The sequence below is a fragment of the Ornithorhynchus anatinus genome, chromosome 5, assembly GCF_004115215.2.
Source record: "Ornithorhynchus anatinus isolate Pmale09 chromosome 5, mOrnAna1.pri.v4, whole genome shotgun sequence".
Classification (NCBI taxonomy): domain Eukaryota; kingdom Metazoa; phylum Chordata; class Mammalia; order Monotremata; family Ornithorhynchidae; genus Ornithorhynchus; species Ornithorhynchus anatinus.
In genome coordinates, this window is record NC_041732.1 from 62542441 (window position 1) to 62681877 (window position 139437).

Genomic DNA, 139437 nt, shown 5'->3' on the forward strand with positions numbered 1-139437 from the left:
ATCCTGTGTGCCTGCTGCAGCACCAGCTGCCCCAGCTACTGGTGGAATGGAGACAAATACTTGGGACCCGCCGTCCTCATGCAGGTAAGGCTGGAGAACCAGCTCAGCTGGAAGCTGCCTTTCCCCACCTCTCAAGACTGCTGCGAGGAGAGAGGAATGTGAAGGAGCTGTGGGAAGAAGGGCTGTAGATCCCATACCCAGTTATTTGGAAGCGAGTGTGAACTCAGAGTCCCAGAGACCCAGGCAGACATCTCAACTAAACGCTTCAGCTCAGAGAAGGTGTCAGGTTGATTTTCTCTGCCTTCACGGCTGACGGGTTTTGGCTCTGAGCCATCCCATGAGCTTTCAGAAAGGCAGCAGCCCTCAGGACTGATTTCTTTCTACATTAGGGGTCTTGAGAGGAAGTTTGTTCATCTCTGATGCACACTTTGTAGGTGTCAAAATGTTTTCCCTCTTTTAGCCTACTTCCCACCTGCCTATCCTCCTCCACTACTAGATTCCCTCTCGCTGCTCCTTTCCTCAACCCAGAGCTCAGACCTGGGGCTCGGGGCTCTGCCACCTGGGGCAGTGGGTGGGGGTTTTCTGAGCTAGATCGGGGTGATGGCACCCTGCCAGGCTATCAGACATTGCCTGGGAACCCAACAGGGTGTATTTTCATGATCCCACCCCAGAAGAATGACTCTTCTCAAAGAAAATACTCTTCTCCCTTCTGAAAGCAGTGGGCACTTTAAATTTGCCTGTTTCATTTTTAGAAACCCCAAGCTCCTCCAAAAACAAATTCTCCCTCCTTTATTCCACTGGGTCAGGGAGAGTTTTGGGGGGTTCTTTGTTGGTTTGTTTGTTTTTTGAAAGGGTGGGGGTTTGGTGCATGATGGTGTTTGGTTTTTTATGGTTTTATTAAGCACTCACCATGTTCCTGCTACTGTTCTAAAACCCTGAACTGGGCCCAGGATTGTAGAATTTATCTCATCAATTAAACCCTGTCAGGATCAAGGTGCCCTTCAGGGGCCGGGAAGGGGCACCAGATAAGTTCAGTTAGAAGGCATTGGTCTGAGTCAGGGTGGAGTCGAATTGAGATTATCGACTGGTGTTTGCTGTGGCCTCCAGGCGTATCGCTGGATGATCGACTCCAGAGACGAATTCACAGAGGAGCGTCTGGCCCAGCTGCAGGACCCATTTTCCCTGTATCGCTGCCACACCATCATGAACTGCACGCGGACCTGCCCCAAGGTACTCCAGCCTCCCCAGAAGTCTTAGTTTTGCTCTTTCAATCAGACCCCATTAATTAATAATAATTATTATTATTATTATGGTGCTTGTTAAGTGCTTTCTATATGCCAAGCACTGTTCTAAGCACAGGCGTAGATATGTTAGGTCAGACACAGACCCTGTCCCACATGGGGCTCACACTCATCCCCATTTTACAGATGAGGTAACTGAGGCACAGAGAAGTGACTTACCCAAGGTCACCCAGCAGATGTGATGGAGCCGGGATTAGAACCCAGGTCCTCCTGACTCCCAGGCCCGTGCTCTCTACACCGAGTCATGCTGCTTACCCCGTGTGATTGATTGCCTGGACCTGGTGGTTTGCAGAAAACATTGACTCAAGTGCCTGGCTTAGGAATGTGCCCGACTGTGTATGCTTAGGGGGAAATGTCTGAGGGTGATATGAAGCCAGCCCGTCTGGTTGGAGAGCAGAATAGGGAACTAGGATCGTGCCCTCTTGCCAAGGACCTCTTTTGGACCTTCAAACAGAAGAAATTATGCCATTCACATCCGTTGTTTCTATAAAACAAAACCAAGATCCCACCCTTTGCCTGTATCAACTTGGCCTTTCTCGTTGGGAGAGACAAGCAATGCCAGTTCAGGTGTACAGAACAAAGGACTAGGGGTACCGAGCTACATATCAGGAGGCCTGGATCAGGTCCTTTCCCTTCTCAGGGCCTCGATGTCCCCTTGTATAGAGTGGGATCATGATTTCTGCTCTGAGCAGTGGCAGATCATGCCACTAAAGGGTGATAATGTGGGCCTGGGCCATACTTCCCTTTCCCCTTCCCTGCATCCCCTTCCACCTTGCACCAACATCATCATCCATGGTAGTCACTGAGCCCTCACCGTGTGCAGATCACTGCATTAAGCACTTGGGAGAGTATGATTCAACAGAGATGGAAGATGGGGTCCCTGCCCACAACAAGCTTACAGTCTAGAGGAGGGAAACTTCCTTTGCTGGAGACCAGGGTTTCAGTTCTTGCGGTGGGCAGAGGCGACCAGTTGAGACCACGCCCCTTCTCCCCCGCCCCTCATGTCATTGGTGAAAGCACAACTGGATCAGCTTCGATGTAGGAACATCCCACCAAGCCCAGGTCCAGAACCGAGAGCTGCTTAAGGCAGTCCTTCACCGGTGCCAGCACATTCATTCATTCAATAGTATTTATTGAGTGCTTACTATGTGCAGAACACTGTACTTATCGCTTGGAAAGTACAAATCAGTAACAGATAGAGACAGTCCCTGCCCTCTGATGGGCTTACAGTCTAATCAGAGGGCTTACAGTCTAATCGGGGGGGCATACAGTCTAATCGGGCACATACTCATTCAGCTGGGATTGTCCACTTACACCTTGCTTGACTGGGTCAACAGAACCTGCGTGCGACCCAGTGCCAACCCCCTTCCCCGCCTGCAGTGCCCCTTACTGGAATGGTCCTGCTGTTCACCCTGCTCCTGCTACAAATCAGAATCAATAGGGAATTTTTTTTAGTAATTTTGAGGTTCCACATTTCTACCCCCAGGGGAATCACACTCTATGGCAGTAGTTTAACTCCTCAGACAGAGAAAAGTTTGAAGGGTCTTCCTGATATCTTCTGGTGTGTCTGCTCACCAGTTTCTCAGTGTTCTATTTTTGAATCGTCCTCAGTCCTTCAGATTTCTCCCCTTGCTTTGAGATGTGGGCCGTCGGGACGAGGCTCAGGAGGAAGAGGAGGAGTGATAGTATTTCCCTTTCCTCTCCATCCAAACCACTACCACATTAATATAATCACTCATCCTATCCTGCCTGGATTCCTGCATCAGCTTCCTTGCTGACCTCCCAGTCTCTCCCCACTCCAGTTCATGCTTCACTCTGCTACCCAGATCATTTTTCTACAAAAATGCTCAGAACACGTCATCTCCTTCCCCCAAAAAACTCCAGTGGTTGCCCATCTACCTCCGTGTCAAAGACAAACTTCTCACCATTGGCTTTAAAGCAATCCATCACCTTGCCCCCTCCTACCTCACCTTCCTTCTCTCCTTCTACAACCCAGCCCGCACACTTTGCTCCTCTAGTGCTAACCTTCACACTGTGCCTCAGTCTTGCACAATGGATAGAGGAGCGGAGTTTCAGGCTCTGCGTGGCTCAGGACCCAACAGCCCCAAGCCACGGCAGCCACCACCGGTCCCTTGCAGAGCGATACAGCAACCACTGAATCTCTGCCTTCCTGGCCACCCCCAGATTCTCAAAGCAAACTGTTGGTTGCTGGGTCTGACTGTAGCGTAAGAGCACGAGAAGACTGGTAGAAATTGTCCGAATCTAGGAGGGCGTGGGACCCAGAAGAAAGAATGAGGAAGCTTGGGTTTTAGTCCCAGACCTGCCTGTAGCTATCAGGGGCAAAGACCTAAAAGGCACTCCACGATGAACTGCACCCCTGGCCCCTTGCCTGCTCGTTGCACTCGGTCCCCCAGCAGGAACACAACTGGCAGGGATGAGAGTGCGAGTACCCCTGCCCAAACCACTAACTAGCGCTTCAGTGGATTCCCAGTTCAACCACTTCCCAGTCCTGAAACCTCAGGATGTATTGCAGCATTGCACAGTGGATAGAGCACGGGCTTAGGAGTCAGAAGGTCGTGGGTTCTAATCCTAGCTCTGCCACTTGTCTCCTGGGTGACCTTGGGCAAAGCACTTAACTTCTCTGTACTTTAGTTACTTCATCTGTAAAATGGGTATTATGACTGTGAGCTCTACGTGGGACAACCTGATTACCTTCTATCTCCCCAGCACTTAGAACGGTGCTCGGCACATAGTAAGCATTTGAATACCATAATTATCATTATTATTATTATTGCCTGCCACTCCTGATGGGAGATTGTCATCCAGGAGCATAGGATATTCTTGGTTTAGTGACCAAGGAGTGTACAGTGTCACAGGCCAGTTTACAACCCAAAGCAGGCCAGAACCGCCCCCACACACAAAGCGGGTCTCACTCCGCCCCAAAAAACGCCAGTGCTGGGGAAATAAGCATAAGGGGAAATAATACTGCTTGCTGCCAGTTCAGTTGTAATTTGGGGCTGGTCTAACAGTTCTTTTTTTGTTCCTCTCAAGGGGCTGAACCCAGGAAAAGCAATTGCTGAAATCAAGAAAATGATGGCAACTTACAAGGAGAAAGCTTCAGCTTAACCGTCTCCTCTTGCAACCGGGAATCATAACACGGGCTGAATGTAATTTATATTTGATTTAAACTCAACCTGGGATTTGTTTTTCCAGGAATACTGCATGTACAATAAAAACCTTAAAAGATAATAAAGAGCTTCTTACTTTATTAACAAAAAACAAGACCGAGTCCGTGTTCTTTCAGAGTGAATAAATGGAGGTTAAAGGGGGCCGCACAAGCAGTCTACGGATGAAGGAATTAGCGAGTGTGGAAACCTGTCAGAATCTTGGTTTGGGAAGGTTGGGGAAATGATGAAAACTTGATTCTCGTGCATCCTACGTGATTTGGATAGAACTCGACGGAATAAGAGAATGTCTCCATCTGTCAGGAGTCAGCGTGATGTGGTGTTGAAAGAAACAGTTGTGTGTTTGAATGCAACGTTGAAATGGGCGAGCACCACTCAAGAATTTTCCCTAAAATTGGAGTTCTCTGCCGGGTGCCTGGGCATATTGTAAAACCTATGAATCAATCGTATTTGTGCGTTTGTTTGCCAAGCACTATACTAAACGTATGGGAGAGTACCCCACCCCAATATAACATCTCCAGCCTAGAGCTGAGGCTCGCGTCGGCAGCAAACTAAAGTAATTCCTGTCTTCAGGCTTCCTTTTTCCTGTCACACTGATGCTTTCTCTACACAATTATAATAATTACGGTATTTGTTAAGCACTTACTATGTGCCAGGCACTGTTCTAAGCAATGGGGTAGATACAAGATTGGGTTGGATGCAGTCCCTGACCCACGTAGGGCTCACAGTCTTAATCCCCATTTTACAGATGAGGGAACTGAGGCACAGAGAAGTTGAGAAACTTGCCCACGGTCCTACTGCAGTCAAGTGACAGATACTGGGATTAGAACCCATGACCTCCTGACTTCCAGGCCCATGCTCTAACCATTAGGCCATGCTGCTTCTCAGCCAGGAATGTGTTAACCATCTCAGATATATTGTACTCTCCCAAGCACCATAAGTGCTCGATAAATGATTGATTTTCCCTGCTCATTTAGGGTGTCAAGTCCTGTAGAATGAGATTTAGCATGTTGGACTGTTTATTTGTATTTGTCTCCTGCCAGGCTGTAAGCTCGATGTGGGCAGGGAATGTGTCTGTTTATCGTATTATACTCTCCCAAGTACTGAATACATTGTTCTGCACAGAGTAAGCACTAAGAAAATATGATTAAATGAATGAATGTGCTGAACCCATGACTCCTCAAGGATTAATATTGATAAAACCCTGATGACTAGCTGAAAGTTGCTATAATTGGTGAGGTAGGCAGAAGTAGAATCATTAGGATCAAGGGTTAACGAGAGTTTTCCCCCTTGAACCAATTTCAGAATCCCAGTTTGGTCCTCAGATCGTTCAATCAGTGGCATTTATTGAGCACTTATTGTGTGCAGACCACTGTACTAAGCGCTTGGGAGAGTACCATATAACGGAGTCGGTCTACACGTTCCTGTCTACTTGTTTTGTTTCGTTGTCTGCCTACCCTCTTCTAGAGTATGAGCCCATTGTTGGGTAGGGATTGTCTCTATCTGTTGCCGAATTGTACTTTCCGAGCGTTTAGTACAGTGCTCTGCACACAGTAAGCGCTCAGTAAATACGATTGAATGAGTGAATGAATGAGCTTACCTCATTCAGAGGGACCGTATGGGGCAGGATGGCCTGCGTTTCAGGGGATCGGAAGCTGTGAGGGGTGGGAAGGGACGGATTGTGGGTAGCTAAAGAATCTGCCTCCTTGAATAATTCTGTACTGTTTGTTCAGAAAACATGGAGACCAGAATCCAAGGACTGTACCCATCTGACGTTTCACACAGTTCCACTTTAAAGGCTTTTAATCTGCTCCAAGCAAGCCACTTCCCTCAGCTTGCTGATTAATTTACTTCCCCGACCCTTGCCCGGAATCTGCTTATCTTCCTCTGAATCCAATGGAAGAGACATCTTTTTTTTTCATTGTATTTTTTAAGCGCTTGCTAGTTTCCAGGCACTGCTCTAAGCACAGGAGTAAATACAAGTTAATAGGGTTAGGCACAGTCCAAGTCATTCATTCAATCATCTTTATTGAGCGCTTACTGTGTGTAGAGCACTGGACTAAGCGCTTGGAAAGTACAATTCGGCAACAGTTAGAGACAATCCCTACCCACAGTGGGTTCACAGTCCCACAGTCTTACACTCTTACAGCCTTAATCCCCATTTTGTGGGGTAAGGGGTGTGCACATACGCACGTGCTCAGGTTGCTCTTTTTCTCAGAACAACAAACGGAGGGTGGCAAAATTTTCTTAGGAGGCTGGATAGGAGTCAGGGGTCTTGAGGGAGTGACGACTGGGGGGCAGACTTTGGGGAGCAAATTAAGTAAACACTTAACAAATACCTTAAAAAAGAAAGCTACCTTAACAGTCAGCAAAGATATGTGTCCCTCTAGACTGAAAACTCATCATGGGCAGGGAATGTGCTTTTTATATTGTTGCATTGTACTCTCCCAAGTGCTTAGTACAGTACCCTGCACACGGTAAGTGTTCAATAAATACAATCAACTGACTGGCCGGCTGTCCCTCTCAGTCTATTGGAGGGATATTTAGAAGCAGTGTGGCTTAGTGGATAGAGCACGGGCCTTGGAGTCGGAAGGGGCTGAGTTCTAATCCCAGCTCCACCACATGTCTACTGTGTGACCTTGGACAAGTCACTCAACTTCTCTGGGCCTCAGTTATCTCATCTGTAAAATGGGGATGAGTGTGAGCCCCATGTGGGACAGAGTCTGTGTCCAACCTGAATAACATATAATAATAATAATAATGTTGGTATTTGTTAAGCGCTTACTATGTACAGAGCACTGTTCTAAGCGCTGGGGTGGATACAGGGTCATCAGGTTGTCCCACGTGAAGCTCACAGTTAATCCCCATTTTACAGATGAGGTAACCGAGGCCCAGAGAAGTGAAGTGACTTGCCCACAGTCACACAGCTGACAAGTGGCAGAGCCGGGATTCAAACCTATGCCCTCTGACTCCCAAGCCCGGGTTCTTTCCACTGAGCCACGCTGCTTAGAACAGTGGTTGGCACATAGTACCATGATTAGACTGTAAGCCTGTCAAAGGGCAGGGACTGTCTCTATCTGTTACCGATTGGTACATTCCAAGCGCTTAGTACAGTGCTCTGCACATAGTAAGCTCTCAATAAATACTATTGAATGAATGATTATTATTATCATGTGGAAAGGAGCGGGAAGACATAGAGAAAGCTGTGGAGGGTGGGGGTGGCCAGGGCTGGGGCCACTGCAGGCCCAGGTCGGACAGGGCAGCTGCAACCTCTAGATCACCGGTTCCACAGACCCATCGAGCCAATTTAGCTGAGCCCAATTTTACCAGCACTGCAACTCAGGCGGCCCTGCCCCTGGGCAGACTGGCCTACTCTGAGCCCCGTTTCCTCCAGAGTCTGGTAGGAAATGGTGGAGAGAGCATTGACGGAAGAAGCACGTGAGTCTTGGCCCTCTGTCCCCCTTGCCCCTCTTCATTTCGCTGGGGGCATCGGGAAGCCAGGGGCCCAGGCCTCTCCGGAAATAGCACTGCCAGAGGAGAATCCCACCTCCCACCCCGCCTCACCGTTATTTGGCTCTGAGTGACTGCTCCGTGGAAGAAGAGCATTGATGTGGGACTCTTTGCAAGGCCCGGGGCTGTTCTGCAGTGGTGGAGATGATGGGAGCTGGATGCCGAGGGAGCTTGTGGGGAGCACGGAGATTATAAGGAGCATGAAGGCTAATCCAACCAGCTGGGATACGAAGCAGGACAGAGAGGCACCTGGAGGCAGGTCCCAGGGTGGGTCGGAGGCCTGAACTTGTTTTCATTTTGGGGTGCAGCTCTCCCTGGAACCTTGTTCCTATGAAATAGCAAAGATACCTACTCTATGGAACTCACCCTGTGACAGCTGCCCCGGAAAACAATTAACACTGGAGAATTCTAAGTAATAGTAGCCATAATGGTATTTATTACTGTATACAGACCACTCTACAAAGCTCTGAGAGACTTTACCCACCGCAAGCTCCCACTCTGTGACTTCCAACTCTACTGAATTTTACTCACCCAGGAGCTTAGTACAGTCCTCCACACTCAATAGCTAAGATGAATGGTATTTATTGAGCATTTGGTCTATGCAGAGCACTGTACTAAGCGCTTGGGAGAGTACAATACAACAGAGCTGGCATATGCGTTCCCCTCCCACAACCGAGTTTACAATCTAGATGAGCTTATCTTATCTTATGCCACCAAGTCTTTTCGACCCATAGCGACACCACCGACACATCTCTCCCAGAATGCCCCGCTCTCCATCTGCAATCTTTCTGGTTTTGGATCCATAGAGTTTTCTTGGTAAAAATACGAAAGCAGTTTACCATTGCCTCCTTCCACTAGGTAAACCTGAGTCTCCTCCCTCAACTCTCTCCCATGCCGCAGCTGCCCAGCTTGGGTGAGTTTTGATGTAGCAGATTGCCTTCCACTCGCTAGCCACTATAGCCCCGAGGAAGTTACAGTCTGGCGTTTCCACTGATTGACTGATTGACCAAATTGATTTAACACTATGATGTTGTCTGGGTCTCTCACAGTTGCTAATGAAAAACTAAATTTAACTGACTAGACATAAAGCATTGAATTATTGCCCCAGTGTAAACTTAGCTCAAACAGTCACATGTCCACACTTGACTTTCACTCGCTCCCAGGGAGTGATAGTTCAAAGCCTGCGTCTTGGTGGTCTGCCTCCGCCTCTTCACACAGGTGAAAGTCCAATTACTTTGGCTCCTGGTGATGAAATAAATAAGCCCCAAAGTGTGTCCATTACCCCATTCAGCCTATCGCCTCTCACCCTCCCGGTTTAGCACTTGAACACCAGAGAAGTGAAATAACTCACCCCTTCTCCTTGCCCCACCTTGTTTCCTGGGAAGTTTGGAGGAGAAGCTCCTATTCCCATTTTACAGGTGAACAAACTGAAGAGCAGTGATTGGCTCCAAGTTCTACACTAAATGTGACAAGCGCTGGAATCCAGATCTCTGAAGGTCCAGGTTTCCTGTGGGGTATGGGCTCTCTGCCGTGGAATCCCCCAGTTCCAACTTCCTGCCCCCAGGGTCGGCGTCACCAGCTCCCAAATAGCTGAGTGGTTGGGTAGGAGCCTTTAATTCAGGGTGACATCATACAGCCTTTAAGAGCTGCATGTACCCAAACCTGTTTCCCCACTGCCCGCAAAAGAAGCTTCTCAAACAGCCCGGTCTGAGCCTCCACCGCCAGGCCCTGCCGAGCTCTCCAGCTGGCAGAGTTAAGCACCCCCTTGGACCTGCAACACTTCCTTGTGGCACCTCAGATGGTGACCCACCCCCGCTGGCTACTCAATAAATCCCTAATGACCAACAGGCCGTGGAGCTTCTGCTGCGCGCTGCCAGATCTGATCTCCTGGCTCCGTGCTAAGAAACCCACAAAGTAGCAAAGATGCCCATAAAATGAGTGTTTTACCACCACCTCAAGTGCCCAACTCTACCTGGACATTGAGTCCTTTCCTCTCGAGACCAAATGGTCAGGGCTTACCCAAGTAACCATCTCCATAATAAAACGACAAAGGCTGGCCTACCTTACATTCATTCATTCAATTGTATTTATTGAGCGCTATGTGCAGAGCACTGTACTAAGGGCTTGGAATGTACAATTAGGCAACAGAGACAATCCCTGCCCAATGATGAGCTTACAGTCTAATCGGGGGAGATGGACAAAAGCGAGACAACATAATCACGATAAACAGAATCAAGGGGATGTACACCTCATTAACAAAATAAGGTAATTAAAATATATGCAAATGAGCACAGTGCTGAGGGGAGGGGAAGGGAGGGGGGAGGAGCAGAGGGAAAGGGGGCTTAGCTGAGGGGAGGTGAAGGAAGGGGGAGGGAGCAGAGGGCGGAGGAGGAGCAGAGAGGGAGCAGAGAGAGAAGAGGCTCAGTCTGGGAAGGCCTCTTGGAGGTGGTGAGCTCTCAGTAGGGCTTTGAAGAGGGGAAGAGCCCTGAATTCCTCTAATCAGAGCATACCAAGCCCGCTCCGTGATGCCCCTAAGGAGAATGAGTGGGCTGCTATGGGCAAGGCCATGAGAGAGCTGATCTCAGTAATCTGTGTAATGAAATTTGGGATCAATAGAAGACCCCTCCCTGCTGGCTTCCCTCTGGTAGCTCTTCTTAGGTGTCACCACTGGGGTAGCTGAAGGCCTGGGGTTAGCCGGCCTCCTCTTTCTGCACCCCGTTTCTGCTCCCACCTATCCTCTCTCCCCCTCCTCCCTCTCCTTAGCTCTAAGATCTGTTGCAATGCCCAGTGGCAGCCCGGCTCTTCCCGGGAGCCCTTTTGGGAGGAGACGATGAGGTGACGGAAGTTGAGGACCACAGCTCCGTTTCTGGACTTTCTCACAAGTGTCAGGGCCTGCCTGCCCAGGCCAGACTCAACAGACCAGAGCTGAGCCCACTTCCCTGTCTGATCTCCTGTAGGGGCTTTCAGAACTTTCACCCTCTAATCATCCCAAACAAACCCATGGTTGAGGCTGAGACAAGGCCTCAGGTCTAGACAAGCCCTGCTGCCCTGCAGGGTCACTTGCCCCCAGGGCCGGTTGGGTATGAAGATAATGGCTAGTCCTGAGTTTTTTCACTCTGGAACTGACTGTCCCAAGAAATATTTTGGTTTTTTTTATGGTATTTGGTAAGTAGTTACTATGTGCCAGGCAGGGTACTAAGCACAGGGGTTGATACAAGTTAATCGGGTTGGACAAAGTCCATGTCCCACATGAGGCTCATAGTCTTAATCCCCATTCTACAGATGAGGTTGTGTGACTTGCCCAAGGTCATGCAGCGGACAAATGGTGGATCAGGGATTAGACCCAGGTCCTTCTGACTCCCAGACCCCCTGGCATCCAGTGAGGAAGAAACTAATAATAATAATAATGAAATTTGTTAATAAACACCATAATTATTATTACTATTATTATTTCCTCTTCTCCCACTCCCTTCTGCGTCATCCTGATTTTATCACCCCTCCGAGCCCCATATCAGTTATGCAGATATCTATATTTTATTCATTTATATTAATGTCTGTCTCCCCGCATCTAGTCCGTAAGCTCCCTGTGAGCAGGGAATATGTCTGTTTATTGTAGTATTGCACTCTCCCAAGTGCTCAGTACAGTACTCTGCACCCAGCAAGCATTCAATAAATACAAATGAATAAAAGAGAGAGAGAAAAGAGGGAGTCGTTCGGACAGCGGGAGAGACAGAGAGATGGACAGCAAGGCCGGCTGCCGGAGAGAGGAAGGCGCACCTCCTCCAAGAGGCTTTCCCAGACTAAATCCTCTTTTCCTCAGCTCCCCCTCCCTTCCACTTCAACTCGCTACCTCTGCTCTTCTCCCCCACCCCCCACCCCACAGCACTAGTGTATATATGTATATATCTGTAATTCTATTTATTTATATTGATGCCTGTTTACTTGTTTTGTTGTCTGTCTCCCCCTGCCTCTAGACTGTGAGCCCATCTTTAGCAGAGATTGTCTCTCTTTATTGCTTTATTGGACTTTCCAAGCTCCTGTTGTGGTCAGGGATTGCCTCTGTTGCTGTACTGTACTCTTCCAAGAGCATAGTACCATGATCTGCATTCATTCATTCATTCAGTCATATTTATTGAGCGCTTATTATGTGCAGAGCACTGTACTAAGCGCTTGGAATGTACAATTCGGCAACAGAGACAATTCATTCATTCAATAGTATTTATTGAGCGCTTACTATGTGCAGAGCACTGGACTAAGGGCTTGGAATGCACAATTCAGAGACAATCCCTGCCCACTAACGGGCTCAAGGTCTAAACGGGAGAGACGGACAGCAAAGCAAAACAGAAAAAAATAAAACAAGTAGTATGGCATAGATATCACTGAGATAAATGGAATCATAGATATATACACATCATTAACAAAATAAATAGAGTAATAAATAATCTATGCAAATAATAATGATGGCATTTGTTAAGTGCTTACTATGTGTCGAGCATTGTTCTAAGTGCTGGGGTAGATACAAGTTTATCAGTTTGTGCCATGTGGGGCTCACAGTCTTTATCCCCATTTTACAGATGAGGTAACTGAGGCACAGAGAAGTGAAGTGACTTGCCCAAGGTCACACAGCAGACAAGTAGTGGAGCAAGGATTAGAACCCATGTCCTCTGACTCCCAAGCCCTGGCTCTTACAAATGTGCACAGCACTGTGAGGAGCGGAAGGGGGAAGAGCAGAAAAGCATCTGCACACAGTAAGTGCTCAATAAATACGATTGAATGAATGAATAAACGCTCAGGAAGTATGAATGAATGACTGAAAGAATTAGTGAATGAATTAATGACTAAGTGAATGAATTAATTAATGAATGAAAGCAGCGTGGCTCAGTGGAAAGAACCCGGGCTTTGGAGTCAGGGGTCATGAGTTAGAATCCCAGCTCTGCCCCTTGTCAGCTGTGTGACTGTGGGCAAGTCACTTCACTTCTCTGCACCTCAGTTCCCTCATCTGTAAAATGGGGATTAAGACTGGGAGCCCCACGTGGGACAACCTGATAACCCTGTGCCTGCCCCAGCGCTTAGAGCACTGCTCTGCCCATAGTAAGCGCTTAACAAATATCAACATTATTACACTATTATTAGAACAGTGACACTGTTCTAAACCCTCTTCTCCCCCCTTTCCTTCTGCTCCTCCCCCTCTCCCGTCCCACCCCCTCAGCACTCTACTCGTCCGCTCAACTGTATCTATCTTCATCCCCCTATTTATTTTGTTTAATGAGATGTACACCACCCTGATTCTATTTATGTGCCATTGTTTTAATGAGATGTTCTTCCCCTAGACTCTATTTATTGCCATTGTTCTCGTCTGCCCGTCTCCCCCAATTAGACTGTAAGCCCGTCAAAGGGCAGGGACTGGCTCTATCTGTTGTCGACTTGTCCATTCCAAGCGCTTAGTACAGTGCTCTGCACAGAGTAAGGGCTCAATAAATACTGTTGAATGAATGAATGACACCTTGTAAGGGCTTAACGAATACCATTATTATTATTGTTTATTATGAATGAGTGAGTGAGGCGCGGTGTCGGTTGAGAAAAGGCCTCATGGGGGGGGGGACTACAACTCCCAGCAGCCCCCGCGGCGGGGCGGGGGAGGACGTGGAGGCAGCGAGGCCTCGGTGCCCTCGCCTGCCCGCAGGACCGGCCGCTCCAGCCGCAGAGGGGAGGGTGGGCACCGACCCTCTGCCCTGGTTGGGCTCGGCCTGGGGGGGCGATGAGCTGCAGCAGCTGCAGGAGCTGCAGAAGCTGCAGGAGGAGCTGCAAGAGCTGCAGGAGGAGCTGCAGGAGCTGCAACCGCCGGAGCCTCCGCAATGAGCGCAGGTGAGGAGGCGGCGGCTCCCCTCTCCCCCGCCCTCCCCGTTGCTTTGGGGATGAGCTTGGGGGGTCCTCAGGGCCGAGCCCGGAGCTGCCCCTTGGAGGGGAGGCGTGGGTACCAAGCTGGGCATCCTATCGGTTTTTTTCCGGGAGGGCTTCCAAATCAGGCTCTCCCCTTCGCGGACGGACTTGGACGACTCGCTTCCCTCGGGCCCGTGGGATTGCCAGCCCCCAAAGGGGTGCGCATCGCCCCCACACCCGGGCTGGAAGTCTGGACTCCGGGGTGCTGTGCCAGGCTGGCTCGTGCTACCCGTTCGGGCAAGAGCCAGGCCGCAGGGGCCTTCTTGGGTTATGCAAACTGGAGAGCCAAGCCAGCTGCCTTCTCCTTCTCTTCCTCCTGCTGCTGCTGCTGTCAGCGAGAGGGGGGAAGCCGGCCCTGCACTTTAATAATAATAATTTTGGTATTTGCTAAACGCTTACTATGTGCAGAGCACCGTTCTAAGCGTTGGGGTATACAGGGTAATCGGGTTGTCCCACGTGAGGCTCACAGTCTTCATCCCCATTTTACAGATGAGGGAACTGAGGCACAGAGAAGTGAAGTGACTTGCCCACAGTCACACAGCTGACAAGTGGCAGAGCCGGGATTCGAACCCGTGACCTCTGACTCCCAAGCCCGGGCTCTTTCCACTGAGCCACGCTGCTTCTTTACCGGAGTCCTGGAGCCCTACTTGCGTATTTCTTATTTCTGGGACTGTGGCCTGTCCCCATCCCTCTTCCCTCTCCCGCCCCCCCTTGGCCTTTCCCCCCCCCCCTTCCCTCCCACTATCACTGCCCTTTTCTTTTCTCTTTCTCCTCTCCTTCCTCCCTCTCCCCCTTCCCTCTCCTTCCTTCTCCGCCCCCCCCCCCCCCCCCCCCCCCCGGTCCCGGAAGGCCCCAGGGCTGGGAGGTTTGGGAATGACAGCCCGAGAACCAGGGTACAGAGATGCAGCAGTGGCAGGGGGTCAAGGGAGGTGAGGTTCTGCGTTTCTGGATGTCAGCCCGAGGGAGACCGACTCCCCAGAGAGGTTTGAGGGAGGGGAGGAAGGGCTGGTTTTGTTCCTAGTGCCAGTTCCTCTGTTGGCTTCCTCGAGTCCCTGACAAGCAGATTGTCTCCTTTCCCCAGAGGCTCCTTCATAGGTCTCCTAGCTCATCCATGACCCAGCCTCCCTGCCAGTCCACGCCTGAACCCCACCCCCATCCAGATGCAAAAATCTCCTGGGTTTAAAGATTTAGGAGAAGCAGCTTCCAAAGCTCCCAGGCACCTTCTGGAGGGTCACAGCCCATGCTTTCCAGGAGGTTTTTCCATCAGTTCAACCTAAATCCCTCCTCCACTAATAATGATAATGAAGGTGTTTGTTAACCACCTACTTTGTGTCAAGTAGTGTTGCCGGGATAGATACAAGTTAATCAGGTTGGACGCAGTCCCTCACAGTCTTGATCCCTGTTTTATAGATGAGGTAACTGAGTCACAAAAAAGTGAAGTGACTTGCCCAAGGTCACATAGCAGACAAGTGGCAGATCCAGGATTAGAACCCAGGTCCTTCTGATTCCGAGGCCCGTGGCTCTAGCCACTGCCTCCCAAGAAACAAGAATGACCATCTGGTCTAGTTATCAATGGATCAATGGTACTTTTTAGAAAGCAGCTGCCCATGCCACCTCTGCTGTAACTGAAAATATCAATAAAACAAGAACTTACTGGTCTCGGGTCCCCCCCGCCGCCCACACACCGAGCCATACAACCTAAGGCCTCGGCCTTGCAGCTGGAGAAGCCCAGGCTGCCGTCCGCCTGCTTTGCCCAGGCCAGGCTTCTCCCGGGGTGGGCCGGGGGAGCTCAGGCGGCGAGCCCGGGCAGGGACACAAAGAGGAAGCCCCAATCTGGCTCAGTCTGCGGCCGTATCAGCGGCCAGGGAAGTTGAGGTCTGGTGGCACGGTCCCAGTAGGAAGCGAAGAGTTCCTGAACAGCTTTGACTCTGGTTCCTCTGTTGTCATCTTACTTGGGCCGGGGGCCACCCGGCTGGGCTCCTCTCCTATTGGGCTGCGGGGGGGGTGGTCACCACCATGAGAGGGGAGCCGGCTCTGGGGCAGAGTAGGCCCCGTGACCCCTTTGCCCCCTGGCTGAGGGAACCTACTTCCATCCACCTGACCCTGGGCTCCTGACATTTCACACTCACCACCCCTACGAATCTCTCCTCCCAACCTCTGGAGACCGAGGGATTTGGGCCAGAGACAAGGAACAACTTCCTTTTGGAGAGGGATTTTAGGCAGAACCAGTGGCTCAGTAAAGCCAGGTAATCTCCCACTTTGCACAGCTTCAAAAACTAGAAGGATTCTGCTGCGGCAGGGTGGTTAAGCGGAGTTGTGCCTGAAAGCAGAGGGATGGATTAAATGACCTCTTGGAGGGGTGCCTCCCAAGCCTAGGGATGCCGTGTTTTATGGAACAGTGCAATCTGTACAGCTGGTAAAAAGTCTGATTTAGTATGACAGCTGGGGAGGGTGTGTGTGTCAGTGTGTACACACTTCATATTTGCATAAAGAAGAGCAGCTTCACTGAGCTAGCTGGCTTAACCCTTTCAGGTCTGTAACCAGCCTTCTTGGTCACATGGGAGCCCCTCTTACCCCAGGTCGGAGATTTTGCTCCTCAGGAGACCAGGTGTAGTAGTCATAAAGATGATGATCGTCATCAGTGTTATTTATTGAGAGCTTACTATGAGCCAAGCACTGTACTAAACTCTTGGGAGAGCATTCATTCAGTCGTATTTATTGACATATTCCCTGTCCATAATGAGTTTACAGTCTACAGGGGGTGAGACAGACATTAATATAAATTAATAAATTACAGAAATATATGTGAGTGTTGTGGGGCTGGGAGTGGGGAAGAACAAAGGGAGCAAGTCAGGGTGATGCAGAAGGGAGTGGGAGAAGAGGAAGGGGGGATTTAGTCAGGGAAGGAGAAGATGTGCCTTGAAGGGGGTGAGAGTAGTCTCTCAGATTTGAGGAGGGAGGGGGTTCCAGGCCAGAAGGTAGGGTAGGGTGAGATAGGCGAGATTGAGTCATAGTGAGAAGGTTAGCATTAGAGGAGTGAAGTTTGCGGGCTGGATTGTAGTAGAAAAGTAGCGAGGTGAAGTAGGAGAGGGCAAAGTGTTTGAATGCTTTAACACCAATGTTGAGAAGTTTTTGTTCGATGCAGAGAGGGATGGACAACTACTGGAGTTTTTGGAGGAGTGGGGAGACATGTCTCGATCATTTTTGAGGAAAAATGATCTGGGCAGAAGAGTGAAATATAGACTGGAGTGGAGAGAGACAGGAGGTTGGGAGGTCATCAAGGAGGCTGATGCAGTAATCCAGGCGGAAGAGGATGACATTGTATTAAAGTGGTAGCGGTTTGGATTGGAGAGGAGAGGGTGGATTTTAGCGATGTTGTGAAGGGGGAACCAATGGGATTTAGTGATGGATTGAATTCCTGGGTTCAATGAGGGAGAGTGGAGTCAAGGATAATGCCAGGGTTGCATAGAAAGAACAATGATGCCGTCTACGGTGATGGGGAATTCAGGGGTACAATATAAAGAGTTATCAATCGTATTTGAGTGCTTACTGTGTGCAGAGCACTGTACTAACTACTTGGGAGAGTTCAGTATAATGGAGTTGGTAAACATGTTCCCTGCCTACAACGAGCATACAGTCTAGAGGGTGATGCAGATAGTAATGTAAATAATTTAATATTTATTAAGTGCTTACTGTGTGCAGACTACTGCATTACGCGCTGGAGAAGAATACACAGGTAGGGGTTTAGACACATTCCCTGAACTGCAAGGTGCTCACAGTCAAAGAATATACAGGAAGGAGATCATATATCTGGAAACAGATATAAAAGGAGTGTTGAAACAGAACACTAAAACAATTTAAAAGACAAGGCCAAATTCACAGATTGAAAACAAAGATAATAATAATGTTGGTTAAGCGCTTACTATGTGCCGAGCACTCTTCTAAGCACTGGGGTAGATACAGGGTAATCAGATTGTCCCACGTGAGGCTCACAGTCTTAATCCCCATTTTACAGATGAGATAACTGAGGCACCAAGAAGTTAAGTTACATGCCCAAAGTCACACAGCTGACAGGTGACAGAGCCGGGATTAGAACCCGTGACCTCTGACTCCTAAGTGCTATTTCCATTGAGAATGGGGTGCTGTGGCCAGAAGAGCAGAATTTCAGGCTCCTTGAGAATCAGAGTTCAAGACACAGCGGTAGCCACAGTGACCCCCTGCAGCAGGTGACGAGAGGCCGGGGGGCAGGTGAACCAGCACACACATATACATGTTCTCCCATGCTCACAGGCAGCAGAGAGAGCAGCCCGCGTGCCCACCCTAGGAAGACATAGGCCTCATGACCTTCCCTCCCTCCCAGGAACCACCCGGCGGCTGAAACAGGAGTCAATATTGACCAGGGGAAATGATGCTTCCAGCGTGACTGGCCCAGAACGCCGGTGCTGGCGGCCACGTCATTGTGCCGGCTGGGTTTGGAAGGGCCACGGAGCCAGAATCTCCTAGGACTCCTCTATGCGGCCTTCCAGTCAGCTCCATGTATCCCACAAGTTGAGGCTTACCGCTTTCTGAAATTCCACTTTGTCAAGGGTGCTAGCATCGTTGCTGTTGCCTGGAGGATTTAACAAGAACGAGAGGAATGAAAGCCCCCGGAGAGCCCCAGCCTTGGGGGCCACCTCTGCAGAGAGGGATTTGAGACCATTGCTACTTTTCCGGCGGAAATCAAGGAGCAGTAGGAAAACTTGGTCGCGGGAGCGGTGGGGTGGGGGGGGAACTGAGCACCAGATGATTTGAGCAGTTCCTTAACTCGAAGAAGAGTCAATAGAAGTAATTTTGTTCCTAAGCTTTATTTGAAGCTCAGGGTCTCAGAGTGGGGAAGTGAATTGAACTAGGAAGTGACATTTTGCTTGAGGAGGCAGAGAGAGTGTGGGAAAGACCCTTCTAGAGCTTCTCAGCCCCTTCCTCCTCCCCCCCCCCCCCCCCCCCCCCCAGCCACCGCTTAGAAATAATAATAATTGGGATGTTTAGGTGCTTATTATGTGCCAAGCACTGGTCTAAATTCTGAGGTCGATTCAGGATACAGGTGGGAGAAGAAGTATTGAATCCCCATTTTGCAGAAGAGGGAGCTGAGGCAAGGGAAGTGAAGTGACTTGCTCAAGGTCACACAGCAGACAGGAAGCAGCATGGCCTAGTGGATAGTGCATGGGCATAGGAGTCAGAAGGACTTGGGTTCTAATCCCAGCTCTCCTCCACTTGTCTGCTGTGAAACCTTGGGCAAGTCCTAACTTCTCTGTGCCTCAGTTACCTCATCTGTAAAGTGGAGATTAAGACTGTGAGCCCCATGTGGGACAGGGACTGAGTACAACCTAATTTGCTTGTACATAGTAAGCACTTAATAAATACCACAATTATCAAGTAGCAGAGCTGGGATTGGAACATAGGTCCTTCTGTCTCCCAGGCTCGTGCTCTACCTGCTAGGCCATGTGAAGCATCGTGGCCTAGAGATGAGAATGCAAGAAGAAGTAAGACTCAGAGTTGGGAAATGAACACATGAGCCAGCCACCTCTCCCCCCAACCAGCTTCTTTCCCACTGCTTTCAAACATGCTCATGGTCTCCCCTGACCTAAAACAACCCTCCTTTGACCCCATTATCTCCCTCCAGTTATTGCCCCATCTCCCTCCTATCATTCCTTCCAAACACCTTGAGCAAGATGTCTACACGTGCTGCCTTCACTTCTTCTCCTCCAATTCTCTCCTTGACCCCCTCCAATTTGTCTTCTTCCCCCTTCACTGTGCCAAAAGATCACTAATGATCTCCTTCTTGCCAAATCCAACAACCTCTACTTCATCCTAATTCTTCTTCGCCGCTCAGCTGCCTTGGACACTGTGGACCACCACCTTCTCCTGGAAACATTTTCCAACCTCGGCTTCACTGACACTGTCTGCTCCTGGGTCTCCTGTCTCTCTGGTTGCTCATCCTCAGTCTCCTTTACAGGCTCCTCCTCTGCCTCCCACCCCCTAACTGTGGGAAGCCCTTAAGGCTCAGTTCTGGGTCCACTTCTATTTCATCTACATCCTCGGAGAACTTTTTCACTCCTATGGCTTCAACCACCATCTCTATGTTGATGATCTCTCCTGATCTCTCTCCTTCTCTGCAGTCTCTTATTTCCTCCTGCCTTCAAAACATCTGAACTTAGATGCCCTGCTGAAACCTCACCGATTGATAGCTACTTATCCTGACTCTGGATTCCAAAAAAGCTATTTTCTTGAACACGGATTTCCACACTTCCTCCCAACTTCAAAGGGCAGCCAGTGCTCCTTCTCCAAGCAGGATTAGGGAAATGAAAAAACGGGCGCTCTCCTCTGTTCTTGTCCAGTTCTAAAGGCCTACTTTAATCTTCCACCAGTCATTGTCCACAGTAAATATTTGCTGAAATATCCGTGGAGAACAGGCTGTTTGATATTGATGGTTAGTCAAAGCTTAGCAATCAGCAAATGCTAGTCACCTGCAGGACTTTTATTAGCCAGGCCTTCTACTTCCTGAAGAAAAAGCACTCCTGTTGACTGGCTCTACTTTGCACATATAAAAACTCATACCCTTTCCCACTGCTCTAGTCAACTGTCCTATGCTCTACTCTTCTGCCACTTCACTTTATTGGCTAGAAATAAAAGCCCATATTTTAATAGCAAAATATCTAATTACAGAAGCAGTGTGGCCTAGTGGAGAGAGCACTGGCCTGGGAGTCAGAAGCACCTGGGTTCCAACCCCAGCTCTGCCAATTTCTCACTGCGTGACCATGGGCAAACCACCTCACCCCTCTGTACCACTGTACAGTGGGGATGCCAGTTCTCCCTCCTATTTGGACTGTGCACCTCATGAAAGACAGGAATGATGTCTGACCTAATTAACTCATACCTGTCCCAGTGCTTAGAACATTGTTTGACATATAGTAAGTGCTTAACAAAGAGCATTTAAAAAAAAATTAAAAGAGCAGGTTTGGACAGAAGATTATTTCAAATAGAATTGCCACTTCTCCAGGATTTACCAAGTCATCCAGTAATCTAGATTTCTGTTTGGTGTCTGGAGAGGGCTTTTTAATGTCTGGGAATGTGGTGAATCTTCACTTAAGCCACCAAAGCTTCTGCATTCCCTGATTTTCCAGCCTACTTAGGTCAGTGGCAGATGGTGGCAGTGATAGTTAAGTGTTGATGGAGCTGCTAAGTCCTACTTTTTAAAAATGACATTTTTTTAAGTGCTTAGTATGTGTCAGGCACTGTACTAAATGCTGGGCAAGTCACATAATTTCTCTGTGTCTCAATTACCTCATCTGGAAATGGGGATGAAGGCTTGAGAGTGCTTGGGTAGTGGTAGATGTGAAATTAATTGAGGAAGGCTTCCTGGGGTAGATGTGATTTAAGAAGGACTTTGGAGTTGGGAGAGCAGTAATATGACAAAATTTGAAGGGGAAGGATTTCCAGGCAGACAGAAAAACATGAACAAGAGGCCGACAGCGAGAGAGACTAGATTGAGGTACAGTGGGTAGATTATCCTGAGAGGCACAAAGAGTGAGAACTGGGGTGTTGTGAGAGAAGAGAGTGGATAAATAGGAGGGAGAGAGCTGATGGAATGCCTTAATACCAATGATCTTTCTGCTTGATGTAATGAGGAACTGGCAACCACTGGCAGAGTGGGGAGATGTGAACAGAACGATGTTTTAGAAAAGTGATCCGGGCGGCAGAGTAGACTGGAGAGGAGAGTGAAGGCAGGGAGGTCAGCAAGGAGGCTGATGGAATAGTCAAGGAGGGTTATAAGGAGTTCCTAGACTAGCATGATGGCCATATGGTTGGAGAGGAAGGGGCAGAGTCCAGAGTGTTTTGAGGGGAAAATTGACAGACTGAATATAAGGGGGAGAAAAGAGAGGGAAGAGTCAAGGATTGGGTTTTTGAGAGACCAGAAGGATGATGATGGTGTCAGCTGAGATGGAAAGTGAGGGGGAGAAGAGGATTTGGAAGGGAAGATGAAGAGTTCAATTTTGGACATATAGAGCTTGAGGTGTGTAAGGAACAACCATAGAGGAATGCCCTGGAGGCAGGAGGAGATGAGAGATTGCAAAGGAGAGCAATCGAGGCTAGCAAGGTATACTTGGGTGTCATTCACATAGAGATGGGAGTTGAAGTCATGGGAATGGATGAAATTCCCAGTCAGTCCTTCAATCAATCAATTATTGAGCCCTTACAGTGTTCAGAGCACTTTACTAAGTGCTTGGGAGAGTATAATAGAGTCAGTGGATACGATCCCTGTCTTCAAGGAGTTTTCATTTCAGCTCAGGGAGCCGGGAGCTTCACCTCACAGGCCTGCGGGTGCAGCGGGGTTATCCATTCCTCATTCGTGGAACATTCGGCTTCAGCTTGGAGGATCAAGTCTCAGAGCGTGAGGGAGCGGCCCCCTGGCCAGAGTAGAGGGATGGTGCAAATGGGGCTCAGCTGTCCTGCCTGCACCGTGGGCACTCTGGTTCCCTCCAGCCTGTCCCCGATCCGGGCTGCCAGGATCTGCCTGGGCTCTGACTTTCAGTACCGGTCCCTTCTCCGATCCCCTGGCTATGGCCACAGCCAGAGGACCATTACTCGTTTGCGGGGCCCAGGCTCATGAGAACCAACCAGGGAAGGGAACACAGTGGCTCTGCAGGAAATGGGGGAGCCCGGGGAGCCGTCCCTGACCAAGCCCTCCTTTTCCCTTCTCCCACTCCCTTTGGCATCACCCTGACTTGCTCCCTTTATTCATCGCCCCCTCCCAATCCCACAGCATTTATGCACATATCTGTAATTTTATGTATAGTAACACCTGTCTCCCCCGCTAGACCATAAACTCATTGCAGACAGAGAATATGTCTGTTATATTATCATAGTCTATTCTCCCAAGTGCTTAGAGAAGCAGCGCGGCTCAGTGGAAAGAGCGCGGGCTTGGGAGTCAGAGGTCACGGGTTCTAATCCTGGCTCTGCCACTGGTCAGCTGTGTGACCTTGGGCAAGTCACTTAACTTCTCTGTGCCTCAGTTACCTCATCTGTCAAATGGGGATTAAAACTGTGAGCCCCACGTGGGACAACCTGATCACCTTGTATCCCCCAGGGCTTAGAACAGTGCTTTGCACATAGTAAGTGCTTAACAAATACCACAATTTATTTAGTACAGCGCTCTTCACACAGTAAATGCTCAATATATACTATTAACTCACTAGGGAACCCACCTCTAAAGTCACACTGAGAAGCAGCGTGGCTTAGTGGAAAGAGCACGGGCTCGGGAGTCAGAGCTCCACCACTTCTCAGCTGTGTGACTTTGGGCAGATCAAGCAGCGTGGCTTAGTGGAAAGAGCCCGGGCTTTGGAGTCAGAGGTCATGGGTTCGAATCTCGGCTCTGCCACTTGTCAGCTGTGTGACTGTGGACAAGTCACTTAACTTCTCGGTGCCTCAGTTACCTCACCTGTAAAATGGGGATTAAGATTGTGAGCTCCAAATGGGACAACCTGATTACCCTGTATCTACCCCAGTGCTTAGAACAGTGCTGTGCACATAGTAAGCACGTAACAAATACCAATATTATTATTATTATTATTATTATTATTAATAAAGTCGGGCCAGCTTCCCTGGAGATGCCTGGATGCCGGATGTGTCCCTCAGGCCAGATGGGCCCTAAAAGCAGGCAAAGGGGCTATGAGAGGGAGAAGTTCTTTCATGACCCTACCTGCTCTCCTATCCAGTCCCATGTGGCTGTTTGGCTTCGAGCCGACAGGTTGGCATGGTGGGCTCAGGGGACCTGCAGACTCCTGGAGTTGCCGCCTCTTGTGCCTGAGTGAATCCGGTTTCCCTATGCCCTTCCTTCCTCCTAGGCTAGGTGACTCAGAGTCCCTGGGGCTAGGGCCAGTGGGAATGAGGGGTTGTGCATGGGGAAAATCCAGGTGTCTCCCCACTCACTTGCCTCCTGGCCCCAACAGAGAACAGGGAGCTTTCACCCTGCTCAGAACTGGGAACAGCTGTTCCTCCCGCCTCCCTGCCAAACCCCCAGCCCAGCCCACTGACCAGGTGGCAGATGAGACCCTTGGCCCACAAGGGAGGGAGGGCAGCAGGGCAGGGAGGGGAACTGTGAGCCCATCTTTGAGCAGGGATTGTCTCTATCTGTTGCTGAATTGTACATTCCAAGCGCTTAGTACAGTGCTCTGCACATAGTAAGTGCTCAATAAATACTATTGAATGAATGAAGCAGCTGGATCTGGTTTCCTGCCATGCGATTTCAATGCAGAAGAATGGGGATTAAATTCTCCTCCCTCTTACTTACTTGGGACTGTGACCCCAAGTGGGATAGGGACTGTGTCCAATCTGATAAATTTGTATCTGCCCCAGTGCTTGGTACAAAACATGACACAAAATAAGTGCTTGAGAAGCTTGAGAAGTGGCTTAGTGGAAAGAGCACAGGCTTGGGAGTCAAAGGACATGGTTCTAATCCCGGCTCCACCACTTGTCTCCTGTGTGACCTTGGGCAAGCGATTTCTTTCTGCCTCAATTACCTCATGTGTAAAATGGGGCTTAACACTATGAGCCTCCCGTGGGACAACCTGAATACTCTGTAGCTACCCCAGTGCTTAGAACAATGCTTGACACATAGTAAACGCTTAACAAATGTCATCATCAACAACAAGTACCATTAAAAAAAAATGTCTTGGGCATCAGTTCTGAAAGTAATAATAATAATAATGTTGGTATTTGTTAAGCGCTTACTATGTGCCGAGCACTGTTCTAAGTGCTGGGGTAGACATAGGGGAATCAGGTTGTCCCACGTGGGGCTCACAGTCTTAATCCCCATTTTACAGATGAGGGAACTGAGGCGCAGAGAAGTGAAGTGACTTGCCCACAGTCACACAGCCAACAAGTGGCAGAGCTGGGATTCGAACTCATGACCCCTGACTCCAAAGCCCGTGCTCTTTCCACTGAGCCACGCTGCTTCTCCCGCAGGGCATGGGGTAGGCAGCTAGCACTCACCAGTAGCATTTGTCAGAACCATTGTCTTTAAGACTCTCCATCAGCTCTCTTACTAAACCACTCTCTTCTCCCACTGCAGCCCAGCTCTCACTCTTGGTTCCTCTCCAGCTCATCTATGCTTCACTCTCTTCTCCCACATCACCGACCTCTTGTTCACATCCTGGAACTCCCTCACCTCATATCCGGCGGACTCCTGCTCTCCCCATCTTCAGAGCCCTTCCGAGAGCACACGTCCTCCAGGAGGCCTTTCCTGACTAGTCTCTCATCTCCCCACTCTGTGTCTCTCAACTGCCACGCCAGCAATTCTCGGCCACCAAAGTGCTTTAGCAGACGCAACTCCTCGTAGCATTTATGAACATGTCTTTGTACTTTTATTACTTCCTCCTAGCTGTAATTGATTTAAGTGTCTGGCTCCCCACTAGGTTGTAAGCTCCTTGAGAACACGGATCATGCCTACTAATTCTCTTGTACTCTCCCAAACACTACATTCATTCAATTCATTCGCATTTATTGAACGCTTACTGTGTGCAAAGCACCAGACCGAGCGCTCTGGGCACTGTATTAAGCGCTTAGAGCACTGTACTACACTGGAATACAGTGTTCTGCACACGGTATCATCAGTGGTATTTATTGAATGCTTGCTGCAGTCAGAGCTCTGAACTAAGCGCTTGGGAGAGTACAACAGAGTTGGCAGACACGTTCCCCGCCCACAAGGAGCTGGCAGTCTAGAGGGGGAGACAAGACTGTCTGTAGGAGCTTACTAAGTACTTAATAAATGTGGTAGGAGCTTAATAAATTCTCCTGGTTGATTGATCTGGAGGGTGGGTGAGCCTTCCCCACCTCAGTGACTCCTGCTCTGTCTCCCTGGTACAGCAGGTCTGGGAGCCGGGCCTGCTCAGAGTGATTTGGGTGACCCGTTTGCCCTCCTCATGCCCGGGGCTCCCAGCCCGGTGCCTGCCATCTTTCTCCTGTGGAAGCTGGAGCGAGTCTGTCAGCTCTGTGCCCGTAAGCACAGTCCACGACAGCTCACCCCAGTCTGGCTCAGTGTTCTGAGAGTCAGCTCTCGGCCTCTGTCCCGCTCCCCCCAGCATATAGGGAAGACCTCTTGACCTGATGCCAGTCAGGCAGTTGTATTTATCGAGCCCTTACTATGTGTAGAGCATTGCAATAAGCGGTTGGGAGAGTACAATACAACAACAAGCAGACACATTCCCTGCCCGTAACAAACTTACAGTCTGGATGATGCAAGGGGTGCCCTCTGAGGAAGGCTGGTCAGAGAATTCACTCATCCATTCAGTTGTATTTACTGAGCACTTACTGTGTGCGAAGCACTGTAGTTGGGGGTTGGGAGAGTACAATATAACAATAAGCAGAAACATTCCCTGGCCGCAATGAGCTTACAGTCCAGAGAATGACAGAGTCCACGGGTGCATGGTTAGAGAAAGCCAAGGAGGTGAGTTAACTTCTAGCCAGTCACTGATTTGCTGTATGACCTTGGGCATTTGTCAAAATGCCCATTTCACCCCCACCCCACAGCCCTTATGTACGTATCTTTAAATTATTTATTAGAAATTATTTATTCGTATTAATGTCTGTCTCCCTCTCTAGACTGTAAGCTCATTCTGGGCAGAAAACATGTCTGCTAATTCTGTTGTCTCGAACTCTCCCAAGCACTTAGAATAGAGCTCTGCACATAGTAAGCGCTCAATAGATACCATTGATTGATTGGGCAAACCTTCTCTGGGCCTTCCTTTCCCCATTTGTGAAATGGGGCCGCCCTCGGTGCACCCCTAGGGGTGCGTGATGAGCAGGCGCTGTGGAAAACCAAGGGGCAAGGGAACCTTTGGCCAGGCTGAATCTGGATCCAGCCCTGGGAGGTGGGTGGAGCTGGAAGTATCTGCCCAGCTAGGAGAGAGAGCCATGGGAAGAGAGCAGGAAGTGGGCCCAGCAGGCTGGCAGGGACTGCTGACTGTGGGTCAAGACGGAGGGAAGGACCACCGCTCTTGAATGAGGAAGAAAGAGTTTTGCAGAAGTGGGTCACTGAGGGCCGGAAGAGTCAGCTGATTGGCTGGTTACCCTCCCTACCTTGAGCCTTGGCAGCCCCAGGCAGGAAGGGAGAGAATCCTGGAAGGGCAACCACATGGGACCAGGCCAGCCCGGAAGACCAGGCCCGAGACTAGTGAGGAGTGGTCAGAGCTCAGGTCTGGGAGGGAAGGAAGGAGGTAGAGGAGGACAAGGGGGCATGTGTTGCGCAGAAGCTGGACACTCCAGCATTGGTAAGATGTTGAGCTGAGGCTGCCCTCTCCAACCCTGGTTACCGGGACCAGAGCCCAGGGCTGTTTGGCCGTGGAGGCAGGGAGCTGGGCTCCTGGACTCTGGCTATAAGGTGAACTTTCCACAGGGAGCAGAGTGAGTGGACATTTCCCCCCTGAGGGTGGGGCAGGACCTGAGATCCTGGCTTAGGGGTGGAGCCCCGGCTACGGTGGACAAGGGAGGGGAACCTCCTGAGGAGATAGGGTGAGCATCTTGGGGAGTGAAGGGCTGCAGAGAAACAAGCTTCCTGGAGAGCTCTGCCAGAGAGGGCATGGCCTGGATGGGCCCGCGAAGGGTCTCGACCGGGGAAGGAGGGCTCTGAGCCCAGCCCCCACCTACCTGTGCTCCTGTGTCCACAGACAGCAGCCGGCTCCTGAGCCACCCGCCCCCTCGCTACGGGACCCTGGCTTCTGGCACCACCATGACCCGGAGGGTACGTGCAACATCTGCTAGGGAGATGGTGGATGGAGCCCGGAGCTCAGGGCGAGGCCTCCCTGGGTCCCTGGTATGGCATTAGGGTGGAGCCGGGAGAAATGAGGTGCCAGCTGAGAGTCTGTGTTCCCCTGAACTGCTGAGCCTTTCCTTAGGCTGCCCTGCCCTCTAGGAGTCAGTGTGTCCGTCCCTCCCTAGGGGCGGGGGAAGTCGGTCTGACCATCTCTTCTGGGGGCTTAAGGGTTTGCTCTGTCCGTCTCTCCTGTGGGGTTGGAGGGGAGGTGTTCTATCTCTCTCTCCCTGTGGGCTGTGAGGGTGGTCTCTTCATCTCTCCCTGGGGCCTCGCTCTGTCCTTCTCTCCCTGGGGGCTTGGGAGGTGGTTTGTCCATCTCTCCTTGGGGACTCGATGGGGGGTGGTCTGCCTCTGCCTGGGTCCTGGGGGGCATCTGTCGGTCTCTCCCTGAGGGCCGTGGGGGTTCGGGGCTGGGGGGTCGGTCTGTCCCTCCCTGAAGGCTGAGGGGGTCAGACTGTCCATCTCTCCCCGGGGAATCGGGGGAGATCACTCTGTCACTCCCTGAGAACTGGGGTGCTCAAATATCTCAATCTGTCCCTGGGGGTGAGCAGGGGTGTAGGTCTCCCTGTCTCTCCCTGGGAACAGGGTGGGGGTCAGTCTGTCTTTCCCTACCTGGGAATGGGGAAGGGGGGTGTTGGTCTGTCCACCCCTCATGGGGCCGTGGGTGGTGGGCAGTAAGTAGGTGGGAGGTGTGGGGCGACAAGGCTCAGAGCCTCTGGGCTTCCCTCCAGGAGGTGAGTGGCTACCAGCGCAGCACGTGGCGTGTCTGCTTGTGCCACGCGGGCGCTGTGCTCACAGCCGGGGCCCTGCTCCTCCTCTTCCACTGGAAGCCGTGGCTGGAGGTCCAGGCCAAGTGCACTTCCTGCCCTCTGGGCCAGGCCGACTGGCTCATCATCAAGGTGAGAGTGGCTTCCCCCGAAACGGGCAGGTAGCAGAGAGCCGGAGGGGCTGGGAGGCTCAGGACCCTGCAGCATAGATCCCACCCCACAGTTCCTGGGAACCCTGGAAAGGCTTTCCCACCCTTAACCTTGCCTAGGAGGGAAAGAACCAGGCTCAGAGAGGGTGGAGAATCACCCAAGGTCACACAGGAATCCAAGGACCCTGGCATCCAGGGCCTGGCATGTTACCCTGTCCCAAGAGGTCTTGCGGGGAAACTAATAGTTCAGAGGTGCCCCCGGGGTCAGCTGCCGGGGATGCCAGGGCAGGATTGAGCAACAGGAAAGAAGAGGGGTGGGGGCTGAGGGCAGGGGTCTGCTTCCAGGGGGCAAGAACCTGGAGGTTTGGTGGCAGCAAACACTCCAACTGGGAGCAGAATTGGGGGAAGGCACCCTGGGGCTTTGAAGGAGCCCAGAGGACCTGCCTTTGCTGGCCCGGGAGCCCAAGGCAGAGAGCTCTGTGCTCCAGCAGTGTGGGCACGGGCTCTCGAGGGCTGGGGGAGTTTTGGGATGGTCCCAAGACCTGGTGCTCTGTGCCTCCTTCCAGGACCAGTTTGGACAGCGTTTCACTGCCCGAGTGCAGGCTGAGGCCATCAGTGATGGCAGGTGGGTCCCGGTTCTTGGTCCAGCGGGATCCACTTGGCTGATCTAGGGGAGAACTGGGCCTGGTGTGGGTCAGACACTGCCTTTTTCTAGAGGGGAGAAACCTCGGAAACTCCACCCGCCCCCCCCGCCACACCCTACACACTCTGGGTCCCGTCTCCCCACCACACTGCCCACCAGCATCCCCAAACCCACAGGACCCAGGGCCAGGCTAGACAAAACTGAGATGCCCCAATTCCCAGCCCTTTCCCTTCTGTTTCCCAAGAAGCCTGGAGCCGGCCCATGGGGCTCCACAGGATGACGGACGGAACCACGTAGCTGTGGGAGTGACCCAGGAAGAAGATTGGCAAGACACCATCCAGTTGCACAGGAAGGAAGAGGTAACGTGCTCTAGCTCTCCTCTTTTTTTTGTGGTATTCGTTAAGCATTTACTGTGTTTCAAACACTGTTCTAAATCCTGGGGTCTAATTAGGTCAGACACAGTCCTAGTCCCATGTGGGGCTCGCAGTCCAAGTAGGAAGGAGATCAGGTATTTAATCTCCATTTCCCAGTGGAAGAAACTGAGACAGAGGAAGTAAAGTGCCTCACCCAAGGTCATGCAGCAAGCCATTTCAGAGCCCAGAATTAGAACCCAAGTCTTTTGACTCCCAGACCTGGGCTCTTTCCACTAGGCCACACTGCTTCTCTTCTACCCCACCCATCCTTGCTGTGGGAGTCGAACTGATATGTGGCCCCCAGTGCCACTGCTGTGGCCATCACCTTTTGGTCCCGGCCTCCAGCTCCGGCTCCCAGCAGAGGGAGGCAGGGTCACCTGGACCCTTTCATTTCGGGGGCGGTGCTCAGCTCCTCCTTCTCCTTTCTGCCATCCAGAAGAGCATCCTGCGCTACTACGTGTTCCAGGGCTTACGCTACATCTGGACCGAGGCCCGGCAGGATTTCTCTCCAGTCAGGTGAGGGGGTCGGGAGAGGGGGCACCAGATTCTGTCGGCTTGTTAGTAGAGGGGGCGGCCGGGGGTGTAAACTCTTGGAGCCCCCCCGGGTTTGGGGGCAGGAAGGTGTGGGAGGTTATCTCTGGTCTAGTGGACTTCGGGCATGTCAGTTCATCTCTCTGGGCCTCAGTTTCACCATCCTTACAATGGAGCTGGTAATGTGCCCATCCTGTGAACATGCATTGGGTTCAGCGGGGACTAGGTGAGGCCTCTATCCCGGAACTGCTTGGTGATACTCCTGCAGGAACTGCCCCCGTTGGTCACTGTGAGCGAGGCCTGTGACCTAGACCAGCTGAGTCCCTTTCCGGTACCCAGTCCCCGCTGCTTCCCTCCAGACTTCTGGCCTTACTCTCCAGAGCGCTTAGTACAGTGCTCTGCACACATTAAGCACTCAATAAGTACCACTGATTGCTTGTTCGACTGCCCCCTCCCCCCCGGGCAGGGGTAGGCCAAGCATCCGGCCATCCCCAGGCCTTTGATGGACAAGGAGGGAATGGAAGAGAGGGGTGGGAGCTTAGGGTACCCGGATTTTCCCCGACACCCGGGCCCCGGTGACCCGTGGGCCTCTCCGGCTCTCCACAGCTTCTTGGACAGCGGCTGGACCTGTGGGGAGCTCCTCCGCTCCTCCGGCCTGACCCGCCAGCAGAGCGAAGACAAGTAAGTGCAGGGCAGAGCCCCCTCTCCCCACCCGGCGAGGACCCGGGGTCGAGTGGACGGGAACCAAGCCCAGACTCGATCTTCCTCGTCCACCGTGGCTCGACAGGGTGATGGCAGAACCCACTTGCCTAAGAGAAACAAGGAACCCGAGTTTGATTCATGGGGATGGGAGGACAAGTCATTTTCTTTCTCTGGACCTCAGTTTGGCCATCTGTAAAATATGGAGAATCTTTCCCGTCACTGCCCCCGGCCACCCAGTGGAAGGAGAGGGTGGGTGTCCGGGTGGTTGAGCCGCCTACAGAACTGGGAGCTTCTGGAGGGACAGATAGGTTTTCTCTCCTCTTATCCAAGAAGCCTCCCTGGGGGGCTTCGGCCAGACACGCCTTCCCCCCCATACCAGGGAGAGACACAGCCTTCGGCCCTTGTTCTCCCCGGGCTTCTCCGCCCCGCCTCTGACCTCCCATTTTCCTCCTGCAGAAAGAAGATATATGGGCCCAATGTGATCCAAGTGCCAGTCAAGTCCTACCTGCGGCTGCTTGTGGACGAGGTGGGCTCTCGCCCGGCTCTGCTGTCTATTGGCAGGGTGGCCCCAGGCCGGCCGCTCAGCTTCTCTGAGTCTCAGCCTACCCCACTGTCAAATGAGGGTGACGGAAACCACCCTTCTCCCCACCCACGAGAGGCTCAGTCAGCTGGGCACCTCTGACTGCCCCCTCCCTGCCGTCTGTCTCCTCCGCAGGTGCTGAACCCGTTCTACGTGTTCCAGGTGTTCAGCATCATCCTGTGGGTGTGTGATGCCTACTATTACTATGCTGCTTGCATCCTCTTCATCTCCACCAGCTCCATCGGGCTGTCTCTGTATGAGACGAGGAAGGTGGGCCGGGACTAGGGGGTGGGGGACCAGAGAGGGGGCCAGGCGGGTCCCTGCCCTCAGCACCTCCCCTGGGGAGACCCTGCCCTTGGGCCTGGCGTCGGGCAGGGTCGGGGGCACTGGGCAAGGTGGAAAGTGGTTGAAACTTCTCGGAAGAGACGACAGTAAGGGTGAGGGAGGGGAGGGACAGAAGTAGCTGCCCAGTCCCCAATCCCGCTCCCCAATCCCGCTGGCTTTGGGGGAACTGGTGGGCCACCTCACCCCCTGCCGAACCCCAAGAGACTCTCCAGTCCTCCGTTGAGGGCAGTCTATGAGGATGGAGTCTTTGGGAACACTAGCACCACCCGGAGCTCTGCGGAAGACTGGCCAGAGTGGGGAATCATAGGAGAGAGCCCGCCTGCCCACCTTGCCCTACCCACCTCGTGCCCTCCACAGGCCCTGCATGCCTCCCTCCCCAGGGTAGCTTCCTCTCCAGCCTGGAGATTCGCCATCGGAGGGAGGGGGACCCTGGGCGGGGAAACGGAAAGCCAGTGCCAGCTGAGAGTTGAGGGGCACGGGATGCCGGCTGGGTCACGGGGCTGGCCCTCAGTGGGGGCTTGAGGCCACTCTCTGCCCACAGCAAAGCCAGAGCCTGCAGCGTATGGCCAGCGTGGTGGTGAGTGTGACGGTGCGCCGGCCCGGTGGAGGTGAGGAGCTGGACCTGCCCCCAACTCAGCGGCCGCTTCCCAAGAGCCCCTCGGGCCCTCGGCTGCCCCCGCCCCCCAGTGGCACAGCCGCTTCCCTCTGACACGGGGGCTCCATCCGGCCCCGGCAAGCTGGTGCGGGATCGCGGCTGGGAGGCGGGGGCTCCCCGGTCCTGGACTGGACTGAGGCGTCGGGGGTCTGTGCCCACAGAGGAGGAGCTCATCAGCTCCACGGACCTGGTACCGGGAGACTGCCTGGTGCTGCCCGCCGATGGGGTGCAGGTACCCTGCGATGCGGCGCTACTGGCGGGCGAGTGCATGGTGGATGAGAGCATGCTGACAGGTGGGAGCCCACCCCAGCCCCCTGCTCCCCCAGTCCCCAGCTCCCGGCCTGCCTATTCCCCCGACTCCCTTCTCTCCTGCTCCCCGAGGACCCCTCCTCCCCCAACCCCCTCACCAGGGTGTCTCCTTCCTAGGAGAGAGCGTCCCAGTCACAAAGACCCCCCTGCCCAGTGGGCCCATGGCAGCCCCCCTGCCCTACTCTCCAAAGGAGCACAGGCAGCACACACTCTTCTGCGGCACCCTGGTCCTGCAAGCCAAGGCCCACGTGGGACAGGATGTCCTGGCGACAGTGACCCGCACAGGTAAGGGGCCCCAAGAAGGGAGGGCAGGGGCTGCCATCTCCCCAATTGCAAGTTTGAACCAGATCCATGGGCAGTGAAAAAGGAGAGGGTCAGGGACTATAAATGGAATCGAAGGGCCAGGGCATTATCCTAAAAGCTCTGGGGCTCTGCCCCAATTCTGTGAAACTACATAGCCCTCGTTCCTTTCTCCCCAGAGAGCCCCGCCAGCCAACAGGCAAAGAACAAGCCACTCAGTCTTGGCACCTGGGACTGACCTTGGCAGAAGCATTGGGCCCTACCGGTTCCTTTTTGGAATCCTTCCCTGACTAAACCCTCATTTCTTTATCTCCCATTCCCTTCTGTGCTGCCCTCATACTTGGATTTCTCCCTTTTATTCATCCCTTCCTCAGCCCCACAGCACTAATGTCCATATCCATAATTTATTTATTCATAATAAAATCTGTCTCCCCCAACAGACTCTAAGCCCAACTCTGTTATATTGTACTCTCCCAAGCACTTGAACAGTGACTGATGGATTGCTTTCTACCCCGGTCTCAGGAGATTCTTGGGCTGCAGGGGGGGCGGAAGGGTGCGAGTGAGTGGGAGGAACAGGTGGAGGCCAGGCCTCGACCAGCTGCAAAGCTGCAAATCTGGAAAGTCCCGGCCTGAGGGTTTGAGCCTCCTTCCTGTGGCAGGTAGGGAGGTGGGTCCACCCCTGGTCTGGCCGTCTCCGGTCTGTGGGATCTGGGCCGGGCTCCGGGGGTGGAGGGGAGAGGCCGCGGGGACCGGCCGCAGAGACTCAGGACCCCCACTCTCGGCCGTCCCCCAGGGTTCTGCACGGACAAAGGTGACCTGATCAGCTCCATCCTCCACCCCAAACCCATCCACTTCAAGTTTTATCGTGACGCCTTCAAGTTTGTCCTCTTCCTCTCGGGCCTTGGTAAGTTCCTGGGGCCCCCGGGCTGGGGCCGGGCCTTCCCAGGGCCACCCCTGGTGCCTCCCCAGATGCCTCCCCAGATGCCTCCCCTGGCGCTGCCCAGGGGTGCCGCTGAGCCTGGCCCGCTGATCTCTCTTTCAGCTCTGATGGGCACCATCTACAGCATTGTCATCCTGATCCGCAACCAGGTGAGGGTCGACTCCCGGCTTGGGGGGCAGGGGGCCGCCTAGCTTTTCGAGGTACCTCGTATCCCCTTCCCACAACCCAGTGCCTCAGTTTCCTGACCTCATTTGCTGAGGCAGCATGTGTGACTTAAGACTGAGCCATGAGGTTCTTTCCTGTTTAGTCTTTCATTCCTCCTTTTGGGTTTCCCTCTTTCCTCAATCACCAATTTGTTTGAATAATGATGGTATTTGTTAAGCACTTACTATATGCAAAGCACTGTTCTAAGTGCTGGAGTAGATACAAGGTTGTTAGGTTATCCCATGTGGGGCTCACAATCTAATCCCCATTTTACAGATGAGGTAACTGAGGCACAGAGAAGTTAAGTGACCGGCCCAAAGTCACGCAGCTGACAAGCGGCGGAGCCGAGATTAGAGCCCATGACCTCTCACTCCCAAGCCCGGGGTCTCTCCACTAAGCCACGCTGCTTCTCGTCATCTAAGTGCTGATTAGCACTGTTCCGTTCGCTTGGGGAGGCACTCTTCTGATGGGGCTGAGTACTCTGGTGCTCTTGAGCATGGGCAGACAGCCTCCAAAACTGGAACCAGGGTCATTCACCAAACCCGTCCCCTCACCTGAGCCCGGGTCCTCCTGGAGCCCCCTGAACATCCCTGGTCCTCTCTACCCGCATCCGTCTCATCACCCTCCGACCTGGTCACCAAAGTGACCGAGGAGCAGTCGCAGAGAGAGCGGTCACAGAGACAGTCAACCGCAGAGCCCCGCCCCCAACCAGAAGGGTCAGTGGTCAGCGTGCAGCCTGGGAAACCAAAAATGAGCCTTCACTCCTTCCTCTCGGGTCATCGCTCGGCCTGCCAGGTGCCCACGGAGCAGATCGTGATGCGGGCGCTTGACCTGGTGACAGTCGTGGTGCCCCCAGCTCTGCCAGCCGCCATGACAGTGGGCACCATCTACGCTCAGAAACGCCTAAAGGCCCACGGCATCTTCTGCATCAGCCCCCCGCGCATCAACCTAGGCGGGAAGCTGCGGCTCGTCTGCTTCGATAAGGTGGGCGGAGGAGGAGGAGACTGGGCATGGGGGCCCGTGGGGAGTTGTGGAGAGACGTAGGGGCTGGTGTCGGATTGGGTCAGGAGCGTGGGGATAGAACGGTGACAATAGCCACCATGGTCGAGGGCCTATAGGGAAGTCTCTCCTGGCCCCAGAGGTGGCCCTGGAAGCGGGCACTGGCCAAGGGTGGAGTGGGAGCAGTGGGAGGAAACCCCACTCAGAAAGGGCATCTAGACAGAGTGTCTAGTGTCAGAGTCCCTTGTGTCTGGGGAGCGGGGGCACAGGACAGGGCAGTCAGAGGGCATCGCCCCCAAGATGCAGCTTTGGTCTTCTGGCTCTAAGACTTCGCAGCACCTCTGGCACCGTCCAGAGTGGGGGCCATGCCGTGGAGGCAGTTATAGGGGGCTTGGTCTAGCTCCGAGGGGGAGGGAGGGTCTTTCCCAGGATCAAGAACGAGCGCTGTTTCCCACCCCCAGGCCTGGTTCTGGTCCTCATCCCAGCATGTGTGCCTGTTCAGGAGTCCCCTGGTCCGGAATGTCCAGCGAGGCAGTCTGAACCTTGGCTCGGGGCCGGGAGGGATTTGCAGGGGACGGGGGCTGCTCGGAGGACCTGTCTCCCTCTGTCCCCAGAGTCTTATGGGGAAGGAGTAGCCGGGTTTCAGGATCAAGTCCGATCCTTCCACGCTTATCCCCTGCAGACAGGCACGCTGACAGAGGAAGGCCTGGATGTGTGGGGGGTGGTGCCCCTGGGGGAACCAATGCCCCCGGGGGGGCCAACCTTCCTGCCCCTGGTCCAGGAGCCACGCCTCCTGCCCCCAGGGCCCCTGCTCAGCACCCTGGCCACCTGCCACACCATCTCCCTGTTCAAGGACCAGCCCATCGGAGACCCCATCGACCTCAAGATGGTCGAGTCCACCGGCTGGGTAAGGGGAGCCGGTTCCCACGGCTGAGCGGTTCAGCCCCCAGCCCTCCCTCCTGCCCCCCCGGCTCCTTGAAACCCTGGGGTCCCACAGCTCCCGGGGAGGCCAGCGACCCAGGGATCCCATTTCCCCCTCTTGCACCACACTCACCCCCAGGTCTAGGGCTGTCTGGGCTGAACCGGGACGCGTGGTCCACCCGGCTGAGGTCCGACCTTTCCCGTCGTGGGCTTTGGCGTCCCTCCCCGCCGGGTGCTGCCCAGCTTCAGGATGTCTCCCCCACCCCCGCTGTCCTTTCTCAGCTCCTGGAAGAAGGCAGTGGTGTGCTGGCAGCTGGTGAGTTTGGGACCAAGGTGCTGGCGGTGATGAGGCCGCCCGCCCCAGAGGACCAGCTGTATGAGGCGGTGAGAGGGACTGGGGCTAGTGGGCGATGGGTGGAGGGGTAGGGGGGCACGGGCAGGGGCTGGCCCCAGTTGCCCCCCCCGCCCTGGTCCCTGGTCTGTGGGTCCCGGGTCCCGGGTCCGGGTCCGCAGAGCTGAGCCCTGGCTTCTCCATCCCCACATCTTTCAGAAGCACAAGGTGCCGGCAGGGATCCTCCAGCGATTTCCCTTCTCGTCTTCCCTGCAGCGGATGAGTGTGGTGGTCTCCTGGCCCGGGGGCTCGCCTCCCGAGGCCTACATGAAGGGGGCCCCCGAGCTGGTGGCCAGCCTCTGCACCCCGGAGTCGGGTGAGTTCCCGAGGCACTCCTCAGACTCCAGCAGCTGGCGGGAGGCCCCCCTGTGCCCAGCCTTTGCCTCCTGTGCCCAAGTCCCAAACCCCACTAGTGTGTCCCCATCCTCTGAACAGCCAAAGCGGTGTGGTCTTGTGGGGAGAGCTTGGGTCTGGGGGAGACCAGAGACTCCAGGCCCACCTCTATCACTGCTGACGGACTTCGGGCCAGTCAGCCAATCACTTTGGGCCTCAGCTTACCCACCTGTAAGAAGAAGCTCCCGGGGCCGATCTCTCACTCAGGTCTATCCTGCCCACAGTGCCCGGGGATTTCTCTGAGACCCTTCTGCACTACACCACAGATGGCTTCCGTGTGCTGGGCCTGGCCTCCAAGAGCTTGGCCGCCACCCCCAGCTTCCAGGCGGCCCAGGAGCTGACCAGGTGGGGTACTGGAGAACTCGGTGAAGGATGTGGGGAATGGAACCCTTGAGAGTTGCAGAAGCTGATGGGGAAGGCTGGATGGGGAGATCCTGGGGTTGGCGAGGTCCGAAAGCCAGCTCCCTCCCTGCCACCTCCCACAGCATCCCAGACTCTGAACTAGGCTCTCACCTCGCCCCCACATGGCACCGTCCCCACCCCACACTACTCTGTATCTGTCCAGCGCGCGTGTACGCTTGCTCTCTCTTTTTTTTTTTTGTCTCTCTCTCACATACACCCTCTTCCTCCCCCAACCGCCACCCCAAGATCTGACTTGCCCTCCTGGCTCTGATCCCTGGGCAGGGAGGCGGTGGAAAGTGGGATGACCCTGAGGGGACTCCTGGTCATGCGGAACGTGCTAAAGCCAGAAACGGCCCCCACCATTCACCAGCTGCGCTGTGCCAGCGTGCGCACCGTCATGGTCACCGGTATGCAGGGATAGCCGCGGCGGGGATGGGGTGCAGGGGATGGCCCTCAGCCCGGGGTTGGAGCAGGATGCCCGACAGGAGATCCCAGAGCATAAGTTACGCAGCCCCTCCAGCCTCTCACTGCCCCATCCAGGGGTGGTGATTGGGTCAGCCCGGGAGAAGGGGCAGAGGCTGTGTTAGGGTGCTTTGAGAGCTTCACTTTACCATCTTGGTGCCCAGCCACCCGAGGGCTCATGAGAGAGGAGGAGCTTCACGGGGGAGGAGCCTCACAGGGGGTTCATCCTGCCCCTTGCCACCCGGAGGAGCTCAGGGTCTATACCCTGCCCGCACCCCCACCCTGGGTAGCTCAGCCCGCCCATCTTCTCCCTTGCCAGGGGACAACATGTTCACGGCCATCAGCGTGGCTCGTAGCTGTGGCATGGTGGGGCCCCGTGAGCGGCTAGTTTTTGTCCGGGCCACGGCCCCGAGCCACAGCAAGCCTGCCGCACTCTTGTTCTCCCCCTCGGACCACCTCCCAGGCAGCGGCCAAGCGGAGGTGAGTCTGCCCACCCCACCTGTGGGACTTTTTCAACCCTCAGGACCCCTGCCTCAATCCAAGCCCCTCTGCTTCCCCATCACCCAGACTTCCTCAGACATCTCATCTGGAGGCAGGGGCAGGGCCCACTGATTCTGAGGTCGCCTTCTATATGTGCCATCCGTCACCCCCATAGCTCCACCACCAGAGGACAGGCTGTCCCCGGGGCAGAGGGAGGAAGGGAGGGAGGGGGGTGGGCACGGGAGGGCACCGAGCTGCTGAGTCCTCAGGTGCTGACCCGGGCCGAGGGCCTGGCCGAGGAGCCGGAGCTGTGCCACCTGGCCCTCGATGGGAAGTCGTTCGGGGTGGTCTTGGAGCACTTCCCTGACCTGCTGCCCAAGGTACGTGACCCCCACTCCCCTCATCTTCCCCCTCGGATTCCCCTCTTCTCCCCCTCCCCACCCCCAGCGCCTCAGTTCCTGCAGCTGCTGGCCGGATCCCCCCTTTTCCCGCTCCTAGTGGCAGCTGCTGTCACCCAGAGACCTCCCCCATCTGACCCCCACCCTCATCACTCCCTGTCCCCAGATCCTGCTCCGGGGAACGGTCTTCGCCCGCATGACCCCAGACCAGAAGACCCAGCTGATGTCCTGCTTCCAGAGCTTGGAGTGAGAGAGCTGCCTCTCGGGGGATGGGAGGGGGGCTGGAGAAGACCCGAGGGAGCCGGGTTTGCTCAGGGGAAGGACCCCAGGAGTCCTGCCTCCTGGGCCAGCCCTGTCCTCAGGAACCCAGCTGCCCCGCTAGAGGGGCAGGGAGTCCCTGGCGAGGCCCCGGGAGTCGGAGGAGAGGGGGCACTGCCGGGCCTGCCAGCTGACTGACTGTCTCATTCTTTCCTGTCCCATCCCGTCCCGTGCCGGGCAGCTACTGTGTGGCCATGTGTGGGGATGGCGCCAATGACTGCGGGGCACTCAAGGCAGCTGACGTGGGCATCTCACTGGCGGAGGCGGAGGCCTCAGTGGCCGCCCCCTTCACGTCCCACCTGGCCAACATCGAGTGTGTGCCCAGGGTCATCAGGTATGTGTGGCGGGGAGATGAGGGAGGAATCTGGAGGCCTACTTCCGGCCCAACTCCCTCTCTGTGTCCCCCTCCTCGCCCGCTGTCCCAGGTGCCCGGGTTATCCCTTCCCGTGCCTCAGTGAGCAGCCGGCTCCACCTTTATAATAATAATTATTTGTTAAATAACTAGGTGCCAAGTATTGTCCTAAGTGCTGGGGTAGATACAAGGTAATGAGGTTGTCCCACAATTTCTATCCCCATTTTACAGATGAGATAACTGAGGCACAGAGAAGTTAAGTGGCTTGCCCAAGGTCACACAGCAGACATTGCATCTCCCTCCCCAAGAGCCAAGAAGCCTCAGAGGCCTGATGGGCCCCAGGCTCTCTGCGGGGTCCTGGGTGTTGACTTCCCTCTCCCAGGTGGGCAAAGAGGGGAAGAGGTGTGAAGCTGCCCCCTCAACACCTCCACCATAGTCAATAGTATTTATTGAGCACTTACTGTGTGCAGAGCACTGTCCTAAGCGCTTGGGAGAGTACAATATAACAATATACCAGACACGTTTCCTGCCCACAACGAACCGACAGTCTAGAGGGGCCGGTGCTGGGGGTAGAAAGGGAGTGTCTGATGGTGTCAACCTTCCCCCTACCCCGGTCCCTCACAGGGAAGGACGCTGCTCTCTGGTCACCTCGTTCGGCGTGTTTAAGTTCATGGCCCTGTACAGCCTCATCCAGTTCATGTCGGTTCTGCTGCTCTACACGGTGAGTTGGGGGGGCCGGGCCTGGGGGTGGGGGCTGGAGCTTGAGACGCCAGCTGACCTTTGGATAGTCTGTCCACTCTCTAACCGGGCCTTAGCAGTGTTCAGAGCACTGGGCTAGACACAGCGGGGTGCCAGAAGTCCCCATTCTGGCTCTCTGGGACTCAGAGGGGAACTGGGGAACCAGGTACCCGTGAGACCAACTCTACAAACAGAAAAGGCTCCCGGTGTTACAACTAAAGAAGCATTTGGCCCCATTTGGCCCCTTTCCTCTTCCAAGTGCTTAGTACAGGGCGCTGCACACAGTAAGCACTCGACACCTGTGCTGGCCATGCCCCAAGTCCCCAAGCCCTGAGCCAGTGGTACCACAAACAGAGGGAGACAGTGCTTAATTTTTACCGTCAGTCTATCAATCAGGGATATCGATTGAGCTCTGTGTGCAAAGCACTGAACTAAGCATTTGGGAGAGTAAAATACAACAGAATTGGTATAGAAGCAACATGGCCTAGTCCCTAGAGCATGGGCCTGGGAGTCAGAAGGACCTGGTTTCTAATCCTGGCTCTACCACTAGTCTGCCGTGTAACCTGGGGCAAGTCACTTCACTTCTCTGTGCCTCCATAACCTCATCTGTACAATGGGGCTTCAGACTGTGAGCCTCATGTGAGACATGGACCGTGTCCAACCCGATTAACTTGCGTATATCCTCAACTGTATATATTGTCGTTACCCTATTTATTTTGTTAATGAATTGTACATCGCCTTGATTCTATTTAGTTGCCATTGTTTTTACGAGATGTTCTTCCCCTTGACGCTGTTTAGTGCCATTGTTCTTGTCTGTCCGTCTCCCCCGATTAGACTGTAAGCCCGTCAAACGGCAGGGACTGTCTCTATCTGTTGCCGACCTGTTCATCCCAAGCGCTTAGTACAGTGCTCTGCACATAGTAAGCGCTCAATAAATACTATTGAATGAATGAATGAATATCCCAGCACTTTGTACGACTGCTGGTACATAATAAGCTCTTAATAAATACCTTTAAAAAAAATAGATCCCTGCCCACAAGGAACTTACAGCCTGGCAGGGTAGACAGACATATTAAAATAAATTTCAGGGAGAGGGAATCATCAGGGAGCCTAAGGATATGGTTGTGGAGGGTGTTTGAGGAGTGCGCTTCCCAGGGGTTGAGGGAAGACAGACAAAAGTGCATAGAAGATGCAGGAGGGAAGGAGTAGGGTAGGAAGCAGAGAGATGAATTAGGGAAGGACTGGTATGAAGTGAAGGCATCTAGGTAAGGGAGGGGCTTGGAGGCTGAGCCTGCCCCTGACCTCTGCCCCCCTGCCCCATCCGGTCTCCCTCCCCAGATCAACACCAACCTGAGCGACCTGCAGTTCCTGTTCATCGACCTGGTGATCACGACCACGGTGGCCGTGCTGATGGGTCGCGCTGGGCCGGCCCGGGAGCTGGGGGTCAAGCGGCCGCAGGGCGCTCTGCTCAGCGTCACCGTGCTGGGCAGCCTCCTCCTGCAGACTGCCCTACTGGCAGGCACCCAGCTCTCTGCCTACTTCATCACCACCGGCCAGCCCTGGTGAGGCCCCGGGAGGCGGGGGACAGAGGGGCGCGACAGGGCACATGGACTGGCCCCTGAGCCGGCCCTCTTCCCCGGGTCCGCTGGGTCCCCGGGCCGGCTTGGTCCCGGGTGCCATGGATTCCTCTTCGGGGCTCAGTTTCCCCATCCGTAAAATGGATGTCTGAGTGGGGGTCATGGGGGAAGAGGGAGAGTGGCCCCCCTCAAGGGGGCCACTGCCAGGATATGACCCCAGGTTGCCTGGGCAGGGGCTGGGAAGGGAGATGACCACAGCAGGGGCAGGGGCTCAAAGACAATCCTGGCCTAGGGACCTAGATTCCAATCCCCATTCTGCTGTTCACATGCTATGTGAACTGGGACCGCTAACCTACCCTCTCTGGACCATCCATTACTGGAGCAGGCAAAGATGGCTAGAGCTGTCAGAAAGACCCACGGGCTCCTCTGCCCTCTCCCGTCCCCGAGTCCAGCCCGCTTCCCTTCCCAGGTCCGGCCCACTCGCCTCCCTGAGCCCTGCCCTCTCGCCCTCCCTCCCTCTCTTCGGGTCCCGGCAGGTTCATCCCTCTGAATAGCACCGTCATGGCCCCACGGAACCTGCCCAACTACGAGAACACCGTCGTCTTCTGCGTCTCCAGCTTCCAGTACCTCACCCTGGCCGTGGCCATGTCCAAAGGCCACCCCTTCCGTCGGCCTCTCTACACCAACGGTGAGGGCCCAGTGGAGCAGAGGCGGACCGTCAAGGGAAAGCTCACCACCACTACCCTGCCTCTTCTGGGTCATCTACTGGTTTGTGGGGCGGAGGTGACTCCTCTGCCCTAGGGCAGGGGAACGGGAGTCAGTGTTGGGGGTGGTCCGGGTCCCGGTGTGTTTGTGACACCCCCGTCTCTGGCCTCAGTGCTCTTCCTCCTGGCCCTGACCGTGTTGGGCGCCCTCCTGGTCTGGCTGACCCTGAGCCCACCCAGCTTCCTGCTCTCCCTGCTGGAGCTGCGGGGCATCGGAGACGGAGACTTCAAACTGCTTCTCCTCGGGATGGCCGCGCTCCACTTCGTCGCCGCTTCCATGCTGGAGGTGGGGATCGGGCAGGGAGGGGGGCAGAGCTGGTGCGGGGGTGGGCAGGGAGGGGGCCGGAACCAGTGGAGGGTGGGAAGGGAGGGAGCAGGAGTTGGTGGGGGTGTGCAGGGAGGGAGCGAGCTGGAGCAGGTGGGGAGCGGGCAGGGAGGAGGCCGGAGCCAGTGCCGGGAGAGAGAAGACTGCTCTCAGCCAAGACATCCGTGGGACCGGGCTGGGAGAGAGGGCAGGCTGGAGGGTGTTAGAAGGTGGGAAGCGGGGTGAGGGAAGGAGCCAAGCTGTCCCTCACAATCTTGCACTTCCCCCTCATATTCCTGGCCCAGTGTGCCCTGGACCAGGGGCTTCTCAGCTGCCTGCGTCGGCTGCGACCCAGACGGGCGTCCAAGAAGCTGTACAAGCGGCTGGAGCAGGACCTGGCTCAACAACAGAGCCGCTGGCCCCCGCTCCACCAGCCCATCTTTGCCACCCCGCTGAGGTAGCCCCGGCCCCTGCCTCAGGCTTCGGACCTCTCTCTGGGGGGGCGTGGGGAGGAGAGCTGCCGAGGGACTGCCCTTCAATTCAGAAGCCCTTCCCAGCGTGACCCCCACCTCCACATTTCCCTACCTCTTCCCCCAAGGCTTTATTTATTCAGCCAGTAGCCTGACACTGTGACACTCCTGTCCTGAGGTGCCCCTGGGTGGGGGGAACTGCTGACCCCCCCCCCCATCCTCTCCAGTATGGTTCCCTGAACCCCTTTCCCCAGCACCACGAGGACGGGGCTGATCCCTCGCCCCATCAGAGCAGGGCCAATCGGGAAGATGCAACCCATCCCTGGGAACTGCCCCCCGGCCCCCGAAAAGCCGGCGAGGGCAGGGCGAGAGGCCGAGCGAGGGCAAGCCCAGGAAGAGAGGGGCAAACCCAAAATCCGTATGCAGCTCCTCCATCACCCACCATCTCTGCTGGGGAAGTTATCTCAGTTTCTCCAGGGCCAGGCCTGGGACTCCCGGCTCCCCCAGCACCAGCCCTGGGCTCCCAGCATCAGGCCTGGGCTCCGGCTCCCTTAGCACCGGACCTCACCTCCCGGCTCCCCCCCGCGCTGGACCTAGGCTCCAGATTTCGCTGCCTCAGCCACTTTGCTGGCAGCGCCGTAAACTGGAGTGCTCAGGCAGAGGAGTCCAGCCGTCGGCCCACACCACCTCACCTTCATTCCCGCCCGCCCCTTTACCCACCTGGGATGGGCCGAGTCAGCGGCCAGAAGTTCTGCACTGCCCTCCTGGGGCCCAGGTCCAGGAGCCCCCTAGATGCAAATGTCTTTTTTTTACCCCGGGGTGGGTTGGGGTACAGATTTGGAGAGGGATCCTGGGAAGCAGCTGTTTGGGGCGGCTGCCGGTGAATCCAAGAAATAAATCCATGTGGTTTTCCTGGGCCTCGTGACTTGTGGGGTGAGTTTTCCTTTCTGACCTTTGAGGAGATGCAGAGAGTGCTCCTCCCCTCACCCCGCCTCATCACCCCCTGCTCGAGCCTTCTTCGGCTCTAATAATAATAATTTTGGGATTAAAAAATAAATGGTGGTATTTGTTAAGCGCTTGCTATGTGCAAAGCACTGTTCTAAGCGCTGGGGGATACAAGGTGATCAGATTGTCCCATGTGGGGCTCACAGTTTTAATCCCCATTTTACAGATGAGGTAAATGAGGCACAGAGAAGTTAAGTGACTTGCCCAAAGTCACACAGCCGGCAAGCGGCAGAGCTGTGATTAGAACCCACGATCTCTGACTCCCAAGCCCGGTCTCTTTCCACTAAGCCACGCTGCACTTTCCTGTGTCAAGCACTGTTATAGGTCCTCAGGTAGATGTAAGTTTATTCATTCATTCATTCAATAGTATTTATTGAGCGCTTACTATGTGCAGAGCACTGTACTAAGCGCTTGGGATGAACAAGTTGGAAACAGATAGAGACAGTCCCTGCCGTTTGACGGGCTTACAGTCTAATCGGGGGAGACGGGGAGACGGACAGACGAGAACAATGGCAATAAACAGAGTCAAGGGGAAGAGCATCTCGTGGGGACCTAATCCCTCTCCCACATGGGGCTCACAATCTTATGTAAAAGGGAGAACAGATATGGAATCTCCATTTTACAGTTGAAGGAACTGAGGCCCAGAGAAATTGTGACGTGCCTAAGGTCACACAACTGTCAAGGGGCAAAACCAGGATTAATAATAATTATGGTATTTGTTAAGCGCTTACTATGTGCTGAGCACTGTTCTAAGTGCTGGGGTAGATACAGGGTAATCAGATTGTCCCACGTGGGGCTCACATTTTTTTTAATCCCCATTTTTACAGATGAGGTAACAGGCACAGAGAAGTTGTGAGTTGCCCAAGGTCACACAGCAGACAAGCAGCAGAGCTGGGATTAGAACCCACGACCTCTGACTCCCAAGCCCATGCTCTTTCCACTAAGCCATGCTGCTTCTCTAAGAAGCAGGTCCTCTGACTCCCAGGCCTGTGCTCCGGAAGCTTGCCTGCCCCAGGGGAGATGATAATAGCAGTATTTATTAAGCCCTTACTACTTGGCAAGCACTGTACTAAGCATTGAAGTAGATAAAAGATAACCAGACCCCACATGGAGTTTACAGTTTAAATGGGAGGGAGAAGAGGTATTGAGTCCCTATTTTGCAGGTGAAGGAACTGAGGTGCAGAGAAGTTAAATGACTTACCCAGGATCACGCAGCAGATGTGTCATTAGAAACTCATCAGGCCCTTCCTGGCCAAGATGAATTAAGTGGGGCCCAAGTCGAGCATCCTCCCGGTGGGGCAGCACTGTAACACAGGGCTGGGCGGGAGCAGGGCCGGTCAGTTAGGAGGCCTTAGCAGGGATCAAACCCTGCCTAGCTGGGGCTTGCCCTAGTTGCATTCTTGTCTAGTTTTCTCAGGAACCTCTGTTGGAAAGGGACAAATAACCCCATATGATGATGGTCTTTGTTAAGTGCTTACTATGTGCCAAGCACTGTTCTAAGCACTAGGGTAGATACAAGGTTATCAGCTGGTCCCACGTGGGGCTCACAGTCTTAATCGCCATTTACAGATGAGGTAATTGAGGCCCAGAGAAGCGAAGTGACTTGCCCAAAGTCATCCAGCTGGCAAGTGGCGGAGCCGGGATTAGAACCCACAATGACCTCTGACGCCCAAGCCTGGGCTCTTTCCACTAAGCCACGCGTATCTGGGGGACGCAGGAGCCTGGGGAGCCAGGCTGGAGCGGGAGCTCCAGATTCTCAAGACTGAACTCGGCCAAGCCACCCTACCGGTACTTGGTAGGGGAGGCCTAGGGAGAAGAGGGTTACCTGACCTGGGGGTCTGGGTTGGGTAGCCCTTGATGGACCGTCTCTTTAAAGATAGTTGACTGAGAGCAAGGAGGGACAAGCACTGGAGCAGGCAGGAGCTCGGAGAGGCTGCCCTGGGCCTGCAGTGCCCGTGATACTCAATTTCCACCCTGAAGTGCATCGCAAAGGGAAAGGGTGACTTTCAAGATCCTGTGCATAAGTCAGGTATTTTCATTTTCTTTCTTATGGTATTTCTTAAGGACTTCGTATATACCAGGAATTGAAGTAAGTGCTGGGGTAACTACAAGATGATCAGGTTGGACACAATCTGTCCCCCACATGGGGCTCACAGTCTTAATCCCTATTTTACAAATGAGGTAACAGACAAAGAGAAGTTAAGTGACTTGCTCAAAGTTATACAGCAGACAAGTGGTAGACCCAGGCTCAGAAACCCATGTCTGTTTGACTCCTAGATCTGTACTCTACCCACTAGACAATACTACTTTTCAAGTTAGGCTACAGAGGGGAATGGAGAGAGGGATTCTGAGAATCTGCTGTCTGGGCCGGCTGCTGTTGAATCCAAGAAATAAATCCTTGTGGTTTTCCTGGGTCCTCTGGTGTGTGGGGCTTTAGGCAGGTACTGGGAGAGAATTGGGCTGACCACAGCAAACTTGCAGGGATTCCCACTTTGTCCCCCCGCGCCCTGGGCCGGGTGCCTCTGCATCTGATAAACAATCACTCAGTGATCTTTAATGAGCACAAAACTGAGCAGAGCACCGTACTAAGCATTTGGAAAAATGCAGTGCAATAGAATTGGTAGATAGAATCTCCCCTCTTCAAGGAGCTGACAGTTCAGTCCCAAGGGCTGGTTCAATGGTCCACCCAGAATAAGAATGGCCCGAAGAGGTAAAAGTCCCTAGCTTTCCTGCTCTGGTCTTTACTAGCCTCGTCCAGGTGGAGGGCACTGAGTCTATTTTCCCTGATAAGCAGAAGTGTCCAGTGTGCAGGCTCTTGGTCCTCACCCCATTATAAGCAGAGATTCATTCAATCGTATTTATTGAGTGCTTTCTGAGTGTGGAGCATTGTATTAAGCACTTGGGAGAGTACAATATAGTAATAGACACATTTCCTGCCTACGACGAGTTTACAGTCTAGAGGGGGAGACAGATATTAATATACAATAAATATATAAAAACAATTACAGATACGTTCATAAGTGCTATGAGGCTGGGGGGCGGGATGAATTAAAGGAAGCAAGTCAGGGCGAGGCAGAAGTGAGTGGGAGAAGAGGAAAGGAGTGTTTAGGGAAAGCCTCTCCGAGGAGATTTGCCTTCAATAAGGCTTTGAAGGAGGGGGAGACTAATTGTCGGTTTTGAGGAGGGAGGGCATTCCAAGCTAGAGGCAGGACTTGGGCGAGGGGTTGGTGGCAAGATAGGTGAGAGCGAGGTACACTGAGAAGCTTGGGATTAGAGGAGCAAAGTGAGCAGGCTGGGCGGTAGTTGGAGAGTAGTGAGGTGAGGTGGGGGGCAGGGTGATTGCTTTAAAGCCAATAGTGAGGAGCTTTTATATGATGTGGGGCGGATGGGCAACCACTGGAGTTTTTTGAGGAGTGGGGAAACATGTCCAGAACGTTTCTGTAGAAAAATAAGCCGGCAGCAGAGTGAAGTATGGAGTGGGGAGAGACGGGAGGCTGGGAGGTCAGCGAGGAGGCTGATGATAACAATGATTAATAATAATGATGGTATTTAAGTGCTTTCTATGTGCCAGGCACTGGACTAAATGCTGGGGTGGATACAAGCAAATCAGGTTGGACATACTCCCTGTCTCAATCCCCATTTTGCAGATGAGGTGACTGAGGCACAGAAATGAAGTGACTTGCCCAAGGCAACACAGGAGACAAGTGGTGGAGGCAGGATTAGAATCCAGGATCTTCCAACTCTCAGGCCCATGCTCTACTACTTCCCGTACAGTAATCAAGGTAGGTTAGGGTTAAAGAGGTAGCAGTTTGGATGGAGAGGAAAAGGTGGATTTTAACAATGTTGCGAAGGTGGAACCAACAGGATTTAGTGAAGGATTAAACATGTGGGTTGAATGAGAGGAGTCAAGGCCAACACCAAGGTTCCCGGCTCTTGAGACAGGACGGATGGTGGTGCCATCTACAGTGATGGGAAAGTCACGGGGAGGGCAGGGTTTGATTGGGAAGATTTGGAGTTCAGTTTTGGACAAGTTAAGCTTGAGGTGCGGGAGGACATCCAAATAGAGATGTTTAGAAGGCAGGAGGAAATGTGAGACTGCAGAGAGGGAGAGAGATCAGGGCAGGAGATGGAGATTTGGAGTATCGTCCGCATAGAGTGGTAGTTTGAGCGAATGAGTTCTTTATGGGAATGGGTATAGATGGAGAATAGAAGGTGACCCAGAACTGAACCTTGAGGGAGCCCCACAGTTGAGGGGTGGGAGGCAGAGGAGGAGTCTGTGAAACAGACCGAAACTGAGGCCAGAGAGATGAGGAGAAACAGAAGAGGACGGTCTCAGTGAAGCTGAGGTTGGTTAAGGAGAAGGGGGTGGTTGACAGTGTCAAAGGCAGTTGAGAGATCGAGGAGGATTAGGACGGAATAGAGGTCGTTGAATGTGGCAAGAGATCATTGGTGACCTCTGAGAGGATGGTTTCTGTGGAGTGAAGAGGACGGAAGCCAGATCGAAGAGGGTCAAGGAGAGAATTGGAGGGGCGGAATCTGAGACAATGGGTGTTGACAACTCGCTCAAGGAGTTTGGAGAGGAATGGTAGGAGGGAGATGGGGTGATAACTGGGGTGATGTGAGTGTGCAGCCCACGAGTCCTAGGGGGCCTAGGTATCCTAGGTTGTCCCACGTGGGGCTCACAGTCTTAATCCCCATTTTACAGATGAGGTAACTAAGGCACAGAGAAGTCAAGTGACTCGCCCAAAGTCACACAGCTGACAAGTGGCAGAGCCAGGATGAGAGCCCATGACCTCCGACTCCCAAGCCCTTGCTCTTTCCACTGAGCCATCACCCCTCACGACACCCCTGAGCGGTAGGGTTCAGATAATTATCCCCATATAACAGATGGGGAAACTGAGGCCCGTGGAGGTTAAGTGAGTTAGAGAAGCAGCCTAGTGGAAAGAGGACGGGCCTGGGAGACAAGAGGACCAGGGTTCTAATCCCAGCTCTGCCAACTGCTTGCCGTTATGAGCTTGGGCAAGTTCCTACATTTCTCCGTGCCTCAGTTGTCCTGCTCTCCCTCCTCCTTAGACTGTGAGCCCCACGCAGGACCGGGACTGTGCCCAACCTGATTAACTGGTACCTATCCCGGCACTCGGGACGGCGTTTGACCCATGCCATTAAAGAAGCGGTTTTTCCCAGGCCACCCAGTAGCCGAGTGGCAGAGCCAAGTCCCAGAATGGGGCAGGCCCAGCCCCCTCCCCTCGCCTCCCCGTCTCCCCCCCGACCCCGGGGGACCCCCAGGCCAGGGTAGGGCCCGGCCAGCACGTGACCTCCCCCCGGACCCCGACCCAGGGGCCTCGGACCGGACCGGGCCCAACTCGGACGGTGGTGTCGGGACTCGGAGGCCGCCCGGTCCCGACCCCCGACCCCCGGGCCGGCCCCCGACCCCCGACCCCCGGGGCGGGACCGGGCTAGCATTAGGACCCAGCGGAGGGCGAGGCTGGGGGCCGAGGCTGCCGGGCCTCCCGAGTCGGGCTGGACGAGTCAGGCTGGGGCTGGGGGAGGCTCCGGGCAGACGGCTCGGTGGCCGACCAGGAGAGAGGACATCCGACCGGACCCCTCAGGTGAGGGAGGGAGAGGGGGGGTGCCGGGCCAGCCGCCTGTCCGGCCAACCCCTGGGCCCAGGGCTGGGGACGCCCCCAGACCCCCGGGCCTTTTTTTGGGTGGGGGGACGGCTAGGAAGACCCCTGCATCCCTCGCCTTCGGGGCCCCTCCGACCCCCCTCTTTCCAAGCTCTCGGAACCTTCCCACCGCGGAAGGAGGGGGTCGGGGGTCGGTGGGCACGGAGACCCCTCTCCCCGGGGGTGCCTAAGGACCGGCCGGGGCAAGGGGCCTGCCAAGGACAAGAGGGATTTTTCTCCACCAGTCTGGATGAGGGATCCCAAAGCGCCTTAACTTGGGTGGGGCCCGAGGCTGCGGGTCTGGGGGCTTTCTGTCGGAAGGCGGCCCCAGAAAAGTCAGCCCTTGAGGGGGCTTTGTTCTCAGGCGGGAGGAAGAACTTTTCGTTAAGTTAGGAGGGGGAAGGGGAGGGACGGGCACGGGGAAGGTGGGGTTTGCAGAGGGAGAGAGGGAGAAAGAGCGATTTTCCCCCGCACTGATTGCTCCCAGATGTGTCTCACCGAGCCATCTGGTTTGTTCCAGCCCAGACCCCTGAGCAAGCCCCCTCTTCCCACCCCCCTCCCTCCTCCCCGTCTCGGCCGCCTCCTCCTCCAGCACCTTGGGGCGGGGGGCTGGGGAGGGGGGACAACGAGGGTCATCCCCCCTCCCCCACTGAGAGAATTCCCTGCTCTCTCTGGGATGAGGGGAAGCTGAAAGTTTCCCATCTACCAGCACCGAGAGACCCCCATAATAATTGTGGTATTTGTTCAGCGTTTACTATGTGCCAAGCACTGTTCTAACCACAAAAACTGAGCACACCTCCCCCCCCCCCCCAATGCACGAAAGCTGAGACCACCCCCCTAAACTCCCCGCTCCAGCTCGGCCTTGGCCGCTTAGGTTTGCCGGTCTGGAGAGTGTGAGGGAGGAAGAGGTCAGGGGATTGGAGTTTGGTGTGGTAGGTGGGTGGAGGGTGAAAGCAGAAATGGGGGGGGGGTGTGGAAAGGGTGGAAAAGGACCAGGGTGCCCCAGGAAATGGTAGGAGGGATGGGGGAGGAGGAACAGGAGCAGCATCAGGGGAGAGGGTTGGGAGAGGCGTGAGGCAGGGGCAGCCACATTCCAGACCTGAGGGGTGTCTTGGGTTCCTTCCACCCCGGGTCAAAATACCATCGCTCCCCGCCCAAGCCCACCCGGCCCCAGCCAGAGTCCCCCCGAGCTTCATTGTCAAGTATCGTGGAAGGGCAGCGTGGCCTAATGGATAGAGCATGGGCCTGGGAGTCAGAAGGTCATGAGTTCGTGGCTTAGTGGAAAAAGCACAGGCTTGGGGGTCAGAGTTCATGGGTTCTAATGCTGCCTCCACCACATCAGCTCTGTGACTGGGCAAGTCACTTCACTTCTCTGCGCCTCAGTTACCTCACCTGTAAAATGGGGATTAAGACAGTGAGCCCCACATGGGACAACCTGATTACCTTGCATCTACACCAGTGCTTAGAACAGTGCTTGGCACATAGTAAGTGCTTAACATATACCATCGTTATCATTGTTATTAATCCCAGCTCTGCCACTTGTCTGCTGTGTGACCTTGGGCAAGTTTCTTAACTCCTCTGTGCCTCAGTTCCCTCCTCTGTAAAATGGGGATTGAGATTGAGCCCCGCATGGGACGGGGTCTGTGTCCAACCCGATTTGCTTGAATCCACCCCAGAGCTTAATACAGTGCCTGGCACCTAGTAAAAGCTTAACAAATAGAATCATTATTACTAAGCGTCCGGCACACAGGGTCCCGCTGCTGGGGGGAGGCCCGCGGGCCCCAACTGGGGATGCCGAGAAGGCTGGGGGAGCTGCTGAGCCAGGTTGGCTGGTTTCTACCAGAAACAGCTCCACCTCCCCACTGGCTAGAGCCCCCATTCATTCATTCATTCATTCATTCATTCATTCATTCATTCAATCGTATTTGTTGAGCGCTTACTGTGTGCAGAGCACTGTACTAAACGCTTGGAAAGTACAATGCGGCAATAAAGAGAGACAATCCCCGCCCACAACAGGCTCACAGTCTAGAGGCCCCGTCCGGCCCAGCGTCCCTCCTGAAGTGGTATGGGGACCAACCCCAGGTCCTGCACTGTCCCCCAAGTAGCCCCCTCTACCTTCTCGGGAAGGCCGGAGAGGGGGCCGGAGCAGGGGGGCATCTCCAATGACCAGGCAAGAGCTAAAGCGGCCAAGCAAGCTACGCTAAGGTTAGGTGAGGTGAGGGCTGGAGGGGGGGACGACGCACAACGGGTGTCCTGGGGAGACACCCCCCTCCCCGCCCAGCCAGCATCCCCCAAGCTGTACAGACTTTAATTAAGCGCTTCAATGTGCGCAAAGCGTTTGCGGGAGCTGGGGCCCGGGCTCCCACACCCAGAAACTCCAACGGCACAAATAACGGTTGTTGACTGCCGGGAGGACCAGGGAACGACTGCAGCAGTCTCCTCCCGAGGGCCCGCGGAGCCTGACACTCAAGGACCGGTCCGCCAGGGGCCGGGGGCCTCTGTTTGCCTGTCTGCCTGCTCCTGCTGGGGGCGGGGCCTCCATCCTTTAACGCAGGGGACGGGACCTGTCTGTCTGCTGCTGCCGGGGCCTCTGTCCTCTAATGCCGGATTCGGGGCCTGTCTGCTCCTGCCCAGAGCGGGACCTCTGTCTGTTCGCTCCTGCCGGGGGCCGGGCTTCTGCCTGGACGAAGGCCATCCTCTCGGATCGTCCTCTTGGCCCCTAAAGGACAGAGGACAGACTGGAGGCAGAGGGATGAACGAGGTGACCTCTGGAGATCCCTGCTGCCCGAGGCCAAAGATGACTGGGGGCTAGGTCCAGCCGAGGGGGACCCAGAGCCAGAGAGTCTAGTGGAAAGACTACGTGTCCCTGGGGTCAGGGGACTTGGGTCCTAATCCTGGCTCTGCCCCTTGTCTGCTGGGGGATCTTGGACAAGTCATTTCACTTCCCTGGGCTTTCACTTACTTGTAAAATGGGGTTAAAATACCTGTTCTCCCTTCTTAGACTGAGAGCCCCATGAGGGCTATAGACTGTCCAATCTGATTATATTGCATTTACCCCAGTTTTGAGTACAGGGGTTGGAACATTGTAATCACTTAACAATTGCCACAATTATTCTTATTGTGAGTAGCGCAAGTTGGGCCTTGTGGCCCTATCTGTTGACTCCCTCTGGCCGAGGGTCCCGGGCAGGCCAAGATTTCATTCCCATGGACGCCCCATTCCACGGATCTTGGCTTCAACCCTAGAGCCTTTCTCTGTACCACTTTGCAGTGAGTCCCCCCCGCCCAGAGCCTCCCAGAAGTGGACACAGTGGACTCCGTGGACACAGTGTGCTGTGCTCTGGTCTGATACCCTGCTGGCGATTGAATGCGAGGGGCAAGGAGTAGGATGCCGGAAGAGGGCCATAGCAGGGCCGAGGCCCAGGCTGCAGGACCAGGAGACTGTGGGGGAGGGAGAGGGGAAAGCAGAGAGGAGCTGGGAGGGGGTCTGACTCTTGGAGAAGGGAGGAGAGGGAGGTCAGAGAAGCAGGCATTGGGCAAAAGAGGAGCCTCTGGGAGGGAACCTGAACCGCTCTTTGCTGCCTGGAAGTTGACTCAGCTCCACCCAGGGTTTCCTGTCTCCTAATGACCAAAGCTCAGAGCTGGTACTCAAGGAAGCGCCAGCTCCCCCCCGCCTCCCCAACTCCTCCCCCACCCACCACTGGCAGGCTGCTATGTCTTCTTCCCTGACACGCTCCCAGGGCCCAGCTATTCCAGGAAACACCCCAGCCCTGGGCCTGGTCCAGCTCTCTAAGAACTGGAGGAGGAGGAGAAGGAGGAGGAGAAGGAAGAAGAGGCAGCCATGGAGTTGGGGACAGCTGGGAAATGGGGAAAGAGAGCATCCCCTCAGAATTCCAGGATTGAAGGCTGGGCAGTTAAGCATGGAGGTCCAAAGGTTCTGGCCAGGGAGCGTGGGGTCTGGGCCACTCTGCTAACTTGTGGCCCCTCAGCTGGCCAGGGTTGCCTGGGCCACTGCAGGAGCACCTGTTTCCCAACACATGCCAGGACATGGAACTATTTGCTCATACATATTGATTACACACTTACACATACATGCACTTGTGGCCACATCTACCACCTCCTCCATATCCACACACATATGAAGGCTGCACACCCTCACACACATGCAAAAAGGTCATCTCATCCATCCCCTGGCTCCAGGCATAATTGCACTCACCAACAACCCACCACCCAGAGGGGAGTGTCTCCTGTCCTTAAAGACTCACGGAAAAAGCGTTCTCACAGTCCACCGCGGCCGGCCACAATCCCGTATTTGCTGACCCTCGCTGCCAGGATGTTCCACTTTGAGGTTCTCCCCTAAATCCCTCTGGCTGCAACTTCAGCTCCCCTCAGTGAGTGTGGGTTCTGAGGGGCCCAGGTCTACGGTGTCTACCTTGTGGCAAGGAATGGGGAAGTAGGGGGAGGATGGGCTGTCCCTCCAGTTTGCCAGGGAGGCCTCTGCCCACCCCCCGGGAGAGGCACCGAGGGGAGCATGTGTCCTCAGTTAGTCCGACTGTCTCGGATGTCCTGGAATGGCCTGACCCCCCACTGGAAGGGCGGCTCCAAGCCCGGATTTTAATCAGGAGCAGACCACGTTCTGGCCCGCGGTCGGTGAGCCCGGCACGGGAACAGCGGACCTGAAGGCCTGCGTCCAGCTGAGCCCCTCTGCTCTTCCCTGATCCATCCGGTGCAGGGAGACAGGGGGCTTCCCTGAGTGCTGCGGCTGAGGATCGGGAGTAGGAGGGAGGAACTGTGGAGATTGGGGCTCCCTGCAGAGGGGCAGCATCTCCAGGGCCCCAGGGAGCAGCAAGTTCACCCCTGGGAGATGACAGATTCCAAGCCCTGGGTTCCCAGGATTTTCTGGGGCCTGTCATCCCCTGTTGGGGCCACAGCTTCTGCAGCTGTGAAATGGGCTGAGAAGTAGTTGGAGAAACACCACTGATTGATTGAAAGCACTTTGAGATCTTCAGGGCACCGGCCTTGGGCCCGTGAGCCACCTGGTTCTGCACTCTCTTTCCCAGTTTTATCCGCTGCCTCCCACCCAGCTCCTTGTCCTCACTGCCACACCTCCAACACCATGAGGACGGCTTATCTCTTCCTGCTGTGTCTGCCAGGTGAGTGTGGGCTACCGCTGATGGGTGGGGCGGGCACTCGGGGGCAAGAGTTCTCCCTCCCCCTGCCTCGGTTTTGTCCCTCACTCAACAGGCACCATCTGCCTTTGGGATTCTTCTCTGTTGCAGGGTATCTCTCTGCCCCTCCCAAATCTAAAGATGCAGTGTCTGAGCTGGGTGGTCCCCCTGGCACGGGACTTATCTTGTCTGTCTCACCACCGACCCTTCGCCCACGTCCCTCCTCTGGCCTGGAACATCCTCCCTCCTCAAATCTGACAGACAATGATTCTCCCTCTCTTCAAAGTCTTACTGAGGGCACAACCCCTCCAAGAGGCCTTCCCTGACTAAGCCCTCCTTTCCTCTTCCCCAACTCCCTTCGTGTTGCCCTGACTTGCTCCCTTTATTCATTCCTCCTCCCACGGCACTTATGTACATATCTGTAATTAATTTATTTATATAATGTCCATCTCCCCCCCTAGACAGCAGGCTATTGTATATTGTTATACTGTATATTGGAGAAGCAGCGTGGCTCAGTGGAAAGAGCATGGGCTTTGGAGTCAGAGGTCATGAGTTCGAATCCCAGCTCTGCCACTTGTCAGCTGGGTGACTGTGGGCAAGTCACTTAACTTCTCTGGGCCTCAATTACCTCATCTGTAAAATGGGGATTAAGATTGTGAGCCCCATGTGGGACAACCTGATTCCCCCGTGTCTCCCCCAGCGCTTAGAACAGTGCTCTGAACATAGTAAGCGCTTAACAAATACCAACACTATTATTATTATTATGTATTCTCCCAAGTGCTTAGTACAGTGCTCTGCACCCCGTAAGTGCGCAAAAATTACAACTGAATGATTGAACCTAAACTTCCATCTCCTGCTTCCTACCCTTCGGTTTCAAGTTCTAATTCGACCTGGGGCTTGCTGCAACAAAACCCACCTCTCTCTCCCATGGATCTTGGGGGTCTGAGATGCCTTGATCCAAGTCCATCAGCACATTACCCCTAGACTGTAAGCTTTTTACGAGCAGGGAACTTGTCCACTAATTCTGTTGTACTGTACTCTCCCAAGCGCTTAGTACACTGCTCTGAACATAGTAAGCGTTCGGTAAATACCATCGATTGATCTATCGACCACCTTCCCTGTGTTTCAGCTGGGCTGCTGGCCCAGGGCCAGTATGACATCGAGCCGCCTCCTTACCCCGACCAAGGCCAGTACTCCCAGTACAATGACCACATCGGTAAGTGGGGGGCCTTCGCTCCCCACAGGTGCGGGGGTGCCTTTGGGTTCCGGCTCTGGGGAGTCCCTCACCCCTGTCCCGGTCCCCCTGCCCGCCTCCGGGGAGCGAGCCCCTCAGTGGGCCTGTTAGAGCTGACTGGAGCCTGAAGCAGCAAGAAAGGGAAGAATTAGGAGGGGCCCAGAGTGAAGCCCGTTCATTTCCCTCCTTGGGGTGGGGTCACTCGGGCTCCGTTTGCGGGGGAAGGAGTCCTGGGAAATCCCCAGCTGTCGTGTGGGTATCTGGGAGCCGCCAGCATCCAGGGGCTCTCCGGACACCCCATCCAGGAATTGGCCCTCTCCCTCCGTCTCTCCCTTCTACCACCCCAACCCTCACCCACTGCTTTGCCCCGCCCCTGTATTTGCCCCTACTCTGGGAGATGAACCACTCTCTTGCCTTTCAGAAAACCCTGATTATTACGATTACCAAGGTACAGTATTGCACCCACATCGGCTCCACACTTTCTCCAGCTTGGGGTCGTGGGGCTGGGGAGAAGAGTAAGAGGAGGGAGAGAGGGAGGGAGATGAGGAGGGAGAGAGTGGGGAAGGGAAAGGCATGGGAGAGGAGGAAGCAGGGGAGGGAGTGGGGAAGGAAAGGGGCTTTGGAGGGAGAGGGCGGGGACAGTAAGGGGCATGGAGAGGGAGGAAGTGGGGAAGGGAGGCATCAGGGAGCCCATTACCCCTCCTATTGCAGAGGTAACCCGCCAGCCCCCCGAGGAACAGTTCCAGTACCAGTCCCAGCAGCAGGTCCAACAGGAAGTCATCCAGCCCCCCACCCCAGGTAGGAGAGCAGCCCCCAGCTCCCCAGCTGGGGCAGAAGATCCAGAATCCCGGGGAGAGTGGGGAGAGTGTGAAGACCTGGCCCTGAGCCTCCACAGGAAGCCAGTCTCCAGGGCTGGGAAACTCCTTCCTTACTTCAGTGCCTTCTGCTCCACCCCCAATGCCCCTAAACTATTTGCCCTGGAAATGTCCCCAAGACCCTTGAGGAGATACTCACAGAATACCTGTGCCAAGTTCTCGCCATTTCCCCCAAATGTCCCACATCCATCCATTCCCACCCCCCAGAGCCTCAGTCTCCCCTACCCTAAGGCTAACTCCTCGCTTCTTGCCTCACCCCGACAGAAAACCCAGAGACGGAGCCCACGGAGCCCGGCCCCCTGGGTAAGTCAGGGTCTTACCGCACCACTCGGTGCTGTGGGGAGTGGGAGGCTGAGCCTGTGTGGCCTGGGACTGGGGGGACAGAAGCCCACTGGGACCTGCCTGCTGTGTAGCCACCCCTTGGTATGTCTGCAGTGAGTTGGCCTTGGCTTCCCAAACCTTGGGGTCGGGGGAGAAGGTGGCTCAAAATCCCAGTCCTTGGGGATCAGGAAATGGAGAGGGGCTTGACTCAGGCTACTCTGCCTGGGTAAGACCGGGCAGGATGGGCAGCTGTGGGGGTAGCGTCACATAGACCCAGATGGGGGCCCTGGGGGTTGGAGGGTAGTGGGGGCACAGACATGAGGATGATGGCAAAAGCTCAGCCCAGTTCCCAGCAGCAGGAGCTCTGGTGAGGGGGCTGTGGGACTGGTCATGTCCTGGATTTTTGCTTTTTTTACAATGGTATTTATTAATACCATACTGACTATATGTCAAGCGCTATTCTAAGTACAGGTTGGACATAGTCCCTGTCCCACACAGGACTTACAAAGTTGGAAAGAGAACAGTTATTTCAGCCCCATTTTATATTAGAGGAAACAAAGGCACAAAGAAGTCAAGTGACTTGCCTAAGGTCCCACAGAGGCAAGTGGCAGAGTATGGATTAGAACCCAGATCCTCTGATTCCAAGGCCCATGTTCTCTCCACTAGGCCCTACCCCTTTCCACCCTGGGTAGGTGCTTGCCAGCGAGACTTGTGTTCTCTGCTAGATTTCCACCCTGCCCTGGAGGGGTGAGGCTCTGTTGGAGAGGTCGGGCAAGGGACAGGGGAGGGGTCTGGGGCAGGGGCCAGGCGAGGGGTGTGGGTCTGAGAAGTGACCAAGCCAGGGTCTACCTGGACAGTGGTCTGTTCCAGAGAAAGCAGGGGGCCAATTCAAACACTGTTTCCAGGGTGTTCAAGGCCCAACAGTTGGGCCTCCCCAGCTCGATCTGAGGCTTGGAACTGCCCCATGTTCCCTTCCCACTTTCCTTCCCAGCAGGAGGCTCTCCCAGGGCCTAGGCTGGGAATGAAATCGACTGTGTGTGTGTGTGTGATGGTGGAGTGGGGAGGTTCCCGAGCCCCGGGGAGCCCCCCCGACCGCACCCCCCAGGGGCCGGAGACGGTCCAGGCCCCGTTGATTGGATGGTTGCCCAGGACTCTCTTTGAATCCAGCCAAGGATTTGTGTGACTGCCCCCTTCTCTCCCCCTCATCCTGCCGGCTCCAGGAGAAGCCCAGAGGGAATATGGGAGGGGAGTAGGGAGTGGTGAGCAGAGCCGGAGGGCGGGGAGGGCTTCTCAGTTATCACTCTGCTTCCCAGGCTGCCCTCCAGCAAGGCAGCAGGGTCCCTTCTGATCTCCAGCCTCTGACCGGGAGGGTCAGGATGTAGCAAATAACAGGGCGGCAAAGGGAGGGGTGGACAGAGAGGCCCGCTATGGCACAGCTGAGGCACGGATCAGCGAGAGAGGTTCCTGGGGAAGATGCAGGTGAGGAGAGTCACAGGCTGGGGAGGTGCCAAGGGAAGGAAGGTGGTAGATGAGGGGAGGAGGGGGGTGGGGTTGACCCTGCCAGGTTGGGAGGCTCCTGCTACTCAATTGCAGCCTGGGGAGCCCCTGAGCCAGGTGAGAATCAATCAAGCAACGGTATTTGAGCGCTCGCAGAGCAGAGCAGTATACTAAGGAGAAGCAGCGTGCCTTAGTGGAAAAAGCACGGGCCTAGGAGTCAGAGGACCTGGGTTCTAATCCCACCTCTGCTACTTGTCTGCTGTATGACCTTGGCCAAATCATTTTACTTCTCCACGCTTCAGTTACCTCATCTGTAAAATGGGAGTTAAGACTGTGAGCCCCGTGGGAGACATGGACTTTGTGCAATCTAATAATGATGGCCTTTGTTAAGTGCTTAGTATGTGTCAAGCACTGTTCTAAGCACTGGGGTAGATTTAAGCTAATCAGGTTAATTAGCCTCTCCCTACTCCAGGACTTAGTATGGGGTCTGGAGCATAGTAAGTGCTTAACAAATATTTAAAAAAAAGGGAGACCACAGGTCCTGACCCAATGCCCTTCCCTTCCTGCCGCTTCCTTGGGGGGCTAGGGCCACCTTCACTTCCTACCCCAAGTGGTCAGGGGCTGAAAACAGTGCCCACGAGGCTCAAAGTCCTCTGCGGGGCTCAGGGACGGGGGGCTTTCAGGGCTCCCGGGCTGGGGCTGGGCATGAGTGGAACATGGGTGGGTCTGCTTCCTTCTCCCTTCTGGGGCCTGGGCCCTCAGAACCAGCCACTCCACCCCTCCCCTAGACTGCCGAGAGGAACAGTACCCCTGCACTCGGCTCTACTCGGTCCACAAGCCCTGCAAGCAATGCCTCAATCAGATCTGCTTCTACAGGTCAGCGAGCATGGAGGGTGCCGGGGGAGGGGGACCCTGCCACCGTGAAGGGGCGAGTGGGGAGGCTAGTGTTGGGTCAGATGAGGATGGACGGGCTGAGGCTGCCCTGAAGGGCATGGGCCCCGGGGTAGTTGCGGAGAGGGTTAACCTGGAGCTGAGGGAGGAGAGTTGGGAGGGGCACGAGAGGATGGGGGGGAGAGGGGTGGCCCTGAGCTCCCCCTCCCACAGTCTGCGCCGCATCTACGTCATCAACAAGGAGATCTGTGTCCGCACCGTCTGTGCCCACGAGGAGCTGCTGCGAGGTAAGGGCTCCCCTAACCCCCGCCCCCACAGTGGCCCCACCGTTGGAGCACCGGCCTGCAGGGAAGTTGGAGGTGGCTGTCCCTGCGTGGGGCCGTTCCCGATGTTTACAGTGCTCGGCCCCCCCCCACCCCGCCCCCCAGCCCCCCACTGACCGGGATGGACCCCGTCTCCCTCTCCCCCAGCTGACCTCTGCCGGGACAAGTTCTCCAAGTGCGGCGTGATGGCGACCAGCGGGCTGTGCCAGTCGGTGGCTTCCTCCTGTGCCAGAAGCTGCGGGGGCTGCTAGGGCTCTGCCAGGGGTGAGGCTCGAGGCCCCAGGCTGCGGGGGTCCCCAGGGAGACCCCCGGGGGCGCAGGGGAGCGGTGGTGCCAGGAGGCTCCCATGACCGGTGCTTCAGAAATCCAGTGCAGGAATTCTGCACACAATATAGGGGACGTTTTTACTCTGCCTTTTTCTATTACCTTTATTTTCTATTTGGTTCCTAAGGGGCTGGGTTGGGGTGGTGGGCGTGCTCCCGGCTGGAACCTGGGACTTCCCGTGGCTCCCGGCTCGGCCATGGAGACTAAGAGGGAGCAGCAGTCCGCCCCCTCCCCAGCCCCCGCTGCTCCTCCAACCCCTTGCCCGGCTGAGTCCGTGGGCACCTGCAATCCTGGGCAGCCTAGTACTCCCTTCTGCAGAGGCAGGGCGGGATCTTGCTCTTCCTCCTCTCGTTTCCAGCCAGAGTGGGGTCGGGGGAGGTGAGCACCCTAAAGGGTGTTCTGTTAGGGGGTGCTACCCAACAGGGCAATGGGGAATAGAGCATGCCACTCTGGCCGGGGTGCTGTTAGTCCCTGAGTGGGCACAGGGCAACAGTACCCATGCCCTGCCTGGACCCTAATGAAGTAGGCGTACCACCGCCCCGGCTCCATTCCAGGGCCGTACCCAGGTTTCTCCTGGACGACCAGCTCTTGCCCCTCAGGGCCAAGGCTGTGGTCTCCGCCCGGCAAGGTGCTAATCCTGCGTGCCCCCACCCCGACCCCCTAGTTTCCCTGCATGTACTGTAGCCATGTACAGTCACTGGTTTTTGTACAAAATAAAGGAATATAAAGGAAATGTGGGGCCACTGTATGGGCTGGGGTGGGACTGGGATGGACCTGGGGTCCTGACTATTGTTTTAGGCCTCAGGGCTGTCCAGGATAGGGGGTCACTTTCCTGCATCAGCCCCTAAGGCCAAGAGAAGCCAAAATGAAGCAAAGGCAAAATGAAAACCAAGCCTCAGGCAGTAAATCAACTTCCCTTTCTGGGACTCAGCTTTTCCTTTAGCGAAATGGGCATACCCCATCCCAAGAGCAGGGAGGTGGGAGGGAACCAGAGGGACAACAGCAGAAGGGTGAGAAGCAAAGCCGGGCTTCCTCTCTCTACGCTGGCATTGACCAGGCACTGCCAACTGCTGAATCTCGGGGCCAGGGCTGCACCTGTGATTCTAAAGAGTAAAGAGCCCACATCTTCCGGTGCTCAGTCTTGACCCTAAAGGGGACATCGATGGGCCAGGGAGGACCTCGTTTCATGGCACAAGAGAAGACCTCGCTAGGTCAGCAAGATGCTGAGGGCCTGTGAAAACTCTGCTTACCGCCTTCCACTGCCCCCGGGGCCCACACAAGATCCAGCTGGGAAGCGGCAGAAGATGAGGAAGCTTTAATCAGTAGAAACGTTAGCCCCAGATGCCTTAGAAAACTAGACTGTTTTTTTAGAAAAGCCATAAACACACAAATGAGGTAAGAGGCACAGGAAATGCCGAAACGAGAACAAAACTCGCCGCTCCTAGAACACTGAACGTGGAGGCTTTCCAACGAGGAGAAGATGGAGGAGGAGGAGGAGGACCGCTCCACGGCTCCAGCTGAGGTTAGTGCTTACATCTCTGCACCGCAGGTCCCAGGCAAGAGAGACTCAGAGTCAAGGATAGGTGTGGGACAGATCCAAGCTTGCCCCGTGAGGGCATAACGACTGGGCATGGCCCATGAGGCTGCTCCTCTGCTGTCTCGTCCCCTTTCTCAGAGCTGCCCCAGTGCCGTCCCACAGCAGGGGCATGGCCACCATGGGGCTCAGGACTGAATTTGAGAGAGCACCGCCCACTCTACCAGCCTCGCAAATACCCTATAGCACCCATCAGTTCATACTTTTTTCCCACACCCTCTTCCTTCGGGTGGTAGACAGGGAGTTAAGTAAGGTGTTTGTTAAGTGCTTACTACGCCAAGCACCGTACTAAGCGCTGAGCTAGGTACAAGCTAATCAGGCTGGACCCAGTCCCTGAACCACATGGGGCTCACAATCTAAAGGAGAGGGAGAACAGATATTTAATCCCTGTTTTACAGACGAGGAAACTCAGGAAAAACAAAAATGAAAAGATTTGCCCAAGGTAACAAAGCAGGCAAGGGAAGAGCCGGGATAAGAACCCAAGTCTGTTAACTCCCAGCCCTGTGCTCTTTACATTAGGCCACGCTGCTTCTAGTTAAAAGAGTGAGAGCCTTCCCTCTTCCTGGTTCTAAATGGAACTCCCCCTGAGCCAGTGGTACGGAGTAAGGCTGAGCCTTTTCCAGGGTGAGAGGGGCCCCGGGCCTCTCTGGCAAAAGGCCATCCTGAGCCCAGCTGCTCCTACGAAACACTAGCATCCCTTCTCTAGCCCCACTTTGGCCCCCAGATGAAATGCCCCCAAGAGGAATTTCAGCAGCGAGGATTTGGCGAGAGGCTCCCCCAGAGGAACTGGAGCTCTCCGGGATGCGATCACTGCATGGTCAACGAATGACTCCCTGGCATCAACGAATGACTCCCTGGCACCAAACCACTGACACGGGCTGGAGGCAAAGGGGCAAAAGCCTCAATGGACCCCAAGCCTCTCTCAGCCCTATCCAGGGCTCAGCCCTGAGGCTGCTCCACAGCCCCTCCGGCTGGGCAGAGCCGGAGGCCCTCCCCATAAATTCCTGGAAAGAGGGAGCATCCAGAACTGGGGACGAGGGGGAGGATAGGGAGCAGGCCGCCCATTCCGGCCCTGCCCCCAAGAGGCCCGTCGGTCAGCTGAGGGCACCAGCCCACTCGGTCTCTGAGGCTTGGGCCACTCAGTTTCCTGACAGATTGGAGGAGGGAGAGAAATGGGGTGGGCACTTCCGGATCTCCTGCTGCAGCTGCTCCTTCAGAGTGGCAATCTGGAAGGGGAAGGAGGGGAGGAAAAGAAGCTACTCTGAGGCTGGGTGGTTGCAATGCCCACTAGATAGACTGTAAGCCCATTGTTGGGTAGGGATTGTGTCTATCTGTTGCCAAATTATACTTTCCAAGTGCCTAGTACAGTGCTCTGCACACGATAACGCTCAATAAATAGGATTGAGTGAATAGTTTTTTTAGAAAAGCCATAAACACCCAAATGAGGTAGAAAAGGCACAAGAAACTCACACCTAGTCCCTCCCAGCCTCTCTGGCACGGCACCCAACCTTCTCCCTGGGGTAGGATGGGATCAGCAGCACTCTCACCCACTCTCCCTTTATCATCCTGCTCAATTCCATGGAGCAGCCCAGGTGGTGGCTTTGGCCTGAACTCTTAGAGAAAACCTTGCTAAGTGCAGTCATTTCTAAGGATTTGTTCCCTTTCCTTCCCAGGAGCTGAGAGCTCTTGACCAGTTTGCCCATCCTAACCTGTCCCATGGAGAGCACTTTTCTGTCAGGAGAGAGAACTGAGGTCCTATGAGCAACAACAGGCTGACTACCCTTCTCCCAACTGCTCCCAGGGTCAGGGGTCTGGTAGTCCGTCCTCTTCCCAGCTCAGGACGCTCACCTGCTCCTCCAGCCCCCTGACCCGCTGGCGGTGGGCCCGCTCCCGGGCCTCCAGCGTGCGCTCGGCCTGGGCCTGGGCCCCCCGGAGCCGCTCCACCTCCCCCTGCAGCTCCTGCCGATGCCGCGAGGCCGCCTCCAGCAGGCCCTGCGAGGGCGTCTGCTCCAGCTCGGCCACCTGGGCCTGCGGCGTGGGAACGCGACGGGCCGGACCAGGAGGGGTGAGAATAGGGTGGGGAGGGAGGGAAGGAGGGAGGAAGAATCAGCAGGTTTGCACGGAGGATCTGCTCTCAACCTGCCCACGGCCAAGTCCAGTCGGCGCCCGGTCGGATAAATGAGCTCTCGGCCACTTTCACCATTCACTCACCTGCACGCACGTTACTCACCCACCTACAGGTGCTGGCCACTGGCCATGGGTGGGGCTGAAGGACTCCAGGCCCCCTGAAAAAAACTGCTGGAATTCCAGATTCCCATCCTTATGCTTGGAAGCAGGATGGAGTCAGGCTCAGCAGGAGATGATCCCTACACTCACTCCTGGCCCCTCCCCGGCCCTATCCTTGAGCTATACCCCCTGAGTCTGGCCTGGCCCAGGCAGGGCCCTCAGGGTGGGGAGGGGTCAGCAGAACTTTCCCACCCCCTGGGGGAGTAGAGAGAGAAGGGGGTCAGGGCAATGACCTCCAGCTGTTGGATCTGCCCCTGGGCCTCAGTCAGCTCTTGCTCGGTGCCAGCAAGAGAGCGATCCAGCCGGCCTTTCTCGGCGCTCAGCCTCATCCAGTCCTCGTGGCTCTGTAGCTTCTCGCGTGCCACCTGCCATCAGGAAAAGGGGATGCGGGAGAGGGTAAGCCCAGGGGCAGCTGCCTCTTTCCACCCTGGGGACTGCCCTGTCAGACACCCTCCGGGGCCAAGGGAGCGAGTCAGGAAAGCCGGGGAGACCGGAATCCCGGAGGGTGAGAAGTGAAGCTCCGCCCCGAGATGGGCCGCAGCGGGTGGGATGCAACGGGAGACCATTGCGCCTGGCGAACTCTAACGCTCTGGGGGCTGGGGCTGGCTGCAGGCAGGGGGCAGAGGGTGTTTCCAACTCTTTTGGCCCCCAGCCCCCGGTGACCTGGGGGGTGCCGGGTTCCCACTCTGCCTTCCTCCCACCCTGCCTTCCCCCTCCCCACCTTGTCCAGGGTCTTCTTCAGGGCGAGCCGGTCTTTCTCCAGGCGCAGGGCCGAGCGCTCCACTTCTCGCTTCTCGCTCTCCAGGTGGGCCAGGGCGCGCTGCAGGCTGGCCAGCCGCTCCTGCAGCACGCCCCGCTCCTCCTGCAGCCTCTGCACAGCCCGCAGGGCGGCCCACTCGCCTTCCTGCCGCTGCCGCAACAGCTGAAAGAGCGCAGGGGATGGGGTCGCGAGAACCGTCCCGCTCCGGTCTCCTCCAGGGAGGATGGGTGTGAGGCTGAGGAAGGGGCTAGGGAGAAGGAGGGAGAGCAAAGAGGAGGAACCCAACTGCCCCCAAGGGGAGGGTGCAGGGAGACCTCCCCTATGACTCTGGGCTCTCAAGGACCCGGAGGGGAAAACGAACAAGAAGACGAGAGGAACAGGGTCTGTAGACCCCATGGGATGGCATCCCTGGAGCTTCTCGCCCTACCCCCAGCTCCATCTCAGGGCAGGTCTGGGGCCTGCTGAAGAGGCAGCCTGGGGACCGGTTGGTTGGGCTAATGGGCGGGGCAACCGGGGCCCCCCCTCACACCTCCTGCAGCTGCTGCACTTGGCCCTCCAGCTCCTTCTGCTGCCGCTCCAGCTCGGCCTGCTCACTGCGCAGGGTCTGGGCCTGCTCCGCCAGGGAGTGGCTCTGCTTCTTGGCCTCGGACACAGCCTGGCGGGCAGCATCCAGGCGCTCCTGGAAGGAGAGAGCTATGCTGAGGGGAGGATGGCATGGGTGGGGAACCCTCTTCTCCCGCTCAAAGCTCCTTCTTCCCCCTGCTTGGCATAGACCCCAACAGCAACTCCCGTCCCTATTTTCACCAGCCAGTTGGCTGTCCAGGAACTCTGGGGCAATTGCTATTAACTAGCTTGCTCACCCAAGAGCCCCGGGCCATGCCCACTGCCCAGCCTGCTCATCCAGGAGCCCCGGGCCACGCCCACTGCCCGCTCACCTGCAGGACCCTGCGGTCGTGCTCGCTGGCTGTCAGCGCCTTCTGCAGCTGCAGGTTTTTGTCCCGGGCGGAACCGATGCTGCCACTGCTCTCGGCCAGCGCCCCGGTGAGACCCTGCACCTTCTCCCGCAAGGCCTCCTCGTTCTGCTCCGCCTTGGCCAGGGCCCCACTCAGCCGCTCCACGGTCAGTTGCAGGGCATCCGCCTTCAGCTCGCTGTCCGCCACCTGCCCGAAGAGTCTGGGCGGTCAGGAGAGGCTGGGGGCCGGGGGCCTGTCCCCTCCAGCCTAGGCCCGCTTAGCCAGACCCCTGCTCAGCCCCCCGTCATTCAGATGACAGCAAGCCCCAGCCTGGCTCGGCCCCCGAGTCCTCAGGAAGGGGATGGACCGGGGATTGGGCAGAATGAGACAGGGAATCGAGGAGAGAGGATGATGGAAGGGCAGGGGGTGAAGCTGGGGAGGAGGGTCAGGGGATGACCAAGGGCGGCAGGAGGGACCAGGGGCAGAGCACGGGTGATGGGGAAGAGACAAGGGGCAGGGTGGGGGCAGGGTAGGGCGACCCCCCGCCACGCCACCTGTCTCTGGAGCGTGTCCACCTGCTCGCTCAGGGCGTGGACCTCGGCCTCACGGTCGCCCAGCCCGCGGCGGCTGCGCTGCAGTTCCCCCTCCAGCGCCCGCCGCAGCAGCTCCAGCTTGGTGCCACGACTTTCCGACGCGTCCAGGACCTCCTTCAGACGGCGCTTGTCGCTCTCCAGCTTGGCCTCGTTGGCTTTCATCTTGCTGATCTTCTCCTGAGAATTGGGGGGGCCCGAGGGGGATCAGTCCTCCACCCCACCCCCTTTGCGGCCCCCACCCGTGCACTGGCCCGTCCCTGATGATCCCACCTCCCAAGCCAGGTGTGCCACGCAAAACCTTCCAACTGCTTTCCTTCTCCCTCTATGCCTCTCCCAGCCCTGGGGCTCTCCTGTCCGGTAGACCCCGGCTCCCGGCTCTGGAGCGAGATCACCCTGGACATAAGGCCCCCGGCTCCTCGGGAAGGACACCCAGGACTTGGGTGGAGGGAGTAGGGGCTGGTTAAGACCCCAAAGGGACTAGAACAAAGAGCGGAGGCAGGGGCAGGTGTCTAGGGCAGAGCCCCATCCCCAGAAATGCAACCAAGAAGGGAGTGGGATCTCTCCAGTCTAGTTGGCGGGCATCTGACCTGGCTGGCTGGAGCCTGACCTGGCTAGTTGGCTGGCTGGAGCCTGACCTGGCTAGTCGACTGGCTGGAGCCTGACCTGACTAGCTCGCTGGCTGGAGTCCGACGTGGATAGCTGAAGCCTGATGTAACTAGCTGACTGGCTGGAGTCTGACCTGGCTAGCTGGAACCCGACCTGACTAGCTTGCCAGCTGGAGCCTGATGTGGCTAGCTGACTACAGCCTGACCTGGCTAGCTGAAGCCTGACCTAACTAGATGACTGGCTGGAGTCTGACTTGACTAGCTGGCTGGCTGGAGCCTGATCTGGCTAGCTGACTGGCTGGAATCTGACCCGCCTAGCTGGAGCCTGACCTGCCTAGAGTCCCACCATTACCGGACTCTGATGGTTGCCCCCAGGGGTTCATGAGCAGGGCAGAGTGCTGCCAGCCAACCTCCTCTGGTTTCAAAGGACTCAGAGGAACCATCCTGGAGTGGGGGTGGGGAAGTTCAGGAGCCAGACATGGGCAGGAAGGGGCCAGGATGGGGCCCAGAGTAGAGACATTGTCTATGTCCCCTGAGCCGTGAGCTGCTGGGAGGGCAGGAGAGGGAAGGAGGAGGTGAGTGGGGGAGAGAGGAAAGTGGAGAAAGGGAAGGGAGGCTCAGCGGTTCCCCCAGCCCCGCTGCTCCCCCACTCCCCCATGTTGGCTTGGCCGGAGCAGAGGCCAGCTCACTGCCCTGGCTGCCTCCCAGCTTTGTTCCTGGCTCTCCCTCGCCATCCCCGCTCTGAGGCTGGCCCACGGCCAGAGACTCCAGACATAACAACCGGCAGGGCCAGGCGCGGTGAGGAGTGGCGGCCGGGGTGTCCAGTGATGAGAGAAAAGGGAGGAGGCAGTGGGAAGAGGGATGGGACCCACACACACACCGCCCCCGCCCACCGCCCCTACCTGTTGGGCCCGGCTTTCACTTTCCGCTGCCTGCAGGCTCCGCTCCAGGGCCGCTACCTGTTCCAGGGCAGTCCTGCGCTCCCTCTCGCCACGCCGCACGGTCTCTTCCTGCAGCACCAGCGCCGTCTGGGCCTCGTTCAGCCGCCCGTCCGCGCTGCGCCGTCCTGGGGATGACCGGCAGGGAGGGGTGGGGCACTGGGAAGGGAACTCGGGGAGCGGGGAGCCCCAGGGGTGGAGGTGCCCCAAGTCAGAGACACCACTGGCCCTCACCGGGATGTCCAAGACCGAGCTGAGCTCAGACACCACCCCAAGGGGTGAAGTGGGACGGGGCCCAGCTAGGGGTTGCTATGGGGGTGTTGGGAGGGGGCGTCACCCAGGGATCTGGCCAGGAGTCACTCCTTCACCCTCGTGGGACACCTCCCTTAAACATCCCCCCACCAAGACCCCTCGCCCCCCACTGCCCAAGCCCCTGAGAGACTTCCAGCAAGATAATGGATTACTAAGATGATGCGAGAGTAGCTGGGAGGGGGTGGGGGCTGGGCTTTCCCTGGGCTGGTGCCCCTCCCCGTGCCATGACTCACTTCTTCTCCTGCACTGTGGGGCCGCCCCCCAACTTCTCAGCCCGAGCCCCTCTGGTGCCACCGGCGGAGAGTGGGGTGGGGGGAGAGGAAGGCCAGGCTGCCACTCACCCTCCTCACTCTCTGCCATCAGCTCCTGCAGCTGCTGAACCCGGGCTCCGGTGCCGGCCCGCTCCGCCTCCACCTCCGCCAGCTGGCGGCTCAGGGCTGCCGCCTGGGCCCGCGCTTGGTCCTGCGGCCCGAGGGCAGAGGAGGAGAGAAGCCGGTCAACCGCGGACCGACCCCCGCCCGGCAAAGCGGGGCAGCCCGTGAGCCCGGGGTACCCGGCCTGGCACGCCTACCCAGGGGCGCCCCGGGGTATGTATGCCCAGCCATACCCGTTCTCGCTGGGCATCCCGCAGCTCCTGCAGGAATTCTCGGAGAGCTGCCCGCACAGCCTCGAGATCCAGGTCCCCGGGGGGCGGGGAGAGCACGGGCTCCGGGGACCGCGGACGAGAGCCAGGGCTGCGCTCGGGTGTCGTGGGGTCAGCCCCGCTGCTGCTGCGGCCCTCGCCGGCTGGCTCGGCTCCTGCAGGGGAGACTGGGGTGGCCAAGAGGAAGGAGGCAGGAGCCCAAGGAGTCTGGGCTGAGGAAAGGACAGAGTAAAGCGATCCCCGCTGACAGAACTCAGAGCAGAACCGTCGGAAGGGTATTCAGAACCAGGCCTGTTCTAACTCCCTCAGAATTAGTAATAGTCGTACTGTTGGTCATAGTAATATTATTTACTAGGCACTTACTTTGTGCGGAGGACTATAGGCCAGGACATGGGGAGCTGCTCTGGGGGGATGAAAGAGAGAAAACTGAAGAACAGTTCACTAATTCTGCTGTATTGGACTCTCCCAATCGCTTAGTACAGTGCTTTGCATATAGTAAGCACTCAATAAATACCCCTGATTGATTGATCAAGTGAACAGGAGATCACTTGGAATTAGAAACTTAGACCTTGAGGACATCCTGTCTGTGGCCTTGCCTCTGAGATAGATTGCTCTTACACATTAGGACGGGAAATTCTGGCCCGGTTCCGAGACCTCCAGAGGCTGTCCGGCACCCCCTCCCCTGACCTCGGGGTAGTCCAATACCCTACCACCCTCCCAGATGAGGAGTTCCGTTCCGGGTCTAACCTAATCGCTCTTGTTGCCTTGCCCTCTTGTTCTGGGCTCGGTTGAGGGCTGGAGAAGCCTCCGTCCTCTATACTAGCGCCTTCCGACTCCCAAGTATCCCCCAGCCTTCTCTTCTCTAGGCTGAGATCCCCACTTTCTCCAAAGGCTGTCCAGCTGAAAGAGCTCGGGTTTGGGAGTCAGAGGTCATGAGTTCGAAACCCTGCTCTGCCACTTGTCAGCTGTGTGACTGTGGGCAAGTAACTTAACTTCTCTGTGCCTCAGTTACCTCATCTGTAAAATGGGGATGAAGACTGTGAGCCTCACATGGGGCAACCTGATGACCCTGTATCTCCCCCAGCGCTTAGATCAGTGCTCTGCACATAGTAAGCGCTTAACAAATACTAACATTATTATTATTATTCCTCCCCTCCAGCTGGGGCCACAAGGGCTTAAAGGGAGGACCGGTGAGAGTGGAGAACGGGCAAGTGGGGGAAGCAAGACAGGGGCGGCAGGGAAATCCCGGGAAGATCAAGGAGGAGAGAGTAGCAAGTACCTCTCGTGGGGGAGACGACCCTGCGGGGAGAGCGGGCGCGGCGCCAGGGGGCGGGGCTGGGAGGCCGCCCGGTCCGACCGATGCCCAGAGTGCGTCGCAACGCGGAGCGCAGGCTGCTCAGCTGGAACTCCCCTTCCCTCCTCTGTCCCTCGACCCGGGCCAGCTCCGCCTCCAGGCCCTGGGCCCGGCCTTCGGCCGCACTCAGTCGCAGCCCCAGTTCGGCGGCTTGGGCCTGGGCCCCCTCCAGCTTCAGGTCCAAGTGGCGGGCGTTGTCCAGCAGCTTCTTTTCGGTCCCCCGTGCCTCCTCCAGGGAGCCCAACAGGCCCCGCTCCCGCGCCCGGAACTCCCCCTCCAGCTCCGACAGCTTCCTCTGCAAGGCCTGAATCTGGGTCGGGAGGGACAGGACAGCAAGGTGGGTGGGGGGTCCGGTGGGGCGAGGTGGACAGGCACCATCCGAGGGCAGTTCCCCAAGTTTTGGTGGGTGACAGCTAGGCCAGGCTTCCCCTGCCCTCTGCTAAGGTCAGGGGCGTCAGGGAGGAGGAGGGGGCAGGAGACCCTTTGGACACTGGCAGGGCACAGGGAGGGGCCACAAGCGGGGACCAACCCACCATCTGGAGACATTGGGCCAGATCCCAGGGAGGGTGCCGAGGGGACGAGGATCCCCAGTTAGCTGGCGTGATGCCCAAGGGCCGGGGATGGGCACCTCTTTCTGAGCTGTCTCCCAGTTGGCCTCGCTCTGCCGGAGTTTCTGCTTCAGGCCGAAGACCTCTCGTTGGCTCTCTTTCTCCGCCTGCTCCCCCAGTGCTAGGCGGGCCTGCAGCTCCCCCACCTCCTGGCTTTTCTTGGTGTTCTCGCTGTCCAGCACCTTCATCTGCACAAGATGAGACAAGACCAGGCTCTGGCTGCCAGGGCGGAGAACCGCTCTTCCAGCTTCATTCAACATCCCTTGGTGCCTCAGTTTCCCATAGAGGGAAACTTTCACCCAGGTGAAAGCTGAAATGCCAGTTGGGCGGTAGGGGCCAGGGCTTGTGCACCCCACCCGGCCCCAGCATTCCTGACCAGGGAGGGGGCGGGAATCTGGGGCCAGAGAGACACTAGGGGTTTCATCTTCCATCGCCACCCCAGATACACTCATCCCTCAGTCCTGAGAAAGTCTCCTCTAACACAAAACCTCTTTGAGACTGTAGCAGACAACTTCCACAGAACAAAGTCTGGGCAGCCATCAGCCAGGCCTTCGGAGGTCGAATCCCACAGCAGAGGGAGTGGTTTCACAGGCCCGTGGTTTTGCGGGACAGCCACCCCCTGGGAGGGTTCAAATCAAGAGAGGCTGAGCGAGGCAGATCGGGCCCTGCTTCTGAGAGGACGTACCCTCAGAGAGCCTGTCGACAGGTTCAGGAGTCTGCCTGATTGATTGAAAGCTGATTCCTAGAAGTAATGGAGGATTGGGATGGTCCCGAGGCTGGGGTAGGGGTAGAAGCTGGGAAATCCCTCCGTGCTGCCCACCTGATAGGCAGACTGGCTGCCATTAACGAAGCTGGGGAGATCGAGGGTGTGAGGCCACTGGCAGGGGTGCGTGGCTTCAAAACACAGGGCAAATCTCACTGATAATAATAATGATGGCATTTGTTAAGCGCTTACTATGTGCAAAGCACTGTTCTAAGCACTGAGGAGGATACAAGGTGATCAGGTTGTCCCATGTGGGGCTCAAAGTCTTAATCCCCATTTTACAGATGGGGTAACTGAGACACAGGGAAGTTAAGTGACTTGCCCAAAGTCTCATAGCTGACAAGTGGCGGAGCTGGGATTTGAACCCATGACCTTTGACTCCTAAGTCTGTGCTCTTTCCACTGAGCCCCGCCGCTTTGTGTTTACCATCTCTTAAATTGTTACAAGCACTGTGGTCTATTGCATAGAATATGGGTCTAGGAGTCAGGTGGACCTGGGTTCTAATGCCAGCGCCACCATTTGTCTGCTGTGTGACCCTGGGCAAGTGACTTCACATCATCTGTAAAATGGGGATTAAGACTGTGAGCCCCATGTGAGGCGAGAGACTGTGTCCAATTCGATTTGCTTCTATCTACCCCAGCACTTATTACAGTGCCTGGTACCTGACCAAGTGCTTAGTAAATTCCACAATTACTATCATTATTATTAACTATTATTATTATAGTATACTGACCCAAGCACATAGTACAGTGCTCTGCACACAGTAAGCACTCAATAAATATGATTGATTGACTGCTGCTTGGTTGGTACCTAGAGATAACCTGGCCCAAAACAGATTTGGGTAAAAAATAGCAATTTCTATAGGAAAAAAGAAAAATCCCTCTTGAGCCTGCCTCCGTGTGGACATGATTAAGACCCTCTAAAAATCCCTGAATAAGCACCTCAGCATGGGACGCAGCATGGCCTAGTGGATAAAGTAAGGGCCCAGGAGGCAGAAGGACCTGAGTTCTAATCCCAGTTTTGCCACTTGTCTGCTGTGTGAGAGACCTTGGGCAAGTTACTTCACTTCTCTGTGCCTCAGTTACCTCATCTGTAAAATGGGGATTAAGACTGTGAACCCCATGTGGGACAGGGACTGTGTCCAACCTGATTAACTTGTATCTACCTCAGCATTTAGTAGAGTGTCAGACACATAGCAGGCACTTAAATACCATTAAAAAAATTAAGAAAAACCAACTTACGCAAATTCAGTCTGGCTAACAGGAGATTTTACTGCATTCTACTTAGTCTGTTTTGAATTACTGCATTTTTCCAGGGGTTGGTACGATTGTCTGTGGCCCTGGCTGCTTGACTCTCTGTTATCAGGTCTACCCTGGATGCTCTCTGGATAATTTAGGTCTCCAATTGCACATTGATCTCCAGGTATGGTCAGTTCTGACCTAACCAGGCTCTTGGAAGGTGGGAGGAGCCAATGCTGGTCTGAGCGATGTCCAGACTTGCACGGGGTGGGGTGGGGTGAGGCTGACGGGATAGTGGTGTTCCTCTCTAGCCCCTGCCCGCCGCTGGCTCACTCCCCCCGGGTGCCATCCACCCTTTACCTGCCGCCTCAGTTCCTGTAGCTCCCGGCGAGCCTCCAGCCGTGACCTCTCCACTTCCTGCAGCCCGGTCCGCAGCTCCCCGGCTTCCCTGCCCGCTGCCGCCCGGGCCTCCTCCATGAGGGCCAGTTTCTGCTCCTTGTCCTCGTTGGCACGTTTCAGGCTGCGGTGGGGAGCTTGGTCAGAGAGCACTCCCCGGGCCCAGCTTCCCTCGTGTGGATCGCGGGAGGGTCACGGGGGACAGAAGGGTATGTCTGGAAACCAGAAGCAGGTTGCTGCCCCGGAATTCCACATCCACCCGGATTCCAATCTAACTCGGGGTTCAGGCCACGGCTAAGTGGGCTAGGGAGCCCATTCCCTGGGGCAGCAGCAGCCCTTGATGGGTTGAACTTGCCCATCACACCTGGCCCAGGCTCAAAGTCTCCCTGGGGTTCCAGGCCTGTCCCTGGACCAGTACAGGTGGTAGGGGATCAATTCTGCCCCAGGAAGTCCTTGGAAGGCCCAGCCTCAGGGGGTGTGTGGGATTCAGACCCCCTTCCCCGGCCAGCAAGCTCACCAGATCCTCTCGCCCTCAGCCCTCTTCACGGCAGCCCGTAGCTCCTCATTGGAGCAGCGGAGGGCCTCGCGTTCCTTGGCACTGTCCCCCAGACTGCGACGCAGTTCCAGGGTCTCCTGGCGCTGGGCTTCGCGCCCTTCCTGCCCCTCCCGCATTTTCCGCTGGGCCTCCAGGAGCTCCCGCCGCACCCCGTCTCGCGCATCCTCCAACAGCTGCAGCTGGCTCCGCAGCTCCTCCACCTGATCGGGGGGACGGATCCATGGATGATTCCAGGAGGCACAGGCTAGGCCTCCTCAGCTCCTCCACAAAGGCTCAGGTCAGCTCCTTCCCCAGAACCTCAAGCCTCACAGCACAATGGTCTCCCTGCCCAGAAGCCTCTCATCCCCGCCGGTTGGGAATGGTGACCCCTGTTAGAGGCCAATTTGAAAAAGGATCTGGATTTCCGGGCTGAAGAGCCCAGGTAGCGGCCAGGATCCTCCCTCCCTGCCCCCACCCCTCCCTCCGTCCAGGATCCCCCTCCCAGGGGCAGGACTCACCTCCCGGAGGCAGGACTCCCGCTGCTTGCCCAGATCCCAAGCCTGCTCGTGCAGCATCTTCACCTCCCGCTCATGGGCCGTGATGGCTTCCTCGAACTGGGCCCGTAGGCTCCTCAGCTCCGCCGTCAGCGAGTTGATCGTGCTCTGGAGGCCACCGCGAGACCACCTGGCTCTCACCCTCTCTCTCCCCAGCCACCCAGCCAGCCTGCCCTCTCCCTTCCCGCCCATCTTGGGTCCTCCTCCCCGTTCTGAAGAGCCCCCAGGGCCGTTCTTGCCCAGAGGCAGACGAGGGCCAGTCTTCCGCTCCCATACCACCCCTTTTCCGCGTTCCACTGAGCACGGGTCTCTCCACGTGCCTCAGTGGAAGGACCTGGGGACCAGACAAGCAAGGGAGCAAGATGGGAGGAAGAGGCCTCCTGACCGCTCCATCTGGTGACACTCCAACCCTCAGAGCTCGGACCTCCCAACCGGTCAGCACAACCTGCGCCCCCATCACCGACCCGGTCCTGCTCCTGCCGACTCAAGGTGTCGCGCTTCTGACGCTCCATCTCCATGGAGATGGCGGCCAGGCTCTGCTGGGTGCCACTCAGCTTCTCGGACAGAGCCGTCTTCTCCGACTCCTTGAGGGACAGCGCCTGGGCCAAGAGGGTGAGGGGTAAAGGGAGAAGCTCCCAGGGCCAAATCTGCTAATGTCATCTCCTGGGCCATCAGAGATCCCCAGCGTCAAGGGTCAGGATGAACCTGGGGACATGCCCAGTGGGTGAGGGGCAAAGGTGCTGTTTGCCATGCCAAGTCAGGAGCCCTGGCTTCTAATTCCAACTCTGCCCCTGACTCACTGCGGGACTTTGGAAAAGTCTCAACTCCCCCTCTAGACTGTAAGCTCCTTGCGGGCAGGGATCGTATCTCCCAATTCTAATATATGATTCTCTCCCAAGTGCAAAGGTATAGTGTTCTCCACACAGAAAGCGCTCAATAAATACAACTGACTGATGGTCCTCTGTCCCTATCTGATCTGTAAATTAGAGCGGTGCAGCCCACCTTTTCTGGCCCCTCCCCACCTCTCTTTGCTCCATAAGGAGAGTGTCAGAACAAATGAGTTAGATGGCAAAGCGGTTTGGGAAATAAACACATTAAGCAAACTTGAGGCCTATTATCCTGATCATTACTACAGCTACTAATTACTGTTATTATTCTAATTATTTTTCCTGCTCTCTCCCTGACCACAGACCCAAGAATGCCATCCTGGGCTCAGGTTACTCTGGACCCTGGCCTTTCCCAGCCCGGCCCGGCCCGACCCGACCCAGCCCTGCGAGACCCGGCCCACCTGCTGCTTCTCATTCTCAGCCAGGAGGAGGCTCTCATCTCGCTCTTGCTGCAGAGCGGTGATCTCCTCGCTCAGCTCCTCCTTCTCTGCTTCGAAGCGGGCGAGTAGCTCCTCCCTCTCTTGGGTGAACCGGTGCACCAGTTCTGTCCGCTCTGCCTCCAGCTCCCGCCGGGCCGCCTCCTATCGGGGCCCGGGTTCAAACCAGAGGCAGAAGGGCAGCTGGCCCCCCACACTCAGATGCCCACCCCGCGCCACCCCCACCGCTCCAGAAGGCAAGTCAGGATCAGGTCCAAGCGTCTCCGCTGCCCTGGGTGACCCAGCCCGGCCGAGGGCTCCCCGGTCACCCCACGACCCGCCGTCACCCCCATCCAGCCTGCCCCGGCCTCTACCTTCTCCCTGTGGAGTCGCTCCACGGCCTCCTCGTGCGCGGTCTGCTCCCCCCGCAGCGTGGCCTGGGCCTCCTGCTCCACCCGGGCCAGCTTCTGCACCAGGTCCTCCTTGTCTCTCGCCGCCCTCTGCCCCTCGGCCTCCGTCTGTCTCCGCAGGGCCGTCAGCTCCACTGGAACAGGGGCGGGAGAAAGAGGAAGACTCACGGTCGGGGCCCCATTCCATCCCCAGTGTTCAGGCACTGTGGACCACTGACAGAACCCGGGGTTTGTGGGCCAAAAAAACCTGTGGCTCTGGCTCCTGCTCTGCCACTGTCATCAGGCTGGCCATGTGGTCGCTCTGGGTTTCAGTTTCCCCTGCTCTACCCCGGGAAGACTCTCACCGTAATTCCCAGAGCCACTCTGAGGAGACAAATGAGATCCCATTTATGAAAGTACCATGGAAATACGACAGACCCCTAAACTAAGGAATTGCTGCTGCAAGGGCAGAAGCAGGGCTCCTCTGAATGACAGATGGACACTGGCCCCAAGCCAACTGGGACAGTTGGGGGCAAAAAAGGAGATGGGAGGCACCACCCTGTGACTCCTCCTGGCACCGCCCCACCGGGGACCGGCCCAGAGCACCGAGGTGGTGCTGGAGCAACTGCCCAGGTCGAGGAAGAGGCCGTGAAGCTGGGAGCCAGGTTTCTCGGGTCCTTCCTCGCCCCGTACCATGCAGCGTCTCCTTGGCCAGGAGCAGGGCCTGGTTCTCAGACTCCAGCTGTTCCTTCCGGCCTTCCAGGTGCCCCAACTGGTGCTGCAGGTCAAATAAGCTGGTCTCCAGGGCTTCCTTCTCTGACCTGCAACCGTGGACCAACACTGGTTAGGATCCTTAAGCCACCGTTCCTGGCCAGACCAACTCCCCAGCAGGTAGTCCCCTCCTCTTGGGAGGCCCCAGCGAGGAGGGCACACTCATGGCTTATAGAAGGGCACACCGCAGCATCTGTTGGGCATCTAACAGTGGCTGTGGGCTCCATCACTTGCCTGCTGTGTGACTTTGGGCAAGTCACTTAGCTCTCTCTACATATCTGTAAAAATGTACATAATGTACATGTCTGTAATTTATTTATATTAACGTCTGTCTTCCCCACTAAAAATAATAATGATTGTGGTATTTGTTAAGCACTTACCTTGTGTCAGGCACTATACTAAGCACTGGGGTGGATACAGGCATATCAGGTTGGACACAGTCCCTGTTCCACATGGGACTCACTGTCTCAATCCCCATTTTACAGGTACCTGAGGCTCAGAGAAGTGAAGTGACTTGCCAAGGTCACACAACAGACAAGTGGCGGAGCTGGGATTAGAACCCATGTCCTTCTGACTCCCAGGCCCGTGCTCTATCCACTACGCCATGCTGTTTCTCATGCTGCTCTACCCCTCTAGACTGCAAGCTCACTGTGGGCAGGGAATGTGTCTGTTAAATTGTTACACTGTACTCTTCCAAGTGCTTAGTACAGTACTATTCTCTCCCAAACACTCAGTACAGTGCTTTCCACCCAGTAGGTGCTCAATAAATACAACTGAATGAATGCTCTGCACACAGTAAATGCTCAATAAATACAACTGAATGAATTAATGCTCTGTACACAGTAAGTGCTCAATAAATACGATTGAATGACTGACTGACTCTCTGGGCCTCAGTTTCATCACCTGTAAAATGGGAGTTCAATACCTGTTCTCCCCTCTACTTAGACTGTGAGCCCCACCTGAGACAGGGACTGTGCCCAACCTGATTATCTGTAATTTATTCATTTACATTCATGTCCGTCTCCTGCCCCTCTTGACTGTAAGCTCACTGTGGTCAGGGCATGTGTCTTTTTATTGTTGTTTTGTAGTCTCCCAAGCACTTAGTGCAGCGCTCTGCACAAAGTAAGCGCTCAATAAATACGACTGAATGGATGAATTATACCTACTCCAGCACTTAGCACAGTGTTTGGCACAGATAGGAAGTGCATAACAAATACCACAATTAGGAATACCCAGGGAGCAGCAGCACCAGCCAAACTGGGGGGCCTGGGTGCCAACAAGTTGGCAACGGCCTCCTTGCCCCCGGAAGCACTCACCTCTCCCTTCTGGTCAGACATGGCTCTCAGGGGACTCTACCATTCTGTGTCTCTCTCCAGTACCCCTTCCTGTGGCCCAGAGCTGGGATGCAATGAAGCCCCTCCCCGAGGTGGGCCCCGGGTGGCCCCTGGAGACCCTGCCCAGCCCAGAGTGAGAAATCAGGGTAAGGATCCCAAAGTGCCTTACCGGAGGCTGGTAGTCTCCTCAGCCAGGGACCGGTTCTCCCGCTCGGAGGCAGCCAGCTGCACCGCCAGGCTGGCCTTCTCCTTGGTGAGCGACTCCTGCTCCCGCGCCGTCCGGGCCAGAGTCTCGGCCTGCCGCTCCCCCTCCCGCCGCGCCTGCAGCAGCTCCTCCTCCTGCCCGCTCCGCTGACGCGACAGCTACCGAGGCACGAGCTCATTATGGGCAGGGAACCTGACTGCTAATTCTGTTCCACTGTACTCTCCCAAGCACTTAGTACAGTGCTCTGCACATAGTTAAGTGCTCATAAATACCACTGGCTGATTGGTTGAGGAGATGGGCTCCATGACTCCAAACTCCTCTCAGCTTCTGCCTCCATCTCCATCCCCACCATCCCTATGGCCTCCAGAGACATCTCCCTTATTTGGTCCTGGCCTGTCCTCTCCACTCTCCTGCGACTAACATTTACTCGTATAATATATATACATATATATACGTAAAAATATATCATAATTTACATTAATGTCTGTCTCCCCCTCAAGACTATAAGCTTGTTATGGGCAAGGAATGTGTCTGTTATACTGTACATTGTATAAATATACAATCACCTGTAAAATGTAAAACGACCTGTTCTCCTTCCCACTTAGACCATGAAACCCACCTGGGATAGGGACTGTGCCCAACCTGATTATCTGTAATTTATTTATTCATATTAATGTCTGCCTCCTGTCCCTCTAGACTGTAAGCTCATTGTGGTCAGGGAATGTTTCTGTTTATTGTTGTACTGTACTCCCCCAAGCGCTCCGTACAGTGCTCTGCACACAGTAAGCGCTCAATAAATACAACTGAGTGACCCTCTCCCCACTTCACTCGGCCCTTCACAACTTGAAGCGTCCAGGTCTGTGCCCAGGCCTTGCCCTGGACCAAGATACTCCCAATTGTGGTGCCCATCTTGGGCCCTTGATGCCCCTCTGGGGTCAAGAGGATGGAGCCTGAGCTGGGGCTGCCCCAGCCCACCTCTGCCCTCTCATGCCCTCCTTTCCAAGGCATGCCCCTACCTGTGCCAACTGTTCCTGCAGCTGAGCCCGTTCCCTGTGCAAGGTGGACAGCTGACGCTCCAGGCGGTCCCGGGTATCCTGGGCCTCGCGTAGGGCCCGCTCCAGCCCCTGCCGTCCGGCCTTCAGCTCCAGCTTCTCCTGCTCCAGCCGCACCAGCTGGTCCCGCATGGAGCCCTTCTCCTGCTCCGCCTCCCGCCTCTGCCCCAGCAGGGCCCCTCGCTCCTCTTCCAGCTGTGGAAGCAGAGGACAGAGGGCCAAGAGGGCCCGTGGTCTCATCCATAGGAGTCCGGGGATCAGACCTTCCAGCCCCGACAGCAGACTGAGCCAGGGTGGGGCTGTGGAAGTGGAGGTTGCCCTTCCTGGTCCTGGGGTCCTAGGGCTAGTTATTTCTTAGCTGGGCTAAGTCTAAACTTCTCGGCTCCCTCCACAGCCTCTCACCCTGCCGCTCTTGCCCCCCAATCCCACAGCTGGGAGAGTAAAGACACCCCCTGACTAGCCCTCCTGTGTGGGCACTAGCCCCACTCCAGCCAGCACCTTCTATTGCAGCTGGACCTGGAAAAGCTGAACTTCAATACTTTTAGGCAGCACTCACCTTTCTTTGCCCATCTTCAACCTCTGCCACCAGTCAGCACACTGACGCACCTGGTACACCATGGGCATGACTCATGCCCACTGCCCTTGGCAGTTGTTTCAGACCCCTTGCCCCCTCTCACCCCTAATGACCTGGCCATCTACTTAATCAATACAACTGACACCATCGGGTGTGATCTCCCTAAAATCTCCCCTGTTCCTCTCCAGTCCCTCCCTTTCCCAGCAGTACCTCAAGAGATCTCCTACCTCCTCTCAAAATCCACTCCTCCACCTGCGCCTCCAACCCCAACCCTTTGCCACTTATCAAAACACTTACCCCCTCCCCCTTCTTCTCCTTGACCACCATTTTCAACTGTTCACTCTCCAATCACTTTTTCCCTACTGCTCCAATCATGCTTATTTATCTCCTACCTAAAAACACCTTCTCTTGGCCCCACGATTCCCTCCAGTCATTGCCCCATCTCCCTCCTACCACTCCTCTCCTAATTCCTTGAGCGAGTTGTCTACATTTGCTATTCCCACTTCCTCTCCTCCAATTCTCTCCTTGAGTCCCCTCCATTCTGACTTCCTCCCCACTTTGCTCCACTGAAACTGCCACCTGCAGGGTCGCCAATGATCTCCTTCTTGCCAAATCCAATGGCCTCTACTCCACCCTAATCCTCCTTGACCTCTCAACTGCCTTTGACACTTTCCACTATCGACTCTTCCTGGAAATATCACCCAAGCTTGGCTTCGCTGACACTGTCCTCTTCTGATTCTCCTCCTATCTCTCTGGCCGCTTACTCTCAATCTTTTTCACTGGCTCCTACTCTGTCTCCCACGCCCTAATTGTGGGTGTTTCTCAAGGCTCTGTTCTGAATCCCTTTCTTGTCTCCATCTATACCCACTCCCTTGAAGAACTCATTCGCTCCCATCTCTATGTGGATGATTCCCAAATCTACATCTCCAGCCCTGATCTTTCTCCCTCTCTGCAGTCTCGTGTTTCCTCCTGCCTTCAGAACAACTCTACTTGGATGTCCCACTGACACCTCAAACTTAACATGTCCAAAACAGAACTCCTCATTTTCCCCACAAAAACCCTGTCTTCCGCATTACTTTCCCATCACCGTAGACAGCACCATCACCCTCCCTGTCTCACAAGCCATGATCTTCGACTTCTCTCTCTCATTCAATACACATATTTGATCAACCATCAAATATTGTCACAACAATACTAAAATCTGCCCTTTCCTCTCCACACAAACTACTACCATGTTAATCCCTGCGCTTATCCAGCGTGGCTCAGTGAAAAAGAGCCCGGGCTTGGGAGTCAGAGATCATGGGTTTGAATCCCGGCTCTGCCACCTGTCAGTTGTGTGATTGTGGGCAAGTCACTTCAATTCTCTGGGCCTCAGTTCCCTCATCTGTAAAATGGGGATGAAGATTGTGAGCTTCATGTGGGACAACCTGATTATCCTGTATCTACCCCAGCACTTAGAACAGTGCTCTGCACATAGTAAGCGCTTAACAAATACCAACCTTATCATTATCTATCCCACCTCGATTACTGCATCAGCCTTCTTACCGGCCTCCCTGCCTCCTGTCTCTGTCGACTTCAGTCCATATTTCACTCTGCTGCCCAGATCATTTTTCTATGAAACCATTCAGTCCAAGTTTGTCCTCTCAAGTCCCTCCAGTGGTTGCCCATCCACACCCACATCAAACAGAAATTCTTAACCGTTGGCTTTAAATCACTCAATCGCCTTTCCCCCTCCTGCCTATCTTTCTGATTTCCAACTTCAAACGAGCCAGCACGTCACTCCTCTAATGCCAACCTATTCACTGCAACTCAATCTCACCTATCTCACCACCGACCCCTCCCCTCCATCCTGCCTTGAACTCTCTCCCCCTTCACATCCAACAGACAATCACTCTTCCCATAATCAAAGCCCTACTAAAAGCACATCTCCTCCAAGAGACCTTCCCCGACTAAGCCCTCATTTCCTCTTCTCCCGCTCCCTTCTGCATCACCCTAGCATTTGGATTTGTACCCTTTATTTGCCCCTCCCTCAGCTCCACAGCACTATGTACATATCTGTAGCCTTCTCATTTATATTAATGTCTGCCTCGCCCTCTACACCGAAAGCTCCTTGTGGACAGGGAATGTTTCTACCAACTCCATTATACTGTACTCTCCCAAATGCATAGCACAGTGCTATACACATGGTAAAACGCTCACTCCCTCATCTGTAAAAAAAAATGGGGATTAAGAGTGCGAGACAATGTGAGACAAGGGACTGTAACCAACTCGATTAACTTGTTTTTATCCCATTCGTTCATTCATTCGATCCTATTTATTGAGTGCTTACTGTGTGCAAAGCACTGTACTAAGCACTTGGGAGCGTACAATATAACAATAAACAGACACATTCCTGCCCACAATGAGCTCGCAGTCTAGAGGGAGGCAGATGCAGCAGTGAAACCGTTACATAACAAGCGTGACAAGTGTAGGGATCAGTAATGGTGGTGAAGGAAGGAAGGGGTGAATCCTGGGAAATTTTGAGAAGGAATAACCAACAGGATTTGGTGACGTGTGGATTGAAAGAGATTTTGGAGTCAAGGATAATTCCTGGGTTTACAACAGTGTTTGGCACATAATAAGTGCTTAACAAGTACCATAATTATTAGTAAATATCATTGATTAATGGCTCTACTACACCTAGCTACTAGGACTTTGGTGTAAGGCTGAGAAACAGCCTGGGGTTCAGAGGCCCCCCTCTTCTCCAGGAAGCTGGTACGCTGCCCCATGGTGAAAAGCCCTCTCGGAGGGGAAGGCGACCAAGGAAGAGGGTCTAAGTGAGTGGAAAGAGCCCAGGCCCGGAAGTCAGAGATACTGGGTTCTAATGCCAGTTCCATCACTAGCTTGCTGGGTGACTTTAGGAAAGTCACTTCATTTCTCTGGGCCTCAGTTCCTCATCAGTAAAATGGGGATTTAACACCTGTTCTCCTTTAGACTATGAGCTCTAAGTGGGACAGGGACTGTGTTCCTTCTTTTATATTTACAGAGCACTTACTGTGTGCAAGGCACTGTACTAAGAGCTTGGGAGAGTACAATATAACAATAAACAGACACATTCCCTGCCCACAAGCTTACAGTCTAGAGTGGGCTGTATCTGATCTAATCACTTCGTATCTGCCCAGTGCTCAGCACAGAGTTAGTGTTTAATGAAAACCATTACTGTCATTATTATTATTACCTGCACAATGGCCCGGTTCAGCTCCAGTTTGTCCTGGGCCAAGCTCTCGTTGAGGGCGCTCAGTTTAGACAGCGAGTCTCGCAGAGAGGCCTCCTCCGCCTTCAGCTTCCCCATGGCCAACTCCAGCTCCACCCTGCTGGCCTCAACCTGGGGGACAGACAGGCAGATCAGAGATAGAGAGCTAGAGAGACAGAGAGGCAGACCGAGGTAGAGAGCAAAGCAGAGGGAAAGCCCAAATCTGAGACCCAGAAGGAGAGGTGGTCAAAGAGATGAGAGGCAGGGTGTAGGAGATGAGGGCAGAGAACAAGATCAGTATTAAAAACGCACTGTGGTCAAGTGAAAAAAAATAGTCACAAAACCTGTAAGGAAATTCAAACTCTCTTCTCAGAACAAGAGAAGCTGTGTGGCCCAGTGGATAGAGCATGGGCCCGGGAGTCAAGACCCGGGTTCTAATCCCTGCTCTGCCACTTGTCCGCTGTGTGACCTTGGGCAAGTCACTTCACTGCTCTGGGCCTCAGTTACCTCATCTGTAAAACGGGGATGAAGACCATGAGCCCTGTGTGGGACATGGACTGTGTCTAACCTGATTAGTTTGTATCTACCCCGGGGGGCTTAGGACAGTGCCTGGCACATAGTAAGTGCTTAATGATACCATTAAAAAAAACACAAGAAAGAATGGACTTGAGTTGGAATTTTGATTAGTCACAGGGCAGGAGAGTGTGGGGATTAAACTGTGGTCAAAAAGCCCAACAGAAGACCAGGAGCAGCAACGGAGTGGAGTCGGGGGAACAGCAGACAGACACCTGGATGTGGGGAGTTCGGGGGGCTGGCAGAGTTCCCCTAGTCTCACCTAGTCCCGACCCCCAGCCTTCCTGCCCTGAACTCTCCCCAGTTCCCCTGCTGGCCGCTCCCTCAGTGGAAGCAGCAGGATGGATGCTGATGGGACTGAAATCCCTGATGCATATGGTCAGAGAGTGAGGAATGCTCCACAGGTGGTCCCTGCTGCATTGAACCCGTTACCAAGGGAGCCTGTGGCCTCTTTAAGCAAGGTCCTGATTCTCTCTCCCCTTGAAAACGCCCTCGGGGGCTCTCTCCCTCACCCCTCTTTGTTTTCTAGTCAAGCCTGGACAACCCCAGCCCTGCCAAAGCACTCCAGATGGGCAGCCCGAGATCCTCCCCAGCCTCCCTCAATGCACTTCTCACACAGACACATCGGAGGGTTTCAGAAGGAAGGGGGAGACGGGGGATAATCAAGCCACCGGCCTCTTTCCGACCGGGCTGGAGTCCTGGCCGCACAGGGCAACCCAGCACCACGGCAGGGACGGAGCCCAAGCTGGGTCCTGCCATGGCCCGATGACGCCCGCGGTGGGGAGGTCTGGCCTGAGCAGCTCAAACAGACGTCCCTCGAGGAAGGTTGAGGGGCAGTATATGCCTCGAGATAGGGGAGTGGGCTAAATGAATGGGGATACCCTCTGTGTGGCCACATCTGGACAGGGTCGTTTGCAAAGTAAGCTCCGGTGTGCCGGGGCTCGAGATCTCCTGCTCTCTGGATGTGTCCGGGGCGGTGTTTCCTGACACCCAGCGGCACACCCCAAAAAAGGCTCAGAGGCCTTCCCGGGAGAAGCCGCCCAGGGACACGGGGATCAGTCAGCCTGACTGACCTAACGTGGAGGCTGGAAGCTGGGGGGGGGACCCTGACCTTGCTCAGCGCCTCCGTCACTTCCGCCTTCTCGGCCTCCAGCACGTCCTTCTCCAGCGTGGCCTTGCTCAACGCCTCTTTCGCCAGCACCAGCTCCTTGGCCAGACCTGACTTCTTCACCTCCACCTGCTCCAGCTGCTTGTGGCTGCAGGGCAGGGCGGGGCAGGGCAGGAGGGAGAGCACCACCTGGTTCTCCTGTGCCCTCGCCGTCCAGTGGCTTTCAGCGATCCCTTCGCCATGCTAGCCTCAAGCCACCAGTTCCTCGAAAAGCCCACGGTCAGAGTGCCGGCTCACCGCTGATCCCCCGCTTTCACTCTTCCCACCTCCAACCCACCTCCCAGGTTACTCCCCGTCAGTCAATCATATTTATTGAGCGCTTACTGTGTGCAGAGCACTATACTAAGCGCTTGGGAGAGTAAAACAGAAAAATATAACAGGCACATTCTCTTCCCACAACGAGCTTAGAGGGGGAGACAAATGTCGATATAAATAAATTACAGTTATGTACATAAACGCTTTGGGGCTGAGAGCAGGGACGAATAAAGGGAGCAAGTCAAGGCAATGCAGAAGGGAGTGGGAGAAGAGGAAAGGAAGGCTTAATCGAGGAAGACCTCTTGGAGGAGATGTGCCTTCAAAAGGCTTTGAAGGAGGGAAGAGTAATTGTCTGTCGGATATGAGGAGGGAGGGCGTTCCAGGCCAGAGGCAGGACGTGGGCAGAGAGGTCAGCGGCGAGATAGACGAGATCGAAGTACAGTGAGGTTGGCATTAGAGGAGCGAAATGTGCAAGCTGGGCTGTAGGAGAGCAGAGAGACGAGGTAGGAGGGAGCGAGGTGACTGAGTACTGAGCTCCCAAGGAGCAGGATGAGCCGGAGTGTGTCATGTGTCCGTGTATGTCCTCTACTGCTGGAGCAGGGTGGCTGAGCAGGGGAAGGAGCCACAAGGCGGGTGCGAGGAGGCAGGAGTGGGGAAGCAGAGGGGGAAGGATCCCTTCAGTCTGGCTCAATGACCCACTGAGTCAAAGGTCAGGGCCTTTGGAAGAATCTGAGTGGTGAGAGAGAGGAGAGAGTCAGCCTGTCGGTCTCTTTCCTCGTCCCCCGCCCTCCCCGCTCCTCACCTTCGCTCGATCTCCCTGCGGGCCCGCTCCCTGTCCTGGATGGCGTCGTCCTTCTCCTCCGCCAGCTGATCCCTCTGCCGCTGCAGGTCCCCGCTGGCCAACTGCAGCTTCTCCTGCTCCTGCCGCAGGGAGGCCACCTGCTGCTGCAGGGCCTGGACATTTCCGGCCAGTTCGCTCTTCTCACTGCCAAAGGGACCGGGGAGAGGAAGTTCGAGATGCCCCGGGGGCCTGGGTTTGGGTTCCACCACTCAGAGGATGATCTGGAGCAAGTCCCTGGACTTCCCCGGGCCTCCTCCGACCCTCTGAACGATGGGAAGTACAATCCGTGCCCCTTCCCTGACCCCTGCCATTCCAGCCTAGGCTGGATCTTCCTGCTGTCTCTCCCGGCTCCGCCGCCCACCTTGCTCAGGTCCTCCTCCCTCCCTCCCTTCCCATCAGGGGTCAGCACCTGCTCAGGAGGTCAGTGATGCTTCGGAGCCGCTGAGCCTCTCTCTGGACATCCTCCTTGGCCTGAGCCGCTCCATCAAGCTTGTCTTGCAGCTGCAGCAGCCGCTTCTCCAGGGCCCGCCGCTCCCCCTCGCCCTGGCCCAGCTGCTTCCGCAGGGAGCCCAGCAGGTCCTGGCTCGCCTCGTACCTCCCCCGCATGTCCTGGAGAGACACCCCCAGCAGCCACCCCAGCCATGGACACCCAGGACCCAATCCGGGAATCTCCCAAGCCGATCCCCCGGTGCCCAGAGCCACTCCCCAAGGATGCAGGATCAGCTCTTCCCTAGGGCCCCCGAACACTTGAGCCACACCCCAACCAGCTCCCGACCCCTCCAAGCTCACGTGGTTTCCCACTCGCCCAGGCCACCCACTCCCAGGAGGCCCAGCCTGGTCTTCCCACCTGAACCTGGAGCTGCCTCTTGTGCAGGGCGGAGTGGACCAGGGCCAGCGTGGAGTCCGAGCAGGCCGGGGAGCCGCAGCGGCGGGGGGAGCAGGGGCGCAGCGGGGAGGGGGTGCACAGGCTCGAGGAGAGGCCACGCAGGCTGGCGTCCGAGGCCTCCGGGGTGCGCTCCGGCCCGCTCAGCTGAACCCCGCTGTCTGCATCTGACAGGACGGCCTGCCGGGGAGGGGATCAATCCACTGGTCAGTCAATCGATGATACGTTTACTGAGTGCTCATCTTGCAGACCACTAAACTAAGCACTTGGGGGAGGACTACAAGTTGCAGGGTAAAGGGAGAGACTCGTTGGATCTGCCCATAGCCCAGCTCCATTCTTAATCCCTGCTCCACATTGGTCAGGCCCAGGACCACCTTATCCTGGCTCCTCTCTGGGCAATCCCCATGCTTTCCTATTGCACTAGAACTCTGTTGATCCCCCTCACCATAATTTAGTATTTGCCTTCCCCACTAGACTGTAAACTCTTTGAGGGTAGAGTTGGGGTCTACTAACTCGTTCGTATTCGCCAACGTGCTTAGTACAGTGCTCTGCGTACATAAGCAGCATGGCCTAGTGGAAAGAGCACGGGGCCTGGGAGACGCAGGACTTAGGTTCTAGTCCCGGTTCTGACATGTGCCTGTTATGTATCCTTGGGCAAATCACTTTATTTCTCTGTGCCTCAGTTCCCTCAACTGCAAAATGAGGATAAAATCCCATTCCTTTCAACTCAGATTGTGAATCCCATTTGGGACAGGGACTTTGTCCAGCCTAATTAACGTGTATCTACCCCAGACCTTAGAACAGGACTTGGCACATATTAAGTGCTTAATTAATACAATGAATAATAATAAATACCACCATTTGCGTGATTGCTTAACTGCTGGCTTCTCCCTCTAATATTACTGGCAAGCTCGAGGGGGCAACACAGCTCTCCCACCTGGCCAGCTCCGAACCCTCGCCCCCTACAAGCCCACACACACCTGAGCCAGGTCCCTCAAGGTCTGCTGCAGCACCTCCGATTCAGTCCTCAGGGTCTCCAGCTCCTCCGCTTCCAGAACCGTCTGCTCCTGCAGCCGCGCGGCCTCCTGCACACCCGGGCGAGGACTGAGAGCCGCTTCCCTGGTCTCGAATCCCCCGGCCCAGGCTTCCGGGCCCGGCTGGAGGTCACCGGCCACATGTGGGCCAGGAGCGGCCCCCAGAGCAAGAGGCGTGGACAACGGAGGTCCCTGGGTTCCCCAAGGATTTCCTCCGCACAACAACCAGGGCAGCGAGAGTCACTCGAGGCTGACGGCTGAAAAGGCGCTGCCTCGGTGGAGCGGCCACGGGGAGGGCAGGGGCAGGGCCATAGGAACAGGACTACTACAGGGCAGGGGCTGGAGCAGAGATTAGAGCCCAGCCTAGCCCCAGGGACAATCAGGGTCAATAGGGCGGGGGGTGTCAGGCGGGGTGGAGGGGGCCGGGTAGGGCAGAGGGGCAGGGACTCCGCCCTCATCTCACCAGGGTCTCCAGCTTCTGGGTCAGGGCCTCGTTGGCCCGCTCCTTCTCGGCAGCCTGGCTCTGCAGCCGCTCCAGGGACAGTGCCAATTCGGTCACTCTGGGCGAGGGCCGGGGGGGGAGGCAGAGAGTGCTGTCGGCTTTGTTTGAAGGGAATCCCTTCCCACTTCCCTTCCCGGTGCTCCCTCCCCTGCCCCAGCTGCCCAGGGGAAGCTAGGACAGTTGGGCTCTTTCCTCTTTCCAAGCACCCGGCTCTGAGCCCCCTTCTCTGCTTCCATTTCCCAGCTCCCCGCAGGTCACCCAGGTTCCCTGTGTCCCCGGATCCTGGATGCCTGAGGGAAACAGAGACCCTCAACTGCCCTGCCTCTGGCCTCGCTACTCTCCTACTACAACCCGGCCCACACACTTCACTCCTCTAATGCCAACCTTCTCACTGTACCTCTATCTAACCTCTGACCTCTCGCTCATATCCTGCATCTGGCCTGGCACACCCTCCCTCCTCATATCTGACAGACTATTACTCTCCCCCATTCCAGAGCCTTACCAAAGGCACGTCTCCAAGAGGCCTTCCCTAACTAAGCCCCCTCTCCTCTTCTCCCACTGCCTTCTGCATCAGTCTGACTTGCTCTTTTTATTCATCCCCCTTTCCCAGCCCCAGAGCACTTATGTACAGATCTGTAATTTATTTACTTACATTGATACCTGTCTGCCCCCTTAAACTGCGAGTTTTTGTGGGCAGGGAATGTGTCTGCTACTTTGTACTCTCCTAAGCACTCAATATGGTGCTCTGCACACAGTAAGCACTCATTCATTCATTCAATAGGATTCACTCAATAAATACAACAGACTGGACAGCCCAGACATGGTCCGTGGAGCCCCACTGGGGCCAGGACGGCACACTGCCCACCTGGCGCTCAGGTCCGCCTTCTCCAGGTCGCCCTTCATTTGGAGTTGGATCAACTCGCGGCCCTTGTCCCGCAGCTGCTCCTCCAGCTGGGCCCGCAGCACGGTCTGTCGCTCCAGGGCCGCCTCTCTGCCGCTCTCCGCCAGGCGCAGGCTCCCGCTCAGCCCGACTCCGGCCGCCTGGATGGCCCGGGCCGTCCGTGCCAGCTCCCCTCGCAGCTGACACAGGTCCCTGCAGCCGGCCCGGAGACAGAGGGACGGAGGGACAGAGGGAAGGAAGGAGGGGTGGGGAGGGACGAGGGGTCGGCGGGCTGGCGACCCCCGCCACCACCCGCGGGGAACCCTCCGCGACACTCACCTCTCCGTGGAGGCCTTCATTTGGCCGACGTGCCTCCGGAAGCCCACCACCTGTCTCCAGAGCAGCAGCAGGCGGCTGTGCTCGCTGCTGAAGTAGGCGTTGAAGGACTGGGGCCGGGAAGAGCCAAGGGCACCTCAGGCAGGGGCTGGGCCACCCAGCCCCTCCCATCCACGGCCCACCTCCCCTTAGCCCTGCTACGCTCGCTAAGAGCAGGCATTCTCCTACCCACCCGCCCAATGCCCCACTGGGGCCAAAAGGAGCAAACTGGGTCACAGGTCTGTTGCTTCCCTCCCAGGAGTCTGCTCGGTCCCAAGCCCTTAGAGCCCAGTGTTCGCTGAGTGGGGGTGCCACAGCCCTCTCAGAGATCCCAGTTCATTACTGGCCCAAGGACCTTGGGACCCTGACCCCTCCAGTTTCCCAAGAAGTCCAATGGTAGTTCTGTGGACCTGTCCCTCCTTGACCCTCTCCAATCTGACTTCCCCCTCAATTCACTCCTCAAAAACTGCCCTCTTTAAGGTCACCAATGGCCTCTACTCCATAATAATGATGATAATAATAATAATAATAATGGTATTTAAGTGTCTTCCCCAACTAAGCCCTCATTTCCTCTACTCCTCCATTCTGCCTCACCTATGCACTTGGATCTGTACACTTTAAGCACTTAATAATTGCCACTCTGTCAGCCGCACATCACTTATGTACATATCCCTAATTTATTTTAATGACTGTCTCTCCCTATAAACTTCAAACTTTAACATCATTATTATTATTATGGTATTTTTAATGGCATTCATTAAGCACTTATGTTCTAGGCATTGCACTAAGACCTGGGGTAGATACATGTTAATCAAGTTGGAACCAATCCACGTCCCACAGGGGGCTCACCGTCTCAATCCCCGCTTTACAGATGAGGTAACTGAGGCACAGAGAAGTGAATAGACTTGCCCAAGGTCTCACAGCAGACAAGTGGCAGAGCCAGGTTGAGAACCCAGGTCCTTCTGACTTCTGACTATCCACTAGGAAACCCTGCTTCTCTAAGTATTTGTGGGCAAGGACATGTCTTCCATCCCTGTTGTAATGTATTCTCTCAAGAACTTGGAACAGTGCTCTGCACATAGTAAGCACTCAATAAATACCATTGATTGACTGATTAAGAGCAACGTGGAGACAGAGACCGACCTGGGATGGTCCATCCTTCAGAGGGTTTAGGATGAGGGGGTTGGGAGGAAGCGGTCTCTCAGGTTCCACCCAAGGGAGCATGTTGGGCCAAACCAGAAGGGTCAGCCGGGGCTCTGGGTGGTAGAGAGTCCACCAATGCCCCCCCAGCCACTTGCTGGGCATCACTCAAGCTGCTACATTCAAACCCCAGATGGATAACTGAACGAAAAGCCAAGGGCCAGTGGGTACATTTCACCGACCAAGTCAGAAATCCAGGCATTGGGGCACAGGTTGGGTTGGAGATCAGGGGAGGGTCAGATCTGGGTTCTGGGCAGGACCTCGTAGTGGACTGGCTGGGCTCCTGGCATGGCTAGAATTGAGCCTGGACATGCTGGGGTTTGAGCATTGGAGGGAGCCTTTGGAGATTTGCTATCCTGCTCTTTCAACACTGACTGATGGTGTTCTGATGGTTAGGGGACTTCCCCGGGGCAGAGCTCAGCTCACTGGACCCACTCCTTCGGGGCACACTGTGCCCATGAGTCCCAGGCCCCTGGAAACTGAGCAAAGGCCACTCCCCCGGAAAGAGAAGGGGTCCTCTGCTGGGCCCAGAGTCCCGGTCTGGCCCGGCCTGACCCAGTACAAGAGAATCTGAGGCACCAACAGTTCCCGGGAGCTCCCTTTACCCAAGGCCGGGCCCGGTCCTCCCCTCCTCCTTCTCACCTCCGCCTCGCGCCTCCACTCCGCCTCCCGCTGCTCCAGCACATCTCGGCTGCGGGTCCAGTCGCTGGTCAGTTTGCGGATGTCATCGCTCAGGGCCTGGTTGGCGATGCTGGCCTGTTCCAGCTGGTCCCGCAGCATGGCATTCACCTGGACCAGGCTGGCACTCCTAGAGAAGGGGAGAGGGGCGGTCTCTCCTTAGGCCCAAGTCGGACAGAGGGACGGCCCAGTGAAAAGCAGTTGGGCTTGATGCGGGGCAGCTCACTTGGCTCCTGTCAGACAAGGAGAGACCCTGGCCACGGGTAGCCACGGCAGCCTGAGGGTTGCCACCTAGGAGCACCGGCACCAGTCCTCACACAAATGCACAAGGCTGGAGTGCACTGAGACCCCAAGGCCCAGCATCCCACAACAGGGATGAAGATGAACGCACCATCACCTGTCCCCTACCCGCCTGGGATGCTAAAGAGGTCAGAGGTCTTGTCAAGGATGGGCTCCCTCACAGGTCAGGCTGGCTGGACCAAGCTGGTAGCTAATGATGGTATGTGTGAAGCGCTTTCTAATATGCCGAGCACTGTGTCACCAGATAATCAGATTGGATAAGGTCCCTGTCACAGGCGGGGCTGAGAATCAGAAAGGGAAGGAGGGAGATCAGGTAAAGAAGCAGTGTGGCCCAATGGAAAGGGCACAGGCCCAAGAGCCCCAGGACCTGGGTATTAATCTTGGCTCTGCCACTTGCCTGCTGTGTCACCTTGGGCAAGTTGCTTAATTTCTCTGTGCCTCAGTTTCCTTATCTGTAAAATGGGGAGTCAGTGCCTGTTCCACTCCCCCTTACACTGTGAGCCCTTGTGGGGCAGGTACCGTGTCTGATCTGATTATCTTGTATCTGCTTCAGTGCTTAGTACAGTGCTTGGCACGTGGAAAGCGCTTAGCGAATACCACCATTATTATCGATCCCCTTTTTACAGGTGAGGAGACTGAAGCACAGAGAAGTTATGAGACCTGCCAGGAGTCAAACAGCAGGCACGTGGCAGGACCAGGACTAGAACCCAGGTCTCCTGACTCCCAGTCTCATGCTCCTCCCACTAGGCCGCACTGCCCTGCGTTACATCAGCCATGAAGGGCTCTGACTTCCAAACCTCAAGGGCACAGGCGTCATCCCCTTGATCAGGGGCCTCTCTAGACTGTAAGCTCATTGTAAACAGGAAATATGTCTGTCATATTGTATTCTCCCCAATGCTTAGTACAGTGTTCTGCAAACAGTAAGCACTCAATAAGTTCGAATGACTGACCGACGGACTCTCTAGGAGGCCGGAGACTAAGCAGGGGTGCCAAGCCAACCTTATTGGTGGCCAGGTAAAGGGCCCGGCCACCAGCCGGGGCCCGAGGCGGAGCTGACATCCCCAGGACTGCTTCACTGGAATCTGAGGGGAATTAGGGCTTGGGAAGGACCGAGGGGGACAGGCCTCTCAGCACAGCCACGACAGAGTATGCCCAGGTCATGACCCTCATGGCACTATGCCACTCCCCTCCCGTCACCCGTCCTCATGTGCTGCCCCTAAGGAGTCCAAGGAATCTCCGCCCTCATTCACCTCTGCTGTTCCTCCTCCAGTCGAATCAGCGTGTTCTCCAGCTCCCGGCTCTGCTCTTCATCCAGCCGCAGCCGCGAGTCAGTCAGGTCCAGGTGGTTCTGGAGGAAGCGGGGAGGGAGGCACAGAGGAAAGGGTCTGTCCCACTCCCCCTCAATGCCTCCTCCCCTACCCCCCCGCCATCCTAGACCCAACCTAGGAGTGGCAGGCAACATCAGCTCGCTGACCACTCCAAGAGTCAGTGAGCGGCTCTGCTACGGTCACTTGGGCAGTTGAGGGGCGACTGCTGCCCGTGGCAGGGAGCTTGCTGGGCCCAAGTGACATAAAGTGGCACAGCGAGCAAGGAGGGAGGACGGGCCTGTGAAGGAGCCTGGCCGCGACGGAGGAGGGAGGACGGGGAGGGTGGGGAAGGAAAAGGGAGTGGAGGGTCAAGGAGGAGGAGGGAGTAGAGGGTAGGGAAGGAGGAGGGAGTGGAATGTCGGTAGGAAGGAGGGCGTGGAGGGCATGGAGGACATGGAGGAGGAAGCGAAGGGGCGCACCACCAGGCGTTGCTGCTCCAGCAGTGTGGATTTCTCCAGGAGTTGCTGCTCCACCTCTTCACACTTCTTCTTGTACTGGAGAACCTAGGCAGGGGAGGCCGAGAGTGGTGGCATCCGTCACAGGGGCATCTCTCTGCAAGACCCGGCACAGCCCACTTCTAGGGGCCCAACCCTCAATACCCCCAGATCCAACAGAGCCTGGATGGACGTGGAGCTTGAGATGGCTGGAGTCAACCGGACAAGTCCATAGAGGCCCTCCTGGTCCCAGGGGGCACAGCTTCTCAGACTCCCCGACCTTGTGAGGGCAGTGGGGGTGGGGTTGGGGGTCATTCTCCTCTTCTGGTCCCCAAAGCCCCTCCTGACATGACCTAAGTGTCCAGGGAACACAGAGGGACACGGTGGTCCTAGTAATATTAAGTAGTTACTCTGTGCCAAGGTATTGTGCTAAACTCCAGGACAGATGCAAGAGATACACGGTAACCTACTGCAAAGAACTCAGGGCTGGGAGCTGGGATAACTGGGTCCGAATCCTGGCTCCCCACCATCCCCGCTTTGTGACCTCGGGCAAGTCACTTCACTTCTCTCGGCCTCGGTTTGCTCACCTGTAAAATGGGGGCTAAGATAGCTGTTCTCTTTCCCCAATGGGACGGGGATTGGGTCCGATCTGATTTTACTGTATCTACCCCAATGCTTAGCACCGTGCTTTGCACACAGGAAACACTTACTGCCAATTACTATTATGCAAGATAATCAGATGGATTTGGTTCTAAGGAAGGTGGGATGGGGGTCTCGGCTCCTTCCCCCAGAACCACCCGGACCCGACGGACTCGTGGCTGCGGCTGGACGAAAAGGAGAGCCGGGAGCCGGAGAACCCGCTGATTCGGCTGGAGAAGCAGCAGAGGTGGGTGGGGGTGGGGGCGGGGACACCTCGGCCTCCTTAGGGGCAGCACGAGAGAGGGGTGAGGAAAGGGGACGTCACAGTGCCATGAGGGTCATGTCCTGGGCACACTCCATGTCCTGACTTTGCTGAAAGGCCAGTCCCCGCTGCCCTTCCTAAGCCTTAATTTCTCCCAGATGCCGGCTGCTGGATGGGTGGGAGGTCCAGTGGCCCTCTCCAAAGAAGGACCGAATCCCCTCGGGTCTCCCAGAGGCCCTAACCTGGCGCACCCCCCGGGGCGAGAATCCCCTAGAGCACCTATGGTCCAACCAGTCACCGAGGGAGAGTCGGCCCTGGCTGCGTGGACTCCCGAGAGCTCACCTTGGCCTGCAGCTTTTGCACAAGCTGGGCCTGGCGTTGCTGCCCCTCCTGGTAGGCCTGCAGCTTCCTCTTGTAGGCGGCCTGCTCCTCCTCTAGCTGCCGCCGCAGCTCAACATTCTGTTGGACCAGGCCCCTGGGCTCCCCAGAGTCCCGCCCGGGCCCGCCAGACTCCAGCTGCAGGGCCGGCTCCAGCTGCAAGCGGGAAACAAGCCACACGGTAATGGAACGGCCCGTCCCGGGCTTTCCCTCCGGCTACCCCAGGTTCTGTCCCCCCACCTCGGCTCTACCCGGGGGTCTGGATCCAGTTACCTCTACGGTCCCTGGCCTGCTTCCCATCTCCAGGGAGCTACCGGCCGGATGGGGTGATGGCAGCCCCCTCCTAATCCCTCCCAGAAAGAACCCTGATCTGGGCTGAGCTGGAGGGGTGGTGCGGGTCAGAGCCAGGGGCCTTGCCCTCCACCCCCGGGCCCAATACCAAACCAGCTTGGAGGCTGGAAGGATGTTAGAGGGCTCTGCTCACTGGCTCGACTCAGAGCAGCTCACCATCAGAGGGCCTCTATCAAAGTGTTCCATAATCCTCTGCAAATTCCCAGCCTGCCCAACACTGACTCAAAAGCAAACACCCACCTCCTCACATACTCCCATACACAATACAGTTGCACAGACACACAAGTCTAAATCAAGGCATGCCCTCCCCTCCCCCAGCACATGCAATCATGCCCTCTCCCCAGTTCACCCCACACTCCACAGTCTCTCCCCCATCCCATCTCTGAGGGCCACTGGGACCATGCCACCCTGAGTGCTCTGTCCTGGCACCGGCCCAGAGACCCTCCTCCTAGGGCTCTCCATCTCAATACACTGGGAGTGGGCAGAGGGGATCCAGGGGCTCCAGCTGAGGACTTATTGCAACGTACACCCAGGGCCTCACCCTACACCGAGGGCTTCACCCCATCCACTCGACTGTGCTGCGATGGTAAGGGAAAGGGGGCACTCTGGCCCCTCCATCCAGCTACACTGCTGCCCAACATCACGACCCTGTCACAAACCAACGCTCCCTCAATGTCCCTGAAGTGACGACCCTGGCCCTGGGAGGGAGTGGGAGGAGAGGAGCCGCTCAGGCACTGAGGGAGCCGTGCCCAGACTCTGCCGTCGGGACAATTATCTCAAAGCCAGTGGGCATAGTCTGGGCCCTAGACAGAGGAACGGTCCTGTCCAAAGAGGGGACCAGCCAGGATTTCTGGTCAAAATACCAGGGCTGGAGCCCAGAAAGTCCCTATCAGAGGTGGGCAGGTAAGAGGCTACGGGTTTAAGGGGTTAAGGGGAGGGGAGAGAGATGCAGGTCTAGGAACACTGTCTTCCAGCCTGTAAATTCACACTCAATCCCCACAGCTGACAGGGTGTTGAGCATGGAGGCACAGCTCAGAAGGCTTCCAGAGGCTGGATAGCCCTGTTGTGCCAAGGCTATCCAAGGAAATCAACCAGGTGTGTGCCCCGATCATGCCCTTGGGAAGTTCCTTGCCTCCTTCAGGCCACACTGTCCAAGGCTGGGCTTGACCTCAGGTTCAGAGGAGATCCAAAATGATTCCTGACTGGGACGGATCTGAGCAAACCGGGCAGCCAGGTATTCAGAGGGTAGCTCCCCGAGGCAAGGGAAAGCCAAAGGCCAAGGCTACAATCCCCTCAGTCAGGGATGTCAGCTTCACATCTGACCCCAAAGTCTTTCCGGGTAGGCCCCTTGAGACAGGAAGCTGCCGAGCCCACCTCTCCCGCTTTCCTCTCAGTGTCAGGCCTGGACCCCCAGCCAGGAGGACCTGGGACAGGCAGGGCACCTACTCCTTTCTTGCCTCTCAGCAGGTCCTTAAGGGCTGACCTGCTGAAGCCTTCCTGTCTCGCCCTCAGGGGACACGGCTGAGGCTCCAATCTCAGGAACAAAACCACCGCTGGCCCAACAGAGGAGCAGCGGGGCGGGGGGGGGGGGGGGGGGGGGGGGGGGGGGGGGGGGACCCAGGCACCTCCTCGGACCAAGCAGCTTTGTCTCTGTTTCCCAGCAGCTCTGGATGTGGTGGGAGGAATGTGCTACCTGTATGAGGACGAAGTAGAGGAGGAGAAGGAGGAAGAGATGGAGGAGGAGCAGGAAGAGGAGAATGAAGAGGAGGAAGATGTCCTCCATCTCATCCCTTGCCTATCAGCTCATCTCCACACTCTGGCCTGGGTCAAGCCCAGGAGAAAATAGCTTGGATACACCCGCCCGACTCACCATCCCTTAACCCTCAGCCTTGGTCCAGCCACACAGATTCCAATTTTTTTTTTAATTCACCAGGCGAAGGAGGGGAGACTTGGGGAGAGACTCCCCACTGAGTCTTTAGTGAATGAAGTTTACCATAACCCCAGCAACTGCCACTTTAGCAACCAGCCGCTTAACTCATTCTTCTCCGGGTTGCCATGGACACAGGTTCTACCCACAGACGGGGACCAGAGCCTCAATTAGGCCTTAGAAGAGGAGGGAAACGGTGTGGGGAGGCCTTCCCCGCTTCCCACCCTCATGCCAGTAAACACGATTGAATGAAGGAATGCCAGTTCTCCCAACACACCCTCCTCCGATGGGTGACGGGAGAGGGCAATTAGCTAGCGGTTTAAGGCCAGGACCAGGAACCAGACCCCTGGGACCTGTTGTCCCCTCCAACCCCAATGGTTTAGATGGGTCCCTTCCCTGATCTAGATCTCAATTTCTCCCCCCTGGTAATAATAACAACTGTGGTATTTGTTAAGCGATTACTATGTGCCTGGCACAGACTGTGAGCCCGTTGTGGGCAGGGATTGTCTCTCTTCATTGCTGTACTGTACTTTCCAAGTGCTTAGTACAGTGCTCTGCGCACAGTAAGCGTGCAATAAACACAATTGAAGAAGCACTGGGGTAGATACAAACTAATCAGATTGGACACAGTCCCCGTCCCACACGGGGTTTACAATCTCAATCCCCATTTTACAGATGAGATAACTGAGGTACAGAGAAGCGAAGTGACTTGCCCAGGGTCACACACCAGGAGCCGGGACTAGAACTCACGACCTTCTGACTCCCAGAGGCGTGCTCTATCCACTAGGTCATGCTGCTTCTCAATGGAGTTATGAACTTGGGCCTCTTACAGGGACACTAAGGAGTTTAATAGGTTAACGCCTGCTCCGGGCTCCCCTGCTGGAAAGGGGCAAAGTCTCCCCTCTGCGGAGTCTGGGCAGTGCCCTGCCGGGACGGCAATGCCAATCTGCACCACAGACCTTGCAGGAAGGCCTGGGCACCCAGGCGCAGTGAAGAGAGTCCAGCAAGGCAGTAACTAGAAGGTGAGATGGCAATGAGCAGCTGTGAGCCCGTCACTGGGCAGGGATTGTCTATCTGTTGCCGAATTGTACATTCCAAGTGCTTAGCACAGTGCTCTGCACATAGTAAGTGCTCAATAAATACTATTGAATGAATGCATGAGCAGGAAGGGACCCTTCTCAGCCAGGCTGTTCTCACACTAGAGACTTCCTCACAAAGAAGAGCAATGAAAAAAAAATTCCAAATCCGTTTCCTTCAGTCTAATCTCAATCTCTCTCTCACACTAACTGGTTTCCTCGGTCTGTCCTCAGTGTTATGACATTCATTGCTCAGGCCCTGAATACCGCCATGAGAGAGGCCCTCTTCCTGCCCCAAGTTCTGCCTATAAAATGGGGATTCAATCTCTGTTCTCCCTCTCCCTTAAACTGTGAGCACCACGTGGGATAGGGACTGTGTCCTAACTGATTCATTTGTATTTACCCCAGCGATCAGTACAGTGCTCGACACATAGAAAGTACTTAAATACCCTAATCATCATCTCCTGGCTCTCTCTCATGCTAGAGGGAGCTGCCCCAGCACCCAGTCTTTCAGGCAACTGGTTTCTATGGAGGTACCCTAACTAAGCCCTCCTCTCCTCTTCTCCCACTCCCTTCTGCTCCACTTTTACTTGCTCCTTCATTCATCCTCCCTCCCAGCCCCAAAGCACATATAAGCAGCGTGGCTCAGTGGAAAGAGCACGGGCTATGGAGTCAGGGGTCATGGGTTCGAATCCCAGTTCTGCCACTTGTCAGCTGTGTGACTGTGGGCAAGTCACTTAACTTCTCTGTGCCTCAGTTACCTCATCTGTAAAATGGGGATTAAGACTGTGAGCCCCACGTGGGAACAATCTGATTCCCCTGTGTCTACCCCAGTGCTTAGAACAGTGCTCTGCACATAGTAAGCGCTTAACAAATACCAACGTTATTATAATTATATATATATATATATTTGCATATATCTGTAATTCCTTTATCTATTTATTTATGTACTTTTATTAATGACTGTCTTCCCCTCCAGACTGTGAGCTCACTGTGGGAAGGAAGGAATGTGGTTATATTTTACTCTCCCAAGCCCTTAGTACAATGCTTTGCACACAGTAATTACTTAGTAAGTACAACTGAATGAATGAATACCCCGTACTTACTAGTCGAGGCGCTGGGCTTAGCAGGGGAACAGTCTCTGAGAGTCACTCAAAATAATAATGATAATAATGGTATTCGTTAAGCGCTTACTGGCTTACTTTAGCCAGGCACTGTACTAGGCACTGGGGTGGATACGCTTCATTGATCCAAAAATAATAGTAATAATAATTATGGTATTTATTAAGCGCTTCTATATGCCAGGCACCGTACTAAGCGCTGGGGTGGATAAAACAAATCGGGTTGGACACCATCTCTGTACCACATGGGGCTCACAGTCTCAATCCCCATTTTACAGATGAGGGAAATGAGACCCAGAGAAGGGAAATTACTTGCCCAAGTTCAAACAGCAGACAAAGGGGGGGGGGAGGAGGGATTAGAACCCAAGATCTTCTGACTTGCGGCCTGTGCTCTATCCATTACATCATGCTGCTTCCCCATGGAAGCCGCAAGACCCAAGGAGACCCTCCTTCTCCATCCCTCACCCTCTCCCTCACAGCCCCCACCGCCCAGCACACACTTTTACAAACACTAACACTTCCCTTTATCTCCTGTTTTAATGCAGGAAGGATAATAGTCGCTTAGCAAACACTCTGCCCAAGTTGCAGGTTACTCAACAGCCATCCTGCTGGGAGTGGGGAGAGGGTCAGCCCAGTGAAGCCTCGGGGATGGACAGTGGGGGGGAGGGAGGCAGGTAATACGGAGGGGATGTGCCCCAGGGGGAGAAGGGCCAGGGGAGAAGGGCAGGAAGAGACCCAGCTCTCCACAGACGGATTTCTCCCCAGCACAAAGGGAAGACATGACCCCCCCCATATCTAGGTCTCTAGCCAGTGCCCCTCCACTCCCAATCACCCCCGCACTGACTCTCTCTGACTAGTATTCATTCAATAGTATTTATTGAGCGCTTACTATGTGTAGACCACCGTACTAAGCGCTTGGAATGTACAATTCGGCAACAGATAGAGACAATCCCTGCCCATTGACGGGCTTACAGTCTAATAATAATAATGTTCGTATTTGTTAAGCGCTTACTATGTGCAGAGCACTGTTCTAAGTGCTGGGGGAGATACAGGGTAATCAGGTTGCCCCACGTGAGACTCACAATCTTAATCCCCATTTAACAGATGAGGTAACTGAGGCACAGAGAAGTGAAGTGATTTGCCCACAGTCACACAGCTGACAAGTGGCAGAGCCAGGAGTCGAACCCATGACCTCTGACTCCCAAGCCTGGGCTCTTTCCACTGAACCACGCTGCTTCTCAAAGGGGTCCGTAGAAAGCCCATGTCATAATGCTGAACTGTACTTTCCAAGCATTTAGTACAGTGCTCGGCACACAGTGAGCACTCAATAAATACAACTGAATGAATGAATGGTGGGAGGGGGAATAATTAGTTTGGGATGGGTGACTGTTGTGGGCAGGGAATGTGTCTGTTTATTGTTTTATTTTACTCAAGTGCTTAGGACAGGGCTTTGCACACAGTAAGCACTCAATAAATACGACGATGAATGAACCATCAGGGCAACCCCTGGAGAACCGCTTAATAATAATAAAATTAATAATTATGGTACTTAAGTACTTGCTACGTGTCAAGCACTGATCTAAGCGCTGGGGTAGATGCAAGTTAATGGGGTTGAACACAGTCTCTGTCTGATATGGGGGACTTAGGGACATAGTCTCCTCTGGTCCCACTTAGGGGAGATTGAGAGGGGAGCCCACTGTGGGCAAGGATTGTCTCTATTTGTTGCTGAATTGTACTTTCCAAGCGCTTAGTACACTGCTCTGCACATAGTAAACACTCAATAAATACGACTGAATGAGTGAAGAACCCCATCCAGGTTCCCTCTACTGGCAGGTGGAAGAACTGGAGGGATGTGTATTTTTCGTTTTGTTTTTTTGCTTTTTGTTTTAATGGTATTTGCTAAGTGCTTACTATGTCTCAGGCACTGCACTAGGCGCTGGGGTAGATACAAGCTAATTAGGTTGGAATCCACGCATGCCTATATGGGGCTCACAGTTTTAATGGAGAAGCAGCGTGGCTTAGTGGAAAGAGCCCGGTGCTTGGGAGTCAGAGGTCAAGAGTTCTAATCCAGGCTCCGCCGCTTGCCAGCTGTGTGACTTTGGGCAAGTCACTTCACTTCTCGGTGCCTCAGTTACCTCATCTGTAAAATGAGGATTAAAACTGTGAGCCCCACGTGGGACAACCTGATCACCTTGTATCCACCCAGTGCTTAGAACAGTGCTTTGCACATAGTAAGCGCTTAACAAATACCACCATTATTATTATTATTATTATTAATCTCCATTGTTCAGAGGAGGTAATTGAGGGACAGAGAGGTTCAGTGACTTGCCCAATGTCACAAAGCAAACAAGTGGCAGAGCAGGGATTAGAACCCAAGTCCTTCTGACTCCCAGGCCCTTATCCTATCGATTAGGCCACGCTGCTTCTCTCTGTTGACTTCCAAAGAACTACAGAAGGTTCTGGAGTCACAATTTGAGTCCACCAGAGAAGTATCCCAGGGGACAGAAGGTGGCCCCGGGCTTCAAGGGATTGGTTTTTATTGGGACACGGTCACAAGGAGTTAGGATCAGCGACAGAGCTGTCCTACTCCTTTTAGCTTTAGAACAGAAAAGTTGGAACACTGTCATCATCTCCGGTTCCTTAGATTTTCGTTGGGGGTCGGGGGCAAGAGGGTGCTGGCACTTCACAGCCGCTGATTCAACCTCCTCTCCCAATCATCCTCTTCCCCGCCTGCTCCACCCCACTGGGGACAGGAACCTAGGCCAGAAAATCCTGGAAAAACCAACCACTCGGTATTGTCGATGGCACCCGGCGGAGAGCCCGCTATTTCCCGGGCAAGTATCTGCAAGCCCAGCACCAAATCCAAGATGGGGAGCATGTCCAGGCAGGCCTCAGCCAAGAATGAGGGGCTCACACCCCCTCCACACCCCCACACACTCTTACAGAGTCATCATTTTTCTACCCAATGACCCCTACAGACACACACTTGCCCCTAAAGCACGCCTGAACCCCAACACTCTCACATACACACAGGGACCGCCCCCTACACTCTGTGATTTCTGTTAACAACCCCGCTGTACACACACCCCTAAGCCCCTAGATGCCCCTTCTAGGAGCTCAAATCCAATCCCACCACTGGGCCTCTTGCCCAGAAGTAGGTGCTAGGGCTGCACTGGCCTGAGCAAGGATGGACTTTGAGGCCTAGGACAGTCTGCTTGGCTTAAGAAGCAGTCGGCAAGACTGGCCCTCACTCCGTCAGTGGGTGCCAGTAGTCGGCACCCCCCCTAAGCTTCCGTCTCAATGCCTAAACTGATCTGAACTTGGCCTGGGCTCCGGCATTGGGCAAAGAGGGAGGTAGTGGGAACCCAAGGGTGGGGTGGTGCCAACATGGCTCTGGTGCTGAATCCTTATCTCCTTGGGCTGGAAGAGACCCCATGAGGTCAATCCATCCATTCCTCAGTCTCCGGGCAGGAGATACCCCTCTCAGGGTCACACCTGAAGAGTTTCCGGTACTCTACCAGTCTCGGCTTTGGGAGGGAGAGTCAAGCAGAGGCCTACCCATTCCATTCGTAGCTTGGGCAGGGGCTAGCGAGTTGAAGGGAATCTGCAACAAGTCAAAACTAACCCATGCTGGGCAGCAGAGGCATGGGAGAGAGTCGAAGCCGTCTACTGCATGGAAGACGGCAATGGTAAACCACTTCCGTATTTTTACCAAGAAAACTCTATGGCTACACTACCAGAATGAGTGCAGATGGAGAGCGGAGAGTTCTGGGAGATATGTTTCCGTGGTGTCGCTGTGGATCGGAAACGACGGCACAGGACAAGAGGCAGGAGATAGGCCCATCACTTCAAATCGATAAGTCCAACCTATTTTCCCTATGTATCATGTGACCTTTCCTCCCTTCGATACTGGCGCGAAGCGCAGCTCCCCTGGCGTCTTCCCCATCCCCAACGCCCACACTGCCGCGACCCGCCAGCCTACCCGCTCGCTGATGGCGTTGTACTTGATGGCCAGCTCATCCCGGTCGGCCCGGCTCTGGGCCAACAGGTCTTCGATCCGGGACAGTTCCTGCTGCAGGATCCGATTCTCCTCCTGGAGTGACAGGAGGGACGCCATCTCTACCTCGTAGGAGGCGGCGCCTGCAAGAAGAGGGAGGAAGGAGAGCCCAGCACAGACACTGGCACTCACACCCAACGCCACCTGGGGTTCTGGGCCAACCTTCTCTTGCCCTCCCGGTACCCATGGTCCTGAGCACGAGAGAGGAATCAGGGCACATCGATAGAGTAAAGGCCCCTTGGGTCATTCTCAGCTCCTTGCCAAGCGATTAAATTGGCAATGGGCACAGCCACCCAAAAAGAACAGAGCGAGAATGCTCAGCTGAGTCTACCAGAGGGCAATACCCCCACAAGGAGATTGGAGGAGAGGTCTCCGGGCAGCAGATCAACCCACAGGAAAAGGCAGAGAGCGAGCAAGGCAGCGGAGGGGGGAGAGGCAGGAATCGAGCACAAGGAGGAAGCCCGGAATATCTATGTTCACCTCTGCCTGGAGATTACCTCAGCTCCCGGTCCCTGCTGCCCCCGGGTGGAAGGCTTACCTGAGCCCTCCCTTTCCGACAGATTGCGGGTGACGATCTCTCGGATGCGGGCGGCCAGGCAGGAGGGCGGGGAGTCCTGTGCTGGGCCCGGAGCTGATTGGGTCTCCTCCTCCTCCTTTTCCTCCTCTTCCACCTCTTCCTCCTTCTCCTCCTGCTTCTTTCCGCAGTCCAGGAGTTGGCTCTCCAGCTTCTGTGGGAAGACAGGAGGTGGTGGGCACGTCTTCCTCAGGTCTCTTCCTGGGGAGCCCGGGAAATGAGATATGACTGGCTACTCTCTGGATCTATCTCATTCACTCCCATCCCAAGGCCGGGGAAGGAAGCCTGGGGCCGAGGGGGCAACGGCTTGAGGGGAACTGAGGGTTGGGGGTGGGGGGGAATCACTGTCTCCCAATCCTGGGAAGAAAAGTAGTGGTAATTGTGGTAATAGTAATAATAGTTGGTGGTAATAGTATTTATGAAGCACCTACTTTGCACAGAGCACTGTAATAATAATAATAATAACAGTAATAATGTTGGCATTTGTTAAACGCTTACTATGTGCAGAGCACTGTTCTAAGCGCTGGGGTAGACACAGGGGAATCAGGTTGTCCCACGTGGGGCTCACAGTAGAGAACCCTGGGAATAAATATACGGGTGCAATTTACACGTGGTACCTGGCCCCCCAAGGGCTGACAATCTACCCAAGAGAAGAGAGTGGGGACAGATAACAGACACATAAAGAAGGATAAAACAATGAAAACATGAAAATAGCACACAAGATGACAACAGAAAAGGAAAGATAATGATTTAAGTTCCAAAAGACCCACTCCAGAGAAGCAGCGTGGCCTAGTGGATAGAGCACAGGCCTGGGAGTCGGAAGGACCTGTTTTCTAATCCCGGCTCTGCTATTTGCCTGCTCTGTGACTTTGGGCAAGTCACTTCACTACTCTGTGCCTCAGTTATCTCATCTTTAAAATGGGATTAAGAGTGTGAGACTCATGTGGGACAGGGACTGCATCCAACCTAACTTGTACCTACCTCAGCACCTGGCACATAGTAAGCGCTTAACAAATACCACAATAAGTACCATAATAAAACCCCTAAAATGAAGCCCCCCAGCACCAAGAACAGCCAGCCAGGCCACAACTTTCACGTCTCTCCCTCGCCCCCCGGGCGCTGGCACACACACATACTTATCTGAGAAGTCCCCCCAGGCCCCGCACACCTGGCTCCGCACCTCCAGTCCCACATGCTCTGCCCATGACGCCCAGCCCCGCTCCTCTGGCCTGGCCTGCAAGCTCTGCCCCAAATGCCTGGTCCTGCACACCCTGCCCTGGACGCCCAGCCTCGCTTGCCCTGCCCGAGACACCTGATCCCGCTCGCCCGACCCCGCACGCCCTACCCAGCCCGCCCCAGATGTCAAGCCCCGCTGGCCCTGCACATCCTAACCCAGTTGCCCGACCCCGCGGCCCTAACCCCTGAAGGACCGGCCGGCACCAGGACGTTACGAGAAATCCCGAGCGGACAGCGGGGCACCTCCACGTGCCCCCGGGCCCGGCCTAATTCCAGAGGCAGGCCACCGCTCTCCGGGAAGATGGTCACCGACTTGGTGCGGCCTCCGCCACGTGGAAAAGCACGAAGAACCGAGAGCGGCAAAAGCAGCCGGCCCCGGCCGGCGGTCCGAGAAGCCCGTAGAGGAGCTGGCGGGGGAGACCCGGGAGAATCCGGAGAGATGCCGGGCCTCCCGCCCCCTCGCCCTCGGAGGCCCCGGAAGGTTCTAGGCCCGGTCGGGGACGGCTCCGCTCTTTGGTCTTCTCACACCTTTGCTCCCCGGTCCCTCGGCCAGCCGGGTGAGGACAGGGTTGGGGTCAGAGGCCGGAGTCGGGGGGGAGGGGGGGAGGGGGACCCACCTCGATGACCACCTCCAGCTTCTGCTCGGCCTCCCCTGAGCTCATGGGGACCGGTGGGCCCCCGAGGGGGAGGGTTGGGAGGCCTTCCCGGCCGGTCCGGTCCTCTCTGGTCCTGTCTGGTCCTGTCCAGTGCTATCAGGGCCTCCCTCCCTCCATCCCCCAGCCCAGCTGGCAGTCTCTCAGCCTCGTCCCCGGGGTCGGTGGGACCCCCGGCCGGCCCCACTCCTTGAGGGAAGGCTGCCCCCCACCCCACCCCCCGGATCCCCTCCCAGGGGACCCCCAGGGGATCCCCCCCCCCACCCTCCTGGGTCCTTCCCCTGCCCTTCAGCCCGCCTTGGCCCTCCCTCCCGTTCCCGGGGTTTAGCTGTACACAATTGGGATTTAGAATTAAATCCTGGCCGGCCACGTGACCAGAGGAGGCGGGGAGAGGAGGAGGAAGATGGGGGGCGGGGGTCCGATGGAGGGAAACCCCCCCTCCCCTAAGGGGTCTGCACTCACTGGGCTCCCGGGTCCTAACGACCTCCGTGTGCTCCGCTGGGCGGGGTCGGAGCGGAGCGCGGGAAAAGCACGTTCATCTCTGTAATGAGCATGATGGTATTTGTTAAGCGCTTACTACGTGCCAAGCACTCGGTACACGGTACACGGTAATCACGTTGTCCCACGCTCACGGTCTTCATCCCCTTTTTATAGGTGAGGGAACTGAGGTCCAGAGATTACAATAATAATAATTATGGCATTTATTAAGCGCTTACTATGAGCCGAGCACTGTTCTAAGCGCTGGGGTGGCTACAAGGAAATCAGGTTGTTCCATGTGGGGCTCACAGTTTTAATCCCCTTTTTACAGATGAGGTAACATTCATTCATTCATTCAATAGTATTTATTGAGCCCTTACTATGTGCAGAGCACTGTACTAAGCGCTTGGAATGAACAAGTCGGCAACAGATAGAGTCCCTGCCGTTTGACGGGCTTACAGTCTAATCGGGGGAGACAGACAGACAAGAACAATGGCGATAGATAGAGTCAAGGGGAAGAACATCTCGTAACAGGCACAGAGAAGTGAAGTGACTTGCTCAAAGTCACACAGCTGATAAGTGGCAGAGCCAGAATTGGAACTCACAACCTCTGACTCCCAAGCCCGGGCTCTTTCCACTAAGCCATGCTGCTTTGGGCCTGTCTCCCTCTACTATTATTATAATTACTAGGGTATTTGTTAATCAATTAATCAATGATATTTATTGAATACTTACTATGTGCAGAGTAAGCACTTATGAGAGTCCAGTATAACAAAATTAACAGGTACATTCCATGCGCATAATGAGCTGCTCTAAGGCTGGACACAGTCCCTGTCCCATATGGGGCGGCCAGTCTAGTGTAGAGAAGGGGTATTGAATTCCCATTTTAATAGATGAGGAAACTAAAGTGCAGAGAATTTAAGTGACTTGACCAAGGTCACTCTACGGGCAACTGCCAGAGCTGGGATCAGAACCTGGGTTCTTTGACTCCCAGGCCTAGACTCCTTCCTCTAGGCCATGCTTGTTTCTAAGAGAAGCAGCGTGGCTCTGTGGAAAGAGCCCGGGCTTGGGAGTCAGAGGTCGTGGGTTCGAATCCCAGCTCTGTCACTTGTCAGCTGGGTGACTGTGGGCAGGTCACTTCACTTCTCTGTGCCTCAGTGACCTCATCTGGAAAATGGGGATTAACTGTGAGCCTCACGTGGGACAACCTGATTACCCTGTATCTACCCCAGTGCTTAGAACAGTGCTTGGCACATAGTAAGCGCTTAACAAATACGAACATTATTATTATTATTCCATTCAATTCGACTGTGTTTCTTAAGAGCTTACTGTGTGCAAAGCACCGCACTAAATAAATGCTTACGCACTGCACTAAACGCTTAAGCACCGTACTAAGCACTTGCTTTCTACTAGAAAGGGACCTTGAGGTCTCTGAGTTCAAATGAGTTACTGACACCACTTGCAAGCCCAAGGGCTTGTAGTAGTAATTGGGGTGAAATCGGGCCCCTCTCAGCCCAATCAGGATTGCTGGGGTAGATACAAGATCAACAGGTTGGACACAGTCCCTGTCCCACAGGGACTCACACTCTTATCCCCATTTTACAGATGAGATAACTGAGGCCCAGAGACGTTAACTGACTTGCCCAAGCTAACAAAGCAGATGTGTGGCAAAGCCAGGATTAGAACCCAGGTCCTTCTGACTTCCAGGCCCATGTTCTATCCATTATACCACGCCGCTTCTCATAATTATAATTATGGTATTTGTTAAGCACCTACCTTGTGCCAGGCACTGTACTAAGCCCTGGGATGGGTACAAGCAAATCGGGTTGGACGCAGTCCCTGTCCCTCGGAGGGCTCCCAGTCTCAATCATTTTACAGAGGAGGTAACTGTGGCACAGGAAAGAGAAGTGACTTGCCCACGGTCACACAGCAGATAAGAGCTAGGATTAGAACCCATGACTTTCTGTCTCCCAGGCCCGTACTCTATCCACTACACCAATGCCGTTTCAGTTATCTCTATAGTTATCTCTATAGCAAATATACACATCTATTTCATTTATACAGTTATCTATAGTCAATATACACATCTATTTATTGTATATAGCTATACAGTCAATTATTTCTTTGGCTGTTTCAACTTGATTTGTTTATGCTGCTCCCTGCTTTATCTTGTTCTTTCTCTGGCTTTCACTTTCTGTGGTCCTCATTCATTCAAAAGTATTTATGGAGCGCTTACTATATGCAGAGCACTGTATTAAGCGCTTGGAATGTACAATTCGGCAGCAGAGAGAAACAATCCCTGCCCAATAACGGGCTCGCAGTCTAAACGCGGACTCACAGTCTAAACACATTAAGCACTTACTATGCATTGTACTAAGCACTGGGATAGATACAAGATAATCGGGTCAGACACAGTCCCTGTCCCATTGGGGTTCACCGTGCAAGGGGAAAGGAGAACAGGTATTTAATCCTTGTTTTATAGATGAGGATAGTGGAGCACACAGAAGTTGGACTTGCCCCAAATCAAACAGCAGAGAAGGGGCAGAGCAGGGATTAGAACCCAGGGAACCCAGGTCCTCTGACTCCCAGGCCTGTGTGCTTTCCACTTCACTATGCTGCTTCTCTACTGCATGTAAATCATTTTTATCTGCCTTTCCCACTAAAATGTAAGCTCCTTTAAAGACGGGGAATTTGTGCCTAACTACTAACACACACTCTGAAACGCTTCGTACAGTACCTAGCACTCAAAAAGTTCTGAATAAATATTACTAATTAAGATTTGCTTTTATCTTTATTCTTATTTCTTGAATGTACAGTAACTTTAGCAAGTCAACCAAATTTACTGGGTTCACAGGCCTACCAGATTACACAGTAAGGAGGTAACAGGAAAAAAAAAAAAACCCATCTTCTAAGAGTTTACAGTCTTGACAATCAAATATCATGAAGATGTATACAAAACAGAAATAAATTCAGAAATCTATACCCATTCGTAGCACCTAGAAATTCCAATGATCTGAAACAGAAACATTTTGGAAAAAGCAGCATGGCCTTGTGGTAAGGGAGCGGGCCTGGGAGTCAGAGGTCGGGGGTTCTAATCCCAGCTCTGTCTCATGTCTGCTGTATAACCTTGGGCACGTCACTTCTGTGCCTCAGTTCCCTCATCTGTAAAATGAGTATCAAGATTGTGAGCCCCATGAGGGACTTGGACTGTGTCCAACCTGATTACCTTGTATCTACCCCTGTGTTTGGCACGTAGTAAGCACTTAACAAATAACATAATTATTCCCTCTTCTAGACTGTAAAACCGGTATGGGCAGGGATTGTCTCTTTTTATTGCTGAATTGTACTTTCCAAACGTTTAGTACAGTGCCCTGCATAAAGTAAGCGCTCAATAAATATGATCGAATGAATGACACCCAAGTGCTGTGGTAACTGGAATGACTGGGGTAAACAGAGAGAAGCAGCGTCACCCAGCATGGGCCTGGGAATAGAAGGACCTGGGTTCTTATCCAGCCTCCACTACTTTTCTGCTCTGTGACCTCGGGCAAGTCACTTAACTTCTCTGGGCCTCAGTTCCCTCATCTGTAAAATGGGGATTAAGACCATGAGCCTCATGCGGGCATGGACTGTTGTCCAACCTGATTATCTTGTATCTGTCCCAGAGTTTAGTACACTGCCTGACGGAAAAGTAAGCATTTAACAAATACCACTTTTGAAAAAAAGTCACGCGGGCAGCACCCAAGTAAGCAATCGCGGTTGTGGGGACGGAGGGAAGCAGGCAAGAGGGCTAAAACCTTAGAAGAAGCTCTCAGAAATGGCCATCGAGGATGGTCCTGTGGGCCCGTTATTGAGCAGGGATCGTCTCTATCTGTTGCCAAATTGTACATTCCAAGCACTTAGTACAGTGCCCTGCACACAGTAAGCGCTCAATAAATACTATTGAATGAATTACGAAGAGGCTCTGCTGAGTTCAGAAAGGGTCCTCCGGGTCTGGGTGAGGTAGAAGACACTGAGCTTGAGAACGCAGAACCCAAGCGGGGAATTGGGACTCGGGGGCTGAGAATCCAGCACCCATCTCTGGGGGTGGAAGGAGGGTGACAAGCGAGGAAGAAAGTGAGGAAGTGCTAAAAGAGGGAGCTTGCCAACTATCTGGAGGTGGGAGAGGAGGGAGGGCAAGGGGAGAAACAGCGGTCTGCTGAGAAAAAACAAGGATTTGGGAAAGCAGGGCTGAGGGCTCGGAGATGAAACCTTAAGAGTGTGAAGAAAGGACAGGGTGAGGAAGGAAAAGGAAGGACCTGAGTTCTAATCCCAGCTCTGCCACTTGTCTATCTGAGCTTCTGCAAGTAATAATAATAATAATAATGTTGGTATTTGTTAAGTGCTTACTATGTGCAGAGCACTGTTCTAAGCGCTGGGGTAGTTACAGGGTAATCAGGTTGTCCCATGTGGGGCTCACAGTCTTCATCCCCATTTTTACAGATGAGGTCAAAATGAAGTGACTTGCCCACAGTCACCCAGCTGACAAGTGGCAGATCTGGGATTCGAACCCATGACCTCTGACTCCCAAGCCCGGGCTCTTTCCACCGAGCCACTTCACTTCTTGGTGCCCTGGTTACCCTTGCCTGTCAATGGTCAGGGACTGTATCTGTTGCCGATGTGTACATTCCAAGTGCTTAGTCCAGTGCTCTGCACATAGTAAGCGCTCAATAAATACTATTGAATGAATGAATCTGTAAAATGGGGATTAAGACAGTGAGTCCCATGTGGGGCAGGGACTGTGTCCAAGCTGTGCATCTTGTATCTACCCCAGGGCTTCAGTCCAGGGCCTGGCACAAAATAAGTCCTTGACAAAAACCAGGCAGACAAAAATTTCAGAAAAGCAGCCAAGATGTATCAAGTCTTTCCAACCTCAAATGTCTCCTAAAATGAAAGGATTGCTGCCGAGCTCTGTAACTCCCAGGAGGAGGGGGGGGGATGGCCCACGGGGTGAGGTACTTGGCATCCCGACTCTGCCCCTTGTCAGCTGTGTGACCGTGGGCAACTCACTTCACTTCTCTGGGCCTCAGTTCCCTCATCTGAAAAGGGGGGTGAAGACTGGGAGCCTCCCGTGGCACCACCTGATGACCCTAGATCTCCCCCCGCGCTTAGAACAGTGCTCTGCACGTAGTAAGCGCTGAACAGATACCAACAGTATTATTATCATCACTTCGCTTCCCCCTCCCGCTCGTCAGCCGGGGTTTGGCTCGCCGGGGGCGCGCTCTGCCCTGCCGGGGGCGCGGCCTGCCCTAGCGGGGGCGCGCTGGGTGCTGGCGGGGGCGCGCCGTGACCTGGCCTGCCCTGTCTTGGCGGGGGCGCGCTGGGTGCTGGCGGGGGCGCGCCGTGGTCCTGCTCTGCCCTGGCGGGGGCGCGCCCTATCCTAGCAGGGGCGCGCTGGGTGCTGGGGGGCGCGCCGTGACCTGACCTGCCTTGTCCTGGCGGGGACGCGCTGCGTGCTAGCGGGGGCGCGCGGTGATGGGCAGCCGAGAGCGCGCCTGTCCTGGCGGGGACGCGCTGTGGGCTGCAGGGGATGCGCCGGGGCCTGTCCTGGCGGGGGCGCGCTGTGTGCAGCCGAGAGCGCGCCCTGTCCTGGCGGGGGCGCGCCGTGGGCTGCAAGGGACGCGGGGCGGGGCGGGGCGGGGCCTCTTACCTCGGGTTTGGGCCGGTTCCCGGGTCCGGAGCCTTGCAGGCGGGGGTGGCGGCGAGGCCCTGCCCCTGTCGGCCGCACCTCCAGTTCCCAAATGTGTCCCGGGCCGGGCCCCGAGCTCCGAGCTCCGAGCCCGCCGTTCCCGTTTCCTGCCGCCCCCCCGCCCCGCCCCGCCGGCCCTCGCAGCCCCCCGGGCGCCCCCAGTCATGCCCACACCCCCCGATTGTTCATTCAGTAGTATTGCTTGAGCGCTCACTATGTGCAGAGCACTGGACTGAGCGCTTGGAATGAACAAGTCGGCCACAGATAGAGCCGGTCCCTGCCGTTTGACTGTGAGCCCGTCACTGGGCAGGGATGGTCTCTCCCTGTTACCGAGTTGTCCATTCCAAGCGCTCAGCACAGTGCCCTGCACGTAGTAAGCGCTCAGTCAATACTATTGCATGAGTAACCCGAGGCTGGCAGCCTTCCCCACCCCCGGGCACCCCGAGTCGCGCCCAGAGACCCTGAATTACACTGTCAGCTCGTCAATGGGCAGGGATGGTCTCTGTTACCGAATTGTCCATTCCAAGCGCTTAGTCCAGTGCTCTGCACCTAGTGAGCGCTCAATAAATACTATTAAATGAGTAACCCGAGGCTGGCAGCCCTCCCCACCCCCGGGCACCCCGACTCGGGCCCAGAGACCCCGAAATCCGGGACTGGCAGCCTCCCCACCCGGGCATCCCGACTCATGCCCCCACACCCTGATTAGACTGTGAGCCCATCACTGGGCAGGCATGGTCTCTATCTGTTACCAAATTGTCCATTCCAAGCGCTTAGTCCAGTGCTCTGCACAGAGTAAGCGCTCAATAAATACTATTGCATGAATAACCCGAGGCTGGCAGCCCTCCTCAGCCCCGGGCACCCCGACTCATGCCCACACACCCTGATTAGACTGTGAGCCCGTCACTGGGCAGGGACCGTCTCTTACCGAATTGTCCATTCCAAGCGCTCAGCACAGTGCTCTGCACAGAGTAAACGCTCAATAAATACTATTAAATGAGTAACCCGAGGCTGGCAGCCCTCCCCACCCCAGGGCACCCCGACTCGTGCCCAGAGACCCCGAAATCCGGGACTGGCAGCCTCCCCACCCGGGCATCCCGACTCATGCCCCCACACCCTGATTAGACTGTGAGCCCATCACTGGGCAGGCATGGTCTCTATCTGTTACCAAATTGTCCATTCCAAGCGCTTAGTCCAGTGCTCTGCACGTAGTAAGCGCTCAATCAATACGATTGAATGAGTAACCCGAGGCTGGCAGCCCTCCCCACCCCCGGGCACCCCGAGTCATAATAATAATGTGGTATTTGTTAAGCGCTATGTGCCAGGCACTGTTCTAAGCCCTGGGGGGATACAAGGTGATCAGGTTGTCCCGCATGGGGCTCACAGTTTTTAATCCCCATTTTCCAGATGAGGTAACTGAGGCCCAGGGAAGTGACTTGCCCAAAGTCACACTGCTGGCAAACGGCAGAGCTGTGATTCGAACCCATGACCTCTGACTCCCAAGGCCGGGCTCTTTCCTCTGAGCCACGCTGCTTCTCATGCCCAGAGACACCCCCCCCCGAATCCGAGGCTGGCAGCCTCACCCCCGGGCACCCCGAGTCATGCCCAGAGACCCTGTAATCCGAGGCTGGCAGCCTCCCCCCGGGGCACCTCGTGCCACGTGCGGAGACCCCCCGGGATCTGGGGCTGGCACCCTCCTCACACATACACACACGAAGCCGGGCAACCCCCGAGGCATGAAGAGCAGGCAGGAGCCCTCCCTGTGCCCCCCGGAGCCTGCTGCAGGGCACCGGAGGGAGGGAGGGAGGGAGAGGGCTCAAGGGTCACGACCTCAGGGCCCTGGCCACCATCTTCAACAGCTACCAAAATTTCCTCGCAGCCGTCCACACAATCCCACCGCTCAAGACCACCCTGCTCCTACCCCCTTGCCCCCAAGACCCTTCTACCCCCTCAGCAGACCAGGCAGCTAATAATCACTATTCATAATAATCATAATAATTATGTAAGCACTTACTCCATGCCCCATTGGTCTAAGCCCTGGGGTAGATACAAAGTCATCAGGTGGTCCCACATGGGGCTCAAGGTCTTCATACCCTTTTCACAGGTGAGGTAACTGAGGTGCAGAGAATAATAATAATAATGATGGTATTTGTTAAGAGTTTAATATGCAACAAGCACTGTTCTAAGCGCTGGGGAGGATATAAGGTGATCAGGTGGCCCCACATGGGGCTCACAGTCATCCCCATTTTACAGATGGGGGAACTGAATCCCAGAGAATAATAATAATGATGATAGTATTTGTTAAGCGCTTACTATTGTGCCAAGCACTATTCTAAGCACTGGGGTAGATACAGGGTGATCAGGTGGTCCCACGTGGGGCTCACAGTCATAATCCCCATTTTACAGATGAGGGAACCGAAGTCCAGAGAAATGAAGTGACTTGCCCAAAGTCACACAGCTGACAGGTGGCAGAGTCAGGATTTGCACCCACGATCTCTGACTACCAGGCCCAGGCTCTTTCCACTAAGCCATGCTGCTTCCATAATGCCAAACTGGACTCGTTTTCAGGCTGGATCGGTCGGGTCGGCCCAGCCCAATCCGACCCAAGGGCAGCAGCGTGGCCTGGTGGGTAGGGCACGGGCCTGGGAGTCCGATGGACCTGGCTTCTGATCCCTGCTCTTCCACTGGTCTGTTGTGTGACCTGGGGCAAATCACCACAATTCTTTGGGCCTCAGTTACTTCATCTGTAAAAAGGAGATTAAGATTGTGAGTCCCATCTGGGCCTCAGTTACCTCATCTGTAAAATGGGGATTAAGACTGTGAGCCCCATGTGGGACATGGACTGTAACCAACCTGATTAACTTGTATCTACCCCCCCCCCCACCAAGCGCTTAGTACAGTACTTGGCACATAGTAAGCACTTAATGGATGCCATAAATCCAGTGCCTGGCACATCGTCAGTGCTTAACATATACCTTAAATGACTAATGCACACAAAAATATCTTAAAAAGCATTTGCAAATTTGCACCTTTCTTCTTTTTGAAAATAATTTTTCTTTTATACCCACATTTCCATCACTTTGCAGCTCCAGGTACATTCCCACCTCTCTGGCAACCACCTGTATCTAGAACCAAAGAAGAGTTGAAGTCATTCTCTAACAGACTTACAGTACTTACCAAAATGAGGGGTTTAAGCTGGAGCTAAGCTTAAACACTAGCTCAGTTTATGCTCTAAACCAGATTGTGGGGTAAGCACCCTTTCAAAATAGATTTAAAGCATTCATTCTCTGTCCAGGGTGGGTTTTCCAATGTCTCCTTAAGGAAGAAGTGACTGTCTCTAAGCACGGGACTGCCCCTGATTTATTGGTCCTCTGATACCTTAGAATCTGATCCCGCATTACCAGCAGGGTGTCAAAACCACAGGGTTATGACTTCAGCGAGGAAAAAGAGGGAGAAAGCATTTTAATTAGTTACTCTTTTGTCATCTTCAGAAATAATGAACCGTTTCCCCAGGATAAGCAACTGGGGTGCTGATGCTCCCATGGTTTTCCAAAATTTAAAATAATAATAATAAAAAACATAGAATGCCCACTCAGTGAGGGTGACACAGAGCCCAAACCTGCCAGCTCCAAGTTCACTTCACTCACAACCTTCAAGTCCCTTGGGAGACCTTGATTCCCAAGTCACAGTTCCCAGTATCCCCAATTGTCCTTGCATCCCAGTTCAACTGCTTAAATCCTTGTTCAGCACATTTAATTGGATGAAGAGAGATTTCCTTTGATCTGGGGGCAGAAAACAATCCCCTTTCCCCATCCTCTTTCACTCAGACCTGCCCTGCATTGCATGGGATATGGTCACTGGATTTCGGACCTACAGTGCCTCTGTCTTTCCTTTAGCCCCTTCTCTCCTTCTCCACCATAATTTATTAATCAATCAATAGTATTTGAGTACCTAATGTGTCCAGAGAGCACTGTACTAAGCAGCTCATGGAAAGAGCTCTGGACAGGGAGTTGAGACCTGGATTAAAATCTCAGCTCTGCCACTTGCCTGCTGTATGACCTTGGATAGATCACTGAACTTCTCAATCCCTCAGTTTCCTTATCTGTTAAATGAGGATTAAATACCTGTTCCCTCTTGGAATGTGAATTTCCTGAGGGTGGGGAATGGTTCCTATAAATTAGCCTTCTCTTTACCCTAGTACTTAGTACAGGGCACTTGACAAACGTTATTGCTGCTATTATTACTATTACTAAGATCTTGAGAGGGTATAAAAGAATTAGTGTACATGTTCCTTACCCCTCAAGGAGCTTACAATCTATCAGGGGAGGCTGACAATAAAATCAAATGCAGAATGGTGGAAGTAATAGTAGTGTAGGAAGTAATCAAGGCATTTCTATTTTGAGCATCACATCACCTTTCTAGTTTAGAAAAAAATTGTCTACTGTTCACCTCCGGAGGTCTGGACAGATGCTTTCTGCCCCTTTTCGATTGAAATCACACTCTCACCTCAGAGTTTCCCCATTCCCTCTGATTTCTGCTGTTACAGATCAGTTAACTTCAGGTCACTATTACCTGTATTTAGGATATTCGACATTAGACAAAAAATCCGCTAAAAAGAGTGGAACTATTAAGAAGCCCTGCTTAAAAACATAAGCAATGCCATGACTGCACCAGAATAGGCCTCATAGTCTGTCCAGCCCAATATTCTGCATCCAAAAATGGCTTTGGGATATTTGGAGGAAGAAATTGCTCTCCCAGGTATCCATCCAGTTAAAGGATGAACCCCTTAAAATCCTTAACTATCCCTTTAGCACCCCATTTGAGACCTTTCATCCTCAAATTTATCCAAGTATCTCATTCCAAATGCACTGCGGCTACTCATCTGGGCAATTGCTCTAAACCTGGGAAGACATAAATCCACCTTTGCCCCACCCACGTATTGCAGCTGAGACTGCTTGGAATCAGGGAACTGTTTCGATTCCTGTCGCTGCCCAATTCTCCAGAGCACTTGGTACTCTTGTGAGATAGGGTTATTACAGCAGGCAGAAATCAAATGTCCATCAAGCTCCGGTTACTGACACACCCAAACAAGGTCCCCTCAATTTTAATTGTCTGCACCTTCCTTCAATCCTTTACATAAAACCCAGGGGCATACATCCTGAGGTTACTAAACTCATTAGCCACTAAAGGTAGCTAATTATTCTGGGCTCATTAGCTCAGGCTTGGAAGACCTGTTACATGCAGCTCTGACTGGTTGCTAGGGCATGTCCCAGGAAAAAGTAAATGCCATGTTGGCTATTCTACCGCCTGAAATGAGTTCTGCATTCCTCTGCATACCATTGTGTATCCTCCAGCTACTGCCCCCAAAAATGTTTTTAGAACTTCCAAATCTCAAAGCACTTAGGAAACAGCAAGAAGGTCTAAGGGGGATGGAGAATAAACAACAGAGAATGGTGAAATCTGAGGTTTTCGTGGCTGGGACGGGTTCCAAGTCTGCTTAAAAACCTATGGGGGCATTTTTTAATTGATCCAAACTATTCTGCTTGGCTGAAAGAAACTGAGGCATAAAGGGAGAGAGGTGATATGGGGAAGAGCATCCTAATAGCTCAACTCCCAATTTGTTAATAATGATAATTGTGGTGTTTGTTTAGCTCTTACTATGTGCCAAATTCTGCACTAAGCACTGGGATAGAACCAAGATAATCAGATCGGACAATGTCGCTGGTCCACATGAGGCTCCTGGTGTAAAGGGAAAGGAGAACAGGTGTTGAATCCCCACTTTGCAGAGGAGAAAACAGGTCCACAGCAGTTCAGTGACTTGCCTGAGAACTATGTCCTAGTGAGAAGCAGCAAGGCCTAGTGGAAAGAGCACAGGCTTGAGAGTCAGAGGACAGGGTTCTAATACCTACCCCAATCCTTAGAACTGCGCTTGACACACAGTAAGTTCTTGACAAATACCAACCTTATAATTATTATTCTTTCATCTCCTGTTGTGAGATCTTCAAATTGCTGCTCTCTTTTCTTCCTCTTCTTCCTCTTTGCTGCTCTGTCCCAGGGCCAGGGCTGAGCAGCTTTGAACCTCTCTCTGTGGGAGGACTCTAAGAAAACTTTCAGCAGTTTTCTGCACAGATACCTTGCCTTCTGACAGACAAAAAAGATGGGTTATGAATCACCCTCAGTGAGTTACTTTAGTGAACAAGAGCACAATAATCAATTCACTAAGCTGGGGCTCCATCTCATCTGGATCTCAAAGCTCTCTGCAGATGCCAGAAAGTGTTTACTTCATCTTACCTCCCTGGCCCTTAAATAAAGTGCAGTGACAAAAGGGAGCTTAGGCTAAAAAAAAAAAAATGTTGGTATTTAAGCGCTTACTATGTGTCGAGCACTGTTCTAAGCGCTGAGGTAGATACAAGGTCATCAGGTTGTCCCACGTGGGGCTCAGTCTTCATCCCCATTTTACAGATGAAGTAACTGAGGCACAGAAAAGTTGAATGACTTGCCCTAGGTCACACAGCTGACAAGTGGCAGAGCCGGGATTAGAACCCATGACCTCTGACTCCTAATCCTGGGCTCTTTCCACCGAGCCACACTGCTTCTCTAAGGTAAGGCACTACAGCAGCATAACAGTCTGAGTGAAACAGAGGCTAGAAAAATGGGGATAAAAACAAAGGGGGCAGGGGGGACTTTTTCTTTTCTGCTGATTTGTCTTCGGGATGGATCCACATAGTTTGTCCACGCCAAGCTGCATGGAAAATTCAACTGCACGGAGGAAAGGAGCAGACCGAGCTGGCTTCTCACACCACCTCTAACCAGGATCATCAACACAACTTGAATTTTTACCAGCCCACAAAAATCTCTAACCCCATCACCCATCTTCCAAACAACAGAAGATACACCAAGAAAATCAATTTAATCTTCCTTTATTAATCATCCCTCCACAATCACTCCTCACCCTTATTGAGGTGCTCTTGGTGAAGAAATAGCTAAAGGCACTGCTTCTCCACACACATCTCTTCCATGGGGGTTGTCAGCAGCACTAAACTTCTGGAAGACAGGTTTGGGTGGCAAGGTAAAGTGCCCCAGTAAACATTTCCCCTTGCTAGGTCTCTTCCCAATTTCTCATCAGTAAACATCATCACGCTGATATTTCCTGAGAGATGTGTCCTGTGTAGTTCAAACCCACGCTCCCTCTGACTTCTCATTAATGAATACTATTCGCTCTTCCCTGTTTGGCTCAGAAAAGCAGCAGCTACAACTGCCTGTTATTATCATCATCCTCATCAATGGCATTTATCGAGCGCTTATTGCTGTGTGCTATGCTGTACTCAGTGCTTGAAAGTACAAGGCCTGTTATAGATCAGGAAATGGACTTTATGTGGAGTCTTTTAGAAAAGGACTTGGTGGTTTCATCTGCTCAACAAGAGGAAGGGGAGGGACCACCTGTCAGTCCTCTGACAGTTTCTCTGTCAGTTCAAGTACAACTGATCCATGCTCGGAAGCGGGTTCCAAGAAATGGAATTTGCGATCCAAGATGGGGCATAATGGTACATTCACCTCTTCAGGGACTGCAATCTTTGAGGTCATCTAAGCTGTACCCCCGCCCTCAGACAAGACTATATCCCAGCCATCCCAGATAGAGCTCAAAGCTTTCCTAACTATGATTTTACTTCTCAGGTTCCCTCTCTTAGTAGTCCCATTCCACACATGGGGAAACTTGAGGTCCAGAGTCCCCAGAGAAAACAAGTTAGCTGATGTGAAAGTGCTTTGGAAAAAGAAAAGTGCTTATTCAAGGTAAAATTCCAAATTCCCCATCCAATGCTCCTTCCTCTAGGCATCCAGGATTCTCAGACCTCCACAAGAGAAGGAAATTCCACAGGAAGAGATTCCAGGTGTTTATGACCCTCAAGTTCTGGCCAGGAATACGGTCCTTTAAACAGCATTTCATAGAGTTTTGTTGGTGTACCCTGACCACCTGCACTTCCACCAAACATCCTTTTAAAATGTCCACATCCTTTTAAAGGATCAACAAAAAAGATTACACCCAACTGTAAGTAGCACTCTATGCCAGCTGTGTGGCCCCTTTAAATCTGAAAACTCTTACAATTTCCTTTATGAGCCACAACAAACTCTTCTCTGCAGGCCCTTTCCAGAGACATCAAAGGATTTTACAAATGTTAATTCATTCTAATAGCACCCATGTGGGAAAAGTAACTCTTCTTATCATCCCCAAAAGAGGAAAAAATATTCATGGACCTGCCCAAAGGCTACAGTAAACCAGTAGGACAAATCAGACAATGAATCACGCCAAAATTCAAACTTTTTTTAAGGGAGCTAGTATGTTCCAGAAGACGACCCAAACATTTCAGAGCACGACAGATTTGCGCTGGGGCAGCTTCAAGAAATGGTTACAGGAGAGGAAATTCTTTAGAACAAAGACGGACAGGCTACAAATTCCCAAAGTAGCAAAGCTACTTTGTTATGGTGTGCAGGGTTGGTCTCTAGCTTTCTGGCAAACTGAGTGCTCTGGAATTAGAAGCCCTCCTCTCCCCATCCTGCTCCCTCTCCTCCATCTGCGATGTCTCCCAGAAGAATTGCACAGATTCAAGGGAATCCCTGAGACCCTCTGGCTTGGAAAGTCAAGAGGAATTTAGTTTGTCACCTATGGGGGTGATGTCTGAATTACTCTAACAAGTATTCAAATAACCCGTAAACATTTACATCTCTGTGAGTTCAGATGAGGGCTCCAATTCCAGGTCTTTATTTTTTTGTTTGCTTGTTTGATTTTCTAATGGCACTGGTGAAGCGCTTACTAAGTGCCAGGCACTGTTCTAAGCATTAGGGTAGAAAGATACAAACTATTCAGGTTGGTCACAGTCCAAGTCTCACAGTCCGGGCCTCACGGTCTTAATCCCCATTTTACTGAGGCCCAGAGAAATTCAGTGACTTGCCCAAAGTCACACAGCAGATGTGTGTCAGAGCTGGGATTAGAACCCAGGTCCTCTGACTCCCAGGCCTGGGATCCTTCTCATGACACGAGGTCTTTAACATCTGGTTTGGTAGAATAACTTGGCCCATCCCAAATTACATCGGGATGGAAAGAGCTTTGCTTCTCCCAAACTGGATTTTTTTTTTAAATCATTACTACAAATTTTGATGAAGCACTTACAAAGCACTGGGGTCATTACAAGAAAATCATTAAAGCCTCAGCTCATCCCCTCAGGGGTTCCAAATCAAGGTGAGGGTTTAGGCCTGGATTCTCAGACTCTGAAAAGGAGGACTGGGATCATCATTCTTTGGGGCCTCTGCCCTCTGGGCACAGCTGCTCCTGAGGGACTGAAAGGTAGAGCACCACAACCTCCAAACACAACATTCATCCAAACATCAGTTTATTCTCATCTGAGCTGCTGTGTTTACTTTGTACATCAAAGACCTGTTTGTTCTAGGTCCTTGAAAATGCTGGTGCAGAGTTCGCACACGCATAAACTCTTAGGTGTTTTGATCTGAAAACGATCTCCTCATCTTCCAGTTGCACAAAAGAGCGGGTAAGGGTAAGCAAGACTTCAAGCGATTAAAAATGCCTTCACCCTTGATATAAATAGATGCAAGCACACTTTTTTTTTTGTAGAAAAAGGAAAGAAATCTTAAAAGCAATCACATAAAAAAGACTCTTGTCAGCTTTCAGGGTGGTCTCTATCCTCTCTGTAATAAAATATTTCAAGCTAAAGCATTTGGATGACTACAGAAGAGTTTTTCAAAGTCTTGCTCAGACACAATCATTCCAGAAAAACCAGTAGTCTGGGCAATCAGTATCTTACTTCTGCACTCTGAGCTGCCTACCTTTCATTCTCCTCACCCACCCTGCGGAAGAAAGGAGATTAGAGGTTGTCTTCAGTCAACAAGGCACTTTGGAAACCACAAAGGGGAAACCCAACTCATTGGCAGGTGTTGATGGCACAACCCAGAACACGAGGCAGGCGGCCACCTCCTTCACACCCATCGGCTGCCTATTCGCTCAGCTCCCGACTGCCAACCACCTCCTCCTGCCTCACCCACACATTTGCCGGTGGCCCAGCTCACAGACCTTTCCAAGTGGGCAGGCTTCCATTCCCCAGCCGAAGGCGCACTGAAACGGGCAGTTGTGGTGGCAGAGGTTTGGTCCTTCAGATGCCCTAACTGGGCGGGGCTGCTCTGGTTGATTCCTATTGCTTGTGCGTTTTGTGCTTGTGCAGGTTAGCGTTATCGGCGAGCAAATATAAAACGGGATGTAAAGGCACTGTGGTCTTTGGGCGCCCCTCCTGCTCCCGGTTTCTCTGACGCCTTCAGCAGCCCTCCCAGGGAGAGCACTTCAACTCTTTTAAGTGCCAAGAGTAGGTGGAGAGGAAGAGAGGAGGGGAAAAAAATACCAAAGCCACACTCACCCTCAGAATTGGGGTTACTTAAAAATGTAAACACTGCAGAGTACTGGTATGGAGTGAAGTGGCATATATATATATATATTTCCCCTTCCTTCCCCCGGCCCCAATTCTGCCTTTGGAATTTGTCCCCCTAGATTCAAGTGCTGAAATCAGAGTTTCAGGCCCAGAAATTTTAGGATCTCCGAACTGAAAAAGGAAAATGAAATACAGACCCGGCGAAGAAAGTCATCTGTCCCACTCCGGCCCCCGTGGGCTCTGATTTCAGCATTTGGATCCTGGACCCCTTGTGCTTTGGTATCAGCCACTTTCTGTAATGCCCAATCAAACAACAAAAGTCAAGGAAATGTTGGGGTGGAAACTGAGGGGAGAGAGGAGGTTCTGGCTTTAAACACGGAGGCCGGGGAGTGTGGCTTCCTCCATCCTTTGGTCCGCAGTGAAGAGAAGAGGCGTCTTCCCTCACATTCACGCAGGGGAAAGTGGAACTTGTGCCCAGTCTAGAACTGGACCCAGCTTGTGCTCTGCTGAGTCTGGTTAGAAGTTGATCTGAAAAAGACATCATTTAAAGACATTCTTAAAACAGGCAAAGGTGGGTTTCCCTCTCCATTTGGAGGGGCGGAAGCATTTAAAAAAGTCGCTGCCTTTTTTGTTTCGAACGCCAATCAGCAAAGAGTTCAGAACGTGTCGCAGACTATTTTCTTTCTCCAAGGAATTGGTCAAGGGGTGTCATGTGAAACAGAGTGGGGCGAAGGGCTGTAGGAAGTCACGGAGCAAGTTCAGGATGGGGCCAACGAAATGAGAACCTGTGAGCTAAACAAGTCCGCTAACACTTTGGTGAGGAGCCTTTTAAAAATGAGGCTCTGAATGAAGAGCCAGCAGAAAGCCAGAAAACTTTTGTGGTATTTGAAAATACTTTTGCCATCTCCTACTTTTGGTCCTCCTCTTGACTATAAGCTTATTGTGGGCAGGGAATGTGTCATCCAACCCCTGCACTGTAATTTCTCACAGAGCTAGTGCAGTGCTCTACACCGAGGAAGTGCTCACTAAATACCCGATTGATTGATTGATTGAATGGTCTGTGCGTCAGTTTCCTTCCCAGTCTGGGTCTTCCAGTCTGCCTAACACTATGACTTTACCTCTCACTTTTTCTCTTCATCTCTATGATTCTACCTCTCACTTTTTCTCTTCATCTCTCTCTCCCTCTCTCCACCCCAGCCATCTCTCTTTCCATCTCTCTCTTCATATCACTCTCTCTCTCGTTCTGTCAACCTTTCTCTTTCTCTCCCTGCCTCTCTGGCCAAATCATTATGCAGAACAGTAAACACTCTGCTTAGGTGGTCCCAGATTTATTGACAGTGAAAAAGTTAAAACACTGCCAAGTTCTGGGTTACACTTTAATCCTACCAAATCCTCGAGACTAAGAAATATCCCTTCTTTCAATTAATCAATCAGTCATCAAGCAGTGGTATTTACTGAGTGCTTATTGTGTACAGAGCACTGTTCTAAGCACTTTGCAATTTCTAAGTACAGTGCTCTGTATGTAACTTAGTTTTCGATACATACAGTCGATCGTCCGCTCTCTTTGTTGAAAGAGCAGTGACTTTGGTCTGCTAGATAGGGATCGCTTTTATCACAAAAAGTGGGGGGTCCACACTAGTAGTACAGCTAGGGAGTAAGCCACTCATTCCAACACCCACCGTTTCAGGCCTGGATTCTCCCCAAAGGCAGTGGGCTCTGGGACCCCCTTCCACACACGCACTATGAGGAACAAACAAGTGCGATATTCCTATGTAGAGCAGAAGCAAGCAAACCATAGTCTTTCTTACCCTGAAGCTTTGGCAAAGTCACCCCAGATGTCGGTCGAGGCGGCAGCAGAGGTACTCGGGGGTGGCCAAGGCAAAGTGGCATCTAGGATGCAAAATTCCAGGTGAAGGAGAGAGAAAAGAGAGCTATATATCAGAGGTAGGTAAGTGCCATATTCCCTCCCTTGGCGTTCTTTCCCCACTCTCCTGGTCCTCGTCATGACGCCATCATCCTTTTGTGCGTGTTTCCTTCTGTTCTCCCTCTAGCCAGCCAACTAACCACTGGAGAACTGCTGTTCCTGCCCCTCTAATCACCACCTACTCCAGCCTCTCTGCAACCACTACAATACAGACACGGAACTGGAAGTTCACCTGGGGAAGTTTCCGTTACGAAAACTGGGAAAGGAGTCTCTTGGTTGGGTTGGATTTCCTTATGCCTGGAACCCTGGCAGGAGTCAGCCCAGCGGCCCAGGGAAGAGGCAGAGGTGCCCAGGGCTGACCTGATGACGTCGAGTGGGGAATGGAAATGAGGCGGCACCACGATGGCCAACGCCGGTGCCCAGCACATCTCTGCGGTCCCCTCGCGCTCCGGGACTCCATCTGCTCACTATAGTTCCCTCGGCCTGGGTGGGAACCCCAGAGCAGTCTCTCCTCAAGTTCTTCAGGGAAGAGGACCATCCTTCTCAACTAAACCACCCTGTCGGGCCTGGGCTCCCGGGCCGGGCCCTCTGGGCAGAGATAACTTGCGCTTCCTCACCAGCGGCCATGAAGAGGCCTAACAGCCCAGAAGCAGAGACTAGCCAAATTCCCAGGTGGGCACTGACCTGTTGTGGGAGTGCTTTCTGGGCAGGTCTGGGCCAGGCCTGGCAGAAGCTGCTCTCCAGAGGGAGGGATCAGAGCAGGAGACTTCCCTCCGCCGGGAGGAGGAGGCAGCAAGCTCGCCATCCCCGTGCTGGCCGGCCGAGACTTAGCACCCGCGGCGGGTCCCTCCTTCTTCTTCATGTTCTGAAGGGAAGAGCAGAATTACATCAACTCGGGGTTGGGTTCTGGAACATGCCCTGAGTTCCATCCTCCTACACACCTACCGGGCCAACCTCAGGGGATCGACAGTCATTTCACTTCCTTACCAGAACTACAATGGGGAAAAAGAGAAAGAAACGGCTGCTTGGCAAGGAGGATACGTGACTTCCCAGAAAGGGCTCAGGATATTCGATCACCTTGGCCCCTCCTATCTCACGTCGCTACTCTGTACTACAACCCAACCCGCACACTTCACTCCTCTAATGCTAACCTTCTCACTGCACCTCAACCTCGTCTATCTCACCACCAAACTCTTGTCGGCGTTCTGCCTCTGGCCTGGAATGCCCTCCTGCCTCATATCTAACAGACAATTACTCTCCCTCACTTCAAAGTCTTATTGATGGCACATCTTCTCCAAGAGGCCTTCCCTGACTAAGCCCTCCTTTCCTCTTTTTCCACTCCCTTCTGCCTCGCCCTGACTTGCTCCCTTTATTTATCCCTCCTCCCAGTCCCACAGCACTTTTTTACAAATCTGTAAATTATTTACTTAATCTCTGTCTCCCCCTCTAGACCATGAACTCGATATGGGCAGGGAATGTGTCTCTCCTTGTTATACTGTACTCTCCCAACTGCTTACTATAGTGCTCTGCACACAGTAGACGCTCAATAAATATGGCTCACACACACAGACTTGCCTCCAAAACTATTTACTTGTTGCCCTTAGCACTCCGAGTTTGTTTCCTTCACCTCATTTCCACAATCCACCACTCTGCTCCAGGGGAAACCGTTGACATGATTTTTGGTAATAGGCCAAACCCATTCCTCCTCCTTCCCACATCCACCCCTCCTCCTGGCTTCAACACTACAGTCACTCACAACTCCATCCTTCCGCTCCACAAGCCTGCTGTCTTACTATCGTCCTTGACTCATCATTGCCTTTCAACTCAACTGAGAAGTACCCTGGCCCAGTGGGAAAAAGTCAGAGGATCTGGCTTCTAATCCTGGCTCTGCCATTTGTCTGCTGTGTGACCCTGGGCAAGTCATTTAACTTCTCTGTGCCTCAGTTTCCTCACCTGCAAAATAGGGATTAAGACTGGGAGCCCCACATTGGGACATGGACTGTGTTCTCCAAACTGATTAGCTTGTATCTACCCTAGCACTTAGTACAGCATCTGGGGCACTGGGAGTGCTTAACATAATACTGTAAGGAAAAAAAAAAAAGGCCGTGAGCCCCATATGGGACGTGGATTGTGTCCAACTTGATGATCTTGTATCTACCCCAGCACTAATACAGTGCTTGATACACAGAAAGCACTTAAATACCATTAAAAAGAAAAAACAAACAAAACCAACATCACACACTGAGTCAGTCTGTCACTAAATCCTACTGATTTTCCCTCCACAATACTTGGCTCTGTCCCTTCATCTCCGTTCCAACGACCAGCATGCTGATCACCTCAGAGCAAGACGGCAGTGTTCACCTCCTCACTGGTCTCTTTCTCTCCAGTCTGTACTCCACTCTGCTGCCCTGCTCACTTTCACTCATTCATTCATTCAATCGTATTTACTGAGCGCTTACCGTGCGTAGAGTACTTGGGAGAGTACAATACAACAATAAGCAGACACATTCCCTGCCCACAACAAGTTTACAGACTAAAAGGGGTGACAGACGCTTCTCAGCAGACTCTCTTGGCAACGTAGTTCTCTCCACCTCGAGCAGAAACTCCAGCCCGCTGGCCTTGAGGCACCCCATCAGCTCTCTCCTTACCTCCCGGTGCATGCGAGGCTGTGAGGGACTGCAGCTGAAGCAGCAGCAGCACGCGGCCCTTAAGACATCGGGGAGGTTCGGTTCTGACTGGGTACCGGAGGACCGGGGCGGCTGCAGCCTGAGGAGGACCCGACCCCTCCCCGTTACCATCAGACTCCTCAGACTCTGAGCTGTGCCTTTTAGGTTACTTATACTATTTCACCTTTCCTACCAAGTCTGTCACTTAACCCCACCATGTCGTATTCTGACCGGGATTGTGAGCACCTGGGAGGGCCAGGAACTGGGTCTAATTCTCACCCATGCACTGTTTTTTTCCCTCAGCACTTAATTCAGTGCTCTGCACACAATAGACCCTTAATAAATAAAATTACTATTAATATTTCCTATCAGTTCTCTTCTCCCACTTCGCCCAGGCGCGAACTCTTCATCCCTCGCTAAGTGAGCCTAAGGATTATGACTTCCCAACTCTCCTGTCTCCTACCCCCTTGCTAATACTCTTCCTCCTGCATGGAACTCCCTTCTCCTTCAGATTCATTCAAATGTATTTACTGAGGGCTTACTGTGTGCCACACACTGTACGAAGCCTTTGGGAGAGTACACTATAACAACAGACACATTCCTGCCCGCAACGAGCTCACAGTCTAGAGCGGGAGACAGACATTAATATAAATAGAGAAATTAGAGATATGTATAAAAGTGCTGTACACACTGTGCTGTGTCTACCAGACCCCAGCTCGCCCCACCTTCAGAGTCCTCCTGAAATCGTGTCTCTTCCAGGTCTACCCCATTATGCTCTACCTTCACATTTCATGCCCAAACCTCTGCCTCCCTTAACTTTAAAGTTTATTAAAACTATTCACCTACCCTTAGCACATATTCTTGACCTATATTAAATCACACATCTATTTAACCATATGCACTTCTTTCAACTGCTATTGCTTCTTTTTCCTGTTCCAACTATGTGCTGATGGTTTGTGCCTGCCAGGCTCCAGATTAGACTGTAACCTCTTTGATTCACTTTATTTTATTCGCCACTTAGTCAGGAGCAACGTGGCCTAGAGGAAAGAGTACGGACCTGGGAGTCAGAGGACATGGGCTCTAATCCCAGTTCTGCCACGTGTCTGCTACGTGACCTTGGGCAAGTCACTTCACTTCACAGTTACCTCATCTGTAAAATGGGGATCAAGAGCATGAGCCCCATGTGGGACAGGGACTGTGCCCACCTAATTACCTTGTATTTACCTCAGCGCTTAGAATGGTGCTTGGCACATAGTAAGCACTTAAATACCACAAATATTAGTATTCTCCCAAGCCCTTAGATCAATCAAGGGTATTTATTGAGCACTTTGTGCACAGCACTGTACTAGTGCTTGGGAAACTACAATACAGTTGATAGACAAAATCCCTGCCCTCAAGGAGCTTACAGCTTAATGGATGAGGCAGACATTAAAATAAATTAAAGGGAAGGGAAGCAACTGCATATAAGGATATGTACCTAAATCCAGTGTTTTAGGGGGTGGGAAAGGCAGTAGAGAGGGAAAATAAGGGTGGGGGAAGGAGGGCTTAGTCTGGGAAGACTTCCTGGAGGAGAGATGATTTCAGTAAGACTTTGAAGATGGGGAGAGTGTAGTCTGCTAGATATGTAGGGGAAGTTCCAGGCAGGAAGGAGGGGGTGAGGAAAGGATTGAAGGTAAGAGAGACGAGAGCAAGGATGGCATTAGAGTGAAGATTTAGCGACTGCCTGAATAAGTGATTTAAAGGTGAGAGATGAGTCGAGGGGAATGCCAAAGTTGCATGCTTGAGAGACAGGAAGGATGGTGGTAGTACCTACAGTGATGAGAAAGGCTGGAGGGGGAGAAGAGAGTTTGGGAGGGAAGATGATAAGCAGCATGACTCAGTGGAAAGAGCACGGGCTCGGGAGTCAGAGGTCATGTGTTCTAATCCCGGCTCCGCCACTTGTCAGCTGTGTGATGTTGGGCAAATCACTTCACTTCTCTGTGCCTCAGTTACCTCATCTGGAAAACGGGGATTAAGACTGTGAGCCCCACGTGGGACAACCTGATTACCTTGTATCTACCCCAGCACTTAGAACAATGCTTGGCACACAATAAGTGCTTAACAAATGCCATCATTATTATTATTATGAGAAGTGCAATTCTGGACATGTTTAGTTGGAGGTGACAACAGGACATCCAGGAAGAGATACCCTGAGGGCAGGAGAAATGTGAGATTGCAGGGAAGGGGAGAGACTGGGACTGGAGATCTACCTCGACATAAAGATGCACAGTTGAAGCTGTGGGATTGAATGAGTTCTCCAAAGGAGTGGGTGTAGATGGAGAATAGAAGGGGACCAGAATTGAGCCCTGAGGGACTCCCACAGTTAGGGGGTGGGAGGCAGAGGAGGAGCCTGTAAAAATGACTGAAAGGGAGCAGCCAGAGAACCAGGAGAGGGCAGTGGCAGCAAAACCAAGATTTGGTAGCATTTCCAGAAGGGTTAGTCTTACTAAAGGGGAAGGGGAAAGGGAAGCCTTATTAAAATCACATTTCCTTCAAGAAGCCTTCTCTATGTCCTCATTTCCCCTTCTCACTCTCCAATTCACTTGGATCTGTACCCGGAGAAGCAGCGGATAGAGATAGATAGAGCACAGAGACAGTGGATAGAGCACAGGCCCGGGAGTCAGACGGTTATGGGTTCTCGTCCCAGCTCTGCCGTATGTCTGCTCTGTGACTGTGGGCAAGTCACTTCACGTCTCTGAGCCTCAGTTACCTCATCCGTAAAATGGGGATTAAGAGTGTGAGCCCCATGTGGGACAGGGACTCCATCCAACATACCTTGAATCTACCCTAGCACTTACAATAATAATAATAATAATAATAATGGTGGTATTTGTTAAGCACTTACTATGTGTCAAGCACTCTTCTAAGCGCCGGGGTACCTACAAGGTAATCAGGTTGTCCTGATAGGGCTCACAGTCTTCATCCCCATTTTACAGATGAGGGAACGGAGGCACAAAGAAGTGAAGTGACTTACTCAAGGTCACACAGCTGACAAGTGGCAGAATGGGGATTAGAACCCATGACCTCTGACTCCCAAGCCCGGGGTCTTTCCACTGAGCCATGCTGCTTCTCGCACACAGTAAGCACTTAAGAAACATTATTATTTGAATTACCCCCCTGTAAGCACTGGATATTCACCCCACCCTCCGCCCCACAGCACTTATGTATATAATCTATGCACAAAATTTATTTTAACTTCTATCTCCCCATCAAAACTGCAAGCTCCTTGTGAGCAGAGTCTATGACTCTGTTGCACTGTCCTCTCCCAAGCACTTAGTAAAGTGCTCAGCACACAGTAAGCACTCAATAAATACCAATGATTGATTAATTCTAGGCCATAACAATTAATCAGTAGTATCTATCGACAGCACCTACAAAGTCTTCTTTCGAAATCTGCCTCCTCTCCCTGTGCCCGTGACCCCATCCCATTGCTCCTTATTAAAACATTTGCTCCCTCACTCATCACCGCCTACAACTGTTTGCAGTCCACTGGCTTTTGCTCCTTTGTTTTCAAAGATGCCCTCGAATCTCCTATTTCTTTTTATATCTTAATGGCATTTATTAAGCGCTTACTAAGTGCCAAGCACAATCCCGAGCGCCGGAGTAGACACAAGTTAAATCAGGTTGGACACAGTTCATGTCCCGCAAGCGGCTCACGGTCTTAATCCCCATTTTACAGGTGAGGTAACTGAGGCACAGAGAAGTTAAGTGACTTGCCCAAGGTCACATAGCAGACAAATGGTGGAGTCGGGATTAGAACCCCTTTCCTCTGGCTCCCAGGTCCATGCTCTTTCCATTAGGCCACACTGCTTCTGTATCTAAAAAAGACCTTCCCTTGACTCCACTGTTCCTTCCCACTGTGACCCCATTTCTCTCCTACCCTTCCTGTCCAAACTCTTCAAATTAAGTCTTCAGTCCCACTGCCTCCGCCTCTCTTCTAGCTCCCTTTTTGACCCTCTGCAGTCTGCCTTCTGCCTCTTCCACTCTCCTTAAACTTCCCTTTCCAAAGACATCAATGACCTCCTCCTTGCCAAATCCGATGGACTCTATTCATCCTTATTCACCTTGACCTCTCACCTGCTCCTGACACTGGGGACCAACCCTTTCAATCAATCAGAGGTATTTATTGAGCACTTACTCTGTGCAGAGCACACAACACGAATAGCCTTTTCAAAATTTCCTGTTCAACATGGCTCCCTTCATTACAGGGAGCAGCCTGTCAAATACACTGTATTGAAAGTCAGCTCCAAATGAAATGGGAAAACCACCACCGTCACCCCCCAAGCCCTTGCAGCTTGGGTTACAGAAAGCAAGAAAACCCACTTATCGGGAAAACAAATTCAAGAGGCAATAGTATGGTGCGGGTCTGATAAGAGCTGCGTAAAGTGTGTTCGAACTGGACAAGTAGATTACCATTTAGGTTATAAGCCGCTCTATGCTTCAAGTCCCCATCTAGGCTTTAAGCCCGTTTTGGGCAGGGAATGCGTCTCCCAACTGTGTTATACTGTACTCTCCAGAGGGCTCAGTGCAGTGTTCTGCACACGGTAAGCTCTAGATAAATACTATGGATTGATTGATGGGTTAAGCAGGAGCTTATCCTCTGTTCCTGGCAGCTTTTTCCTTCTGTTACATTCTGATAAGAAAATGGCCTTGGCCTTTTTTTTCCACAGGTCTGATCACAAGCTCCTGTCTGAAGCAGCTATACACAAGTCCCCACTCTAGCTGATTTGATTTCTGGGGAGAGAGCTCATGAAGGAAGTGTCCCTTGAATACGACTGTTCAGGAACAATTCTACAAATCAGTAAGTCAGTGGTATTTATTGAGCACTTACTGGGTGTAGACCACTGTACTAAGCGCTTAGGAGAGTACAATATAACAATACAACAGATACACTCCCTGCCCGCAGTGAGCTTACAATCTAGAGGACTAGACTACCACAGCCAAACTATGGTCAATGACCGAAAGCCATCTCGGTGGGCAAACGTTCCCCATTTATAGACCATTCTCGGCAGAGGGGTCGGGGGTGACCGTGACGGTGCTGAGGAGGAAGACTGTTAAGCCCTCAGAGAGCTTCATCAGCCTTATATACATATCTAGCATTTGTACATCATCTGCAAAAAGCGGCATGGCCTAGTGGCAAGAGCACGGGCTTGGGAGTCGGAGGAAGTGGGTTCTAATTCTGGCTCCGCCACTTGTCTGCTGTGTGACCTTGGGCAAGCCACTTCATTTCTCTGGGCCTCAGTTCCCTCATCTGTAAAATGGGGAGTAAGACTGTGAGCCCCACGTGGGACAATCTGATTACCTTGTATCCACCCCAGTGCTTAGAACAGTGCATGGCACATAGTAAATGCTTAACATATACCATCATCATCATTTATATTAATGTCTGTCTCTCCTTCTAGACTGGCTTTAAAGCACTCCATCACCTTGCCCCATCCTGCCTCACCTCACTTCTCTCCTTCAACAACCCAGCCTGCATACTTCGCTCCTCTAATGCTAACTTTCTCACTGTGCCTCAATCTCGCCTGTCTCGCCGCCAGCCCCTGGCCCACGTCCTACCCATGGTCTGGAACGCCCTCCCTCCTCAAGTCCGACAATTACTCTCCATACCTTCAAAGCCTTATTGAAGACACATCTCTTTCTAAAGGCCTTCTCAGACTAAGCCCCACTTTTCCTCATCTCCCACTTCCTTCTGCATTGCCCTGACTTGCCCTTTTGCTCGTCGCCACCACCCTCAGCCCCCTAATCCTTCTGTATATATTTGTAATTTTATTGATTTGTCTGTCTCCCCACCTCTAGACTGTGAGCTGTTTGCGGACAGGGAATGTCACTGTTTATTGTTGTATTGTACTTTCCCAAGCGCTTAGTATGGTGCTCTACACACAATAAACACTCAATAAACATGAATGAATTCATCTTAAGGGGATGGATTTTGTGCATCCAGAGCAGAGGCACAGGTGGGAGACTCACCGCAATGTTCAGTTTGATGGTCTGCCCCTCCTTGAAGCCCAGGTCCAATTTGGGCCCCTGGTCTGGGTTCTGAGCTTGCTTTGCAAACTCGGACTGTTGTTTCACCCACCTGAGGAGGGAAGATAAAAAGGACAGATGGGGAAGGAGGAGTGGGGAGAGAAGATGAGGGAGCCCACCGCAGGCTGCCTCCCCAAGCCCCGGCTTCCCTACGGTCCATGAAGAAGGAAATGGGGATTTTTTACTGCTAAACACATACAGAAGAGGGGTACCTGGTGTTTCAGTTCATGGAGGTATTTCATCGGATGTTATGACTGGGAAAGCTAAATCAACTACTAATAAGGGCAGAGTTGGGGTGGAGGGGGCTGCCGGAACCCCAACTCCTGGATTCTACTGCCTCTCTGCTACTATTTGATTTGATACTGGGACAAAGGACTGTCATTCTGGGTCCCGGTCTTCTCATTTTCAAAACGGAGTACCTCTTCAAAGAGCAAATCCAAAACATAGAGGGGAACACTCACTTGAAGTGGTCTTGAAGTGCTACATTGAAGTCAAAGGCATCGCCTCTGTCGACAAATCCGACCCCAATAAATGCCCGGCGCCCTGAGGTGGGGGAAAAAATCTATCAGATCCCAATTCTTGAGCAGAAGAAAAACAGCTTTCCACAGAGAAAGAAGCTTGGCCTTGCATACCGCTTCCATCCTCAATCCGGATGACAAAGTATCTACTGGAATCGGTCACGTTCTCCACGGCAGTTCCAGGAAACTGGTCTATCGGGGCTTGGGCAAAAAGTTCTCCTGGAAGCAGAAGTAGGTATAAGGAATCGGCAACTGGCAATCGAAACAGGTATGAGGAATCGGCAACTGACAATCCTTTCCGGCGCTTCCTCCCCCTGAACCGTTACCACCGCTCAGGGCCTCTGGCTCCTCCTCCCTTACCAGTGGGGAGCCACCTGCCCTGGGACCTCTTCCTTTGAAACTGGACTTGAGGTAGGAGAGGGGAGTCCTAAATTGCACCTGGAAATGCAAATCGGGCCTCCCGTTAAAGCAACAAATCCTCTGTGAAGAGGCCAATCTCTTTACAAACACTTTAAAGAGTTCGCCACCTCCCTTGGGCCCTCCCACCTCCTGGGGGTAGTTTTGGCCTGACTGTGGGAGGAGAGTGGTCAAAAAGTCCTCTAAAAATCCCTTCCAACTCAGAAACGGGCGAGTTTCAGTCAGGCCAGATATTCGAGGCTGGTGTCCATAGATTCTGCTGTTCCTCCTGGGTGCTGATTGCCATTCTCTGGGGATTCCTGGCAACTGGGACAGCCTGCTTGGGCTCCTGAGCAAAGGAAACCCACACGCGGGCTGTTGGGAGTGGAACTGGAGGAGGGAAATGGGTGCAGATGCAGGGGATTTCTGAGAGGGCAATACTTTTTTAGCACATTCTCCACTTGAAACCGCTGGACTCACACACACAATCGAGACCACTTCATGAAGCAGGAAGGTTAGCAGGTCGGCTCTTTATTTAGTGATTTCCTCGGACGGTTTAGCCCAAAGACCCACACGAGTCGGTGCCCTCTTGAAAAAGCTTCTCTACTTCAGGCAGAAGACGGCGGTGGCCTATCATCCTGAGGAATAAGGGCAGGCTACACCTAGCCTTCCCAACCCTCCGGCTGCAGGGGAGGGGTCCCTGAAAGGGCAGCCCCGATGGCCATGGGGAGTAGATCTTTCATCACCACCAACGGGGAATTCTAGGAGGGTGAGCCCTCCCCATCCTTTACCTGAAGTCTTGTCTTCCAGTTTGATGTAAGCCATCTGCCCCTTAGATGTTATCCGCAGGCGGCCACTCCATGCCGGCTGGTCCAGCTGCCACTCTGCGGCCCTGCAGGACAAATGCACATCCAGATGCCAAAGTGCCACATCCAGTTCCCGACAGTTATTATTATACAAGTTTATCAGGTCAGACACAGACCCTGTCCGCCATGGGGCTCAAAGTCTAAGTAGGAGGAAGCACAGGTATTGCTCCTCATTTTACAGTTGAGGAAATTTAGGCACAGAGATGTTATGTGAATTACCCAAGGTCACAGAGCAAGCAATCAGCAGAGACAGGATTAGATCTCAAGTTCCCTGACTCCCAAGTCTGTGCTCTTTCCTCTTGGCCATACTGTTTCCTACATGTGGGAAACTTTTTCCAAGCCAGCATGGAACTGTTTTGTAAAACTGGAACTGAGAGGCAACGTGGCTCAGCGGAAAGAGCCTGGGCCTGGGAGTCAGAGATCATGGGTTCTAATCCCGGTTCCGCCGCTTGCCAGCTGTGTGACTTTGGGCGAGTCACTTCATTTCTCCTGACCTCAGTTCCCTCATCTGTAAAATGTGGATGATGATTGTGAGCACCACAGGGGACAACCTACCTTGTATCTCCCCCAGCGCTTAGAACAGTGCTTGGCACATAGTAAGCGATTAACAAATACCATCATTAAAAGACTTTAGAGATTGCTTCTTTTTTTCTTTTTTTTTTTTTGGTAGGGCCTTCTAGTTTCCTCTCCCATAGCTTTTCCGAAAGGTGGTAGGGGAGTGGCCTTTGGGTCCAAGTTGGGGCCCACTGAGTCAGAAGAAAGAGGGGGGCCCACTGAGGAATTATTACTGAGGAAAGGGACAGAGGGGAAGAATTATGTTTCTAAGGGAAATAAAACAAAGATCTGAGAAACACTGTGTCCTAACCCAGGACTGCCTGTAAGGAGATCTGTGTTCTAATCCCTTACCTTCTCTGGACCTCAGTTTCCTCACTGGTGAAACAGGGATTTAATGCTTGTTCTCTCTCCTTCTTGGACAGTGAGTCCCATGTGGGACAGGGACTCTGTCTCATCTGACTGCACTGTATCTACCCCAGAGCATAGCTTAGCACAGTGTGCGGCAAATAGCTCAATTAGTACTGTTATTATTATTAACGGGCAAAAGACAAGAAAAGGAAGCTATTTAATGAAGAGGCAAGTTAAATTTACATCTGCAGTGTCCCTCCGCAGAAAAGCAATGGGGATCCCCAGGCTTCCGGTAATTGCAAAATCGTGTGTACTTTTTTAAAAGCTAACTCCAATTTTCACCACTCCAACGAAAGACCCAGGTAAAGGACAACCTGGTTTTTCCAAGAGGACCGGGAAAGTCAAAATGAATTTTTGAGGGTCACTTCTTTTTTTTAAGGCATCTGTTAAGCACTTACTATGTATCAGGCACTGTACTATCAGGTTGGATACAGACCCTGTCCCCTACAGGCCTCAGTCTCAATCCCCATTTTAGAGACGAGATAACTGAGGCCCAGAAAAGTTAAGTAACTTGCCCAAAGTCACACAGCAGACATATAGTGGGGCCAATATTAGAACTCAGGTTCTCTGACTCCCGGGCTCGGGTGCCCATTTCAAATTTGATTCTTCAGAATGGTCTGGTGAGATGCTGAGTGTAACCATGTCAGAAAGTTCCAGGAGGCCTGATGTCAGGGTATTTCTTAGACCACACAAATGCAGAACTTTCAACCTCCGCACATTAGTTTCAGTTTCAGTTCCTTTAATAGGGGTAACTTGCCCTTCTGATAAGGAACCAGATAGAGTTTTGGAATGGACAGAAGACATCTTTTTTTAACCAAAGCTCCAGGCCGTAGAAGTGGGGCTACAGTTCCTGGACAAATAGTATTTACCCAAAGCCATCCCAGTGTGAGCAGAGGAGCAGAACGAAGCTGAGGGACAGAAATACACCAGAGAAAAAAGCAGCGTAAACAAAAAGTCAGATAGTTACTTCATTTCCCCAAAAATTCACATTAGCCCAGGATTCTAACCAACAGGGATGCAAAGATTAGAAACAATTCCTGGACAAATAGGGGAATCTCCACATAGCTTAATATAATCTTTACTCCCAAATCCTTTCCAAAGCAATTCATCTGCAACCAGCCAACAGAGAACCCACATGGAAGGGACGGCTCCGTCCTCCCCCTCTGACTGGTTCTCTGGTCCCAGATTTAGTGCAAGCCGACTGGCCGGGGTTCCCTCCTCTAGAGGATTCCAGCTGCCTGACAAGAAACTCCTGGACAGTCCGTAATCAATCGATCGAACAATCGAATTTATCAGCATTTACTCTATGCAGAATACTGTTCTAAGCAATTGGGAGCGTTCAATATAACACAATTGGTAGATACGCTCCCTGCCCACGATCAAAAAAGGGTATGTATTGGGCGCTTACTGTATGCAGATCACTAGACTAAGTGTTTGGGAAAGTACAATATAACAGAATTGGTAGGCACGATCCCTGCCAAAAGAAGGATTTGTGTTTTCTGCTTATTTTGCTCAACTGCAGGAAGAGGATTCCACCTCTTTCCCTCCAGTTTGTTCCGGACAGCTCACGCAGTTTATAATCCACACGACAAGACCGCTTTTATCCTCTCAGGCCACCGGGCAGGGCTTGTCTCTAACTCGATCAACTGGAGCTTGGCCCACCGTAAGCATATAATAATAATAATGTTGGTATTTGTTAAGCGCTTACTATGTGCAGAGCATTGTTATAAGCGCTGGGGTAGATACAGGGTAATCAGGTTGTCCCACGTGAGGATCACAGTTAATCTCCATTTTCCAGATGAGGTCACTGAGGCCCAGAAAAGTGAAGTGACTTGCCCACAGTCACACAGCTGACAAGTGGCAGAGCCGGGATTCAAACCCATGACTTCTGACTCCCAACCCCTGGCTCTTTCCACTGAGCCACGCTGCTTCTCTCTATATAACCACCACCTCTGTTTATGTAATCCAAGAGTTTTAGAGACAAATCCCAAACGCTTCGATAAGCCGGAAAAGCTCAGTAACGGCTACGGCTCCGGCCCCTTGCAAAAGCAACTCTCCTAACTAGTTTTTCCCCGGGGCGCTTTGTTCTCAAGGTTCATTTTACAAGACATTGTTAATAATAATAATAATAATAATAATAATAATAATGTTGGTATTTGTTAAGCTATGTGCAGAGCACTGTTCTAAGCGCTGGGGTAGATACAGGGTAATCAGGTGGTCCCACGTGAGGCTCACAGACTTAAACCCCATTTTATAGATGAGGTAACTGAAGCATAGAGAAGTGAAGTGTCTTGCCCACAGTCACACAGCTGACACGTGGCAGATCCGGGAATCGAACCCATGACCTGTGACTCCCAAACCCATGCTCTTTCCACTGAGCTATGCTGCTTCTCGAGTTCTTGATCTTCCAAGTGTGCTGGAGCTCCAGTTGGAGGAGACGCACGGGGTTCGATGGACCTAGAAATGGTCTCGCGGATTTGGGTTAGGCCAAGCCACGGCACCAGGCTTGGAGAGGGGCCAGATGCCCAACTGCCAGAGGGCGGCAGCTGTGCCCACCGAGGGGCGAGGAGGGAAGAAGGTCCCCTCCTCTCCCCAAAGAAAATAACAACAACAATAATGATGGTATTTGTTAAGGGCTTACTATGTGCACGGCACTGGTCCGAGCGCTGGGCGGAACAGGGAGGGTGGGGAAGTGGAAAGAGCCTTGGGAGTCAGAGGGCGTGGGTTCTAATCCCGGCTCCGCCACTCGCCCGCTGTGTGACCTTGGAAGAGTCACTTCATAGTGCTCAGTACTTGGAACAGTGCTTGGCCAACAGTAAGCGCTTAACAAATACCATAATTATCAAGAAGCAGCGTGGCTTAGTGGAAAGAGCCCGTGCTTGGGAGTCAGAGGTCGTTGGTTCTAATCCCGGCTGCGCCACTTGTCTGCTGTGTGACCTTGGGCAAGTCACTTAACTTCTCTGTGCCTCAGTTACCTTATCTGTAAAAATGGGGATAAAAAATGTGAGTCCCTTGTGGGACAATCTGATTGCCCTGTATTCATTCATTCAATAGTATTTATTG

At 53.9% G+C, this 139437-nt stretch overlaps 5 protein-coding genes across 9 annotated transcripts in view; 3 read left to right on the forward strand and 2 right to left on the reverse strand.

Moving 5' to 3' along the window:
• SDHB (succinate dehydrogenase complex iron sulfur subunit B) overlaps window positions 1–4583 on the forward strand; it is a 19994-nt gene extending 15411 nt beyond the window's left edge. For both annotated transcript variants that reach the window (XM_029066352.2, XM_029066353.1), the window contains 3 exons: window positions 1–84; window positions 1108–1230; window positions 4353–4583. The exon at window positions 1–84 is cut by the window's left edge and continues 18 nt beyond it. In XM_029066352.2, the coding sequence (XP_028922185.1) occupies window positions 1–84; window positions 1108–1230; window positions 4353–4427 (282 nt within the window). In that variant the 3' untranslated portion in view covers window positions 4428–4583. The remainder of the gene's footprint in view (window positions 85–1107; window positions 1231–4352) is intronic.
• Window positions 4584–13639: 9056 nt separating this feature from the next.
• ATP13A2 (ATPase cation transporting 13A2) lies at window positions 13640–44214 on the forward strand. 3 transcript variants are annotated; one of them, XM_029066201.2, is made up of 29 exons: window positions 13640–13861; window positions 27637–27710; window positions 28514–28681; window positions 29265–29323; window positions 29586–29700; window positions 30191–30270; window positions 30892–30966; window positions 31444–31513; window positions 31703–31837; window positions 32454–32520; window positions 32729–32860; window positions 32994–33161; window positions 33970–34080; window positions 34219–34265; window positions 35116–35304; window positions 36002–36226; window positions 36523–36624; window positions 36791–36947; window positions 37249–37369; window positions 37709–37833; window positions 38208–38368; window positions 38638–38748; window positions 38933–39012; window positions 39266–39418; window positions 40061–40157; window positions 41513–41736; window positions 42288–42439; window positions 42629–42801; window positions 43125–44214. In XM_029066201.2, the coding sequence occupies exons 1-29, from the start codon at window positions 13852–13854 to the stop codon at window positions 43278–43280; spliced, it is 3537 nt and encodes a 1178-aa protein (XP_028922034.1). In that variant the 5' UTR covers window positions 13640–13851; the 3' UTR covers window positions 43281–44214. The 3 variants fall into 3 exon arrangements, with proteins under 3 accessions (XP_028922034.1, XP_028922036.1, XP_028922035.1); XM_029066203.2 differs by having other exon boundaries at window positions 36101–36226; XM_029066202.2 differs by having other exon boundaries at window positions 29589–29700.
• A 5585-nt stretch (window positions 44215–49799) lies between these two features.
• Window positions 49800–61323, forward strand: MFAP2 (microfibril associated protein 2). 2 transcript variants are annotated; one of them, XM_007658761.3, is made up of 9 exons: window positions 49800–49903; window positions 55018–55110; window positions 56255–56341; window positions 56781–56807; window positions 57071–57157; window positions 57499–57537; window positions 59841–59928; window positions 60157–60230; window positions 60414–61323. In XM_007658761.3, exons 2-9 carry the CDS (start codon window positions 55074–55076, stop codon window positions 60515–60517), a joined length of 543 nt encoding a protein of 180 aa, XP_007656951.1. In that variant the 5' UTR covers window positions 49800–49903; window positions 55018–55073; the 3' UTR covers window positions 60518–61323. The 2 variants fall into 2 exon arrangements, with proteins under 2 accessions (XP_007656951.1, XP_028920419.1); XM_029064586.1 differs by lacking the exon at window positions 56781–56807.
• A 1333-nt stretch (window positions 61324–62656) lies between these two features.
• Window positions 62657–106507, reverse strand: CROCC (ciliary rootlet coiled-coil, rootletin). The gene is made up of 37 exons (XM_039912061.1): window positions 106311–106507; window positions 104422–104611; window positions 103809–103966; window positions 95316–95507; window positions 94058–94141; window positions 93522–93619; window positions 91936–92101; window positions 90058–90164; window positions 89704–89931; window positions 88800–88896; window positions 88283–88387; window positions 87267–87482; window positions 86829–87028; window positions 86381–86563; window positions 85267–85411; window positions 83568–83714; window positions 79741–79971; window positions 78689–78882; window positions 77108–77235; window positions 76400–76569; window positions 76011–76190; window positions 75187–75321; window positions 74687–74830; window positions 74151–74389; window positions 73598–73757; window positions 71257–71424; window positions 70554–70938; window positions 69239–69429; window positions 68973–69093; window positions 68284–68447; window positions 66738–66953; window positions 66166–66390; window positions 65760–65909; window positions 65192–65392; window positions 64704–64835; window positions 64033–64212; window positions 62657–63410 (listed from the first exon to the last, which is right to left on the reverse strand). The coding sequence occupies exons 1-37, from the start codon at window positions 106353–106355 to the stop codon at window positions 63324–63326; spliced, it is 6162 nt and encodes a 2053-aa protein (XP_039767995.1). The 5' UTR covers window positions 106356–106507; the 3' UTR covers window positions 62657–63323.
• A 15407-nt stretch (window positions 106508–121914) lies between these two features.
• The window catches only part of NECAP2 (NECAP endocytosis associated 2), a 22637-nt gene continuing 5114 nt past the window's right edge, over window positions 121915–139437 (reverse strand). Inside the window, exons 2-8 of the mRNA XM_029066571.2 lie at window positions 135337–135437; window positions 134264–134368; window positions 134093–134174; window positions 133575–133683; window positions 125584–125764; window positions 124784–124865; window positions 121915–123503 (exon numbers count right to left, since the gene is read on the reverse strand). Coding sequence (XP_028922404.1) covers window positions 123455–123503; window positions 124784–124865; window positions 125584–125764; window positions 133575–133683; window positions 134093–134174; window positions 134264–134368; window positions 135337–135437 — 709 coding nt within the window. The 3' untranslated portion in view covers window positions 121915–123454. The remainder of the gene's footprint in view (window positions 123504–124783; window positions 124866–125583; window positions 125765–133574; window positions 133684–134092; window positions 134175–134263; window positions 134369–135336; window positions 135438–139437) is intronic.

Coding starts and splice junctions, on each gene's coding strand:
- ATP13A2 (XM_029066201.2), top strand. Junction 30,967..31,443: donor CGCCAGCAGAGCGAAGACAA/GTAAGTGCAGGG, acceptor TTCCTCCTGCAG/AAAGAAGATATATGGGCCCA. Junction 41,737..42,287: donor ATCACCACCGGCCAGCCCTG/GTGAGGCCCCGG, acceptor GGGTCCCGGCAG/GTTCATCCCTCTGAATAGCA.
- MFAP2 (XM_007658761.3), top strand. CDS start 55,074: ATGAGGACGGCTTATCTCTTCCTGCTGTGTCTGCCAG. Junction 57,158..57,498: donor CATCCAGCCCCCCACCCCAG/GTAGGAGAGCAG, acceptor TCACCCCGACAG/AAAACCCAGAGACGGAGCCC. Junction 57,538..59,840: donor CACGGAGCCCGGCCCCCTGG/GTAAGTCAGGGT, acceptor CCCCTCCCCTAG/ACTGCCGAGAGGAACAGTAC.
- CROCC (XM_039912061.1), bottom strand. CDS start 106,355: ATGAGCTCAGGGGAGGCCGAGCAGAAGCTGGAGGTGGTCATCGAG. Junction 79,972..83,567: donor TGAACCGGGCCATTGTGCAG/GTAATAATAATA, acceptor CTGCTTCCACAG/CTGGAAGAGGAGCGAGGGGC. Junction 70,939..71,256: donor GGGAGACAGCTCAGAAAGAG/GTGCCCATCCCC, acceptor CTCCCGACCCAG/ATTCAGGCCTTGCAGAGGAA.